The sequence below is a fragment of the Oncorhynchus nerka genome, linkage group LG5 (genome assembly GCF_034236695.1).
Source record: "Oncorhynchus nerka isolate Pitt River linkage group LG5, Oner_Uvic_2.0, whole genome shotgun sequence".
In the NCBI taxonomy this organism is placed as follows: domain Eukaryota; kingdom Metazoa; phylum Chordata; class Actinopteri; order Salmoniformes; family Salmonidae; genus Oncorhynchus; species Oncorhynchus nerka.
In genome coordinates, this window is record NC_088400.1 from 55,610,132 (window position 1) to 55,753,351 (window position 143,220).

At 44.1% G+C, this 143,220-nt stretch overlaps 6 protein-coding genes, 1 long non-coding RNA gene and 2 pseudogenes across 14 annotated transcripts in view; 7 read left to right on the forward strand and 2 right to left on the reverse strand.

Annotated features, from left to right (window-relative positions):
- LOC115129670 (NGFI-A-binding protein 1-like) overlaps positions 1 to 434 on the forward strand; it is a 7,091-nt gene extending 6,657 nt beyond the window's left edge. For both annotated transcript variants that reach the window (XR_003863683.2, XM_029660278.2), the window contains one exon: positions 1 to 434. This exon is cut by the window's left edge. The gene's annotated coding sequence lies outside the window, so the exon portion shown is untranslated.
- A 14,232-nt stretch (positions 435 to 14,666) lies between these two features.
- On the forward strand, positions 14,667 to 38,259 carry LOC115129671 (glutaminase kidney isoform, mitochondrial-like). Of its 2 annotated transcripts, XM_029660279.2 has the most exons (17): positions 14,667 to 15,350; positions 20,268 to 20,364; positions 20,798 to 20,916; positions 23,454 to 23,583; positions 23,709 to 23,788; positions 24,446 to 24,609; positions 26,050 to 26,108; positions 31,681 to 31,713; positions 31,827 to 31,885; positions 32,399 to 32,465; positions 32,589 to 32,639; positions 33,850 to 34,026; positions 34,379 to 34,510; positions 34,628 to 34,720; positions 34,957 to 35,018; positions 35,252 to 35,392; positions 35,993 to 38,259. In XM_029660279.2, the coding sequence occupies exons 1-17, from the start codon at positions 15,028 to 15,030 to the stop codon at positions 36,147 to 36,149; spliced, it is 1,944 nt and encodes a 647-aa protein (XP_029516139.1). In that variant the 5' UTR covers positions 14,667 to 15,027; the 3' UTR covers positions 36,150 to 38,259. The 2 variants fall into 2 exon arrangements, with proteins under 2 accessions (XP_029516139.1, XP_064874828.1); XM_065018756.1 differs by lacking the exons at positions 14,667 to 15,350; positions 20,268 to 20,364; positions 20,798 to 20,916 and adding an exon at positions 21,807 to 21,813.
- Positions 21,927 to 25,640, reverse strand: LOC115129672 (uncharacterized). Its single transcript, XR_003863684.2, has 2 exons — positions 24,894 to 25,640; positions 21,927 to 23,772 (listed from the first exon to the last, which is right to left on the reverse strand). It is a non-coding gene; the product is annotated as an uncharacterized LOC115129672 (long non-coding RNA).
- A 13,173-nt stretch (positions 38,260 to 51,432) lies between the features above and the next one.
- Positions 51,433 to 52,871, forward strand: LOC115129965 (growth/differentiation factor 8-like; annotated as a pseudogene).
- Positions 52,872 to 64,048: 11,177 nt separating this feature from the next.
- Positions 64,049 to 86,495, forward strand: LOC115129673 (signal transducer and activator of transcription 1-alpha/beta-like). 2 transcript variants are annotated; one of them, XM_029660282.2, is made up of 24 exons: positions 64,049 to 64,263; positions 69,806 to 69,933; positions 70,136 to 70,280; positions 70,446 to 70,541; positions 70,694 to 70,780; positions 72,100 to 72,178; positions 72,280 to 72,371; positions 73,269 to 73,420; positions 73,541 to 73,699; positions 75,214 to 75,306; positions 75,411 to 75,470; positions 75,586 to 75,697; positions 75,812 to 75,853; positions 76,197 to 76,280; positions 80,332 to 80,430; positions 80,611 to 80,746; positions 80,869 to 80,924; positions 81,028 to 81,119; positions 84,154 to 84,293; positions 84,387 to 84,575; positions 85,021 to 85,096; positions 85,246 to 85,366; positions 85,517 to 85,555; positions 85,917 to 86,495. In XM_029660282.2, exons 2-24 carry the CDS (start codon positions 69,806 to 69,808, stop codon positions 85,950 to 85,952), a joined length of 2,313 nt encoding a protein of 770 aa, XP_029516142.1. In that variant the 5' UTR covers positions 64,049 to 64,263; the 3' UTR covers positions 85,953 to 86,495. The 2 variants fall into 2 exon arrangements, with proteins under 2 accessions (XP_029516142.1, XP_029516143.1); XM_029660283.2 differs by lacking the exon at positions 85,517 to 85,555.
- Positions 86,496 to 91,027: 4,532 nt separating this feature from the next.
- ftcd (formimidoyltransferase cyclodeaminase) lies at positions 91,028 to 96,638 on the reverse strand. The gene is made up of 13 exons (XM_029660284.2): positions 96,357 to 96,638; positions 95,791 to 95,974; positions 95,292 to 95,420; positions 94,903 to 94,991; positions 94,396 to 94,575; positions 94,043 to 94,180; positions 93,688 to 93,881; positions 93,467 to 93,596; positions 93,178 to 93,339; positions 92,548 to 92,591; positions 91,872 to 92,010; positions 91,414 to 91,509; positions 91,028 to 91,241 (listed from the first exon to the last, which is right to left on the reverse strand). The coding sequence occupies exons 1-13, from the start codon at positions 96,408 to 96,410 to the stop codon at positions 91,158 to 91,160; spliced, it is 1,623 nt and encodes a 540-aa protein (XP_029516144.2). The 5' UTR covers positions 96,411 to 96,638; the 3' UTR covers positions 91,028 to 91,157.
- Positions 96,639 to 97,892: 1,254 nt separating this feature from the next.
- Positions 97,893 to 105,325, forward strand: LOC115129966 (CCR4-NOT transcription complex subunit 9). Of its 4 annotated transcripts, none has more exons than XM_065018758.1 (8): positions 97,893 to 97,952; positions 99,172 to 99,351; positions 99,467 to 99,582; positions 99,701 to 99,810; positions 99,988 to 100,097; positions 103,555 to 103,653; positions 103,746 to 103,836; positions 104,065 to 105,325. In XM_065018758.1, the coding sequence occupies exons 1-8, from the start codon at positions 97,929 to 97,931 to the stop codon at positions 104,244 to 104,246; spliced, it is 912 nt and encodes a 303-aa protein (XP_064874830.1). In that variant the 5' UTR covers positions 97,893 to 97,928; the 3' UTR covers positions 104,247 to 105,325. The 4 variants fall into 4 exon arrangements, with proteins under 4 accessions (XP_064874830.1, XP_064874832.1, XP_064874831.1 ...); XM_065018760.1 differs by having other exon boundaries at positions 97,914 to 97,952; positions 103,746 to 103,837; positions 104,078 to 105,325; XM_065018759.1 differs by lacking the exon at positions 97,893 to 97,952 and adding an exon at positions 98,557 to 98,716.
- Positions 105,326 to 109,184: 3,859 nt separating this feature from the next.
- LOC115129863 (1-phosphatidylinositol 4,5-bisphosphate phosphodiesterase delta-4-like) lies at positions 109,185 to 111,452 on the forward strand (annotated as a pseudogene).
- Positions 111,453 to 115,369: 3,917 nt separating this feature from the next.
- The window catches only part of LOC115129675 (ribosome biogenesis protein SLX9 homolog), a 29,013-nt gene continuing 1,162 nt past the window's right edge, over positions 115,370 to 143,220 (forward strand). Inside the window, exons 1-7 of one of the 2 annotated variants that reach the window (XM_029660285.2) lie at positions 115,370 to 115,526; positions 115,683 to 115,861; positions 115,990 to 116,122; positions 116,260 to 116,414; positions 119,053 to 119,173; positions 131,807 to 131,875; positions 137,852 to 138,020. In XM_029660285.2, coding sequence (XP_029516145.2) covers positions 115,385 to 115,526; positions 115,683 to 115,861; positions 115,990 to 116,122; positions 116,260 to 116,414; positions 119,053 to 119,173; positions 131,807 to 131,875; positions 137,852 to 138,020 — 968 coding nt within the window. In that variant the 5' untranslated portion in view covers positions 115,370 to 115,384. The remainder of the gene's footprint in view (positions 115,527 to 115,682; positions 115,862 to 115,989; positions 116,123 to 116,259; positions 116,415 to 119,052; positions 119,174 to 131,806; positions 131,876 to 137,851; positions 138,021 to 143,220) is intronic. The other variant, XM_065018761.1, reaches the window with a different exon arrangement.

A 143,220-nucleotide genomic window follows, 5' to 3' on the forward strand; every position in this document is an offset into this window, starting at 1 on the left:
TGTAAATCTGTCTTGCTCTAGAGTCTAGTCTTTTTCGGGGGCACCGCAGTCACAACAGTTTTGTAATAACAGTCTCTCTAGCTCAATAAGACTGCAACAAATGCAATACTTTTTGTAAGTGCTGTTTAAGTACTAAGTACATACTTTCTGGGCCCACTGTCTGTTCTGTTGTTCTGTGCTTGGTGACTTCCCCTGTCTTCTGTACTGGTTTGGTTTAATCAGTGTCATGTAATGTTCACAGATCAATGCATGTCCAGCAGTGTGATAGACAGTCAAGACGTTGATAGTACATTGATTCATGTTCTTATCACTGTTATAGTCACCGAGTTAGTCCAGGCTTGCCTACACAGTAGATATGCACCTGTTTTTTTTAAACACTAATATATTTTATTTGTTATACAGCACAACATTATTAAACTTTATTTTTTATGGTGGTTGTTATTCTCATTCATGATATAATATATGTCTGATACAGAAAGAAGGAAAATTGTATTTTCTATGTTGTCAGATTCTTAAAAATAGTTTATATTCATCTATTATTATTATGTCCTGCGATAAAATAACAACATTTATATATTTTTTTGTTATGATGTATTTTTTTACAGCTAGACAGCTAAAATGTTCCATGGCAGAGAACCTACACTGGTATTTCTAAGGTATAATGAGTGCTGACAGACAGACTGAATGTGGTCCAGTCACAACACTTTCTCTTCTTAAAAAAGAAAGGAATGATGAACCGCTGTCTGGGGTAAAGCATTTGCATCAGCGTCATATAAAACATTCTGAAACTGCCCGATGACTCACTCTGCTCACACTGACGCAGGCCCTTTTCATACTTCACATCTCTCTCTCCTTCGCCCTCTCGCCCTCTATCTCTCTCACACACACACACACACTCTCCCTTGCTCTCGCTCCTCCCTCTCCGCCTCTCATCTCTTTCTCACACACACAGATTTTCTCCTGAGATCAGGTCAACTCATCACTGAACACCCACACGTGTAGCTCCCTCCCATCCTCCCAGTCTCAGCCCTATGTGATGGCCTCCCAGCCAATGCAAGTCACTGATGTGTTGCCATGGCAATAGTGATTGTAGGCGGCGGCACTACAGGCAGTGGGAGGGAGCTCAGCCCGGCTGCTAAACTGCGTGGGTGTGATCTGGTGAACGCGCCATCACCCCCGTTTAACAAAGCATGAAACGAACGGTCCTTGAACAGAGGTGGGTAATCAAGTGAATTATCCCCTCAGATTCTCCAATAGTGCAACTAATAAAGGATTGATTAGTTAATTCTTTGTTTGTTTTTATTTTAACAGTTTTCATCAGAGTGTAAAGTCCAGGAGGTTGCTTTATTTAAAGGGATAGTTCACCCAAATTACAGAATGACACATTTGTTTCCTTACCCCGTAATCAGTCAATGGACAAGGTATGCTTTAGTTTTATTTCAGCAATGTTTCTCAAACTAGGGGTTGTGGCCAAATGTGGGGTCACCTCATTTGAAAATTAGGGTCGCGGGAGAAACTGGTTCATAGAACCAGGGTTACGCTACAAGTGGTTGTAATAAACAGAGAGCTTTCTGTTTTTTCCTACAAATGAAAATCAGACTGGGGGGGGGGGGGGGGGGGGGATAATCTGACGACCTGAGGATCTTCTGAACTTCCCAATACCGTTCTGATGCATTTCAGTCACTTCACTTCACACATACTTCCTTCAGATTGAAATACTGTCAAAAGTACTGTCAGAATGATTTGTCAGGTGGAAATACTGTCAAAAGTACTGTGAAACTGACTAATAGACTGTCATAGCCCAAATGAAAAAAAGAAACATTGGCTGTTGATTACATCACTTTTTTCACATGGTGGGGGTCACAATTTATTTTTATATCAATATTGAGTCGCGGGTCCAAATGTTTGGAAATCCCTGGTGTACAGGGTAAGGAAACCAATATGTAATTTTGTAATTTGGGTAAACTATCCCATGACCTAATTGATTTTTTATTTTCTGCATGTATTTAATTGTCAGTGCTGACCTGTGATCGTCCTACTCGGCACCACCATCACATTTATTTTATTTAAAAAAAAAAAAAAATTTTATGTGTATAGGCTGTGTAGAAGCTGGCATTAATGCTATTTCACTCATTGGCTGAAATATACATGTTGACCAGAAGGTGTCAGAATACTATAAAAAATGCTTTCGTGAGCGAGATGAAAATTAGAGTACATAGAAAAGAATTTCAAAGGATGGGTTTTAAACTTTTAGAAAGGTACATTATTCCTCTCTGAGCAATAGGCAGGAGTAATGCTTTGGGATGGTAGGCCTACAGCTGTCTGCACTATCAAATAAGGGAAAGGTTTGAGAAAGATTGGTCCATTTTATGCTCAGATTCAGTTAACTTTTTAGTGAAAAGCAGCTTGATGTTCTCTACAAACAAATGGAACAATGAACTGGGCATACATTGTTTATTCTGGTCATTGTACAAATGTGTTATACGGTGAACACTATACAAATCATTCCTACTGAATTGTTCTTAACTGCAGTAAAGTATTACTATTCATGTAAGCATTGTTATTTGGGATATTAGTATTGACCGTGACCTTCACCCTCCTGTGATGTCATCTCTCAGGGCAGTAAAACGGGACACTTTCTCATGTTAAATTGGCCATATCGCTCTCAGTATTCTACCGTTTGTACATGGCTGCTGTACAAATTGAAACATTAGTTTAATGTGACATGGGCAGACAGACATTACAGCAGAGAACAGACTACAGTTGACAGTGTAACAAGTGAAGTCAGTAATGCGGGAATTTTCTTTTATTATTATGCATGTGGTTCACGCTCTTTGGCATGGCATCTAAGTAATCTGTTTCATTGTAAAGAATATGCTAATACCATTTGTTTAGACGGCTACCCATTTGAGTGGTGTTATTTATTTGAGTGTGTATGGCTATTTATCACTGCACACGTCAATAAAACAACACAGGATTTTGGGGGGGAAATGCAATTACCGGTAGCCTACAATTCAATAACAAAAAATGCTGGTGTGTGTAGGCTACACGCCAACTGCCTACAAATAACCTAACGTAGCCAGGCATAAAATAAACTCCTGAAACCGTATAAATCCCCCACATTCTGGTCTTGACGAGAATAACAAAAGCACTGTCCGGGGAGTTTCTCTTCTGCATTGTTCCACCAATCCAGTAAATGTGGAGGAGGAGTTAAGATACAGTGTCCCTTTATTAATATTCCGGATGGAAACAACTTCAGAGCGCAACCTAGCAAATAGTCCGGCACAGTACACGCGTCATAATACCCGTAAAATCTAGCGGTAAAACCCAGTAATGGTCAATCGTTTTTTCCTCTGGGATTTTAGAACTACTTCCTATAAGGTCTGTGTTTTGTGTAGGTTTACCCAGGCGTGACGTGTAATTCTCTCTCAGACAAAGCGTGGTTTTGTCAGTATATAGTCACCTCAATTTTCTATAACAATTCAAAATGCTATTTATTAACAGAGAAGACCTCAGCAAGACTACACATTCCTGCAGGAATCTTCTGCACATCATCTCTAGCTGGCACTGTCAGCTACCGTTCACCAGCAAGATCAGAGACCTTTGTGCCCATCTATGAATGTATGTCCCCTTTCTCTGTCTTAGCTAGCCACTGACTACACTTTAGATAGCAGAGCAGTATATCAAAACAATCATTTTGTTTTACTTAGCCAAGATAATTGTTTGTACAGTATCTCGACTAGAGGTCGACCGATTATGATTTTTCAACGCCGATACTGATTATTGGAGGACCAAAAAAGCCGATACCGATTAATCAGACTATTTTTTGTATTTTTATTTGTAATAATGACAATTACAACAATACTGAATGAACACTTATTTTTACTTAATATAATACATCAATAAAAATCCATTTAGCCTCAAATAAATAATGAAACATGTTCAACTTGTGTTGGAGAAGTAAAAGTGCAATATGTGCCATGTAAAAAAGCTAACATTTGAGTTCCTTGCTCAGAACATATGAAAGTTGGTGGTTCCTTTTAACATGATACTTCAATATTCCAAGTTAAGAGGTTTTAGGTTGTAGTTAATATAGTATTTATATGACTATTTCTCTTTCTACCATTTGAATTTCATATACCTTTGACTATTGGATGTTCTTATAGGCACTATAGTATTGCCAGTGTAACAGTATAGATTCCGTCCCTCTCCTCGCCCCTACCTGGGCTCGAACCAGGAACACATCGACAACAGCCACACTCGAAGCAGCGTTACCCATCGCTCCACAAAAGCCGCTGCCCTTGCAGAGCAAGGGGAATAACTACTCCAAGTCTCAGAGCGAGTGACGTTTGAAACGCTATTAGCGCACACACAGCTAACTAGCTAGCCATTTCACATCGGTTACACCAGCCATTAGGCTGATAGGCTTGAAGTCATAAACAGAGCTGTGTTTGCAAAGAGCTGCTGGCAAAATGCACAAAAGTGCTGTTTGAATGAATGGTTACGAGCCTGCTGCTGCCTACCATCGCTCAGTCAAACTGCTCTATCAAATCATAGTCTTAATTATAACATAATAACACACAAAAATACGAGCCTTTGGTCATTAATATGGTAGAATCCAGATACTATCATTTCGAAAACAAAACGTTCATTATTTCAGTGAAATACGGAACCTTTCGGTATTTTATCTAACGGGTGGCATCCCTAAGTCTAAATATTCTTGTTACATTGCACAACCTTCAATGTTATGTCATAATTACGTAAAATTCTGGCAAATTAGTTCGCAATGAGCCAGGCTGCCCAAACTGTTGCATATACCCTGACTCTGCGTGCAATGAACGCAAGAGAAATGACACAATTTTACCTGGTTAATATTGCCTGCTAACCTGGATTTCTTTTAGCTAAATATGCAGGTTTAAAAATATATACTTCTGTGTATTGATTTTAAGAAAGGCATTGGTGTTTATGGTTAGGCACAGTCGTGGAACATTTTCGCAAATGCGCTTTTGTTAAATCATCCCCCAGCGTTGCATCGATTATATATAACGCAGGACACGCTAGATAAACTAGTAATATCATCAACCATGTGGAGTTAACTAGTGATTATGATTGATTGATTGTTTTTTATAAGATAAGTTTAATGCTAACTAGCAACTTACCTTGGCTTCTACTGCATTCGCGAAACAGGCAGGCTCCTCGTGAGGCGGTTAGAGCGTTGGACTAGTTAACCGTAAGGTTGCAAGATTGAATCCCAGGGCTGACCAGGTAAAAATCTGTAGTTCTGCCCCGTTCCTAGGCCGTCATTGAAAATAAGAATGTGTTCTGAGATTAGCAAAGAATATATTTTTTTACACCTTTATTTAACTAGGCAAGTCAGTTAGACTTGCCTAGTTAAATAAAGGTGTAAAAAAATATATATATATTTTTTAAATCGGCAAAATCGGCATCCATAAATACCGATTTCTGATTGTTACGAAAACTTGAAATCGGCCTTAATTAATCGGCCATTCCGATTAATCGGTCGACCTCTAATCTCAGTAGGGTTGAGATCAGGACTCTGAATGGGCCGCTCCAGAAGGCGTATTTTCTTCTGTTGAAGCCATTCTGCCATTTACTTCTGTGTTTTTGGTCGTTGTCCTGTTGCATCATCCAACTTCTGTTGAGATTCAATTGGTGGACAGATAGCCTTACATTCTCCTGCAAAATGTCTTGATAAACTTGGGAATTCATTTTTCCGTTGATTATAGCAAACTGTCCGGGCCCTGAGGCAATAAAGCAGCTCCAAACCATGATGCTCCCTTCACCATACTTTACAATTGGGATGAAGTTTTGATGTTGGTGTCCTGTGCCTTTTTTTTCTCCACCCATAGTGTTGTGTGTTCCTTCCAAACAACTCAACTTTAGTTTAATCTGTCCACAGAATATTTTGCCAGTAGCGCTATGGAACATCCAGATGCTCTTTTGCGAACTTCAGATGTGCAGCAATGTTTGTTTGGACAGCAGTGGCTTCTTCCCTGGTGTCCTCCCATAAACACCATTCTTGTTTAGTGTTTTACGCATCGTAGACTCCACAACAGAGATGTTAGCATGTTCCAGAGAATTATTTAAGTCTTTAGCTGACATTCTAAGATTCTTATTAACCTCATTGAGCATTCTGCACTGTGCTCTTGCAGTCATCTTTGCAGGACGGCCACTCCTAGGAAGAGTAGCAACAGTGCTGAACTTTCTCCATTTATAGGCAATTTGTCTTTCTGATACTTTTGTAAACCTTTCCAGATTTTTGCAAGTCAACAATTCTTAATCTTGGGTCTTCTGAGATCTCTTTTGTCCGAGGCATGGTTCACATCAGGCAATGCTTCTTGTGAATATCAAACTCAATTTTTTTATATTTTATTTATAGGGCAAGGCAGCTCTAACCAACATCTCCAATCTCGTTTCATTGATTGGATTCAAGGTTAGCCTAGGGGTTCACATACTTTTCCCAACCTACACTGTGAATGTTTAAATGATGTATTCAATATAGACAAGAAAAATACAATCATTTGTGTTATTAGTTTAAGCAGACTGTGTTTGTCTGTTGTTGTGACTTAGATGAAGATCAGATCTAATTGTATGACCAATTTATGCAGAGATCCAGATGATTCCAAAGGGTTCACATACTTACATACTTACCACTGTAGGTGTCAACACAATGTGGACGTCAGGTCCCAAACAGAGAAGAGTTACAAGGTGTGTTGAACGATAGTGTCCTGTCCTCCCAGGCTTCTGGCCTGGTGTAGGATCCGATAGGATCAAGTAGTGGTATATTGGTGAGGTTTTAACGGGTGTAGGGGTAGTTGGTAGGGCAATTTTCTTCCCTTTTCCTCATCATTTTTCCCTTCCCTTTTTTGTGTCACAAAGTGTAATTTATTCACACTCTAGAACAGTAAGGGGAAACACATGGTTAGATAATGTACAGTAATAGGGAGGCCTCACACTCCAGTACAGTAGGTGGCGGTGTATGCACTTTTCAGTTGGTTGCAATCCTCCAATACAAATGTAAAGCAGAAGAAGGGCCCAAGCAACCAATGACAGAAGTCTGTTCAAGAACACCTGCTGTAAGGCAAAGAGGACCTGTACCCTGCTGACTAGACTGGAAGATGGCGGGAGTCCGTGATTAATATGTAAGGCAGTTTGTCAATCCAGTTATTCCCTCTTTGTTCTCTGACACAATTGAACACAATGTTGTGTGTGGTTAGTTCCAGGAGCAAAGAGCTTCATCTTTTGGAATATTTGGCCATTTTATGGATGTTCACAACAAGTTTGTGTCAGACTCCCTCAGGTAAACGGATGTGGGGGCCAAAGTCAGAGACACTGTCCCAAATCGGGCACTCCCCCTCGTCCTGATGAACGAACAGCAGATGGAGTATGAAGGACTACATCTTCACCTTGGCGAACAGATCCCTCTGTCTAGACCTCCAGTTCTGTTACCGGTAAGTACATTTATATTTTTTTAAGGAAGGTGCCTAAGAAACTGGGTGATATTTGTAGTTATAATTTCCTTTTGTATTGTGGTAAGTGTTACAGTATTAGTAGTGGTGTAGGAAATTGTTGACACATCGTTGTGCATACTGGGGAGCTCTGATTCAGTGATTTCACCTGGGATAATGGACAGAGAACTGCATCGTTTTTCTTCTCCTTACCCACACCTGACTCCCCCTTTGGGTTATCCTGACTCAGTCTGAGGATGAGGGCCTTCAACTGTTGAATGACATGCTGAGGGAGAACAGCTTTGCGGGGAGAGGTCAGATTGGACCAAGCCTATGCATGGTCCATCTTCTCAGGTATGCTGAGAAAGCATTATCACCTGTAGCCCAGCTGATGCAGCATAGTGGCTATAAATAAATAGGCTGATGCATTGGGTTGCCTATCTGCGTTTACCATGGGCATAATCATTAGCTAGATCTGAAATGTGATCTTTTAACTAGTTAACATTAATCAATACATGCTTTGTCCCCCCCAAAAATGCAGAAACACAGTGAATATAATGTAGGCCTACCTGTTAGGATAACTTGAGGTAAAACGCCCCCTCCTGTTCTTCTCACAGAAACCACTTCATGTCACCATGCTTCTCGGAGCCAAATGCTGATCACGGGTAGCACTTTGCTGGGCAGATGGCATTGAAACCCCCTTGCTAGGCGAAAGGAGTTCCAATGATGGGCCTTAAGGTTATTATAGCTGGTAGTGGATGGTTGTCAAATTGTAAAAAGGTCATTCAGACCAGCCTTCCTGATTTGAACTTTTGTAAACTACATTATGGATTTTGTAAAAGGACCTATGTTTATGAAAATACAGTCATTGTTTTCAAATGCCAACCACAGCACCTTACATGCATTAAAGGGATGCTTCAGATTCTACATCAATTGGTTAATTGCAGATCCTGTTTATTTTTTTTAACCCACTGTTTAACGCCACTGTCCTCTTGTGCTTTTGTTTGCCTGCCTGGTCATGGTCAATGTGCATTTACCCTCAACACATGATTGTATCTTGTGCGCAGTGATCGGGTCGGTAGTGGCAGTGTTTTGAGATAATGTGACTGATCTGTGTGGTATTACAACATACGTATCCACATGTATAGGCAGGTGTACATCGTTGGGTATTACTAATTTACACTGAGTGTATAAAATATTATGAACACCTGCTCTTTCCATGACACTGACCAGGTGAAAGCTATGATATTTTATTGATGTCACTTGTTAAATCCTTACCAATACTTCATATGGGGAACCAAGTGAAATCTGTTCTGGAACATCAACTGTAACGTTTTCTCAAACATATTTCCCTAAATTGTTGACCACCTCTCTGCACGCTCAAAAAAGGAATAACGGCCTCCCGGGTGGCGCAGTGGTCTAGTGTACTGCATCGCAGTGCTAGCTGTGCCACCAGAGACTCAGGTTTCGAGCCCAGGATCTGTCCGGGAGGTCCATGGGGCGACGCACAATTGGCCCAGGTCGCCAGGTGTACAGTGTTTCCTCCGACACATTGGTGTGGCTGGCTTCCGGGTTGGATGCACGCTGTGTTAAGAAGCCGTGCGGCTTGGTTGGGTTGTGTATCGGAGGACACATGGCTTTCGACCTTCGTCTCTCCCGAGCCCGTACAGGAGTTGTAGCGATGAGACAAGATAGTAACTACTAACAATTGGATACCACGAAATTGGGGAGAAAAGGGGGTAAAAATAGTTTTTTTAATAAATAAATTACAAAAGGAACAACAGAGAGAGGAGGAGATGGAAACACACTGTGGTGAGATATTCTGTATATCTCACCACAGTGCTAAAGGTAATGTCACCCAATTTAACTATGAAAATATAAAAAATGCCCTATTACTATGCTATTCAAAATCAAATTCACTATAATTGTAGGCTACCTAAGCCATCCTTGCACAATCAATGAACCAAAAGCATCGCCTAGGGCTAATAGTTCTCTCCCAGACTTGTGGATAGAAATTTTGGGCGTTAGCAAGTTGGGTACTACCAAAGCATGTCCAGAGTGCATAAGAGGAGATTACCGTGACTCATGACATGGAATTATACTGCCGACATGACTCACGATTGCCGGTGTGGCAGTGAAAATGTCACCGCAACAGCCCAAAGAGTGTTCCCAAAATGCAAATCTTCCGTTAGAAAATGCCATAGAATAGTGTGAAAGAGGTAGCCATACCTCTACCTTCCGGCCTGTAAACTTTGATATTACATTTTGCAATACAAGAGCCTGCACTATATCCAAAGATGGCCATTAATGAGGTAGGGGGCCTTCCCTTGCAGGGAGTTGCCCAAAAAACGCAGGGGTCATTGCCGCTCACAGGCGTTAAAGTTTTCAGTCACTGCGACTGATGCTGGACACAAATGGTGGAGACGCTCTACTAAATGGGCAGAGCGGCGAGTGTAACCATAAGCTCCAGGGCACGACAACACAGCTGCCGCTGACCTTAGACATAGAGGTGGGGTTTGGGTGCCAAGGTACCCAGGAGGAACCCAGGGCAAACTGAAGGCACGAACGGTGGACACGAATGGCGCGTGGCGCCCACTCACTCGCTTTGCAGGCGTAGGGTAGACGGACAAAAACGGGCTAGAAAGAGAAATATTACATCTCCCTGCTTTCCAGCAGCACAAAGGCAACCAGATGAAAGCCCCAAGCACAATAGACTGTCCCATGTAACAGGCTAAAGGCTTGGAGACTGATTTTTGCGTATGCAATGCGCACCCTCAAAACGACACAACCCTACTGTAACTGTCAAGGCCTTAGTAACAGGTGAGATACAGTAGCAGTTAACCCAATGTACCATCGGATTTGTCTATTTCTTCTGCATCCGTAGATCGACCATCCGTTAGTCTGCGTGATTAACGGGGGCTAGGCTAGATTGGTAGCTTGGGGCCAGGTCTTTTTGCAAAAGCTACTGTCGAGTCTGAATGGTTTGAGCTACAAACTATTGCAAGCTATATGTGAAAAGCTGAGAATTTCACAAAAATTCACGTTTTGCTCTATGACGCTCACAAGCTACACAAGAGTCATTAGATGGTAAGGGGTTCTTCTACATAGAAGATAATAGGAAGTCCCTTGACACAGTGTCTATAATAGTGTAATAAGCTCACCGTTTCTATCACAAACTCAACTTTCCACACAGTCATTGATTAGTTGGATATTCATTTCCCAGTGAGCAAACCATTTCTGCACTTATTTTTGCTCTCTCTGACCTTATTTTGTTATTGATATTTGTCAATAAAAGCCATGAATGAAACTGTTTTGTGTCAAATTGTTTTGTGTTCTACTTGTAGCCCTGGTTGTCCTGAAAGGTAAATGGTAAAACACTTAATTGTGAGGCTAAATGTAAGGGCTGGGCATGCAGATAAATGAAAGTCTGTTAAATGAAAAGCCTATTTTTGCTCAGGTCTTGGGACTGAAAGGGTTAACTGGACCTTAGGAGATCTTACCTCTGTTTCCAAGGGATGATCTGTGTAGGTCACACCACTACTCAAGAACTATACTGTGTCACCAAGCGGGGCTTTTGCTTGAGATAGCTGCCAACGGAGTAGCTTAACTTCTTTGGGACTGGGGGGCAGTATTGAGTAGCTTGGATGAATAAGGTGCCCAGAGTAAACTGCCTGCTACTCAGGCCCAGAAGCTAGAATATGCATATAATTCGTAGATTTGGATAGAAAGCACTCTAAAGTTTCCAAAACTGTTAACATAATGTCTGTGAGTATAACATAACTCATATGGCAGGCACAAATCTGAGGTTTGTAGTTTAAGTGATTGCCATTCCAATATACTGTCTGTTGTCAGATTGCACTTCCTAAGGCTTCCACTAGATGTCAACAGTCTTTAGAACATTGTTTCAGGCTTCTATTATGAAAGGGGAGCGAATAAGAGCTGTTTGAACCAGGGGTCTGGCAGAAAGCTTTTAGTTTAGTCACGCTCGCAGCCGTGAGCACAAGCTCTTTTCCCTTTCATTTCTAAAGACAAAGGAATTGTCCGGTTGGAATATTATTGAAGATTTATGATAACATCCTAAAGATTGATTATATACACGATTGACATGTTTCTACAAACTGTAATGGAACTTTTTTGACTTTGTCTGGACTTAGTGCCCGCGCCTTGTGCATTTGGAATAGTGAACTCAACGCGCGAACAAAAGGAGTTTTTTGGATATAAAGAGGAACTTTATCGAACAAAACAAACATTTATTGTCTAACATAGAGACCTGGGAGTGCCCAGTACATGAGGAGTGAGATGCCCAGTAGGTCAGGTGCTGCTGTGTACATCGTCCGAAGGCCAACCACCGCCATTCAGTTTCTGTCCCCGCATCTGTTTGTGGGGGTGGCTGCATCACCATCTGGGGCTGGCGACCAACTGCGTTAGGCTGGTAGTGGGGCCATGGGTGTGTGTAGGGCTGGGCCGAGTGAGAGCAGCAATGTTCACGTGCGCTAGTCTTCCCATGACTCTGTGATGCCTGGTTTCTGGGTTCCACAACCACGTAGCCTGACTCAGCTGTTGGACATGGGGGCTTGGGCGAGCCAGACCTGGTGACGAGTCACAACTAGGGTGGATATCAGTCTGCCTAGCTCTCTGGACATGAACGCAAACACTTGAAGAGATGCATCATTCAGGTTGCAGAGGTGCAGGTCTGTGTGCTCCAGCTGGAACATCTTGTTCTGTGCTAGCATGAGCATTGAGAGAGAATTCCCCAAGTGGCCTGCTGTGTTGGAGGCCTGTGACAGTAGTTCATCAGTGGCCCTGCATCGAGGACTGGGGCAGCGGGCATCTTCCTTCAGGGCTTCATCTGGGGAGAGCATCAGCTCTGCTATGCATTGGCAGAAAGGAAGCACACCCTTTTCATTAACCTGTGGTGAGTTATTCACAATTTTTGATATATAAGTTTATACAAATAAGGTTTTATATGTAAGATGGCTAAAGAGCAACATTATTGATTATTGTTATTTTATTATTTGTGCCGTGTTCCTATAATAGCTCTTTGTCACATCCCACGAGAGGGTTGTGACAAAAACTCACACTCATTCTTAAGTTTAATAAATTTATCGTGTAGTTTTTTCCCCAGGCTTACAATGATTGGTAAAAACAAAAATTGAGAGTGCGCTGAGCCTGGTGCTAGAGAGGGTACGCAGCTGGAGGTTTAATGTTTGAAGGGGTACGGGACAATAAAACATTTGGGAACCACTGCTTTAAGACATGAAGGTCAGTCAATCTGGAACATTTCAAGAACTTTCAAAGTTTCAGGAAAGGAAGACCCAGAGTTACCTCTGCTGCAGAGGATACGTTTATTAGAGTTACCAGCCTCGGATATTGGCAATTAACTGCACCTCAGATTGCAGCCCAAATAAATGCTTCACAGAGTTCAAGTAACAGACACATCTTAACATAAACTGTTGAGAAGAGACCTCGTGAATCAGGCTTACTACTAAAGGACACCAATAAGAAGAAGAGACTTGCTTGGGCCAAGAAACACAAGCAATGGGCATTAGACTGATGGAAATCTGTCCTTTGGTCTGATGAGTCCAAATTTGAGATTTTGTGAGACGCAGAGTAGGTGAACGGAGGATCTCTTCGTGTGTGGTTCCCAATGTGAAACGTGGAGGAAGAGGTGTGATGGTGTGGGGTTGCTGTGCTGGGGACACTGTCAGTGATTTATTTAGAATTCAAGGCACACTTAACCAGCATGGCTACCACAGCGTTCTGCAGTGATGCGCCATCCCATGTGGTTTGCACTTAGTGGGATCATTTGTTTTTCAACAGGACAATGACCCAAAACACACCTCCAGGCTGTGTAAGGGCTATTTGACCAGGAAGGAGAGTGATGGAGTCCTGCATCAGATGAGCTGGCCTCCACAATCAACCGATCTCAACCCAATTGAGATGGTTTAGAGTGAGTTGGACCCCAGAGTGAATGAAAAGCAGCCAACAAGTTCTCAGCATATGTGGGAACTAGTTCAAGACTGTTGAAAAATCAGTCCAGGTGACAACCTAGTGAAGCTGGTTGAGAGAATGGCAAAGGATGGTTACTTTGAACAGTCGAAAACATAAAATATATTTTGATTTGTTTAACACTTTTTTGCATACTACATGATTCCATATGAGTTATTTTATAGTTTTGATGTCTTCACGATTAATCTACAATGTAGAAAACAGGAAAAAATGACTTTGGACTGGTACTGTATATATAGTGGCTTCTTCCTTGCTGAACGGCCTTTCAGGTTATGTCGATATAGGACTCGTTTTACTGTGGATATAGATACTTTTGTACCTGTTTCCTCCAGCATCTTCACAAGGTTCTTTGCTGTTATTCTGGGATTGATTTGCACTTTTCGCACCAAAGTACGTTCATCTGTAGGAGACAGAACGCGTCTCCTTCCTGAGCGGTATGACGGCTGCGTGGTCCCATGGGGTTTATACTTGCGTACTATTGTTTGTACAGATGAACGTGGCACCTTCAGACGTTTGGAAATTGCTCCCATGGATGAACCAGACTTGTGGATGTCTTTCTTTTGATTTTCCCATGATGTCAAGCAAAGAGGCACTGCGTTTGAAGGTAAGCCTTAAAATACATTCACAAGTACACCTCCAATTGACTCAAATTATGTCAATTAGCCTATCAGAAGCTTCTAAAGCCATGACGTCATTTTCTGGAGTTTCCCAAGCTGTTTAAAAACACAGTCAACTTAGTGTATGTCAACTTCTGACCCACTGGAATTGTGATACAAGTTAAATAATAAGTTAAATAATCTGTCTGTAAAAAAATGTTCCTATTTCCTCTTTTTATATGTGGACCTGACAGAGACAGTGGAACATTTTGTGGTGTTTTGACAATTGAATGTTCAATATTTTGCCTTTGGAAATTCATTTAAAAGTCTTTAATCATTGTAATGTCATTATTTCATAATGTTTTTAATGTAAAATAAATAAATAATCGAACACCGCGAATTTTTCTTTCGAACCAAAACCAAAGCGACATTAAAAGCAGTAATTGCTCAGCACTAGATGTCTGTCACATCAGAGAGGAAGAGGAAGAGAGAGCCCAACTCCACGGATAATCTGTCTCCCTCCAGCAGGTGGCGTTTTTCCAATGAAAGGATAGGCTGGAGCTAGACGGCCCGGGATGCTGATTTGTGGACAACGACTCCCATTGTCAAGGCGGCGGAGAGACATGTATCTTGTCAGTATATTCATAATCTTCGGTCACATTCACCTGGTACATTTGAAGCCATGATGCACGGGAAATTAGCATGAATGACAGCCAACCAGACCAGCCAATCTGAGGATGATTTAAGTGCTAACAGGAGCCAATAAGAGTATATTTGGGCGTGAATAGATGTTTTTGTCCACTGGAAAACATTTTAAGAATCGTGACTCCCTGTGACTGGACCATTCTTCACGACTAAAACCCAACGCATTTGGGATATATTGCTTCATATTTATTAAATATCTAGCTAGCTGAGTTATAAACCGTTCCACTATTTAGCTTGATAGGATTGAAATGCTACATTTTCGGTCTTCGGTAGTGCTCAAGGAGTTGTTTCAATCCAACCTGAAGCGCCCTTTGACAGGTATAGCCAGAAATACATCACCATCAGTCGCGTATTGCTTTAGCACCGCCTGTACAGATGTCAGATATGTGCCCAAAGTAAAGTGTCTCCAGCATGCGGTTGGATGGAGAGATTCGCCATACACTACCAACGGCCACGGAACTCGGAAGCTCTCCACCAAGAGCGATGACGGTTCGGCCCCACCGCCAACGGACACCAAAAATGACACCGCCACCAGCAATGAAACCGCCACCAAGGAGGCAGCTGCCGAAAAGTGAGTACCGTTAGCTAGCCGGTACAGCTGATAAAGCTATGAAATTATACTTATACTCACATGGACTGAGTCAAGCAAGCTAGATTGGTTTCTAATGAGCTGCAATACATTATGCAGTCCTTATTTGTCTACAGATGTTAACCTGACCTGTGTGTCCTGACAGTTTCAGTTCTTGAAGCGTCAAAGAGACCCATATTACATCAGTCCTGCACACCTGTGCAGCGTCTTTGCTTTTGGTGTTGATACAGCTAGGAGGATATGCATGCATAGATAGGCCTCGCACCTCATGAAATTCATCACGCAGAAGGTCATGCATTCAATTCATTTAGAAGGTTATGCATTCATTTGGGATGTTATGAAATTATATTGTCTATGAAACAGCGCCGTTATAATGTTATTATACCAGTAATAGCCTATAATAACATGACTTTAGAACAGCTCATATCTGGCATGAATAATTGTAAAGCCAGGTACGCTCTTTCAAGCCTTAGCCTATATCAGAAAGGGATTTTCATTTTTTTCATCAATGACACCTGGAGGTCGGTCATCAAGCTGTGATTTAAAAAAAATGTTTGCTAGAGAAAGCTCTCTCCATCTGTTCTCTCTGTTATGAGTGTCATTCTACATGAATACAGAACAGCCTCTGTCATTCTATAGTTTCTTGCAGGCTATATAGCATGGTAATAATGGCATGATAATAACAATTGTTGGGTGTTTCAACAACTTGTGAGTTCTGGACACATCGCTACATTGAAAATCTCCATTTGAGTTGGCATATCATGAGTATATTATCAGATACTGAGTATGTGTTCTCGCTGTGTTAGGCCAGCTGATAAAGTAGGCTATTTATTTACTGCCCTCCTTTGCCAAAGGCAACTGTCCAATATTAGTGCTGTCCATGGTGGCAGGGACCACTTTGCGATTTAAAGAGACCTGTGTTAAGGGTAGGCTATTGAATGACCATTATGAGCAAATCATTTGATCAAATCTCCTCTCAGCCAATCTTGCAGGGTCAGTCACTTTAGAATCCTAGAAGTCTATTACCGTGGAGACAGTCTCAGATCTCCACTGCAGACTGGGCAGAATGGTGCTTGCTGCATCAGAATGGGTAGCTTGGAATTTTGGATCTAGTGTGACAGTCAGTGGGGATTTGGGAATGGGGATGGATGTCATCTAGGGGGCTACCATTTTGGATCTAGTGTGACAGTCAGTGGGGATTTGGGAATGGGGATGGACTTCATCTAGGGGGCTACCATTTTGGATCTAGTGTGACAGTCAGTGGGGATTTGGGAATGGGGATGGATGTCATCTAGGGGGCTACCATTTTGGATCTAGTGTGACAGTCAGTGGGGATTTGGGAATGGGGATGAATGTCATCTAGGGGGCTACCATTTTGGATCTAGTGTGACAGTCAGTGGGGATTTGGGAATGGGGATGGACTTCATCTAGGGGGCTACCATTTTGGATCTAGTGTGACAGTCAGTGGGGATTTGGGAATGGGGATGGATGTCATCTAGGGGGCTACCATTTTGGATCTAGTGTGACAGTCAGTGGGGATTTGGGCATGGGGATGGACATCATCTAGGGGGCTACCATTTTGGAATGATAATGGATGTGGCTTTGCATAGGCTACAGTGTATATTCCCGATGACCGTCTCTTTGACAAAGGATCAGTTTCCTAGCATTTAGGCCTAGCTTTAATATGCTTGGTGGGATCTTAGGAATGGAGGGATCTTACACCCAATTTAGATGTGAAATCATTAGGCCATACCAACTAGTCTGATTGGGGTAATGTTAGTTTATTGCATAATTTCTCACTGCAAAAACATGACTCGGCTAACAATACACTGCTGCCAAAGCATTCCCATCCCCTTGTGCAGCTGTCACACGTGGGCATTGCTACTATTGCCCAAGTCGGGGGCTTTAATTTGAGCATCGTGTCATTGTCACCAATAACTCTTTGACCCTGGGAGAGCTGGTTACAGTGAACAGTAATACTGTAGCCCCAGAGAGGAACACGATAAGATAGTTCTCTCTCTAGACCCAGTTTCTAATCATACATAACATTTGATGGCTCAATTTGATTCAATCTCCCACAGAGGGTTACAGGTATCCTATCCTAATCCTACTCAGTCAACAGTGTGCTGTGAATGGAGTCCCTCTTATGAGAAAAACAAAATAGTCACATGATAATGGGGAAAGGAACTCCTGAGTTTACTCATGCATTTTACTGCAGACGGGTGTAGAGTCGGCCTAGGCTATTAATGCTGCCAGGAATAGGCTCGCTCTCTCCGTCACATCCAGTCAGTTTGCTTTTTCACAGAAAACAAATGCATCTACTGGTAATGATATGCCTCATTGCCCACAGCTTAGCAGGCACCCTTCTTGTTTTATCCATAGTCAATTTGCTTTCGCTGGTGTCAAACCAGCTTTAGTACATTACTGACAACAACAACATCCCGCGTCAGCTTAGGTTCAGTCACAGATACACAAACATTAGGCCTAGTCAGTCCAAATGGGTCCTCTGCTGGAAGGTAGCCTAGGTAGGTCTATAGCTTTGTGCCTAGAGCAGAATTATCAATACACAGTCTGGTCAATTTAAAGGTTTTTCCTTTTCTGGTTTTGCCCTGGGTTGCATTGTGTTAATGTGTGCAGCTGCAGAATATTGTGAGTGAAAATAGATTGAGTCGTTCAGACGCTGCCCTGACTCAGATTGAGTTTTGTGGTTCCCTCTTGTCAACAGACTATTGGAGGTAGTGAAACCAGGCTGGTTTCAACATCTTGGAGGTAGTGAAACCAGGTTGATAAATTGGGTTGAATAAAAATGGTTGCCAAAATGACACCAAGTTGGTTAATGTTTGTGTCAGGCGCAAACATATTCACCAGAGCTCTGCCTTGAAGTTGCAAGCATTTAGGCCTATGACCATGTGATTACTGTCATCTCAAGAATTACAGGCTAACCCACACATTAATTCAATAATTATATTTTGCATAGATTGTTCATTTCATTTGGTCACAGTTTAAGTAGTCACTCTGCCTTGTTTTTGCTTATTGAACTCAACTGAACTCCAGTGTATAAATAGCACAGTAGATGGAACACACTGACTGTAGGCAGTGTGCGGTTGGAGGCCGAGGGTTAGGCTATATGGCGGGCTCCGTGCAGGGCTTCCGACGAGGCACTCTCTCTACATGCTGCACACAGTTGAACTCACAAAGCTGCACGGAGATACAGGTCGAGGCAGTGGAGGGGGGAAGAGAGGGGAGGGAGGAAGGCCAGCTAAGGCTGGGTGAGAATGAATTAACGGAGCATCATCAGCACCAATCCAGATGTTTCACACCTCCTAGTAGCCTGCCTGTTGGGACTTCCTACTATCCTGGGGTGAGGGCAAGGGCTTGGAGACATGAAGCAGAGAGGGTGATGTCCAAATGGGCAGTTTGGAACACAACACACATCCTCAGTTTAATGTTTTGTTTTACACTGTGCTTTGCTGGAAGGGTATAATGATTATTTTTTTCAGGTTCTGCCATGCCATGGTTTTCACTGTTGTTCTGCAGTGTTGGATGTGTCCTAAATATTGAATGTGTATGTTAATCCATTAATCTGTGTCTTATCAGTAGGCCGATCTGCTTGATGATGATGATGATGATGATGCACTACGTCACTTAGTTTGTTCTAATGCCACTCACTTACTCTGCATATTTTCTCTCCTTTTTCGTTTGATCCGCTTGCTTTGCCTTGGTGTGTAAGTATATGTCTCAATTTATTCATTCATTCTCGTGTAGATGTACTGTGGTGTTTCCAGGCTAAGCCTTGCGGCTGCTGAGTGCTCTCTCTTCAATTCTCTACCTCGAAGTGTCCTCAGCCTCTACAAGCGACCGCGCTTGACTTCCCCAGCCGTCCCACCGACCTGTTTGTTCCAGCGTTCCTCTCTGGCAGGCATCAGCAATCCAGAAATGACTCCAGAAATGGACCGAGGACCACAATCAAATAGGCCTTATCAAATCATTTGTCATGGAAATGATAAAGGATCGTAATCATTTAAGAGTAGGAGTCAAAACAAACAAATACGGCTTAAACAACCTCCAAACTGGAAGAGATCCTTTTAAACAACAACAAACTGGAAGATACAGTGCAGTGTCCGGAGTCTGAGTCATTCCTGGGTAGCTGATGAGGGGATTTGACCCTCTACCAAAGTTATTTTTATCAGTTTTTAAACGTTGTGACGTCTTCTTAATCGCTAGGGCAGGCTACGGAGCTGGGTTACTATAGCTCTATTGCCTATTCCCATGATGCATTGCGGGACTGACTGAGCCTGAGCTCCCACCCACCTCCCTCAGAGATCCTATGTGGTGTATGGTGGTTCATGATGAAATACATACACCTCGTTTAGGCCTAACGACAGTATTCCACCTATCTATCTACCTCTAACATACTGTACTAACTCTCCTCTCCCAGAGTGAGTGGAACGGATTTGGAGCTGCTATGCATAATACCTGTCAGTAAATGGGCCAATGACTCACTTCAAGCCCCCGAGTATTAGCTAAAACTTGACACTATAATTTGTAACTGATATGCATGTATTTAAATTGACATAAAACTAACAAAGTCTACCTTATTTATGATTGAAGATCCATGCAAACAAGAATTCAAAAATTCTCTAAACTCTCCTTGAACTATCAGACTGGTGTTTTGGAAGCAGGGTTCAAACCCTTTCCTTAAATCTGGGGCTGTAACCTGAAATACTCACCACCTCTCCTCTACAGTATTATAGCTAGTTAATCCCGGCCCCCTGCTGCTGTTCCCCATTGCCTTTAGAGAACCCTGGCCGTTCCTCACTCCCTGTGTGTGTGTGTGTGTGTGTGTGTGTGTGTGTGTGTGTGTGTGTGTGTGTGTGTGTGTGTGCGTGCGTGCGTCAGGAGAAGGCAGGCAGGCATCCTGCCCAGTCTGGAGGATCTACTCTTCTACACCATCGCCGGGGGCGCTGAAAAAATCCCAGCTCACAAATTCACCACAGTGAGTGTCAGACCAGAGCCAAGCAGGCAGCCACATGGTAGTATAGCAATGGTGCCTGCTGTGTCATGGTTACTGCCACAGCCTTATACGGTATATCTGAATATAATGCTTGTTACTACGCTGGCTGTACCAGGAAGCAATAGCTCACTCATGTATGGCCCCTTGCTCGGGGTGTCATTTATAGAATTAGATTCTTGTCAGATTAGAATTCATTCTATTCTATGGTGAAATGTTGATCTCCTGCTATCTGGCATGGAAGAGCAGTTTATTCAATAGGCCTTATTAGTCTTGACATTTACATTGGATCCTTCAATATGCCATTAAATTGTCAAGTTATAACCTTGTTTATAAGCACTACAAACGTAATAAATGTTTGTAAATGTAATAAACATGATAATCGTCAGCCCCCTGACACGAGCCATGCTTTCTGCAGGCGCTGAAAGCCACAGGGCTTCGGACCGGAGACCCCCGGCTGAAGGAATGTATGGAGAACCTGAAAGTCATCATGAAGACCACGTCAGACGGAAACCTGGACCGACACCTCTTCAAGAAGTAAGACAGTCTAGTACTGGGATGTAGAACAGACGCTAGAAGTAATGTTTATCAAGACTACTTCAAGAAGTAAGACAGTCTAGTACTGGGATGTAGAACAGACGCTAGAAGTAATGTTTATCAAGACTACTTCAAGAAGTAAGACAGTCTAGTACTGGGATGTAGAACAGACGCTAGAAGTAATGTTTATCTAGACGTCTTCAAGAAGTAAGACAGTCTAGTACTGGGATGTAGAACAGACGCTAGAAGTAATGTTTATCTAGACGTCTTCAAGAAGTAAGACAGTCTAGTACTGGGATGTAGAACAGACGCTAGAAGTAATGTTTATCTAGACGTCTTCAAGAAGTAAGACAGTCTAGTACTGGGATGTAGAACAGACGCTAGAAGTAATGTTTATCTAGACGTCTTCAAGAAGTAAGACAGTCTAGTACTGGGATGTAGAACAGACGCTAGAAGTAATGTTTATCTAGACGTCTTCAAGAAGTAAGACAGTCTAGTACTGGGATGTAGAACAGACGCTAGAAGTAATGTTTATCTAGATGTCTTCAAGAAGTAAGACAGTCTAGTACTGGGATGTAGAACAGACGCTAGAAGTAATGTTTATCTAGATGTCTTCAAGAAGTAAGACAGTCTAGTACTGGGATGTAGAACAGACGCTAGAAGTAATGTTTATCTAGACGTCTTCAAGAAGTAAGACAGTCTAGTACTGGGATGTAGAACAGACGCTAGAAGTAATGTTTATCTAGACATCTTCAAGAAGTAAGACAGTCTAGTACTGGGATGTAGAACAGACGCTAGAAGTAATGTTTATCTAGACGTCTTCAAGAAGTAAGACAGTCTAGTACTGGGATGTAGAACAGACGCTAGAAGTAATGTTTATCTAGACCTCTTCAAGAAGTAAGACACTCTAGAGCTGGGTTCTATAACAGGTTAGTTCCAGAACACTCTAGACACTCGACCTAGAATTGAAGGCTTTAGGGGTCTTTTGATATGTCAAGCACTGGTCATCATTTAGTCATTTGTGTGCCTCCTTTATTTAAACACAGTTCGTGTAGGGCCATAACTTATTCAGGTTCCTTAGAAGTATTTGCTCAATGCATTTCAAGTCATGAATTATTCATAGTAGTTCAGCCTTTATAAGGAAGCATGTCATAGCCTAGTCCTTTCAGATTGCCAAGGTCATATCAATCCCGTTCATTTTAAAATATCCTTGTTACAAAAATAATGAATGGCAATTTGTCAAGAGCCTCATCTCTACGATCACAAGAACTGTCCTTTCCAGATCAGCTGATATTTGCTTTAAAAAGATTGTTCCTGTTTACATCCCTAGGACATACCATGTGACATAGCACACATAGCCCAGTGACCGCTTGAGAAACCACTCTGTAGGCAAGCCACCCTGCAGGATACAGATCATAAGACAACACACTAGGAGCTAAACAAACATGCTAGGAGCTGCAGTAGCTTTGACTGGAAGCCATCTGGGAGGCAACGATTTATGGGCAAGAGAAACCTATACAGTAAACGCACCAGTGGGCGCATACAGTAGCAGGGATAGGACAGGGTAAATAGATATCTGATTCTATACAGTAGCAGGGACAGGACAGGGTAAATAGATATCTGATTTTATACAGTAGCAGGGCTAGGACAGGGTAAATAGATATCTGGTTTTATACAGTAGCAGGGATAGGACAGGGTAAATAGATATCTGATTTTATACAGTAGCAGGGATAGGACAGGGTAAATAGATATCTGATTCTATACAGTAGCAGGGATAGGACAGGGTAAATATATATCTGATTCTATACAGTAGCAGGGATAGGACAGGGTAAATAGATATCTGATTCTATACAGTAGCAGGGATAGGACAGGGTAAATAGATATCTGATTTTATACAGTAGCAGGGATAGGACAGGGTAAATAGATATCTGATTTTATACAGTAGCAGGGATAGGACAGGGCAAATAGATATCTGGTTTTATACAGTAGCAGGGATAGGACAGGGTAAATATATATCTGATTCTATACAGTAGCAGGGATAGGACAGGGTAAATAGATATCTGATTCTATACAGTAGCAGGGATAGGACAGGGTAAATAGATATCTGATTTTATACAGTAGCAGGGATAGGACAGGGTAAATAGATATCTGATTCTATACAGTAGCAGGGATAGGACAGGGTAAATAGATATCTGATTTTATACAGTAGCAGGGATAGGACAGGGTAAATATATATCTGATGTCATATAACATCTTATACAAATCTATGAGCTAATTCCTCACAGTTTTCTATTCCCTGTATCATATGTACAATAACAATGTAGTAATATATTCCATTTAGCAGATGCTTTGATCCAAAGCGACTTGCATGCATAGAGTTTCTTATCGGTGGCCCCAGCGGGTATTGAACCCGTGACCCAGGCATTGCAAGTGTCTTGCTCTTCCAACTGAAGCACACAGGACTCCATGTGTTACACTAGTCATAAGGAGACTCTGGTACCTGACATAAAACACCACTGTCTCCTTTTCTCTCCCAGGTGTGTCCAGAGCAACATCGTGCTGCTCACCCAGGCCTTCAGGAAGAAGTTTGTTATCCCCGACTTTGTGTCCTTTGCCTCCGAAATCGACGCTCTCTATGAGAATGCCAAACACCTGGGAGGGGGACAGGTGGGTGAGGGAGAGGCCCCGGGGTCAGTGAGACTGCGTGGTGATGGTGGTGATGATCATTTCCTGATTAAATGCCCATGGGGAATGGTAAGTGTTGATATGTTGCCTTCTTTTCTGTTGCGTAGGTGGCTGACTACATTCCCCAGCTGGCAAGGTTCAGCCCGGACCTCTGGGCCGTGTCCATATGCACTGTGGATGGACAAAGGTACAGCAGCTATAGTCATGTTTCACATGCAGTAAACATGTAGTAGCCTACATTTGTGAAGATGGAACACTTTCCATTTGGATGTACAGTATAGTGTTCCTGTCAAACTGCTTACAGCAGCATTGTGACAATGGCATACACTGTAAAGTAGCTAATTAGTTACCCTACATAATGAGACATTCTTTCGTATTGTTTACATTTTCCTTTGCTTATTGCCTTTATCTCCTGGTCCTCTCCCCCCACTCATCCCCTCTCTCCATCTCTTCTGCTCTCTCTCCATCCCTTCTGCTCTCTCTCCATCCCTTCTGCTCTCTCTCCATCCCCTTCTCTCTCTCTCCATCCCTTCTGCTCTCTCTCCATCCCTTCTGCTCTCTCTCCATCCCTTCTGCTCTCTCTCCATCCCTTCTGCTCTCTCTCCATCCCTTCTGCTCTCTCTCCATCCCCTTCTGCTCTCTCTCCATCCCTTCTGCTCTCTCTCCATCCCTTATGCTCTCTCTCCATCCCTTCTGCTCTCTCTCCATCCCTTCTGCTCTCTCTCCATCCCCTTCTGCTCTCTCCATCCCCTTCTGCTCTCTCTCCATCCCCTTCTGCTCTCTCTCCATCCCCTTCTGCTCTGTCTCCATCCCCTTCTTGCTCTCTCTCCATCCCCTTCTTTAGACACACAGCGGGTGACACCAAAGTCCCGTTCTGCCTGCAGTCGTGTGTAAAGCCTCTGAAGTACGCCATCGCCGTGAACGACCACGGGACAGAGTATGTGCACCGTTTCATCGGCAAAGAGCCCAGCGGTCTGCGCTTCAACAAACTATTCCTTAACGAGGAAGGTGAGGGTCACACGTGTAAAGATATAAAATACTAGAGTGGCTGGTGTCGTAAAACCTACAGAGCTCCAGAATGAGATTCTGTAGTTCTATGGTCGCAGGCAGCACCCGTTTGTCTGGAGCCCCCCTGCTCGCTGTTTGGCTGTTCATTTCACACGCAGAACGCAGAACAGAGGAGTTCGTTACAATGTAGTGCTGCTCAGGTGGTCCTATTTTACTTCAAACCTAGCATACCCTGTGAAAAGATTTAGTCCTTTCATAGAATCATTTATATATTGTATACATACATTGGACAAGGCAGTTGTCCGGGTTGATTGAGAGAAAGTAGTCCCTCTCGGTGGGTTGTCATGTGATTCAATGCAAGGTGATCCAGCCTGTGGTGCAGTCTGTTGCCATGGTACTGTTATGTAATCTTAATGAGAGGTGTTGGTGCAGCCGGATAGAATCAGTACAGAATCAGTACAATGTCCATACGCTCTACTCCATCTGCAATAGTCTACAGTAGACCTGGAGAATAACACCAACCTCATGTATCATATCTTTGATAAGATCCTAATTTAAAGCTGGAATCCGTACTCTGTGAAACGGCCACGTCCGCCCTGCGATATTACAACAACAAAGAAGTTACTTCAAACAACGAACACAGTTTCATTCCCTCTGTCATCGTATGCAATTACCACTCGGTTTCATCAACGAAACGAAAGCAATGACAACAGTGTCAATGTTTCACTTCCTGTGGATTTCGGCTTCACATATGAAGCGCATGCAGAAGCTATATGGAGAGCAGCGGTTGTCAAGCTCTCTCGAATCAAGCCTTGTCTGTTTCAAATCCAATCGAGGCAATGTAACTCATTGCTCTGATTGCTGTGTTGGTTGGCAAATGATGCTATCTGAGCTCTGTAGATTGTGACTCGGGGTTTAGTACAGGGTTTCAGTAAATCCCAGGTCGGTTTTCGGTTTTGATGCACTTTCTCCCATTGGTCATGTTATCTAATCCGTTTATGCAAACTGCTAGCAGTGGTAGCAATGTTGTTTCTTCCTGTTTTTGTGTGTGATTGCATAAGAAGATTCAAAGGGTTTAGGGGAAGGAAAGGGGAAGTGGCATAACACAACAGACCTACAGTACAGCCAGTACTGGGCTGTGAGTTCATGGCTGTGTTCCTCAATATCACTAGTATGGTCTTTAGACTACAAAAGGCAGCCGTGGTCCCATCAGCATTCATTCATTATCCATCTGATTTGTTATTCTGCTCCTTTCCTCACTTCAAGTTCAAAGTTAAATCGAAGTTGCATGATCTTTGGGCATATTTGCCTCTCACATTGAATGTGTCGAGTAGTGTGTGGTGATTGTGAAGAAAATGTAACCTTGCTGTGTATTGTACGTATACTCTGTCCACTGCATTTGTAAACGTGTTGTAATGTAACATACACTGATTTCCACAGATAAACCACATAACCCTATGGTTAACGCCGGCGCTATCGTGTGCACGTCCCTCCTAAAGGTAAATAACGTTTGAAGTTCAGATAATAATGTATGTTTTTTAGAGGGGGAAACATTGGTTTCAAAAAGAAACGCTGACTCATGCCTTTGTTCAGTACTGTGGGTAGTTGTACCAATACTAGGCTACATAATACATAAGGTCGATTCTGTACGTACCTTGTTACCTCTGGAGTGACAAAGTTGCATTGAATTACATTTTAAATACATCAAATAACATGGGGGGGGGACTGCATTGCTTTAGCCAGATTACCAGCTTGCACTGTATTGTATATGGAGAGATTAAGACTATAGATCATCCTGCTGAAAGGGGATTTGTTTGGTGAAAGCATCAGTGAGCTGCCTGCCTCTCAGTTATGCACACAGACAGCACTAGCGTGTCAGGCAACGGGCCTCAGATTGGTCTAACCAGCCCAGCCATATAGATAAAGCCATACATTTAATCATGGGTAAAACTGCTTTGGTATATGAATGAAAGATCAATATGTGGGTGTGTTCTGTGCGTCCATCGCCTGCTTAAATCTTGTGTTTTTGACCAGGCAGAGGCAAAGCTAACCAGGCTGGCTATTGGCTGAGAGGAGTAGAACATCTTTGCTATTGGCTATTAGTCAGGAAGTGATGTTAGAAATAGCTTACTGTACGGGAGCAGTGCACCCTCTGCTGCTGAAACTGTGATCAACTCTCTGTGTGTTAATTATGAGATATTGTAGGGTAAAACGCATTCACCTCCAACGCATTGTAGGTGCCTCGCTGAAGACTAGAACCAAGAGGTGACACATACATGTACGTCGTGTGCATAAGTCTTCTGTAGTGTTGTTACTACATAGAGCACCAGCCCATTTATCATATCAACGTGAGGAACTACGTTTGTTTCATACTATACTTTCAACAGTGACATACCGTAAACTAAGCTTACGATACAAACTCTGTCCAAATGACTTCTCTTTTCACCTTCATTGTATTCAGAGAAATACTGCTGTTAGATCTTCTCTCTTTTTTCTCTGCAGAAACGAGGTTTCATCTCCAATAATTAGTGGCTCCAACCTACTGCAGATACTTTTTCTCTTACTGTTTGTAGCCAAAGCCCATATCTATAGCTCCAGAGGCTAATTCAACAGCACAACTGTCTGCCTTAGATGAAGACAGTTGTAGGCACTAGCTTACCACCTTCAAAACAAGACTAGCACTTTGTTCCATATTTCAACGTAACATGGCACACGGACCCAGATAGATGAGGCCTGGCTACTCATCAATCTCAACCGCAACCAAGCCAAGTTACTGAATGAAGCCTTGAGTTTTCCTGTCTGGTTTGATTTGGGGTTGAACTCTGATGGAAAGGTGCCATGTGATTATCCTGTCTAAGAGTTTATAGGAGTAACACCTATAAGGAATAACAACTCTATAGTAATTAGTGTTAACAATTTATTTTATTGATACTTGTATCATACTGTACACTATGTATATGGTACATAATATGGTACATAGTACAGTACATAAAATATTACACCTAGTGATATACAGATGTAGGATCTTAACTTGAGCCAGTTTGCTACAGCAGGAAAATAATCCTGCAGCAACAGGAAATGTGAATTATTATGTGAATTATAATTAATGGACATTTTTTGTTGATACAGTTTTTGTTCTGGCAAATCAAGTCTTGACATTTTAAAGTGGAAATGACGAACTTTAGAAGCCTTTTTAAACCTTAAATACACTACAAGTTTGCATTTTTTCCTGCAGTGAGTGATAAAAGTAAGATCCTACATCTGTAGCCTATTAGTAATTTGGTTATTTGGATGGCAGTCATTTGACTTGACAGGGTAATGATGTGGTATCTTTCTACTTCAAATCTTCATTATAACCTTAAACCAATCACTGTATAGGTTGCTAATGGTGAGCTCAATAATCAATCCACTGATTGGATGCCCCCACATTCTAATTCTAATCTAATGTATTCAGTAATATAGACCAGATCTGTCTCTCAGAGTGTGGTTCCCGTATGGTAAATCTGGGACTAAACTATGGGAACGTTGTAATGTATTTTTGAAGCCTCGTTTGTGGTTTATTTGTTGTTGCATATTTTACAGCATTAAGATCTGTGGGAAATTATGACCACTGCCACAGGTCAATGACGTTGGTAATTCTTTTACTTAAATTATTTCCCCCATTGAACAACATCTGGATTTGTTAAAAGAAGCTACAGTTGTAGTAGTTGCTATTTGTCACCTGCATTTTACAAACGGTTTACAAACTGCTTATAACCTGGATAATAAACAAAGGCAAAAAAAACAACATGTTTTTCAAAATCATGATACTACAAACATGCCATTTTGTTTTTAGATGATTGATTATTTGTGTTTTAGTGTTTGAATGTTGCTGAATGAGTTTGAACTCCTCTCCTCTTTTGACCTCACCCTCTCACCTTCCCCCTCTACTCACAAGGCAGGCAATACGCTTGACCTCATCTTTACTAGATGCTGTTCTTCCACTAACCTCACTGCAACTCCCCTCCAAGTCTCCGACCACTACCTTGTATCCTTTTCCCTCTTGCTCTCATCCAACACTTCCCACACTGCCCCTACTCGGATGGTATCGCGCCGTCCCAATCTTCGCTCTCTCTCCCCCGCTACTCTCTCCTCTTCCATCCTATCATCTCTTCCCTCTGCTCAAACCTTCTCCAACCTATCTCCTGATTCTGCCTCCTCAACCCTCCTCTCCTCCCTTTCTGCATCCCTTGATTCTCTATGTCCCCTATCCTCCAGGCCGGCTCGGTCCTCCCCTCCTGCTCCGTGGCTCGACGACTCATTGCGAGCTCACAGAACAGGGCTCCGGGCAGCCGAGCGGAAATGGAGGAAAACTCGCCTCCCTGCGGACCTGGCATCCTTTCACTCCCTCCTCTCTACATATTCCTCTTCTGTCTCTGCTGCTAAAGCCACTTTCTACCACTCTAAATTCCAAGCATCTGCCTCTAACCCTAGGAAGCTCTTTGCCACCTTCTCCTCCCTCCTGAATCCTCCTCCCCCTCCCCCTCCTCCCTCTCTGCAGATGACTTCATCAACCATTTTGAAAAGAAGGTCGACGACATCCGATCCTCGTTTGCTAAGTCAAACGACACCGCTGGTTCTGCTCACACTGCCCTACCCTGTGCTCTGACCTCTTTCTCCCCTCTCTCCAGATGAAATCTCGCGTCTTGTGACGGCCGGCCGCCCAACAACCTGCCCGCTTGACCCTATTCCCTCCTCTCTTCTCCAGACCATTTCCGGAGACCTTCTCCCTTACCTCACCTCGCTCATCAACTCATCCCTGACCGCTGGCTACGTCCCTTCTGTCTTCAAGAGAGCGAGAGTTGCACCCCTTCTGAAAAACCTACACTCGATCCCTCCGATGTCAACAACTACAGACCAGTATCCCTTCTTTCTTTTCTCTCCAAAACTCTTGAACGTGCCGTCCTTGGCCAGCTCTCCCGCTATCTCTCTCAGAATGACCTTCTTGATCCAAATCAGTCAGGTTTCAAGACTAGTCATTCAACTGAGACTGCTCTTCTCTGTATCACGGAGGCCCTCCGCACTGCTAAAGCTAACTCTCTCTCCTCTGCTCTCATCCTTCTAGACCTATCGGCTGCCTTCGATACTGTGAACCATCAGATCCTCCTCTCCACCCTCTCCGAGTTGGGCATCTCCGGCGCGGCCCACGCTTGGATTTGCGTCCTACCTGACAGGTCGCTCCTACCAGGTGGCGTGGCGAGGATCTGTCTCCTCACCACGCGCTCTCACCACTGGCGTCCCCCAGGGCTCTGTTCTAGGCCCTCTCCTATTCTCGCTATACACCAAGTCACTTGGCTCTGTCATAACCTCACATGGTCTCTCCTATCATTGCTATGCAGACGACACACAATTAATCTTCTCCTTTCCCCCTTCTGATGACCAGGTGGCGAATCGCATCTCTGCATGTCTGGCAGACATATCAGTGTGGATGACGGATCACCACCTCAAGCTGAACCTCGGCAAGACGGAGCTGGTCTTCCTCCCGGGGAAGGACTGCCCATTCCATGATCTCGCCATCACGGTTGACAACTCCATTGTGTCCTCCTCCCAGAGCGCTAAGAACCTTGGCGTGATCCTGGACAACACCCTGTCGTTCTCAACTAACATCAAGGCGGTGGCCCGTTCTTGTAGGTTCATGCTCTACAACATCCGCAGAGTACGACCCTGCCTCACACAGGAAGCAGCGCAGGTCCTAATCCAGGAACTTGTCATCTCCCGTCTGGATTACTGCAACTCGCTGTTGGCTGGGCTCCCTGCCTGTGCCATTAAACCCCTACAACTCATCCAGAACGCCGCAGCCCGTCTGGTGTTCAACCTTCCCAAGTTCTCTCACGTCACCCCGCTCCTCCGCTCTCTCCACTGGCTTCCAGTTGAAGCTCGCATCCGCTACAAGACCATGGTGCTTGCCTACGGAGCTGTGAGGGGAACGGCACCTCAGTACCTCCAGGCTCTGATCAGGCCCTACACCCAAACAAGGGCACTGCGTTCATCCACCTCTGGCCTGCTCGCCTCCCTACCACTGAGGAAGTACAGTTCCCGCGCAGCCCAGTCAAAACTGTTCGCTGCTCTGACCCCCCAATGGTGGAACAAACTCCCTCACGACGCCAGGACAGCGGAGTCAATCACCACCTTCCGGAGACACCTGAAACCCCACCTCTTTCAGGAATACCTAGGATAGGATAAAGTAATCCTTCTCACCCCCCCCCTTAAAAGATTTAGATGCACTATTGTAAAGTGGCTGTTCCACTGGATGTCTTAAGGTGAACGCACCAATTTGTAAGTCGCTCTGGATAAGAGCGTCTGCTAAATGACTTAAATGTAATGTAATGAATGTATTTAACTGGTTTATTTGCACTATTTGTATTATTAGAGTTAAATATAACATTTCCTTTCTGTAGTACCTCCTCTCCTCAGCTTACACTACATATCCCAGAAGTCAGTGTGTTCCACAATATTAAGGGAGGACATCACTAATTAATCTGCACATATAGATCCATAACCTTCTACATCACACAGGATCAGCCACACACTAGCAAACATCACTAACTTTCAACAGACACTCAGACACCCCTACAGTACATAGGCTACTTGCACTACTACAGATTAACTTCACGTATGCCTGTCTATGCAGAATTGCAGATATAAGGAATTGCATTTACCTGTGGTGCGTTTTATCCCCATAACAGTCTGGTATAATGGCCTACACATTGTTTTCCTGATTGTCTTTTGGTAGATTATTTTCTCATTTCAAAACCCTTGACTCTTTAATTAGGGATTCATTTCATCTCCATCTAGCTACTTGCCCAGTAATCCTAAATATTTTTTATATTAGGACTAAATGTATTGTCTTTAGGGTACATACTGTTTTTGTCTAATGATTATTGCTAGGTTTTGTAACGATGTTGGTAATGTGATCTAGGAATAATTTAAATTTGTCATAAGGTATTCCCACTAGCTAGGCAATATACAATATACTGTACATCTAATGAATGTAGTCATTCATACTTATGTGATCTTCTGTTTCTCTTTTAGCAAGGGGCAAGCAACGCTGAGAAATTTGATTATGTAAGTAACGCTACCCAGTTCTTTTATGTTTAGACCGACGCTGCGCTGACTGTTTGAGATGATGGTCTTTGTTATGATGGGTACACTTTGACCTTTTGGACTTTGTATTGCAGGTCATGAACTTCATGAACAAGCTGGCAGGAAACGAGTATGTGGGTTTCAGCAATGCCACGTGAGTTCTCAAGATGAAGAACTGGGGTTGTGGTTTGGTTCAGCACCTTGGGCTCACCACCATTGGCCAGGTGCCATGCCTTAGTTATTCATCAGTGTTGTTTTCATCAATCGCATTTTTAGTACGATTATCAGTTTCAGACAGTACTTTATTCTGCTTTAGAATAACATCACAAAAACAACAACCATAGAGATAAATCTTGACCTGGACAACATCAAAAACCATAGGGGAAGTAGGGGTGCTGAATTCATACAATTCTCAAAAGTAGTCAACTGTAGTCCTGTGTTAGCAGACCGATATAGCTAGCGTTTTCTGTTGCACCGCCACCGCCCCCACCCCCAAACGACTTCCCGCGGCTATGTCAACAACAAATAGCGGCTATGTCAACAACACAAATAGCTTTACTGGTTTGGGAAGTAGAATTGGATTTCAAATTGGAATTGAACTTAGTTGAAACAGAACTCCGAACTTCGAATGTTCCAGTTAACTAACAACACAACTCTCTGCACCCAGATTCCAGTCAGAGAGGGAGTCTGGAGATCGGAACTTTGCTATTGGCTACTACCTGAAGGAGAAGAAGGTTGGCGACAGCTGAAACAAGCGCACACATTGTACATCAATCAAATGTACCTTTCCTAGATCACTGAAGACATTTTTACTAGGCATTGTCTGACTGTCAAATCAAATCACTGTTTCTTTCTAGTGCTTTCCAGAGGGGACAGACATGACCTCCATTTTAGACCTCTACTTCCAGGTGAGTATTTGTATTTGGCAGCAGCTACTCTTCCTGGGGTCCAAACACATTAAGGCACTTACATCACACATAAAACAAAAAGATAAAACAGTATTCACATAACATTATTACGCCACTACATATCTACAGTACAAAATGTCTAATACCACCATGCAACAATATTACAATGTACGTGTGTGCTAGCGTGTGTGTGTGTGTATTGCGGGTCTGTACCTGTGTGTGAGTCTCTTCACAGTCCCTGCTGTTCCATAAGGTGTATTTTCATCTGTTCATCTGTTACCTGACTTGGAATAGAGTTCCATGTAGTCATGGCTCTATGTAGTACTGTGCGCCTCCCATAGTCTGTTCTGGACTTGGGGGTTGTGAAGAGACCTGTGGTGGCATGTCTTGTGGGGTATGAAGGGGTGTCCGAGCTGTGTGCTAGTAGTTTAAAACAGACAGCTCGGTGCATTCAGCTTGTCAACACTTCTTACAGAACCAAGTAGTGATGGAAGTCAATCTCTCCTCCACTTTGAGCCGTGAGGATTTACATGCATATTATTGATGTTAGCTTTCTGTGTACATTTAAAGGCTAGCCGTGCCTCCCTGTTCTGAGCCAATTGTAATTTTCTTAAATCCCTATTTGTGGCACCTGACCACACGACTGAAAAGTAGTCAGGCTCCTGTAGGACCTGCTTTGTTGATAATGTTATTAAGAAGGCAGAGTAGCACTTTATTATGGACAGACTTCTCCCCATCTTAGCTACTGTTGTATCAACATGTTTTGACCATGACGGTTTACAATCCAAGCAGTTTAGTCACCTCAGCTTTCTCAGTTTCCACATTATTCGTTGCGAGATTTAGGGTTTAGTGATTGATTTGTCCCAAATACAATGCTTATAGTTTTTGAAATATTTAGGTCTAATTTATTCCTTGCAACCCATTCTGAAACTAACTGCAGCTGCATTGTTAAGTGTTGCAGTGATTTCACTCGCTTTAGTAGCTGACGTGTGTAGTGTTGAGTCATCTGTATACATAGACAACACTGGCTGTGATGACAGTGTATGTATGTATGGTGAATTGGTGTGGGAATCGAGTGAGCATTTTTTTCTGAACATGGTTCAAGTTTGAAGCTGTATCATTTCACTGGAGAAGCATCCTGTTTGTGTTTTTCTCACTCTGTCAGCTGTTATTCCCGATGGTATATTAACAGTTTTCTATTCTACTCCAGCTGTGCTCCATCGAGGTGACCTGTGAAAGCGCTAGCGTCATGGCGGCCACCCTGGCCAACGGCGGCTTCTGTCCAATCACAGGCGAGCGCGTGCTGGGCCCGGAGGCGGTACGGAACACCCTGAGCCTAATGCACTCATGCGGCATGTACGACTTCTCGGGACAGTTCGCTTTCCACGTGAGTCTCCCAAGTTCCTTCCTTCAATACTTGTATTTGTTGATTTGACAGGGACCATGTACAACAGACTTTGCACCAGATTTGAGTTAGAATTCCCATTTCCAGTCCCCTTTATTTTCCTAGCCTCCCCCCCCCTAGTTTAGCATTGTTTCCTACTGTCTGTTTGGCCTGCTGCTCTTTGTCGTTGTTCCCACTGTGTCTCCAGTCTGACACCGTTTAAGCATTACACATTACACTGCAGTTCCTACTCTATGATGTTTGTCCATCCACTGCTGTTCATTTATTGCTGTCATGTTTTGACACTGTTGTCTGCACTCCCTGTTAACCTCTTCCTCTATGCTGTCTCTGGCAGGTTGGACTTCCAGCGAAGTCGGGCGTGGCAGGGGGCATCCTGCTGGTGGTGCCCAATGTCATGGGTATCATGTGCTGGTCCCCTCCCCTGGACAAGCTGGGTAACAGTGTACGAGGAATTCAGTTCTGCACGGTACGAGAAGCTGATAGGTTTTCACTCTGTTGTCTCTCTGTCACTGATCTAATTCATTGATTGATTGATGATTAGAAAAGCAGCAGAAAGCCTGACAGGGATTTGCTCTGGTTCCAGGATCTGGTGTCCCTTTGCAACTTCCACAACTACGACAACCTGAAGCACTTTGTCAAGAAGCTGGATCCTCGCAGGGAGGGCGGAGACCAAAGGGTGAGCCGAGTTTTACTGGGAGCCTCTCGCTCCTTCTCCGCTCTTTTTCTACGTTCCCTACGTTCACCAAGGTGCCTCCATGTACATGTAGTCGACGTATTCCCTTGAAAAGGCTGTCGTTGGACTGAGTGTTTTTTTTTAAAGACACAGTGCCATCCACTGGAAGATGCTGATAGTGCTAAAGGAAAGTGGTTGACGTGCAAACTGACGCCAGCTGCCTCTCTGTTGTCTTTCAGGTGAAGTCGGTCATCAATCTTCTCTTTGCTGCGTACACTGGCGATGTGTCTGCACTGAGGAGGTACACAGCACTGCATTATCTCCATGTTGAACAACAAGGCCTTGAAAATAAGCCATGAAAGGAAATATGTCATGTTTTGACATCTTTGGAGAGTAAATTCCAAATATGTCCCTGTGTCAGACCGAGACCTTGTGAGGTTTCCCTGTGTGTCTACTTGGGGACTAGAGGTGGTGTGTGCACTATTTTGGCTGCCGTACTGTGCTCATCACTGTCCTTCTGTGGAATGTGTCCAGGTTTGCTCTGTCTTCCATGGACATGGAGCAGAGGGACTATGACTCCAGGACAGCCCTCCATGTGGCTGCAGCAGAAGGACATGTGGAGGTGGTCAAGTTCCTGTTGGAGGCATGCAGGGTCAACCCTGTTCCCAAAGACAGGTGAGTTTAGATTCAATGGCCCTCAAAGACCACCCAGTGTCTGTCAATGTAGCTAAGGTTCAATGTCTCCAATGGACGAGAAGACATATTTACAACCAGTGTCTTGTCTGTAACCAGTTTTCCATCCCACTTTTTTATGAGAGTACATGTCGGATAAGAAATGTCACGACAGGCCGAATGAAAACAGCAAATGTGTCAGTAAGCTTTCCAAATGTCAACAAACCAAAAACAAGATGGGGAAACATGGAGCCACACAAGGATATGTTGTGTGGTCCTCCCGTTACGACTTGGGAAAGCATGCAGTTTATTAGGCTACAGGTGAAATAAGTTATAATGAACTTCACAGGGTGGTAAAAGTGCATGGTGATGAGCTTGACATACATGTATATATTACCTCAATTACCTCGGCTAACCGGTGCCTCCCCCCCGCGCATTGACTCTGTACCACGCATTGACTCTGTAAAATGCACACATTTTATTTATGCAGATTTGAGAATATTTGTATGAAAATCTGTCGCCAATTGGATGGAAACGTAGCTCATGTAAAACGTGTCCATTTAAAGAGCCGTGTTTACAATGTCTCTTGTCTGTTCCATCAAGGTGGGGTAACACACCGATGGAAGAGGCAGTGCACTTTGGACACCACGACGTTGTGACCATGCTCCAGGACTACAACAACAAGTACAGTCCACCGGGGGGCGCCACTGAGGACAAAGAGAAGGAGATAGCGGAGAAGAACATTGACGGCCTACTATGAGCCAATTAATACTCTTATCTATCCATAGAAATGAAATAACTAGAACGGACGTTCCCATTGAAATTATATATATATATATATATATATATATATATATATATATATATATATATATATATACACATGTGATCTGAGAGGCTTGGTTCTTTCCAGTCATTCTATTTCTATGGCCCCATTAACTATCTGGAAGACTTACTGTAAGTGTGTGGTCCATTTGTCACGTCAGTGGTAGGTCACATATACTGTTGATAGTACTGTATTTTTGATTTTGTATAAAAGTATTGTATTTCTGTCATTTGAAAGACGACAATGTGTTTAAAATATATATATATATTGAGCTTTGACTTTTTCCCAGATGTTTTTAGTTTTTCGGTTGTTTCCTTTCGCTTCGCTTTTTTTATGTCGTACTGCGCAATTCTCCCTCAGTGTGTGTCGGCACTATGTGGAATGTATTTTCTACATTTAAATGCACAAAACATTTCTCTTTATGTACAACAGTGTGTAAAACCTGAACGTATGCATCAGATAACGTGTACATTTATGTCATGTGTGTATATCCCTGAAATTAATATAATGTCAGAGGTAGATGGATTCAGTGTAAATACTATTTTATCTGTAGTGAAATCAAGTGACTCTCACTGGCACAGCTTTTGAAGGAAATGGGTAGAAATGGGTCCACACACTGTGCATTAGGCTTAAGTTTGTCTCTATTGATGAGGCAGAATGCATGACATAAACTATTCCACATGTTCACAGATCTAGGGAGCCTGGTTGCAAATCTGTTTGTGCTGTATATGACACTGGCTATTCAGTTGGCTATACAGGCCAGAGAGATCTGGGACCAGGTTATCTATGATTTAAGACCTCTGGTCTTTTAATTTAGGCCCAGGAGCTTCATATGAATTCAAAGTATTGCATTATGTGTAATGAGTTTGGTTTTGTTGGTTTGCTATTCGATAGCTAGACATTTTTGCACCTTTTTCTCCAAAATAACACTTTTTTTTTATTGATTGTTCTATAACCTTATTTTAATTTGGAGTAGAAAGGGGGTTATTTATTTAGGTGTCAGCCAAAGCTTTTCTGTACGTTTGCGCCACCTGATAATGAAGTCTAGTCGGTGACTTAAAAAAAAGAGAGGATATCACACGCCTCAGGAGCCACAGGAGCAATACAATACAATTCAACCAGCAGCCATGTGCTCTTTACAGACATGTTTCCCACCTGTGCTAAGTCAAATTTTAGGGCAAAACATAAAACCCTTCGAAACATTGATTTATCACTTCATGGATACAGCCGTGTCAATGGTGTTACTATTATGATTTGTGACACGTTTTATTTATTTGTCAGATGTATTTTTTTACATTGATTTTATCATCAGTTATAGACAGTGCATTACACTTTGATGAATGTTTTTGGTTCAGAACAACTCCACAGAGGTGGACTTTAAATCTCGCCATACTCACCCAAATGCCTCGTTTGGGTAGAGATAAAATAGTTATCCTTATGGGCCTATATGAAAGCAGAACACTAAGACGATCCTACATACAGCTAATGGAGCACTTTTTATGCAGAGATACGCATATTGATTGTTTAACTGTTTAGAGTGTAAAAGTGTTAAATAGACGTAAGGGTATACTTAAAGTCAGGTTAGTTTGGTGAGAACTAGTCTGTGTGTATTTGTTTGTGTCATTGACTATGCGAGGGACAGCCACGACAAATCTGGTAATGACAGAGGACATTGCCATCAAAATCCCTACTCAATTGTGCTGAAAGTACTAAGGCAACCTGTGATTTGATGAATGGATATATGTTTATTGACTAACTCATCTCAAGTGTTCAGTGTTGCATTCATTGGATTTGACTTGACTTGGTCTTCCCAGTCCCTGTTGCACAGGAAGCCTCGTACGTATGAGTGTTTATTGTTCACCTGTGTAGGTGCAGGTCATCTTCAACATTAGCTAATTATTTTCAATGTACCACAGGTGTACACTGATGGCATCAGTTTGTTTGTTTTCATTCAAGTATATCCGCTTCAGCTGAGTGTTGCAGGCAAAGGAGAAATATTTATTTCAATTATCAAACAATGAATAAATAAATAACTTTAAATATGGATATCTCCCTTTACTCCCACTCTATATTCTTGAATATAGGCATGTGAAGACTTGGGTATCTTCATTAATTAATTCCATAAATGTTACAAATTATCACCAAATTAACACCAAGGTATGAATTGTTTCCAGCACAGTGAGGACTACATGATTATTCTTACTGTCATTTTATTTACAGCGGCAGTTTATAATTTAATATATTTAAAACTTGTGTCTGAGAGAATTTTATTGTCTAAAGAGATAGCCTTGAATTGTACACAGCATCTCCCTCACCCTATCTTGGTTCTTGCAGGTGGCTGTGACCTCCTCAGACCAATTGACAGTACGCCCAGAACATTGCTCTGGGAACCAAAAAGGAGTATCTCAGTTTCAAGTTCCCAGCCTTGAGAGAAGAAGCCTTGTCAGTCACATGCAGGAACCAGCGTTAATAATGAATAATAAAAATCATGCTTAAATGACTTGTTTGTGTAGCAGTATATAATGACTGAAAGGAACGCCCTTTTCAGAGTTTTCATCAAGCTTGGAATGAGTTTGTGAACCTCAAAGGGAATACAGTTGAAGGTTTGTGTTCAAAAGTGATTGATGACCTATTTCATGTGTCACGTGGTTATGCTCATTTATGTACATCCGGTCCTGATGTTCTCACGCTATGGAGTGAATGCCTATGTAACCTGTTAAGGGTAAAGCATGTGTTTGCATTAAGGCTGTCCTGGTGATTGATGTATTGTTGAACTGTGGAATATGTTTTCACATTTGAAAGAGTATGGCAATGTTGTAGTGAGCTTATGTCTCTGCTGTTTAGTGATCTTGTGCATGGTCAGTATAAGTCAAGAGCTGTGAACACTACGTGCGACAAGAAACCTCAAGAGATTAACCACAGAAGACTCTCTAAAGAAGAAAGAAATAAAACATGACCAACTATCGGTGTATTGTGTCATCCGTGTCATGAACACAATGACAAAGCCATCAAAGCCATTCTTTGTGAGGCCCCTGATTGTTTTAATGGTGGAGTGGATATCAGTGATGGACATATGGGTTACATTTTCCAACCAGACGATTCAACGGTGAAGATTTTCACAAACGGCTGCCTCAACACCCATTTTCAACCAAAAACGGGTAGTTTTTCTGTCACGTTCTGACCCTAGTTCTTGTGTTATTTGTTTGTTTTAGTTGGTCAGGACGTGAGTTGGGTGGGCATTCTATGTTTTGTGTTTCTAGGTTGGTTTTCTGTGTTCGGCCTAGTATGGTTCTGAGGCAGGTGTCGTTAGTTGTCTCTGATTGAGAATCATACTTAGGTAGCCTGGGTTTCACTGTTGTTTTGTGGGTGATTGTTTCCGTGTCTGTTTTTCACCACACGGTACTGTTTCGGCTTTGTCATTTCACGTATTCGTTTTTTTTTGTTTTTGTATTTCATAGTGTTCAGTGTTTTTGTTATTAAAAAACGATATGGACACTTACCACGCTGCGTTTTGGTCCGATCCCTCCTACACCTCCTCTTCAGACGAAGAGGAGGAAAACCCTGACAGAATCACCCACCAACCTAGGACCAAGAGGCGTGGTAACAGACAGCGGAAGCAGCAGCAGTGATTTTGAACAGAGAAGGACCCTGGGCACAGGCTGGGGAATATCGCTGCCCCAAAGCAGACCTGGAGGCAGCGAAAGCTGAGCGGCGGCGATATGAGGAGGCAGCACCGCAGCAGACAGGTACGAGAGGCAGCCCCCAAATTCTTTGGGGGGTGGCACACGAGGAGTGGGGCTAAGCCAGGTAGCAGACCTGAGCTAACTCCTCGTGCTTATTATAAACAGCGCGTTACTGGTCAGGCACCGTGTTATGCGGTTAAGCACACGGTGTCGCCAGTACGTGTCCATAGCCCGGTGCGCTATAGGGCAGCCCCCCGAGAGTGTCATGCGAGTGTGGGCATCCAGCCAGGACGTATGGTGCCTGCTCAGCATGTCTGGTCGCCGGTACGCCGTTTCGGTCCAGGGTATCAAATCAAATCAAATTTTATTTGTCACATACACATGGTTAGCAGATGTTAATGCAAGTGTAGCGCCCGGGTATCCTGCGCAGGCTCTGCGTGCTGTGTCTCTGGGGGCGCTGGGAGGGTGCAGTGCCTCCTATGCCTGCGCTCCGCTCGTGCCGGGCAAATGTGGGAATGGAGCCTAAGGGAGAGGTGCGCGTAGTAGGCACTAGATCTCCAGTGCTTACCCACAGCCCAGTTCAACCTGTGCCTGCACTCTGGAGGGTCCGGGCTAGAGTAGTTATCCAGCCTGGGGGAGTGGTGCCAAGGCTGCGCACCAGAGCTCCAGTGCTCCCCTACAAGCCCAGTCCTTCAGGTGCCTCCTCCTAACACCAAGCCTCCTGGAAGTCTCCCCAGCCTGGTGGGTCCTGTGGCAGCCCCACGCACCAGGCTGTCTCTCTGTCTCCTCCCTACAGGTGCTCCCGTCTGTTCAGAGCAGCTAGAGTCTCCCGTCTGTCCAGAGCCGCTAGAGTCTCCCGTCTGGCCAGAGCCACCAGAGTATCCCGTCTGGCCAGAGCCTCCAGTCTGTCCAGAGCCGCCAGAGTCTCCCGTCTGTCCAGAGCCGCCAGAGTCTCCCGTCTGGCCAGAGCCTCCCGTCTGTCCAGAGCCGCCAGAGTCTCCCGTCTGTCCAGAGCCGCCAGAGTCTCCCGTTTGTCCTGAGCCGCCCGTCTGTCCTGAGCCGCCAGAGCCGCCAGTCTGTCCTGAGCCGCCAGAGCCGCCAGTCTGTCCTGAGCCGCCAGTCTGTCCTGAGCCGCCAGAGCCACCAGTCTGTCCAGAGCCTCCAGTCTGTCCAGAGCCGCCAGAGTCTCCTGTCTGGCCAGAGCCACCCGTCTGTCCAGAGCCGCCAGAGTCTCCCGTCTGTCCAGAGTCTCCCGTCTGTCCAGAGCCGCCAGAGTCTCCCGTTTGTCCAGAGCCGCCCGTCTGTCCTGAGCCGCCAGAGCCGCCAGTCTGTCCTGAGCCGCCAGTCTGTCCTGAGCCGCCAGAGCCGCCAGTCTGTCCAGAGCCTCCAGTCTGTCCAGAGCCGCCAGAGTCTCCCGTCTGTCCAGAGCCGCCAGAGTCTCCTGTCTGGCCAGAGCCACCCGTCTGTCCAGAGTCTCCCGTCTGTCCAGAGCCGCCAGAGTCTCCCGTTTGTCCAGAGCCGCCCGTCTGTCCTGAGCCGCCAGAGCCGCCAGTCTGTCCTGAGCCGCCAGAGCCGCCAGTTGTCCTGAGCCGCCAGAGCCGCCAGTCTGTCCAGAGCCGCCAGTCAGCCAGGAGCCGCCAGAGTCGCCAGTCAGCCAGGAGTCGCCAGAGTCACCAGTCAGCCAGGAGCCGCCAGAGTCGCCAGTCAGCCAGGAGTCGCCAGTCAGCCAGGAGTCGCCAGTCAGCCAGGAGTCGCCAGTCAGCCAGGAGCTGCCAGTCAGCCAGAAGCCGCCAGAACCGTCAGTCAGCCAGAAGCCACCAGAGCCATCAGTCAGCCAGAAGCTGCCAGAGCCGTCAACCAGCCTGAGCTTCCCCTCAGTCCTGAGCTGCCCCTCAGTCCGGAGGAGTTTGTTAAGTCCGGAAATGTCCCTCAGTCCTATTTATTAGGGTTCCCAGGTCAGGGTCGGCGGCAAGGGTCGCCGTTCCTAGGAGGCCACAGAGGCGGACTAAGACTATGGTGGAATGGGGTCCACGTCCAGCGCCAGAGCCGCCACAGAGGACAGATGCCCACCCAGATCCTCCCCTATAGATTCAGGTTTTGCGTCCGGAGTCCACACCTTGGGAGGGGGGGTATTTGTTTGTTTTATTTGGTCAGGATGTGAGCATTCTATGTTTTGTGTTTCTAGGTTGGTTTTCTGTGTTCGGCCTAGTATGGTTCTCAATCAGAGGCAGGTGTCATTAGTTGTCTCTGATTGAGAATCATACTTAGGTAGCCTGGGTTTCACTGTTGTTTTGTGGGTGATTGTTTCCGTGTCTGTGTTTTTCACCACACGGTACTGTTTCGGTTTTGTCATTTCACGTATTCATTTATTGTTTTTGTATTTCATAGTGTTCAGTGTTTTTGTTATTAAAAACGATATGGACACTTACCACGCTGCGTTTTGGCCCGAACCTCTTCAGATGAAGAGGAGGAAAACCCTTACATGTTTTCTCCTGCGTTGCGGATGAGAGAATGGCTTAAGATAAGACTTGCTCTATGTCAGATCGAACAGGCCCTCCGTGGAACATCCCTGCCTGGGTATGCATTGGAAGAGGACGTCTGCGGGCGAGGTGATTTGAAAGCCATGAGAATCTCTTCAGTGGCATATAGTCCGGACTCCAAAGTGACAATTTTAGGTTGTGCCGAATTCAATAGTTTAAATGCCAGCAAATCAGTTAGCTCGTATGTATCTTCAAAAGTCTGCACAGAGGTCAACTATTTTGTGCCTGTCTTTAGCTTTAGGTGGGGAGATTACTTAAAAGTCCTTGAAATGATCAAACGTGTGGAAACTCTTTTCCAACATCGTGAACATTTGCATCGATGGGCACTTCTGTCTTCAAGACAGAACATGGGCCTAAAGACAAGAAGGTTGATATATCATGGAAAAGAAAACATACGAAACCTGGAAGGCGCTGGAGATTAATGGGGGAAGAGACAGTGACTGAACCGTTCATCTTGACAATGGGGATTTAGACATGGATGGTGGTGGTGGTTTACAATATATCATTCCCAATGCCCTTTTCTCTAAGAAAATAATTACTTATAAAACATGTATATGTAGGATTGTTCAGTAATAATGTGTAATATGTATGCATTTCGGTACTAAAGATTTAAAAAATGTCATTTACATTGAATGCAATCTCTCATTCTGACCATGAACACAGTCCTCTCAGTGGCACCCGCTCTATAATTAGTAATAATTATGTGGTAAAATGTATACTTTCTGACTTCCTACCAGGTCAGACCTGAGTACTGTATGTAAACTCTCTCTCTCTCTCTCTCCCAGAGATATGGCATGGTTCCTCCCTAGTTTAAATCCTAGGCTTATGACTTCTAGGGAGAGTTTCCTAGATGCTGTGCTTCGGCATATGCATTGATGGGTCTTATAATGTATTCTTCACATGTGACAAATACAGTTTGATTTGATTTGAAACACACCTCCAGGCTGTGTAAGGGCTATTTGACCAAGAAGGGCAGTGATGGAGTGCTGCATCAGATGACCTGGCCTCCACAATCACCTCAACCCAATTGAGATGGTTTGCGATGAGTTGGACTGCAGAGCGAAGTAAAACCAGCCAACAAGTGCTCAGCATATGTGGGAACTCCTTCAAGACTGTTGGAAAAACATTCATTGTGAAGCTAGTTGAAAGAATGCCAAGAGTGAGCAAAGCTGTCATCAAGGCAAAGGGGGGTTACTTTGAAGAATCTAAAATATATTTTTGGGATAATACGATTCCATATTTTTGATGTCTTCACTATTGTACTACAATGTAGAAAATAGTACAAATAAAGAAAAACCCTCATGTTCCTCATGTTCCAGCTGTTTCAGTGTCAGCCCGTTCATTTCATGTTCTAAAGTGGGAGAAGGAAAAACATTCACTTACTGACTATACTTGAAACACCGACCTGTAAATAGATGATCTATTACAGATTGAGAATAAAACACCTCACCTCTGTTTTTAATAGTATTTTCCTTAAAGTAATTCTTGTCTTGAAGTTATTCCAGAGACTTTATATTCTGATCTGCTTCCTAGGGTTAGGTTCTTATTTTTTAGAGTAAGTAACTCACAGACTCTAGAGTAGCTTTAACCAAGTTTAATTCTGCTCAAAGGGTCTGTACAGCTGTAATTCAGACAACTCAACATTTCTCCCATCACAGATATATATATATATCCCACTTAAGACACTCCTCCTTCTCTCCAATCCTTACATCTTGGTTCTACAGGAAAATAGTAATGGGATACTAAACCCTTATTACTCCCTTCAAGGGATCTGACCTCACCTCCTGACCTCAACCCCTCCTTCGGCTAGTCCACAGATGTCCATCTGTCTCCCTATATCAATCCTTTGAGCTCCTCCCATCCACCCAGCACAATCCACGGCCACTCTGTCTTTCTTCAGATCTCACTCCTTAATATACTTATGCGTCTGATCTATCATGTCTTTAATATCTCAATGTTCAAAATGTCGAATCCAACAGTCCCTGCTCTTGAACAAGAGCATCCTAATGTTCAATTTATATAAACTTGAAAATTACTAATAAACAGATCAACAATGATAATAAAACATGAATAAAACAATGAACAAATTATTATTAAACATGAATTAAACAAACTAACAAATGGAACCAACTATGAACAAACATTCACTGCGAGGATTACAAATTCAGAGACTTATGGCCTCTGTACTATGATCACACAATGTGATTTCCATCTACCATCACACAACAAAATGCCATTCTAGCTGAATCTGCTGTCTCGTTCTATGCCAGATGGAGCAGCTTTTAGTTTCTCCACTTCCCCCTTCTGGTTCCTAAGAGAGTAATAGCACAAGACTTGGAAAGCAACAACAAAACATAAAACATTACAGTGATAAGCTATGCATAATTTTACATGCATGAAAACCAAAGTCTGAGACCCTGACAATTCCCACTCTCTCTTCACGTGACTCCCGGATACTTTCCTGCGGGGTTTCCACAAAAATGAAAGCTCTAAAAAGCTTCCTCATGCTTTCACCCAGTCTTCCCCTTTAGGCCCCAGGTTCCGAGAGGTGTTCCCAAGTCATGTCACCAGCAAGTGAGATAAACGTGCTGGATCAGATAGATGAAAAACCTGACATGCATGAACACGTACTGTAAATCACTGATGGAACTGTTCCACCAGGAAACAATCAACATCTAGTATATGATGGAAACGATCACTCCACCTGAACCTTGTTTTTCATGTCTTTGACTTTGCTGTCCAGCTTTTGTTTCTCCAGAACCAATGCTAGTCTGTGTGTTTTCTCTGTCGGACTGAGAAGAAAATACTGTTCATTTAACTCCACAGTTAAATGGCCTGCTGCCATTCCTGAGCATGCTCTGTACTGGTGGTGCCCCGATCCCGCAACTGAATCAACTTCAGGAGATGGTCCTGGTGCTTGCTGGACTTTCTTGGGCGCCCTGAAGCCTTTTTCACAACAATTGAACCACTCTCCTTGAAGTTCTTGATGATCCGATAAATGGTTGATTTAGGTGCAATCTTACTGGCAGCAATATCCTTGCCCTTTTTGTGCAAAGCCATGATGTCGGCATGTGTTTCCTTGCAGGTAACCATGATTGACAGAGGAAGAACAATGATTCAAAGCACCACCCACCTTTTGAAGCTTCCAGTCTGTTATTCAAACTCAATCAGCATGACAGAGTGATCTCCAACACTCACACCTGTGTTATTAACGAGAGAATCACTGACATGATGTCAGCAGGTCCTTTTGTGGCAGGGCTGAAATGCAGTGGAAATGTTTTGGGGGATTCAGTTCATTTGCATGGCAAAGAGAGACTTTGCAATTAATTGCAATTCATCTGATCACTCTTCATAACATTCTGCAGTATATGCTAATTGCCATCATACAAACGGAGGCAGCAAAATTCATATTTGTCATTCTCAAAACTTTTGGCCACGACTGTACAAGCAATAAAGAATGGAAGACCATTGGCAGTAAAGGCCTGAGCTCATACTACACCTGGAGGTTTCCTTTGAACTTGCGGATGTTGTGTTGTCGCAGGAGGTCTTTCTCCAGGGTCGAAGCGGCTGTGTTGGTCATCAAGCTGGGCTAGGAGATCGTGGAAGCGGACAGTGGCCAGCGATTCTTCAACAGCCACATTATCCCTATGGATTGGATCATTGACATACTGTATATCAATATCAGAACAGCAACATTATCCCTAGATATGGATTCACAGGATAATTAAAATTGGATGAAAGAGATGAAATACAATAAAATACTGATATAATAGAACAGAGTAGAGTATAGTAAGTCAAATAGAATAGATCTTTGTATATCCATTTTACAGCAGCCACTCTGCAGTCTTCGTCCCTGCTTGCTTACCAGTCAACGCTCTCAATCCACTTGCTGAGGTATCGTCTGATGTCCAAGGGGAAGGACCTGCTCCTGGTATTTAGGGTCCAGTAGTTTCAGCTGGCACCACTGGGCCTTCTAGACCAGTGAGCAATAACAGTAAAGGTATTATGAAAATGTACAGTTGAAGTCAGAAGTTTACATACACCTTAGCCAAATACATTAAAGCTCAGTTTTTCACAATTCCTGACATTTAATCCTAGTAAAAATGATCTGTTTTAGGTCAGTTAGGATCAACACTTTATTTTAAGAATGTGAAATGTCAGAATAATAGTAGGAAGAATTATTTATTTCAGCTTTTATTTCTTTCATCATATTCCCAGTGGTTCAGAAGTTTACATACACTCAATTAGTATTTGGTAGCAATTGCCTTTAATTGTTTAACTTAGGTCAAACGTTTCGGGAAGCCTTCAACAAGCTTCCCACAATAAGTTGGGTGAATTTTGTTTCATTCCTCCTGACAGAGCTGGTATAACTGAGTCAGGTTTGTGGGCCTCCTTGCTCGCACACACTTTTTCAGTTCTGCCCACAAATGTTCTATAGAATTGAGGTCAGCGCTTTGTGATGGCCTCCAAACATAACGATGGTCATTATGGCCAAACAGTTCTATTTTTGTCTCATCAGACCAGAGGACATTTCTCCAAAGTACGATCTTTGTCCCCATGTGCAGTTGCAAACCGTAGTCTGGCTTTTTTTATGGCGGTTTATGAGCAGTGGCTTCTTCGTTGCTGAGCGGCCTTTCAGGTTGTGTCGATATAGGACTTGTTTTACTGTGGATATATATACTTTTGTACCTGTTACCTCCAGAATCTTCACAAGTTCCTTTGCTGTTGTTCTGGGATTGATTTGCACTTTTCACACCAAAGAACATTCATCTCTAGGAGACAGAATGTGTCTCCTTCCTGAGCGGTATGACGGATGAGTGGTCCCATGGTGTTGATATTAGCATACTATTGTTTGTACAGATGAACGTGGTACCTTCAGGCATTTGGAAATTGCTCCCAAGGATGAAACAGACTTGTGGAGGTCCTCAATATTTTTGCTGAGGTCTTGGCTGAATTCTTTTGATTTTCCCATGATGTCAAACAAAGAGGCACTAAGTTTGAAGGTAGGCTACACCTCCAATTCACTCAAATTATGTAATTTTGCCTATTAGAAGCTTCTAAAGCCATGACATCATTTTCTGGAATTGACCAAATTGTTTAAAGGCCCAGTCAACTTAGCACATGTAAACTTCTGACCCACTGGAATTGTGATACAGTGAGTTATAAGTGAAATAACCTGTCTGTAAACAATTGCTGGAAAAATTGCTTGTGTCATGCACAAATTAGATGTCCTAACCAACTTGCCAAAACTATAGTTTGTGAACAAGACATTTGTGGAGTGGTTGAAAAACAAGTTTTAACTACTCCAACTCTAACGGTTTTCTTCCTGGGAAGGAGAGGAGGACCAAAATGCAGCGTGGTTAGGTTTCAACATATTTAATAACGACAATAAACGTGAACAATACAAAATAACAAATGTGAAAACAAAAACAGTCCTATCTGGTGCATAGACACAAAAACAGAAGACAATCACCCACAAAATACCCAAAGAACATGGCTGCCTAAATATGGTTCCCAATCAGAGACAACGATAAACACCTGCCTCTAATTGAGAACCAATCTAGGCAACCATAGACTTACATAAACACCTAGACTAGGGAACACCCCATAAACATGCAAAACCCCTAGACCAGACAAAACACAAATCCCCCATGTCACACCCTGACCTAACCAAAACAATAAAGAAAACAAAGATAACTAAGGCCAGGGCTTGACACCAACCTAAGTGTATGTCAACTTCCGACTTCAACTGTATGTCTCTGATCAAAACAGGAACCGGACTACAACATGAATAATAATTCGCCTTAATATGTCTGGCATGTAGCAGCTTGTTGTCCTCCCTGCCCCATTATCTCCATCTCAACACAACAGTTCTGCCCCATTTCCAAACAGTAGCTAGGTTTCCATCCAATTTGCGACAGATTATCAAGAAAATATTATATAATCTGCACAAAACAATATATGCATTTCCCCTTAGGGATGTGTTTCCAACAAACATACTTTTTGTGGATAGAAGGCTGTGCTTATGACGTAGTGTACATTTTTTTAATCACTTTGAAGTTAATTCCCATTTACAGAAAGAAAAATACAAATGAAATGGGTTTCCATCGCATTTTCAACTCTACTGATGGTTTTGTCACAAAAACTGCTGCGGTAGCTTTATATAGCAAATGTGCCCACTCTGGTTTTGGCACATGTGCTCTAGCCAACAGCTCGCAGACACAGTGCGGGTAGGCAACCAACATTATGAGATTATCAGGACAAAGGTAAGACCCAGATGCAGACAGTGTCGAAGAAACAATGTATATTACAGCAACAGGGGCAAAGGTACAGAGCGGCAGGCAGGCTCAGGGTCAGGTCAGGCAGAGGTCGGTAATCCAGAGGTGGGGCAAAGGTCCACGACAGCTGGCAGGCTCAGGGTCAGGGTCAGGCAGAGGGGTCAGGCGGGCAGGCTCAGGGTCAGGACAGGCAAAGGTCTAAACCAGGAGGACGAGAAAAGAGAGGCTGGGGAAAAGCAGGACCGGATACAAAAAAATTCTGGTTGACTTGACAAACAAGCCAAACTGGCTACAGACAAACAGAGAACACAGGTATGAATACACAGGGGATAATGGGGAAGATGGATGACCCGTGGAGGGGGGAGGAGACAATCACAAGGACATGTGATACAGATCAGGGTGTGACAGAGATTGTTATGGATAAGAGCGGTATTATTTTATTTGTCAAACAGCAGCCATGGCATCGATCATCATGTCACCAAAATAAGACTCTCGGTATTCATTGGAAAGTTACGTCAAGTTCATCACCTTGCACATTCAGACCCTCACCCTGTGATGTTCATCATAATGTATTTAACCTGTAGCCTAATAAACTGTATGCTTTCCCAAGTTGTAGTGTGAGGACACACAACATATCATGACTACAAATTTACTTCGATATGATGGTTATTAACTATATCAATAGCCTTTTTGTGCATAAAGATTATTTCTCACATAATTAATTTGACTCACAAAAAAAGATCCCACCATGTCGAACGAACAAATTGTCTGGTCGACATTTATACAATTTTACGAGCATTTCATGTTTCCATAGCTCGGCTGTGACTTGTTTCATGCGTCAGGTAATTAATATGCATGAAGTTTAAACATAATTTCCCTCTCCTTTGTGAAGTGTTGCTATAAAAGGCTGTAACACCACTGCTATAAAAAAAATGTATTGCCTTACCTTAAATCACAGAGAACAGACTTCTCTGTTAAAATGTAGGCTACAAAAATCACAAGGGCAACAGTCTGGAAGGCAGTGAAACCTGCATGTGGAAATAAGTATTATCCAATCTGTGTTTAAAATTCCATCTGGGAATTTCATCAGTATTTTCCCAGGTTTTATGCAGCATTCACATGCTAGTCGAAACTAGGGAATGTCTGACTTGCTAACTGATTGAACACGACACGTGTATAACTACAACTTCCGAGTTTCCTTGTTCCGGCTAATACATGAACGCTGCATCATGCCTCGGTAAACACCAACACTAATCACTTTTCCATCCACAGTTTTATGCGAGTGCAGTCATGCGTTTAAAAAAATGATAATGACAGCTGTGATGGAAACAGGAATTTTCGGGACAATTTTATAAATCCCGACAGATCATTTGTTCGATCGCATGGTGGGATCTTTTTGTGTCAGTCAAATTAATAATGCGATAAATGTCGGTGGAAACGCCTTTATGTGCAAATATTGATATAATAACCATCATATTAAAGTAAACTTGGACTAACGCGATGATATGGTGTGTGATGGTCCTTCTTCTTCTACGAGTTTTAATGACTGCACTCCAACCTAAGTGTATGTTAATTAACTAACGACTTCAACTGTATGTATACTGTAGCTAAGAAAGTAATACTAAGTGTATGTTGTGTAGTAAAATGTTAGTAGCCCATGTGCCTCACCCTAATAATTTGGTGTATTTTTACCTCTTAATTTCACCTAATGTTCTGACTTGGTGGTACACATGTAGCCTATAACCTGTACTTGACAAATGTAATCATCCAATATTGTCAGAGCTTTCATTATTTATTCTACGGTTCTGACTTGGTGTACAGGGAGAATACTGTAAGAACGGCTCATGTTCTGAATTCTGTCGCTGTACATTTTAAAAGTGCTAAACAAATAGTTATATGGACTACGTCCATCCTAGCTCGCTCATTAATGTTTTAATCGAAATTATGGATTACCTCTAATCCACTTGTCATGCCATAGTTTGTACATCTCAATTGTCATTAGAAATCCACATTTGTTTAAGCAAGTCAGCCATATCAGTGATGCTTTTTTTAAAGGCAGTAAATGAGGCTGAATGAACTGTTCTGCTGCCAGACAAGGCTCCGCTGATAGCCAGGTGTAGCAGTGATAAGATGTTGGGACTGCTGTTAGGACAGATTTATGCAGCCCCTATCAGTTTGTGGGGACCGTTTGTCACCATTATAGTGCAATTAATGAATGGTTTAGTATTGTGTAGTAGCTTTGCTGGCATGCATCCTACATTTTTTTTTTTTTTTGCCCCAACAAGATTTCCATGCTAAAATCACCACAGAACATTTGCTATTAAATGCAACAGTTTTTGTGACAAAATTACGATAGAGTTGAAAATGAGATGGAACCACAATGGACTTTAGATTTTTATTCTGTACATAAAAAAACGTGCGTGAAAAAGTAGCCGTACATTTTGTGTGCACTATGTCATCAGGCACTGATTTGTATTCACAACAAGTCATTTTGGTGGAAACACACCTCAGGTGGAAAATAATATTTTCTTTATGTGGATTCTACAATATTCCCATGAAATCTGTTGCCAATAGGATGGAAACATAGGCCAATTACTGGAAGCATGTACTATAGCATTTTAAAACAGTCTATCTCTTTAAAACCGAATCAAAACATTCATCTCTAATGCAGCCAATCAGAATCATAAAAGGGGAGATTATAAAACAAAGTGACAGGATGCAATTTATGCTTTACACTCATAGGTGCACTTGGCACCACCATGGGGGTGAATGAAACCACAAGGCACCAAGCCAACGTAACAACAGTGGATGGAGAAGTACAGCAATGCTCAACCTGCGAGTTCAGAGAACAGAACAGACTAATGAGACTCCACAACATCAGATCCCAAATTCTCAGCATTCTGAGGCTCGAGCAGGCTCCAAACATCAGCGGAGAAATGATCAGGCAGCTCTTACCAAAAGCTCCCATCCTTTCACAATTTACAGACCAGTATGAGCATCGTGTGGAGGATGAGGAGCGTGCCCCAACTGAAACGATCATATCCATGGCAACACGTAAGTAATTACTTATTTTCTCATACCAAAGTGGGTAGTTTATGCCTGCCATGCGCCATGGAACCAGAAAAGTCTGTGCGTAAATTCACCAGTGTGGAGTGCGTAATTGGGTTCCAAATGGTCAAAACTGGGACTTATTCTAACTCTTATCTTTTTAGCTGGACCAATGTCACAACAAGACGGAATACCATCATGTTGTTTCTTCAATCTCAGTCCGAAGATTCGACCTAACAACATTTTACATGCACAACTTTGGGTGCACCTGCGGCCGGCTGACACCGTCACAACTGTCTTCTTGCAAATCTCCCGCATAAAAGCAACCACTGAGGGGAACTCGCGCATACGGATCCTAGACATCAATCAATTACTCAAAACCTGGCTTCGTCAGCCCGAAACTCATTATGGTCTCGAGATCAAAGTTTATGATTCGAAAAGGCAGGACTTAGCTGTCACAGTAGCAGAGTTGGGAGAAGAGGGACTGGTAAGTACAGGCCCACAGTGTATTAATGTAATTATATCTTAATGATTTGGAATGTGGTTTTGCCTTTAGGCATCATAATATGTTGGTTACAAGGTTTAATAAAATATATTAATATTAATAACCATGTATAAACATAAATCAATCCACAGAGGAGATTTCATTCCATCAGAGTTATGCCACCAGATGTTCGCAGTGCTGTTTTGTTTTGGATTTCCTTCTTATTGACATTCAATTCACAGCAACCCTTCATGGAGGTGAAGATATCGGAGAACCTAAAGCGTTCCCAGAGGGACTCAGCCCTGGACTGTGATTAGGAGTCCTCAGAGACGCTGTGTTGCCGCTACCCCCTCACCGTCGACTTTGAGGCCTTTGGCTGGGACTGGATCATTGCCCCCAAACGCTACAAGGCCAACTACTGTTCTGGGGAGTGTGAGTACATGCACCTCCAGAAGTACCCCCACACTCACCTGGTGAACAAGGCTAGCGCCCGGGGTACCACAGGGCCCTGTTGTACTCCAACTAAGATGTCCTCCATCAACATGCTCTACTTCAACCGCATGGAGCAGATCATTTATGAGAAGATACCGTCTATGGTGGTGGACCACTGTGGCTGCTCCTGAGAGGGAGGATGAGAGGACAGGACAAAACACACACGCACATTGTGTTGTGTAATGAGTTAAAAAGGTATCCCAAAGTGAACCCTCTTACAAGAATCCATAATATTTTTGCATAAACGGCTACAGGTGACATGTGGAGTTTGAAAAACATGAACCCTTTGCTCTGAGTGAGGACATGAACTGCCCATACTCTCCCCCCCGAGGTTCGTTCTGCAATGTGGCTGGAACTGCTAGAAATATTTAATTAAGGACACATAACACAATTCTCATAGGAGTGCAAAACCTGCACTGAAACAGATGTCCCCGATATTGTGGATCACTGGATTTTGGAACAGCTTGGTGGTCCTCAGAACACAGTGTCACATACAGAACTATTCTATTAGCCTACATGAATTGAAACCAAAAATGGTATGTTCCTTATGTTGCTAAATGTTTCAGGCCTTTTAATCATATTATATTGTGATCAGTTTAGCCTACAGATTATGCTAGGCATATTAGGTTTGGCATTAGAGCTTTCCTAGTACCATATCAACGCAAATCAATTCATATTTGGCACACGGTCAAATATTATTGCACTGGTGGAGCTAGGAAAACACGCATTTAGCCAGACCTGCAATAACAACTGCTAAATATTTGTATGTGACCAATAATTAAGGTTGCACATTTTGGGGATTATTCAGAGGTGGAAACTTTCTGTGGGAATTAACAGAAATATATGGGAATTAACAGAAATATTTTTTTATTAATATTAATACCATTTAAATGTAGATTTTTTGCATTGGATATACAGTATTTACCATATCATATGGAGAAAGAAACCTTTTAAACCTTGTAAAAAAGGGAGTACCAGTACCAGATTAATGTGCAGAGGTACAAAGTATTTCAGGTAGATATGTACATGAAGGCAGGGTAAAGTGACTAGGCATCAGGATAGATAATAATGTTTGTGTGTTTGTGTTGAGTTGGTATGTGTGTGTGTGCGTATGTAGTGAATGTTTATGTGTATGGGTTTTGTGTGGGAGTGTCAATGTATGGTGTGTGAGTGAGTGTGTATATGGTGTGCATATATAGTCAAGTGAGTGTGCATAGGGTCAATGCAAGATAGGGTCAGTGCAGATAGTTTGTGTACCATTAATTGACTATTTAAATCAAATACAATTGTATTTGTCACATGTGCTGAATAGAACTGGTGTAGACCTTACAATGAAATGCTTACCTACAAGCCCTTAACCAACAATGCAGTTTTAAGAAAAATACTTAATAAAATAAGAAATAAAAGTAACAAATAATTAAAGAGCAGCAGTAAAATAACAGTAGCTAGGCTTTATATAGGGGGTACCGGTACAGAGTCAATGTGCGGGAGCACTGGTTAGTTGAGGTAATGGAGTTAATATTTACACGTAGATAGAGTTATTAAAGTGACTTATGCATAGATAATAACAGAGAGTAGCATTAGCGTAAAAGGGGGTGGTCAATGCAAATAGTCTGGGTAGCCATTCGATTAGATGTTCAGTAGTCTTATGGCTCGGGGGTAGAAGCTGTTTAGAAGCCTCTTGGAAGTAGACTTGGCGCTCCGGTATCACTTGCCGTGTGGTAGCAGAGAGAACAGTCTATGACTAGGGTGGCTGGAGTCTTCGACATTTTGTAGGGCCTTCCCCTGACACCGCCTGGTATCGAGGTCCTGGATGGCAGGAAGCTTGGCCCCAGTGATGTACTGGGCAGTACGCACTACCCTCTGTAAGTGCCTTATGGTTGGAGGCTGAGCAGTTGCCATACCAGGCAGTAATGCAACCAGTGTTGCTGTAGAACCTTTTGAGGATCTGAGGACCCATGTCAAATCTTTTCAGTCTCCTGAGGGGGAATAGGTTTTGTCGTGGCCTCTTCGCGACTGTCATGGTGTGCTTGGACCATGTTAGGTTGTTGCTGATGTGGACACCAAGGAACTTGAAGCTCTCAACCTGCTCCACTACAGCCCCGTCGATGAGAATGGGGACGTGCTCGGTCCTCCTTTTCCTGTAGTCCACAATCATTTCCTTAGTCTTGATCACGTTGAGGGAGAGGTTGTTGTCCTGGCACCACACGGCCAGGTCTCTGACCTCCTCCCCATATGCTGTCTCGTCCCCTTATGCTGTCTCGTCGTTGTTTATGATCAGACCCACCACTGTTGTGTCATCTGCAAACTTAATGATGGTGTTGGAGTTGTGCCTGGCCATGAGGGAACAGGGAGTACAGGAGGGGACTGAGCACACACACCTGAGAGGCCCCTGTGTTGAGGATCAGCGTGGCGCATGTGTTGTTACCTACCCTTACCACTTGGGGGCGGCCCGTCAGGAAGTCCAGGATCTAGTTGCAGAGGGAGGTGTTTAGGCCCAGGGTCCTTAGCTAAGTGATGAGCTTTAAGGACACTACGGTGTTGAATGCTGAGCTGTAACCCATGAATAGCATTCTCACAAAGGTGTTCCTTTTGTCCAGGTGTGAAAGGGCAGTGTGAAGTACAATTGAGATTGTGTCATCTGTGGATCTGTTGGGACGGTATGCAAATTGGAGTGGGTCTAGGGTGTCTGGGATGATGGTGTTGATGTGTGTCATGTCCAGCCTTTCAAAGCCCTTCATAATACACATGTGAGTGCTACAGGGTAATAGTAATTTAGGCAGGTTAGCTTAGATCTTTTGGGAACAGGGACAATGGTGGTTGGCTTGAAACATGTTTGGATTACAGACTGGCATAGCCGCGGGAAGTAAGGGTGCTGCAGCATCCCCTGAAAAATCTGAATGAAAAAAAATATATATATACACTTTTTATTACACCCGCCCCCCCGGTTGGTGGATTTTTTTTTAAATCGCAGCACCACCCCCAAACTACTTCCTGCGGCTATGCAGACTGGGACAAGGAGAGTTTGAAAATGTCAGTGAAAATACTTGCCAGCTGGTCTGCGCATGCTTTGAGAAAGCACCTTGGTATTCTGTCTGGTCCAGCTGCCTTGTTGATTGATAACCTGTTAAACGTATTGCTCACATCGGCCATGGAGAGAAAGATCACACAAGGCACAGTCTTATATTCCTCGAAAACAGGCATTTAGCTCGTTTGGGAGTTCTGCATTGCTGGGCAACTCAGCTGGGTTTCCCTTTGTAATCCATTATTGTCTGCAAGGTCTGCTACATATGACGAGCGTCGGAGCCAGTGTAATAGGATTCCACCTCCCTCCTTGTCCTTTTACATGTTTGATGTCTTGTCGGAGGTTGTAGCATGCTTTCTTGTATGCGTCCCGTAGGTGGTAGCTACGCCACCATTTCACATCGGCTACACTCACCCCCCTTTTGACCTCCTCCCTCTTTCCGCAGCAACCAGTGATCCGGGTCAACAGCATCAATGTAACAGTATAGAATTTACGTCCGTCCCCTCGCCCCGACCTGGGCGCGAACCAGGGACGCTCTGCACACGTCAACAGTCACCCTCGAAGCATCGTTACCCATCGCTCCACAAAAGCCGCGGCCCTTGCAGAGCAAGGGGAACCACTACTTCAAGGTCTCAGAGCAAGCGACATCACCGATTGAAACACCACTAGCGCTAACTAGCTAGCCATTTCACATCGGCTACACTAGCTCGGGGATTCAATCTAGCAACCTTTCGGTTACTGGCCCAATGCTCTAAAGCCCCTGGGCCCAAGCCCGTAGGGGGCCCGAAAGGCAAAACAGAACAAAAAAAACATAGGAGCCCGCTGTCAATGTTCAAAATACACCAGAGAGCATAATTTACCCACAGAGGATCACTCGTTTCAGAATACCTGTGGACTAAATTTGATCAAAAGCACATACATGTAACTGCCAAAATAAAGGAAACACCAACATAAAGGATATTAATAGGGTGTTGGGCCAGATCAGAACAGCTTCAGTGCGCCTTGGCATATATTCTACAAGTGGACCTAAACCATGCCAGGAAGATCTACCCCACACCAAAACAAATAGTTTCTATGCCTCATTTACTCAAGTGTTTCCTTTATTTTGGTAGTTACCGGTATTGCAACAATTTGGGAAGCATGCTAGCCTAATATAGAACAGCTTGTTGCATTGCCATAAAACCTATAGAAGGGTTTTGGAACCTCTTACCATGGCAATTTGAATGTTAAACTCATGGTACGCTAGTAATGGCTGCCAGTCCTGACTTGAATAGGAACTGTGATCTATGGATTATATTTATATGGTTTGTTGCCGCTGTCAGTTTGCCTTTTACACATTTCTAAATACAATTGCGGGAAAAACATGTTTTTCTCTCACAAATCCCAACAGCAGCACTGTATAGGCCTACTTACAGTATCTTCATCATTGGGTGAGTCAGTGTGCCACTGGAAAGTTTATTTAGTAGCCTACTGTAACCTATAATATTGTAGCGACCCGCACAGACAGCTGTGTGTTATGTCCTAGGCTAGGAGGTGGTTGTGGTGTTCGCGGGGTCCGACATGTCAATCAACCTGCTATCTGCCAATCACGGGAATGCCTGGAATGTTCTGATGCCGGGCATCCTGGTGGTTGGCGGAGTGGCGTGGAGGGGGGTTGGGCATTGGAAGTTAAGACCAGGTTCAGCCTTTGTTCTCTCTCTCTTACGTCTGGGCTTCACAAGAGAAGGTCACGATTGGCTTGTGGGTTATCTGTCATCTATTTGGCGTGTGCTACGGCCCAAACAGTAGCCTGTGTAAAGTTGGTTCAATAAACCGTCAATTCGCAAACTCAAGCCTCTGTCTGGACAATTGTTCATTTATGATCTAGTCAGGTCATTACATTGGTGTCAGAAGTAAAAACGTTGATACAAGTTAGCCAGCTAGCTAGCTGACTTATGTGGCTAGCTACTGTAGGTGAGAACGGGATTGAAAATGCTTCGAGGAATCCGAAAGTGAAGGTGGAGGTAGGGGACGATTATGGCCAAGGAGGTGCGTGTGAATGGACGTCGGGGTTCTGTCTGAGGAGATCGCCAGGGCGTCGGAGCGCAGAGGCCGCTTGAGGGAGGACGTTAGAGTGATGGCCGCTGAAGCGGGCATGAGTGCTTCGTCGAGTGTATTTCGCGCGGATTCTGGTGGGCGGACCGAAGTGGCGACGTCGACGCGGCGTGACGAGGAATCTGGGGCTCAGGATGTAAACAAACATGGCGGCGCCCAGTTCCCGGCTGCGTCCGTATCTGTTAAGACCCCGAAGTATTCCGGTAAGGCGGATTGGGAAGCTTTTCATGCTCAGTTTGAACTGTTAGCTCATTTTAGGGGTGGTCGGATGAAGAAAGGGCACTGCAGTTGGCTTTATGCCTCACGGATGAAGCTCTGGCCTGTTTGATATTGATTAGCCCCGAGGACAGGCATGATTATGGTGCTCTAGTGGGAGCACTGAGGAGGCGCTATGGACAGTGTGTACAGCCCGGGCTACTGCGCTCCGAACTGAGTAATAGACGCAGGCAGCCTGGAGAGCCTCTACGGGTACTAGCTAATGACATTGAGAGCCTCTCTCGGCGGGCATATGCTCACATGCCCCCCCTCCGTGCAGAGCGAGCTAGCACGGGACCAGTTCATACAGGCGCTCTCCCCTACGGAGCTGCGCATACAGGCCCAGCTGGCTCATCCTGAGTCATTGCAGACAGCCTTGGAGATGGCTTTGGAGAGGGAGCTGGTGTGGGCTGGGGCTTCAGCTGGGGCTTTGGTGGGGGTGCAGGGAGACACACCCTCTGTGCGAGCTGGGGGGCAGAGCAGCCCGGAGCCGGAAAAGCCTGCTTGGGTGGCCGAAATGACAGAACTCATTCGGGCTGTGTCGCTACAGGCGGCACGAAACACAAGCCCTGGTCCCAGGGTCTGCTGGGGTTGTGGCCAGCCAGGCCATCTGCGCCGAGATTGCCCCATGTCCCCCAGAGCTCAGGGAAACGGCTCGGGGTCCGCATAGACCGGGTAGTGCGGACCCCTGGCTTTCTATCCCAACCACCATCATCTTCAGGAGGAGCCCACCGGCACAGACGGGGAAGCAAGGCTCCACTTCCCCCAGAAGCAGACGAGGGCAAGCGGATGGAGCCTGTTGTTGTGGTGGGCCGGACCTGTGTTGGGGACTTTTGTCATGTCCCTGTCACTGTGGAGGGGTGCCCTGCTCCGCCCTGGTGGACACTGGGTCCACAGTAACCCTGGTGAGGCCAGATATTGTGCCAGGTTGGACTCAGTGTGAGCCTACAACTGTGCAGCTCCACACAGTCACAGGTGAGCTGGCACCCATGAAAGGGAAGGGAATAATGACTCTGACAGTAGGGGGCAGGACTGTGCGTCATCCTGTGTGGGTGGCGGCTGTGCAGGACCCTTGTATCCTGGGGTTGGACTTTCTTAGGAGCACAGGCTGCCAGTTAGACCTAAATAGGGGCACACTGAGCTTCCAGGGAGGGACGGAAGTCACCATGGCCCCCCCTAATGTCACATTCACTCAACCCAACAAACCCTTTACTCCAACAGTTAAAGCAGCAGAGACTCATGGCTGCGCCCCCTCCCCCACAGCTGTGTGTGACTTTTCCCCAGTCCCCCTGTCGGTGTGTTACATTCCCCCAGCTACCTCCATGACACAGCCCTCTGTGAGCCCGGGCCGCACCCCCCCAACCCAGCTACCCCAGATGGGAGAGGAGAGGACACTGTCAGCAGTGAGGGAGATATGGGGGAGGAACTGTGTTGGTCTTGACCCTGAGCAGCAGGAACGGTTGTGGCAGTTGCTGTTTGAATTCAGAGACAGCTTTGCGTTGAGTGAGGAAGAGGTGGGTCAGACTCTTCTGGTGCAGCATGAGATCGACACAGGTGATGCTCGACCCATCAAGATGCGTCCCCGCCGTATCCCGCTGGCACGCCAGGAGGCGGCAGACAAGGCTGTGTTGGAGATGCAGCGGGCAGACTTCATTGAGCCCTCAGACAGCCCCTGGGCGGCGCCAGTCGTCATGGTTCCGAAGAAGGGGGCAAGCTGAGGTTCTGTGCGGACTACAGGCGGCTGAATGAGGTAACCAGGAAGGACTCATACCCCATACCACGTATCGATGAGTCGCTGGACCTGGTTAGGGGTCCTCCTGGTTCTCCTCACTAGACCTCCGCAGTGGCTACTGGCAGGTGCCCCTCTCCCCAGAGGCCAGAGCCAAAACTGCGTTCTCCACTAACAGAGGACACTGGCAGTTCAAGGTCCTGTGCTTTGGCCTGTGCAACGCTCCAGCTACTTTTGAGCGTTTGATGGACAGGGTGCTGGATGGCATCCCCGACAGCAGTGTCTGGTATACCTCGATGACATCCTGGCCCATGGCAGCTCCTTCCAGTCAGCCCTGGGGCGCTACGGCGTGTGCTGGAGAGGGTGGCTGCCGCAGGTCTGAAGCTCCACCCCGAGAAGTGCCACTTCATGAGGAGAGAGGTGTCCTTCTTGGGCCACCGAGTGGGGAAGGAGGGGATCAGCACCATGGAGGACAAGGTAGGGGCTGTCAGAGACTGGCCCACCCCCACCGACCAGCGTCAGCTGAAGAGCTTCCTGGGCCTGGCCTCGTACTACAGGAGGTTTGTACGGGGCTTCTCAAGCGTTGCTGCTCCACTGAACCGCCTGCTGCCGAAGGACAAGGCTTTCACTTGGACAGTGGAGTGTGAGGAGGCATTCAACACCCTCAAACGTGCACTGATCGAGGCCCCGTGCTCGCCCCCTGACCTCACCTTGCCCTTTATCCTGGACACAGACGCGAGCAATGTGGGCATGGGTGGGGTGCTGGCCCAGGTGGGGCCAGAGGGGAGAGAGTGGTGGCGTACTTCAGCAAAACATTTGACAAACATGAGCGCCGCTACTGTGTCACCCGGCGGGAGCTCTTGGCTGTTGTGGCTTCCGTCAAACACTTCAAGTACTACCTGGGTGGTCTGCCCTTTACTGTAAGGACTGACCACTCTGCTCTCCAGTGGCTCATGTCTTTCAGAGAGCCAGAGGGGCAGGTGGCACGCTGGTTGGAGGAGCTTCAGCCGTATGACTTCACGGTGGTGCACAGGGCAGGGGCACGCCACCCAACGCCGACGCCATGTCCCGTCGGCCCTGTACTGCAGACGGCTGCCGCCACTGTGAACGGAGAGAGGGACGGGAGAGAGCTGCGGGCAGAGGAGGGTGTCTGTGCCACAGTGTGTCGGGCGAGCGGGCCTGTCTGCTGTGAGCTGCAGACTGTCGACGTGGCTGAATGGCGGCAGCAGCAGGGACGGGACACAGACCTACAGCCAGTGCTACAGTGGGTAGAGGCGCAGGTGAGGCCACCATGGGAAGAGGTGACAGCGCTCTCACTCGCGACCAAAGGGTTGTGGTCGAAGTTTGAGAGACTGCGGCTGGCTGATGGCGTGCTACAGCGGGCATGGAAGGAGTCAGCTACGGGAGAGGAGAGGTGGCAGGTGGTGGTCCCAAAAGCATTGCGGGAGGCTGTGCTCCAGAGTACTCATGGGGGGTGGGGACTGGACACTTTGGGGTCACAAAAACACTGCGCCGTCTCCGTCAGGGCTTCTACTGGGGGCAGCACAAGAGGGATGTGGAGGACTTTTGTCGCCGCTGTGACAACTGCACAGCGAGAAAGGGCCCCCCAGGCCGCTCTCATGCTCAGCTCCAACAGTTCCCAGTGGGGGCTCCCATGGAGAGGGTGGGAGTGGATGTAGTTGGGCCGTTCCCCACCACAGACAGTGGAAACCGCTGGGTGCTCACGGCCATGGACTATTTCACAAAATGGCCCGAGGCCTATGCTCTGCCTGACCAGGAGGCAGAGACCATCGTCGACGCCCTGACAGCGGGGATGTTCAGCAGGTTTGGAGCTGCAGAGTCCATCCACAGCGACCAAGGCAGAAACTTTGAGTCCCGTGTGTTTGCCACCATGTGTGAGAGGCTGGGTATGCACAAGACCCGCACTTCTCCTCTCCATCCTCAAAGTGATGGCCTTGTGGAGCGCTTCAACAAAACGCTTGGACAGCAGCTGGCCATCGTCTCTTCCAAACACCAGCGTGACTGGGACAAGCACCTGCCTATGGTCCTCATGGCATGCCGCTCCGCTGTCCAAGACTCCACCTCCTGCACGCCTGCCCTCCTCATGCTGGGGGAGAGATCCGCACCCCTGCGGAGATGGCGTTGGTCGGCCCCTGGATAGCCCTCATGTTCCTCCGGGGCCGGAGTATGCCCGGAGACTCCAGGACCGCCTGGAGACAGCCCACACCTTCGCCAGAGAGCAGCTGGTGAATGCAGGTGTGAGGCAGAAAAGGAACTATGACGTGCACACCCGGGGAAGGCACTTTGTGGCTGGGGAGCTGGTCTGGGTCTACAGCCCCCTAAGGAAAAAAGGCAGATGCCCCAAGTTGGACAGTCACTGGGTGGGACCCTGCAGTGTCCTGGAGAGGGTAGGGGAGGTTGTGTACCGGGTGCAGCTTCCTCCCAGGGGGAGAAAGGTGGCACTGCACCGGGACAGGTTAGCCCCATACAGAGGGCCTCTTCTCCCCAAACCCCAGGAACCCCCACAATTCCCCTCTCTGGCAATGACATTCTCCAGGCACCCACCCTCAGGTGCCGCAGACAAGGCTCCAGACAGCCCACTCCCCCTGTCTCCCCCCTTTGTCACCTCGTGGTTCCCCAGAACCACGGACTGTATTACCCGTTCCCGCTTCCTTGTCCCCCATATCTCTGCCTTCATCCCCTGGTTCCCAGAGGGGCACTCTGCGACCATCACGGCCACGCAGGCAAAGAGACCTCCGGGTCGCTTCAGAGACTTTGTTTGTTCCTCGGGGACGAGGGACTTTGTGGTGGGGGGGCTGTGTAGCGACCCGCACAGACAGCTGTGTGTTATGTCCTAGGCTAGGAGGTGGTTGTGGTGTTCGCGGGGTCCGACATGTCAATCAACCTGCTATCTGCCAATCACGGGAATGCCTGGAATGTTCTGATGCCGGGCATCCTGGTGGTTGGCGGAGTGGCGTGGAGGGGGGTTGGGCATTGGAAGTTAAGACCAGGTTCAGCCTTTGTTCTCTCTCTCTTACGTCTGGGCTTCACAAGAGAAGGTCACGATTGGCTTGTGGGTTATCTGTCATCTATTTGGCGTGTGCTACGGCCCAAACAGTAGCCTGTGTAAAGTTGGTTCAATAAACCGTCAATTCGCAAACTCAAGCCTCTGTCTGGACAATTGTTCATTTATGATCTAGTCAGGTCATTACAATATATATACTGAACAAAAATATGAATGCAATGTGTAAAGTGTTGGCCACATTTTTCATGAGCTGCAATAAAAGATCCCAAAATGTGTCCATACATTTTCCAAAAAGCTTCTTTTTCTGAAAAACTGAGGAGTATTTCTGTCTTTAGTAAAGCCCTTTTGTGTGGAAAAACTCATTCAGATTGGCTGGACCTGGCTCCCAAGTATGTGGGCCTATGCCCACCCATGGCTGCACCCCTGCCCACTCATGAGAAATCCATAGATTAGGGCCTAATTAATTAATTTAAATTGACAGATTTTTTACATTGACAGAAACTCAGTAAAATCTTTGAAAATGTTGCGTTTATATTTTTGTTCAGTATATATATTTCCTCCTGTCGGAACTAGAAGCACAAGCATTTCACTACACTCGCAATAACATCTGCTAACCATGTGTAAGTGACAAATACATTTGATTAGATTTTTTTAATGTGTTCTCGCTTCATTGGGCTGGGCTATTCTTTGAATGCAGACCAAATCGTTTTTTATTGATCTCAGTTTGTCAGTGTCAAAGAAGACAATCATTATATATATAAAAACTATGACTTATAAATCGGGCCATGCCCATTTCCCCAGTTTCAGCAGAGGCTCCAGCTACTTTCACTTTCCCTGAAAACACGTGGTAAACACTTGGCTGTTCTGATGGGTGTCCTCCTCCTTCTGAACGGCAGCAGATAATATAGTATTTGCTTTAGATGGTTTGCTCATGTTTTGGGGAAATTTGCGACGCGTCAACAAATACAAACATGTAATCTATCTTTGATTACAGTTAATGAAAACTGAATTTGACCATTGTCTTCTAATATCCACGAAAATACTTCAAATGGACGGCGAAGGACATCATGGGAGGTTGTTAATCTATCGGAACAGCCCTGTCCGGTTTTGTCTTGCAGCAAAGTCTGCGTCTTGATTGGCTATCGAAAAAGAGTCTGAGTAACCCTGATCATATGCGAAACTCCTATTGGAGAAGACATTCTTCTGCATATGGGCGTCATCATCAGACTATAATGCTACAGATAGAACCATACGATTAGTTTTAAAAATATATATTTGGTTACGCTGTTTGTTGTAAGTGACCTGATTGTACTTTTGCAGCGGATCTGCAACAGGAAACCATAATCTCTTCCAAGTCTTTAGTTCGTGATTTGTTGTCCATAGGCAAAGTAAAAGGTAAGGCGATCTATAATTTATAACAGTGTTGATGACAGCCTCTATATCATCTCATTAGAAATGAGAAGGAAATCAACTACTTGCAGTCTGTGTTTTGAAACGAGGAAGGACCTTTTTTCTTGAGAAAGGGGAAATTAGGTGGTGGTCTGAAGCTAAAAAACGTGAAGTTGCGCGATCCCCGTCGAGGGAGGAGCTGATGTTTTGTATATGACGGTAAAACATGCTTATGGTGACAATACAATGTGTTGGCACCTTCCATTCTTGCACATTTTCGCATAAAAAAAACTATATTTCAACAGTCTGCGCAGGCAAATTTGCTGAACTGCTAAACTTGGAACCAATCACAACTCTCATACATTTCCCTTGTGATGAAGGCAGCCAATGGCCTTCTTCTATTTTCGATGTAAACACATCCTCTTGTGCCAACCTCAAGCTGCTGCCTTGAACAGATATAACTATCTCCCAAAGACTGAAGGAAGATAAATACACATCACCAAAAGTATGTGGATACCACTTCAAATGAGTGGTTTCGGATATTGCAGCAACACCCGTTAGTGTATAAAATCGAGCACATAGACAAACATCGGCAGTAGAATGGCCTAACTAAAGAGTTCAGTGACTTTTAACGTGGTACCGTCATTTAACGTGGAACCGTCATTTATTTATTTTTTCTTTAAACTTTATTTAACTAGGCAAGTCGGTTAAGAACAAATTCTTATTTTCAATGACGGCCTAGGAACAGTGGGTTAACTGTCTGTTCAGGGGTAGAACGACAGATTTGTACCCTGTCAGCTCGGGGGTTTGAACAACACTCTAACCACTAGGCTACCCAACCGCCCCAAACTACATTATTGTCTAGTTTGAGAAACAAATGCCTCAAGTCCTCAACTGGCAGCTTAATTAAATAGTGCCCTCAAAACACCAGTCTCAACCAACAGTGAAGAGGTGACTCTGGGATGCTGGCCTTCTAGGCAGAGTTCCTCTGTCCAGTGTCTGTGTTCTTTTGCCCATCTTAAATATTTTATTTTTATTGGCCAGTCTGAGATATGGCTCTTTCTTAGTAACTCTGCCTAGAAGGCCAGCATCCCAGAGTCACCTCTCCACTGTTGACATTGAGACGGGTGTTTTGAGGGCACTATTTAATTAAGCTGCCAGTTGAGGACTTGAGGCATTTGTTTCTCAAACTAGACACTAATGTAGTTGTCTTCTTGCTCAGTTGTGCACCGGGGCCTCCCACTCTTTCTATTCTAGTTAGAACCAGTTTGCGCTGTTCTGTGAAGTGAGTAGTAAACATCGTTGTATGAGATCTTCAGTTTCTTGGCAATTTCTCACGTTGTGTAGCCTTCATTTCACAGAACAAGAATAGAATAACGAGTTTCAGAAGAAAGTCCTTTGTTTTTGAGCCTGTAATCGAACCCACAAATGCTGATGCTCCAGATACTCAACTAGTCTAAAGAAGGCTAGTTGCGTCTTTAATCAGCACAACAGTTTTCAGTCATGCTAACATAATTGCAAAAGGGTTTTCTAATGATCAATTAACCTTTTAAAATGATAGACTTGGATTAGCTAACAGAAAGTACCATTGGAACACAGGAGTGATGGTTGCTGATAATGGGCCTCTGTACACCTATGTAGATATTACATTTAAAAAAATCAGCCGTTTCCAGCTACAATAGTCATTTATAACATTAACAATGTCTACACTGTATTTCTGATCAATTTGATATTTTAATGGACCAAAAATAGTTGAATGAACATAACAAGATTCAACAATTGAGACATAAACTGAACAAGTTCCATAGACATGTGACTAACAGAAATTGAATAATGTGTCCCTGAACAAAGGCGGGGTCCAAATCAAAAGTAACACTCAGTATCTTGCAGGAAATCACGCACAGAACGAGCAGTGTGGCCTACGAGCCCTCAGTCCAGCCTCTCACAGCCTATTGGGGACAGTCTGAGTACTGATGGAATGATTGTGCGTTCCTGGTGTAACTCGGGCAGTTGTTGTTGCCATCCTGTACCTGTCCCGCAGTTGTGATGTTCGGATGTACTGATCCTGGGCAAATGTTGTTACATGTGGTCTGCCACTGCGAGGACAATCAGCTGTCCATTCTGTTTCCCTGTAGCGCTGTCTTAGGCTTCTCACAGCATGGACATTGCAATTTATTGCCCTGGCCACATCTGCAGTCCTCATGCCTCCTTGCAGCATGCCTAAGGCATATTCACGCAGATGAGCTGACTAGCTAGCCATTTCACATTGGTTACACCAGCCTCATCTCGGGAGTTGATAGGCTTGAAGTCATAAACTGCGCAATGCTTGACGCACAACGAAGAGCTACAGGCAAAACGCACAAAAGTGCTATTTGAATGAATGCTTACGAGCCTGCTGCTGCTTACCACCGCTCAGTCAGATACTTGTATGCTCAGCCAGATTATATGCAACGCAGGACATGCTAGACAAACTAGTAATATCACCAACTATGTGTAGTTTACTAGTGATTATGATTGATGGATTGTTTTTTATAAGATAAATTTAATGCTAGCTAGCAACTTACTTTGGCTTACTGCATTCGCGTAACAGGCAGTCTCCTTGTGGAGTGCAACAAGAGGTAGGTAGTTATAGCGTTGGACTAGTTAACTGTAAGGTTGCAAGATTGGTTCCCCGAGCTGACAATGTGAAAGTCTGTCGGTCTGCCCCTGAACGAGGCAGTTAACCCACCGTTCCCAGGCCGTCATTGAAAATAAGAATGTGTTGCCTAGTTAAATAAAGATTAAATAAAGGTGTAAAAATAAATGGCCAAATTGGTGTCCAAAAATACAGATTTTCGATTGTTACGAAAACTTGAATTCGGCCCTAATTAATCGGCCATTCCGATTAATCAGTCGACAACTAGTTTGAGGATCTGAGGGCCATGCCAAATCTTTTCAGTCTCCTGAGGGGAAATAAGTGTTGTCGTGCCCTCTTCACGACTGTCTTGGTGTGTTTGGTGATGTGGACACTGAGGAACTTGAAGCTTTCAACCTGCTCCACTACAACCTCATCGATGAGAATGGGGGCGTGCTCGGCCCACCTTTTCCTGTAGTCCACAATCATCACCTTTGTCTTGATCACGTCGGGGGAGAGGTTGTTGTCCTTGCACCACACTGCCAGGTCTCTGACCTCCTCCCTATAGACTGTCGTGTCGGTGATCAGGCCTACCACCGTTGTGTCGTTGGCAAACTTAACGATGGTGTTGGAGTCGTGCTTGGCTATGCAGTCATGAGTGAACAAAGAGTACAGGAGGGGACTTTGCACGCACCCCTGAGGTGCCCCTGTGTTGAGGATCAGTGTGGTAGATGTGTTGTTACCTACCCTTACCACCTGGGGGCGGCCTATCAGGATGTCCAGGATCCAGTTGCAGAGGGAGGTGTTTAGTCCCAGGGTGCTTAGCTTAGTCATAAGCTTTGAGGGCACTGTGGTGTTGAACACTGAGCTGCATAATGTTGGATGCATTGGAATATAATATTTAGGTGGTTTAAATGATTAACCTTCCCACTAACCTTCTAAAAGTTGACAATGCCAAAATCTAGTATGAGACATGTTTCCGGTAATGTTCGTTTCATGCATATACATTTGAACAAAGCACAAAGCACAAATAGTTTTTCACCATTTATTGACTATGGAGACAAGTAGCGAAGGTGGCTTAGGGAGTATTTGAAGTATCTAAATATAGTGTAACCTACCAATCAATGCAGTCTATATTAAGTACCGTGGAGGGAACAATCTTACAATGTTGTAGTCCATACATGAGCGCTTTACCATCTATGCCAGAAGCCCGAGCCTCTGCTAGAGACTTGAACTGTCATCAATGCATGATTCGGTATTACCCCTTCTCTCTCGGAGCATTTGTGTGCCCAGGCCCCATAGGCGTATTAAAGACTCCACCCTGGTCACTAATGTAGATAATCGATGTAGAGAGAGACAAGTACCTTAGCAGAATGCAATCTAAAGCTTGTGTGGTCTAGAGACGAGAGCTCTACCATCTATGGCAAAAGCCTGGGCTGCTGACGACAACAATATAATTCTCCCCATTGCATGTTACAATAGTAAAATGGTCTGTTTTGTCATGTGTTAAACTGATTCTACATTGAATTTAGTCTTTGAAATGTTCAAACAACCAGGTGCATCTGTCGTCGGTGTTCTTCAACTCCAAAATGTACTTGGACTGTGTAAGACAACCCACAAAGAAAAGACAACAGGCAAATACACATGTGGTCTCAATGTCTAAATAGTGACTGACGGCAGGGCGAGTTCAAATGGCAGCACTTGGTGAATAGATCAGAGGAGACAAAAGTGAGAGACGACAATGAATAAAGATGCTCAAACAAGCACATGTATCTGTGGTGGGTGTTCTTCAACTCTAAAATGCCCTAGACTGTCCAAGACAAAATCCACAAAGAAAAGACAACAGGCATATGTGGTCCCAATGTCTAAATAGAGACCGCAGGGCGAGTTCAAACTGCAGTAGGGTGGTTCTCCTCACAGGTCCGTGAATCAGCCCATGCTTGGTGAATAGCACTTGGTTGATCTCTGGGAGCAGGACTCATGAGAGCTGAATAGATAAAGTGAGAGAACAGAATTAATCAAATCAATCATCACAGCAAAGGAATGTTCATTTTCTAGCTCACAAAATACATTCTGACAGTCTGAGGCAGGGTGCTCTGCAATCATCCTAGTCCAGCTATTGACAGGGATAATGTGGCATTTCATATTTGTCAGTATGAATTAAATGAGTGGGGCCTGCCTTGATGAATGTATTAGATGTACACTACTTGTCCAATAGATTTTTGTGGCCTTGAATTATTACTCCCGGAATGACATGCTAGCTAGTGATAAACCTACAGTATCTGCTCCTGCTAGCTAGCAACATATCTTCTTATTAGCAAGCTAGCTATATTACTACAGTTGCTGTTTTCTAAGTTGGGAGTCTTTTTACAGCTTACACTGACGGTCTCATGTTTCTATACCTAAATAGTTCAAAAATAAATAGACTTGATACCCGATAGCAGTTTTGTCAGACGAAGATTGCTCTCGATATGTCACCAGCTGTCTACTACCTTAGATACGGACACCGTGACTGGCAGACGTGATCAGCAGAGAGAGTACCATGAATAGTACACACGTTTTGAGTTTAGTACTCTAGCGAACATAAAAGGTACGTATTTAAATGTTTGTGTTCAGAAGAAAAAGGAAAAAAAAACACACTATGTAAAAACCAGCTCCTCCCTCGACAGAGATCGATCATCTCGAAAACTTAAGCAGATCCTGTCGCTTGCTACGGGCCATCACCTAAAGGGGTCTGGAAGGACCTTTACCTAGAAACAGCAAGCTGATACAGGCCATATTGTAACCAAATACATGTCTCAAATCTAACGGTTATTGCTACCAGGTGCATTGATCCATGTTATAGTAGTTCCTGTCTCAATCTTAGACAATATGAATATCTTCATTTATTTCATTGCCTCATTTCATAACTCACTGTTACTCCTCCTTGATCAGATGGCCCAGTGGTGCCAGCTGCAACTACTGGAGTCGAAATACCTGGAGCAGGTCGACCAGCTCTACGATGACTCCTTCCCCATGGATATCAGACAGTACCTCAGCAAGTGGATTGAGAGCATCGACTGGTAAGCAGTGACGGGGGAGGAGAGAGTCTGCTGTATTTAATAGATAAATAAAGATTCTATTCTACTATATTTGGATCTATGCCATTCTATTTTAGTGATGCTGAGACGCTGCTGTATAATGGATCTATAAAGCTCTAATCTCTCTACTGTTATCTATTCACAACTTCATCCGATCTCTTCCCCTGTGATTGAAACTCTGTAGGGAAAATGTGGCTGTTCAGGACTCCTTAGCAACAGTACGTTTCCATGACCTCCTAGCCCAGCTGGATGATCAACACAGCCGCTTCGCTCTGGAAAACAACTTCCTGCTACAACACAACATCCGCAAGATCAAGAGAAACCTCCAGGTATAGTATGAGCTCAGTCACGTCTGTGCCAGCGGCCTTCCATACTGTATTGCTTGTATGCTACAGTAATGATCTATAATAACTTTTTTTTGTATTATTCTGGTTATGACCCCAGTGTCTGAAGGGTTTTTGTGATTTATAGTAATAAAGTACACACTTTCACAGGACCACTTTCAGGAGGACCCCGTTCACATGGCCATGATCATCTCCAGAAACCTGAAGGAGGAGCAGAAGATTCTGGCTGCTGCCAAAAGCATAGAGGTGCCCTACATTGACTTTTATTGACATGCATTGTAATTAACAAAATCACCACACTATCCACGCTGTCAGATATTGTAGGTGATACATAACTGTATATTGGAGTGTTTACATGCTTTAACTGTGAGGTTAAATGAACAGTATTTTCTTCTCAGACCGACAGAGAAAACACACAGACTAGCATGGTTCTGGAGAAACAAAAGCTGGACAACAAAATCAAAGACATGAAAAACAAGGTTCAGGTGAGTGGTCGTTTCCATCATATACTACACTGCTCAAAAAAATAAAGGGAACACTAAAATAAGACATCCTAGATCTGAATGAATGAAATATTCTTATTAAATACTTTTTTCTTTACATAGTTGAAACTGCTGACAACAAAATCACACAAAAATTATCAATGGAAATCAAATGTATCAACCCATGGAGGTCTGGATTTGGAGTCACACTCAAAATTAAAGTGGAAAACCACACTACAGGCTGATCCAACTTTGATGTAATGTCAAAATGAGGCTCAGTAGTGTGTGTGGCCTCCATGTGCCTGTATGAACTCCCTACAACGCCTGGGCATGCTCCTGATGAGGTGGCGGATGGTCTCCTGAGGGATCTCCTCCCAGACCTGGACTAAAGCATCCGCCAACTGCTGGACAGTCTGTGGTGCAACGTTGGTGGATGAAGCGAGACTTGATGTCCCAGATGTGCTCAATTGGATTCAGGTCTGGGGAACGGGCGGGCCAGTCCATAGCACCAATGCCTTCCTCTTGCAGGAACTGCTGACATACTCCAGCCACATGAGGTCTAGCATTGTCTTGCACTTCGCATTGTCCTGCACGGTGTTGGGCTGTAAGCACAACCCCACCTGTGGACGTCGGGCCCTCATACCACCCTCATGGAGTCTGTTTCTAACCGTTTGAGCAGACACATGCACATTTGTGGCCTGCTGGAGGTCATTTTGCAGGGCTCTGGCAGTGCTCCTCCTTGCACAAAGGTGGAGGTAGCGGTCCTGCTGCTGGGTTTTTGCCCTCCTACGGCCTCTTCCACGTCTCCTGATGTACTGGCCTGTCTCCTGGTAGCGCCTCCATGCTCTGGACACTACGCTGACAGACACAGCAAACCTTCTTGCCACAGCTCGCATTGATGTGCCATCCTGGTTGAGCTGCACTACCTGAGCCAGACTCCGTCTCATGCTACCACTAGAGTGGTGAAAGCACCGCCAGCATTCAAAAGTGACCAAAACATCAGCCAGGAAGCATAGGAACTGAGAAGTGGTCTGTGGAGAACCACTCCTTTATTTGGGGTGTCTTGCTAATTGCCTATAATTTCCACCTGTTGTCTATTCCATTTGCACAACAGCATATGACATTTATTGTCAATCAGTGTTGCTTCCTAAGTGGACAGTTTGATTTCACAGAAGTGTGATTGACTTGGAGTTACATTGTGTTGTTTAAGTGTTCCCTTTATGAGCAGTGTATATGTTGATTCCGCCAGTGATTTGCAGTACGTGTTCATGCATGTCAGGTTTGCCATCTATCTGATCCAACACGTTTATCTCACTTGCTAGGAAGCGGATCAGAATGTAAAGTCTCTGGAATACCTTCAAGACGAGCATGACTTTAAGGAAAATACTCTTAAGAACAGAGGTGAGGTGTTTTATTCTCTATCTGTAGTAGATCATCTATTTACAGGAATCTGTGTTTCAAGTATAGTCAGTAAGATTATGTTTTTCCTTCTCCCACTTTAGAACATGAAATGAACGGGCTGACACCGAAACAGCTGGAACACGAGAAGCTGCTGATTGCAGAGATGTGTTTGAAGCTGAAGATCAAGAGAGGGGTAAGAGGGGTCAGGATGAGGTTAAACGGTGACGTTTTATCATGACATTGTACTGTGAATATTAACCGATTTGTTTACGCCTCAATCACCACTAAAACTACATGTATTTTAATCATTCAGAACATGTGAGTTGCGACTAAGGGGGCTTTCACACCAAATTGGTTTGGTGCGTTTACCCCCTTAGTTTGGTTCTTTGGACTGGTGTGAACATTATATCCGCACTTGGGAGGGCACTAAACAATGCACAGGGGTTCACTCAAAAAGGGTGGTCTCGGTCCAATTCAATTCGTACACTGCTGCGGTTCGCTGCAGGTGAGAATGCAGTCAGCCAAAACACAGGAAAAGAGGTTGCGCATTATTTTTGATTGTTTGACAGCATTTTATTTAATGCTCGCAGCATCATCACTTGAGGTCTCTGAAACATTTTGTGAGTAGCAACGCATTCGTGAGTGCATCCAATGCAGGTTAGGGGAGCCGGGGGTCTATACCAGGGGTATAGCTGAATATAGCCTATTCACCTTGCAGTTAGAGCGGCTATTGCGCTACGTTTCCTCCCGCGTGTTGTTGGAAGACCAAAGCGAAAGTAATATGAAGATCGGGACACACAAGTGATGCTTTAGAATAATCAGAGATGGATTTTACGTGAGCATTTAAACAAATGACTTTTATGGACACATGGTTTGTTGAGGAATGTTTTGTTCGTTTGACATTTGGAAATGTGAAACCAATCGGATCAAATAGGGGGGAAAAGACAATGTAACAAATAGATTAGAACTATATCTCAAAACTATATGTGAAAACGCCCTTAGTGTATTATCCAGCAATAACCAGCCTACTCACGTTGAAGAGTAGATAATAACTTTGTGTGCATGGGACTTTACTTAATTTCCCCCACAGGAAGTGGTTGGCCAGTTGGCGGAGGTGCTCAACATGGCCGAGGCGGTCCAGTCAGACCTGATCTCAGATGAGCTGGCGGAGTGGAAGAAGAGGCAGCAGATCTCCTGTATCGGAGGACCACCCAACGCATGTCTGGACCAACTGCAGAACTGGTGAGGAGGCTAGTTCATTCTTTCGGGCATCTCTTGTCTGATCAAGCAAAAATATGAATTTAGGAACCCAACAAATAAAGTATTCTTCTTATTCGGCTTCATCTTCTTCTTCCCCTGTAGGTTCACAGCGGTGGCGGAAAGCCTGCAGCAGGTGAGGCAGCAGCTGAAGGAGCTCCAGGAACTAGAGCAGAAGTACACATACGACAACGACCCAATCAAACAGCAGAAAGGCTTCCTGGAGGGGCGGGCCCTGACACTGTTCCGGAACCTCCTAGAACAGTGAGTGACACCACATTTGTATTCCAATGTTAAAGGCCCATTCTGTGTTTTTCACTGGTGTTTTTGATTATTTTATTGTTTTTTTGTTTTTTTCTCCCCAATTTTGTGGTATCCAATTGGTAGTTTACAGTCTTGTCCCGTCGCTGCAGCTCCCGTACGGACTCGGGCGAGGCGAAGGCCGAAAGCCATGCGTCCTCTGAAACACGACCTTGCCAAGGCTCACTGCTTCTTGACACACTGCTCGCTTAACCCAGAAGCCAGCCGCACCAATGTGTTGGAGGAAACACCGTACAACTGGCGATCGCAGTCAGTGTGCATGCTCCCGGGCGCAACAAGGAATCGCTAGACAGTGATGGGACAAGGACATCCCGGCAGGCCAAACCCTCCCCTAACCCAGAGGACAATTGGCCAATTGTGCGCCGCCGCATGGGTCTCAGCCGGCTGTGACATAGCCCGGGGTTGAACCCGGGTCTATAGTGGCGCCTTGACTTTTTCCACATTTATGGAAACCACCAGTCTCAACATCAACAGTGAAGAGGCAACTCTGGATGCTGGCCTTCTAGGTAGAGTTCCTCTGTCTAGTGTCTGTGTTCTTTTGCCCATCTTAAACTTGTATTTTTATTGGCCAGTCTGAGATATGTCTTTTTCTTTGCAAATCTGCCTAGAAGGCCAGCTTCCCGGAGTCGCCTCTTCACTGTTGACGTTGAGACTGGTGTTTTACGGGTACTATTTAATGAAGTTGCCAGTTGAGGACTTGTGAGGTGTATTTTTCTCAAGCTAGACACTCTAATGTACTTGTCCTCTTACTCAGTTGTGCACCGGGGCCTCCCACTTCTCTTTCTATTCTGGTTAGAGACAGTTTGCACTGTTCTGTGAAGGGAGTAGTACACAGCGTTGTACGAGATCAGTTTCTTGGCAATTTCTCGCATGGAATTGCCTTCATTTCTCACAAGAATAGACTGACGAGTTTCAGAAGAAAGTTCTTTGTTTCTGGCCATTTTGAGCCTGTAATCGAACCCACAAATGCTGATGCTCCAGATACTCAACTAGTCTAAAGAAGGCCAGTTTTATTGCTTCTTTAATCAGAACAACAGTTTTCAGCTGTGCTAACATAATTGCAAAATGGTTTTCGAATTAGAAATTAGCCTTTTAAAATTATGAACTTGGATTAGCTAACACAACGTGCCATTGGAACACAGGAGGAGTGATGGTTGCTGATAATGGACTTCTGTACGCCTATGTAGATATTCCATAAAAAATCTGCTGTTTCCAGCTACAATAGACATTTATAACATTAACAATGTCTGCACATTATTTCTGATCAATTTGATGTTATTTTAATGGACAGAAAATGTGCTTTTCTTTCAAAAACAAGGACATTTCTAAGTGACCCCAAACTTTTGAACGGTAGTGTATATATACTGTATATTCTACCCATTTGTTCTTGAAGAATATCTAAATGCCTCTATACAGTATATCCCCTCTAAATTCCTTGTGTCTATGGTGTTTCTCAGTTCCTTGGTGGTGGAGAGACAGCCCTGTATGCCCACACATCCACAGAGACCTCTGGTGCTGAAGACACAGGTGCAGTTCACTGTCAAGCTCCGGTAAGCACAACACAATAGCACCTCCCGTCTGTAGTTCCTCCCGTCAGTAGTTCCTATGAATCCGTCCAGACCTAGTTGAGTTTTGATTTGCATTTTCTCTCTAGATTTCTGGTGAAGCTCCAGGAATTCAATTATCAACTCAAAGTGAAAGCTTTGTTTGACAAGTAAGTGGATGAGTGTGATAGAATATATGTGTTTGTGCGTTGTTATGCCCTGCTCTTGAATTTGTGATGTGAATACATAACTAAAGAAGGAATGCACAATGCGTTTTCTCTCCAGGGACGTTACAGAAAAGAAAGGGTTTCGTAAGTTCAACATATTGGGCACCAACACAAAAGTTCTGAATATGGAGGAGTCAAATGGAAGCTTGGCTGCAGAGTTTCGCCATTTGGTAAGCTGGCACCATTTACAAATAGCATACAGGGCATTACATCTGAATGAGTTGTCCCGATTGTCCATTTGGACCTGCACTGTCATCACTCCTTATTCTCTGGTCTCAACACAGCAACTGAAAGAGCAGAAAGTAGCCGGCAACAGAACAAATGAGGTGAGAGATTACCTGGGTTATATGACTGTCCTATAATGACAAGGTGAACAGTTACACTCAATTCATTCCGATAGATACGAGAAGTGCTAAGTACAGCGTGGCACTGAGTCCTAGGGTGCGTCACAATGATATCTCTTTTCTCCTGAAGAGTGCACTCGTTCACCACTTCCCACATATGTTAAAGCATTGAATTGGTATGGTTCGGAGGGAGTTTCCATCATATTTCTCATACCAGTCATTTTCCTTTCAAATCAGGGAAGTGAACAAGTGCAGACTTTTGGAGGAAGGCAAGACAATTGGGACATAGCCCCTAATGTGTTACTGTCTGACCATGTTATTCCAGGGGCCTCTCATTGTGACAGAGGAGCTGCACTGCATCTGCTTTGAGTCTGAACTCAACCAGTCAGGTCTGGAGCTCAAGCTAGAGGTAAGTGGTCTGAAATATAGTTCAGAAAGGAAACACCAAGTAGAATTTTTTATATATATTTTTTACAATTTATTTAAGAATGAATAATGCAAGTCGTGGCGATATAGGCTCTACTCCTTCAGGGTAGCTCACTGTCCATGCAAAGCGTCAATATCTAAAATTACCTACAAGCAGGAAAACAGAACCAAACAGGTCAAGGCTGGGGTGATGGTGGGAGTAAAGAAGCAAACGGATACTAGCAGGATGCAGGCAGCAGGATGTGTTAGCAGAATCAGTCATCTTAAATAGAACGCCAAATAAGGTGAAGGGGATCGTTACTAGCATCTAATTGGTGCCATCTCAGCTGATGCTGAAGCGGGCACTCGGCTTCCTTTTCTGAACTGGCTTCACTTTATTTCAGAAAACAAACACCACATAGAAATATGTTTAACCATTTATTAAATAATGAATATTTCAAGTCTTGGCGATATAGGCTCTGTTACATCAGGGGAGCTCACTGCAACAAGCAAAGCGTTAATATATAAAATTACCTACATGCTATACCAATCCCCCAAATCAGCAGAACCATACACCATACACACTATGTGTCACTACTGCAGAAAGTGCCATTGAGACATGATCAAATAGACCAGCTAGGTCATCCTACCATTACAAGACTATACAATGTGTGAATATGAACCATGTGTAGAATGCGCTGTGCAACGTATGTCTTGTACAGTGCCTTGCAAAAGCATTCATCCCCCTTGGTGTTTTTCCTATTTTGTTGCATTACAAGCTGTCATTTAAATAGATTTTTATTTGGATTTCATGTAATGGACATAAACAAAATAGTCCAAATTGGTGAAGTGAAATAAAAAAATAACTTGTTTCAAGAAATTATACTAAATAAAAAACTGAAAAGTGGTGCGTGCATATGTATTCACCCCTTTGTTATGAAGCCGAGTTCAAACAGGTGCAGTTAATACAGGTAATGAGTGGAGAACAGGAGGGCTTCTTAAAGAAAAACTAACAGGGTCTGTGAGAGATGGAATTCTTACTGGTTGGTAGGTGATCAAATACTTATGTCATGCAATAAAATGCAAATTAATTACTTAAAAATCATACAATGTGATTTTCTTGATTTTTGGTCTCAGTTGAAGTGTACCTATGATAAAAATGACAGACCTCTACATGCTTTGTAAGTAGGAAACACTGCCGATTTTGCAGGTTATCAAATACATCCCACGGAGCGCCATTCAATCCATTATTAAAAAATGGAAAGAATATGGCACCATAACAAACCTGTCAAGAGCGAGCCGCCCACCAAAACTTACAGACCAGGCAAGGAGGGCATTAATTAGAGAGGCAACAAAGAGACAAACGATAACCCTGAAGGAGCTGCAAAGCTCCACCGCGGAGATTGGAGTATCTGTCGATAGGACCACTTAGTACACTCCACAGAGCTGGGCTTTACCGAAGAGTGGCCAGAAAAAAAGATATTACTTAATGAAAAAAATAAGCAAACACGTTTGTTGTTCGCCAAAAGTGGGAGACTCCACAAACATATGGAAGAAGGTACTCTGGTCAGATGAGACTAAAATTGAGCTTTTTGGCCAAGGAAATCGCTATGTCTGGCGCAAACCCAACACCTCTCATTACCCAGAGAACACCATCCCCACAGTGAAGCATGGTGGTGGCAGCATCATGCTGTGGGGATATTTTTCATCGGCAGGGACAGGGAAACTGGTCAGAATTGAAGGAATAATGGATGGCGCTAAATACAGGGAAATTCTTGAGGGAAACCTGTTTCAGTCTTCCAGAGACTGGGACGGAGGCTCACCTTCCAGCAGGACAATGACCCTAAGCATACTGCTAAAACAACACTTGAGTGGTTTAAGGGAAAACATTTAAATGTATTGGAAAGGCCTAGTCAAAGCCCAGACCTCAATCCAATTGAGAATCTGTGGTATGACTTAAAGATTGCTGTACACCAGCGGAACCCATCCAACTTGAAGGAGCTGGAGCAGTTTTGCCTTGAAGAATGGGAAAAAATCCCAGTGGCCAAGCTTATAGAGACATACCCCAAGGCTTGCAGCTGTAATTGCTGCAAAATGTGTCTCTACAAAGTATTGACTTTGGTTGGGGGGTGAATTGTTATGCATGCTCAAATTCAGTTTTTTTTTGTCTTGTTTGTTTCACAATAAAAATATATTTTGCATCTTCAAAATGTTGTGTAAATCAAATGACACACATCCCCCCAAAATCCATTTTAATTCCAGGTTGTAAAGGCAACAAAATAAGAAAAATGCCGGGGGGGGGGGGGGGGATACTTTCGCAAGCCACTAAAGTTCTCATATGACACTGGGTACCCTTGCTTGAGGCAAGGTGAGCTGTTATCTTAGTATATTTGTCCTATCTAACTAGCAACCGTAAGCAGTACGGACCCAACCGCCCTGGAGACGCACCGCCGGGTACTCACACTGAAACTAAATGAGTAATCATCTGACGGGTCAGCATAAGGAGATATTTTTATCTAACTAGCAAACGTAAGCAGTACGGACCCAACCGCCCTGGAGACGCACCGCCGGGTGCTCACACTGAAACTAGATGAGTAATCATCTGACGGGTCAGCATATTTTTTATCTAACAAGCAAACGTAAGCAATATGAGCCAGTCAACCACCTGCAGCTACAGTGCCTTCAGAAAGTATTCAGACCCCATGACCCCTAGATGTTAAAATGTGAGTGTCCATAATGCAAACAGTACTTAAGAGATAATTCAAGATTAAAGGGAAGGAGCACTTAGTGTATCTCAGACTGAAGAACCCATAAAGCCATCATACGGGGCCGCCTTTGGAAAGGTGCAATGAAACTACAACACTTTTGCCTTAACTTGGACTCAAACTTATGCTACTGAGAGAGAGAGAGAGAGAGAGAGAGAGGCTTTTCCATAGGCCATGAGAGTAGCGGCAAGGTTGATCCTGATTAGGCTTCGCACATAGCATAAAACAACATGCAGGTGCATGCACGAGTGTGCAAAGGGAAGAGTGACATGATAATCTAAAACCTAGTTCTACAATATAGTCGACCTGAGCTGAGCTGTCTTAACGTATATCCCGGTAAGCCCTGAGAGAAGATAGATGATGACCTGATAACAAGAAGAAATAGACCAAATAGATACTGAAATATGCCTGCATATTAGTTAGCTCAGAACAGAGTATAGTTATAATTGCACACTATTTTAGACCTGCACGTTAAATTGAGTGTTTTTAGCTAAATGTGTCAGGGAAGGTTCCAGAATGATTAACCTACAGTCAGAATATGTACGGAATTCTAAGTGTGACTGCCGGTGCAAGTCACACTAGCTAATGTGACTGGAAGACACCGTAAATGTATAGCTGATACTATAGTGACTTGCAGCGGTCTGGTGTCCCGCGCGACACATAATAGGCTACTATCTAGATTGATTGCTGCGCTAAACAAATTTGCGGCCGCATGAGACCATCAAATCGCCGTGATAAGCACCAACCTGCTCATGTCATCAAGACAACATTGGTACTGGTATCGACGCATAAAGGCTAGTGTAGGCTACTTCCTCCTGTATAGGCGAGTCAATTTCTATGTGATGGGGTGTTAACCGAGCGCACAGACCCTGCCCGATACTGGCATTGGAAATAAAAACAAATAAAGTATACAATACTCCCGAGACAAATCTACGAGCTAGCTAGTTGTAGCCGCTATTGACAACAGCAGAGCAGCGATGTGGATTGATCCTCGCAGCCAGACATGCCACATGAGCATATTGAATGAGGTTCAACCACAGCTAGCAAGCATTCGCAAAGAAAATTCATATCAGAAAAACGCAGCATAGTGAGAAACGGCTAGTTACAGCAACAGCATCAATGCTGCAAAAGAAGCAAACGCATACTAGCAATGACAGCTGAGGCGGGGACTCAGGTTCCCTATCTGAACTGGCTTCTATTTATATTAGGCCTACACTCCCATTTTCATAAGGTCCAACAGCACTCTGACCTTATTTAATTTGACTTTCTCTGGCCTCTGGTCCTTCTTAGACCATCTCCCTGCCCATCGTGGTCATCTCCAACGTCAGCCAGTTGCCCAGTGGCTGGGCCTCCATCCTGTGGTACAACATGCTGACCAGCGAGCCCAAGGTAGTACAATGCATTGATTCAATTGAACCTGTATGTATACATGTTATTTGCATTGAGATCAAATCTCTGTTCAGAAGGCCCACGCATTAGCCAATCTAAATCAGATTTTAAAAAAATTGACAGTACACAAACGCACTGCTCTCCTTTTCTGTCTCGCTCGTTTTCCCTGGTCTGTCCCAGAACCTGAAGTTCTTCCTGAGCCCTCCTGCAGCGTCCTGGGGTCAGCTGTCCGAGGTGCTGAGCTGGCAGTTCTCCTCTGTCACCAAGAGGGGACTCAATGAAGAGCAGCTAGGCATGCTGGCCGACAAACTACTGGGTGAGTCATGATGGGGGGGGATTGGCTTTTGTTATGTTACCATACTTCTAATAACGTTGCTGGTTGATTTACAAACTCCCGATACTTCATGATGAGGTTAACCTAGATACATTTACTAACAGGCCAGAAAGCACAGAGGAATCCTGAGGGCCTTATCCCCTGGACCAAGTTCTGTAAGGTAGGTCATGACTACAATATACAGAATACAACATCTTTACAGTTGTAATATAGAAGGACCTAGTAATCCATCTAGACATCTGAAGACACATTGTCTACTGTAGAGTCTCAGTGAGAAGAGCTTTCCCTTCTGGCTGTGGATCGAAGCTATCCTGGACCTCATCAAGAGACACCTGCTGTCCCTGTGGAACGATGGGTGAGTTAGTTCTTTATCAGTCGATTGAACATTATCTGATAAGCTGTCGACCACACTATCTACCTAGAGAGTTTATTTGTATTTTTCGTAGCTGTCTACATACCACCACAGACCAACGCAATGAGCTGTATACCGCCATAAGCAAACAGGAAAATGCTCATCCAGAGGCGGAGCTCCTAGTGGCCGGGGACTTTAATGCAGGGAAACTTAAATCAGTTTTACCTCATTTCTTTCAGCATGTTAAATGTGCAACCAGAAGGGAAAATAACTTTAGACCAACTTTACTCCACACACAGATGCGTACAAAGCTCTCCCTCGCCCTCCATTTAGCAAATGTGACGATAATTCTATCCTGATTCCTGCTTACAAGCAAAAATTAAAGCAGGACGCACCAGTGACTCGGTCAATAAAAAAGTGGTCAGATGAAGCAGATGCTAAAATACAGGACTGTTTTGCTAACACAGACTGGAATATGTTCCAGGATTCTTCCGATGGGATTCAGGAGTACACCACATCAGTCACTGGCTTCATCAATAAGTGCATTGATGACGTAGTCCCCACATTGACTGTACGTACATACCCCAACCAGAAGTCATGGATTACAGGCAACATCCGTACTGAGCTAAACGGTAGAGCTGCCACTTTCAACGAGCGGGACTCTATAACCCAGAAACTTATAAGATATCCGGCTATGCCCTCCAAAGAACCATCAAACAGGCGAAATGTCAATACAGAACTAAGATCGTACTACACCGGCTCCGATGCTCGTCGGATGTGGCAGGGCTTGCAAACTATTATAGCCTACAAAGGGAAGCTCAGCCGAGAGCTGCCCAGTGTCACGAGCCTACCAGACGAGCTAAATAACTTATATGCTTGCATCGAGGCAAGTAACACTGAAACATGCATGAGAGCATCAGCTGTTCCGAACAACTGTGTGATCACCCTCTCTGCAGCCGATGTGGGACCATCATAGTCCCTGTGCCCAAGAACACCAAGGTAACCTGTCTAAATGTCTCCCGCCCCGTAGCACTCACGTCTGTAGCCATGAAGTGCTTTGAAAGGCTGGTCATGGCTAACATCAACACCATTATCCCAGAAACCCTAGACCCACTCCAATTTGCATACCACCCAACAGATCCACAGATGATGCAATCTCTATTGCACTCCACTCTGCCCTTTCACACCTGGACGAAAGGAACACCTATGTGAGAATGCTATTCATTGACTACAGCTCAGCGTTCAACACCATAGTGCCCTCAAAGCTCATCACTAAGCTAAGGACCCTGGGACTATACACCTCCCTCTGCAACTGGATCCTGGACTTCCTGACGGGCCGCCCCCAGGTGGTAAGGGTAGGTAACAACACATCCGCCACGCTGATCCTCAACATGGGGGCCTTTAGGGGTGCGTGCTCAGTCCCCTCCTGTACTCCCTGTTCACTCATGACTTCATGGCCAGGCACGACTCCAACACCATCATTAAGTTTGCCGATGACACAACAGTGGTAGGCCTGATCACCGACAACGATGAGACAGCCTATAGGGAGGTGGTCAGACACCTGACTGCGTGGGGCAAGGACAACAACCTCTCCCTCAACATGATCAAGACAAAGGGCACAACAAAACATATTCCCCCTCAGGAGACTGAAAATATTTGGCATGGGTTCTCAGATCCTCAAGGTTCTACAGCTGCACCATCAAGAGCATCCTGACGGGTTGCATCATTGCCTGGTATGGCAACTGCTAGGCCACTACAGTGGGTAGTGCGTACGGCCCAGTACATCACCGGGGCCAAGCTTCCTGCCATCCAGGAATCTCTATACCAGGCGGTGTCAGAGGAAGGCCCTACAAATTGTCAGACTACCAGTCACCCTAGTCATAGACTGTTCTCTCTACTAATGCATGGCAAGCGGAACTGGAGCGTGAAGTCTAGGTCCAAAAGGCTTCTAAACAGCTTCTACCCCAAAAACATAAATCTCCTGAATATCTAATCAAATGGCTACCCAGACTATTTGCATTGCCCCCCCCTTCTACACTGGTGCTACTCTGTTACTATCTATGCATAGTCACTTTAATAACTCGTATCTACATGTACATATTACCTTGACTAACCAGACTAACACATTGACTCTCTACCGGTACCCCTGTATATAGCCTTACTATTGTTATTTTACTGCTGCTCTTTAATTATTTGTTACTTTTATTTCTTTCATTTTTGGGGTGTATTTGAACAAAAAACTGCTTTATTGGTTAAGAGTTTGTAAGTAAGCATTTATCTGTAAGGTACACCTGTTGTATTCAGTGCATGTGACAAATGAAATTTGATTCGATAAAACCAAGATTGAACACTTTGACCTGAATGCCAAGCGTCACGTCTGGAGGAAACCTGGCACTGGTGAAGAATGGAGGTGGCAGCATCATGCTGCGAGTATGATTTTCAGCGGCAGGGACTGGGAGACTAGTCAGGATCGAGGGAAAGATGAACGGAGCAAAGTACAGAGAGATTATTGATGAAAACCTGCTCCAGAGTGCTCAGGACCTGAAACAGACTTGAACACAATCGAACATCTTTGAAGAGACCAGAGACCTGTAAATAGCTGTGCAGTGACTCTCCCCATCCAACCTGACAGAGCTTGAGAGGATCTGCCGAGAAGAATGGGAGAAACTCACCAAATACAGGTGTGCCAAGCTTGTAGCATCATACCCAAGAAAACTCGAGGCTGTAATCGCTTCCAAAGGAGCTTCAACAAAGGGTCTGAATACTTATGTAAATGTCATATTTCAGTTTTTTATTTGTAATAATTTCTAAAAACCTGTTTCTGCTTTGTCATTATGGGGTAGATTGATGAGTAAAAAAACAATTGATTCCCTTTTAGAATGAAGCTTTAACGTAACAAAATGTGGAAAAAGTCAAGGGGTCTGAATACTTTCCAAATGCACTGTACATTAACAGAATTTTTGGACAATGTGAATTTCCCCAGTCAAATAAACGTAGAGGTTAAGAAATGTTTATTTTATTTTTCTCACCCACACAGTTGCATCCTGGGCTTTGTGAGTAAGGAGAGGGAGAAGGCCCTGCTGACTGGGAAGTGTCCAGGCACGTTCTTGCTGCGCTTCAGTGAGAGTAGCAGAGACGGAGCCATCACATTCACTTGGGTGGAACACGACCAATACAGTGAGTCTGTGAAAACACACACCACACACACAGCGGCCCTGTAGCCAATTACAATTAAAAGGTTGATATATTTTGATGTGTGTGTTTTCACAGATAAGCCTGTATTCCATGCAGTGGAGCCCTACACCAAGAAGGAACTGTCTGCAGTCTCTCTGCCTGACATCATCCGCACCTACAAGGTGATGGCAGCTGAGAACATCCCAGAGAACCCACTCCGCTTCCTCTACCCAGACATCCCCAAAGACAAGTCCTTCGGAAAGTACTACGCTAGGGCCTCAGAGGGTAAGCAGCCAGTGACCACTTTGTTTTTCAATCCTCTGCGAATATTATAATAAATAATATATGCCATTTAGCAGACACTTTTTTAAATCCAAAGCGACTTAGTCATACGTGTATACATTTTACGTGTGGGTGGTCCCAGAATAAAGAAGCATTACTGAAATCTACTTCCATTGTCCCACAAAGTGGCTGAAAATTCTTCTCTCTTCAGTTTGCTCCTCAATCATTCAACTTGGTAGCAATAGTGTTATTTTTGATTTACACAAAGCCCCTGTAAGGACCCGGATGTCTGTTTGGTAGACCATCGGGGTTGTGTTTTATGACCAACATCTCTATCAATCTATTTTCTCTGTATAGCATTGAACGACCATAGGAGTTGGCTATAGATCACAGACAGATGTGGGACAAGTGGTCTTTATATCACTGGTCCACCATTTTTTTTTTTCAGCATCAGAGCCCATGGATGTGGAGAGTTCCAGCAGCACAGGGTACATGAAGACAGAACTCATATCAGTGTCAGAAGTGTAAGTCTCGAGTATCCTTCATAATACTCAATATTCATTTCGTTAAAAGGTAAAGATGCTATAAAAATCTTTATTTTGTATTTGCAATAGTCTGGTTTGAGTATGATTTTATAATCTGATTTAACTGTTATTTTCACAATGTGTTCTAGTCACCCATCTAGACTGCAAGACAACATGATGCCCATGCCGCCAGACGTGTTCGGAGAGCTGAAGAGGAGCGTTGCACCAGTGTTCCAGTGTTGGACTGGTCCTAAGGAAATTGATGCTGTGGTGAGTAAAACTTCCCCTCTGGGTGTTTATTCAATTCAATTCAATTGCAGTCTGATGCCAAAAACTAAGAATTGAACAATGCATTCATTTGCGAATATGTCCCTTGAATTTCTCGTCCATTGTTGTTCTTTGTCATACTACTTGCCTCAGACGTCTGATCTCGGAGAGTTTTTAGCTGAAGACTTTCAGGTATTGTGAATGGTACCGGTTTCTCCGAATAAGCATGTCTTTGCTAGTAATAACAAGCTGTGGGCGATGTTTCAATAGTGCCAAATAATCACTGGTACCTACTGTAGTAACCTGCGGTATAATTGTTTTGTGTTTTCAGCATGAGGCTCATGTATGCATGATTGTCTGTAGTCTGCTACAATTCCTAACCAGTACGCAAACATCCTCTAAAAATGCTTCAATCCCTTGAGATTGGAATGAATGTGTGTATTGCAAATTCAATGTCATCATGGTGCCATTTATTTTGTCCCTCTGTCCAATGGTAGTTTTGCATCCATAAAGACATTTTGCTCATGTTGACATTTTATCCATCCCTCTGTAGATGTTTGAGAACACACCTGACTTGGACTGCAACTGAGCCAACAGACATGTGGGACCTGATCTTTTAGTTTTATACTGAAGCCCATTTCATTTCCATCCTTTACCCTCCTTGAACTTCAGTAGTCACATTCCAGAACAAATACACTTTTTGTTTGTACCGAGTCAGTTTTAGAAATATACATTACACTTATAAATTTATATATATATATATATATATATATATTACACAATGAATAATTTGGTGATAATGTGCATGAACATAAAGCACTTAGCTAACTACTGTAACATTTGTATAATGAATAGGGACTCCTATGTCTTTCCATGCCACTATTCAACAGCATACAGTCCCGTGTGGTTAACTTGCGACGCCAGGGTTGTGGGATCGATTGTCATGGGGGACCAGTTAAAAGTGTGAAAATGTATGCACTCACTACTGTAAGTCACTCTGGATAAGAGCGTCTACTAAATGACTCCAAAAAAGGAATAAAGGGAGATCCCATCCATCTTTAAAATGATATCTTTATTGTTTGATCATTGAAATAAATACAGTACCAGTCAAAAGTTTGGACATACCTCCTCATTCCAGGGTTTTTCTTTATTTTTGAATATTTTCTACATTGTAGAATAATAGTGAAGGCAAACTATGCCGCACCAATGTGTCGGAGGAAACATCGTGTACCTGGCAACCTTGGTTAGCGTGCACTGCGCCCGGCCCGCCACAGAAGTCGCTGGTGCGCGATGAGACAAGGATATCCCTACCGGCCAAACCCACCCTAACCCGGACGATGCTAGGCCGACCTCCTGGTCGCGGCCGGTTGCGACAGAGCCTGGACCTCACTGTTTTCTCATATCTTTTTCATCGCCCCAGTCTGAGGACTATTTAATCCATCTTCGAATGTGACTTTACCTAAAGTCAGAGATCGTAGTGTGTTCATCTTCATGTCAGAAGAAGGTTGTATTTTTGGTCGATGTCTTTGTCAATCTGGTTTAAGAAAAAAGCAAACATTTCCAAATACACTTCAACATGCCATCAAGGTGCGCTGACTGTCTATGCTGTAAACATAATGCTTTGCTATGTTGAAATAGATTCCGATTGTCACACCCTGGCCATAGAGAGGCTTTTATTCTCTATTTTGGTTAGGCCAGGGTGTGACTTGGGTGGGCATTCTATGTTCGTTTTCTATGTTTTGTTTTTCTTGTTTGGCCGGGTGTGGTTCTCAATCAGAGGCAGCTGTCTATCGTTGTCTCTGATTGAGAGCCATACTTAGGTAGCCTTTCCCACCTGAGTTTTGTGGGTAGTTCTCTTTAGTGTTTGTATCGCCTTTCAGAACTGTTTCGGTTATTCCGTTTGTATTTAGTGTTCAGTTCTATTTAATAAATATGAACACGTACCACGCTGCATCTTGGTCCTCACCTTCTTCCTCTGAATGCCGTTACACCGATAGAGGTCACTGACCTGGACATAAAGATCTTTGCCTTCCCGGTGTACTTGGACACGGTGGAGCTGCCCATCGGCTAGGCTGGAGACTTTGGGCGGAAATATCTCTGCTCTCTTCTCTCTGTTCAGACGGTACCAGATCTGCAGACGCCCTACAAAAGTTAAGAAAGTCAGAAAAAGGCTTCTAATCGTACAATGTTGTTAAGAGATGAAGACAGAGAGAATCATGGATGGAGATAGCAAAAGATAGCTACCGTTAGCCAGGATGATAGCCGGGTACTGTTGATGGTAGGTGCTGACACAGAGTAACATGGCAGGGGTGTGAGTCATCAGAAAGCTGAAGGCAACGTTTTCTCTAGACTCGCAGTCGTGGGCATAGATGGCTGAGGACTGGCTATGGATTGGCTGACTGCTAGAGGACTGGCTATGGATTGGCTGACTGCTAGAGGACTGGCTATGGATTGGCTGACTGCTAGAGGACTGGCTATGGATTGGCTGACTGCTAGAGGACTGGCTATGGATTGGCTGACTGCTAGAGGACTGGCTATGGATTGGCTGACTGCTAGACAACTGGCTACCTCTGTCTCTGTTGTGCATGACTGGGAAAGGCATCTGGAAGGTAAGGGTCACCGAGGAGCCACTCTCGAAGGACATTGACACTTGTTACAGGGATACAAACACGGATGTTGTTGTTAGTGTAGAAGGCTCCTTATTCAGTAGTGCCGTATTGTGCTGTTGATCTCAGACACGGATTCCGCAGCATTTGCAAGAACCAGCTTATCTGAATGTTGAATGGGTCAGAACAAAAGGGATGCTTGAAAGAGTAAAACTCAAAGAAACATGACTAGATCATCAATGGATCAAACAGAAGTCACACATTCTCTGAGGTACCAAGTGCCCCTTCCCTTAAAGCACGACTCTGTCCAGAAACCTCATTCAAAATGCTGTGAATAGGTTATATCTGAAGTGATAAAACCTGCTTTGATGCCAGTGGATGAATACAGGATTCATCCATAATGGATGGCGTCGTCTCAGCAGGAGTCCTGTTGTGTGTCAGCCAGGCCAGCATGAACACAGCTTTTGAATGTATATCAGTTTTAGAATAAAACTAACGTAACAAAATGTGGGGAAAAAGTCAAGGGGTCTGAATACCTTCCAAATGCACTGTCGACTTTTTTGTTGTTGTATAGAGTCAATTTGAAAGATATACAATTACAGTAGAAACATACATTCTATAGTACACTTACTTTACTGAAGTGGAAACAATAATTTGGCGATAATGTGTAAAAACATAAAGCACTTAACTATAGTTTAGTTTTCCCACACGTGTTACAGCCTGAATATAAAATTGATTCAATTGAGAATTTGTGTTACTGGCTTACACGCAATACTCCATAATGTCAAAGTGGAATTATGTTTTTAGAAATGTGTACAAATGAAAAGCTGCAGTGTCTTGAGTCAATAAGCATTTAACCACTTTGTTTTGGCACGCCTAAATAAGCTCCGGAGTAAATCTGTGCATAACAAGTCGCATAATAACTTGCGTGGACTCAATCTGTGTGCAATAATAGTGTTAAACATTAATTTTGAATGACTACCTCATGTCTGTACCCCACACATACAATTATCTGTAAGGTCCTTGAATCTGTGTTTGATATTCACTACTAGACTGAATCACAAAGACCAGGGAGGTTTACCAATACCTCGCAAAGAAGGGCAACCTATTGGTAGATGGGTTAAAAAAACAATGACATTGAATATTCCTTTGAGCATGGTGCAGTTATTAATTGCACTTTGGATGGCGTATCAATACACCCAGTCACTGCAAAGATACAGATGTCCTTCCTAACTTAGTTGCCGGAGAGGAAGGAAACCGCTTAGGGATTTCATCATGAGGCCAATGGTGATTTAAAAAAATAGTTTAATGGCTGTCATAGGAGAAAACTGAGGATGGATCAGTGGAACATTGTAGTTACTCCACTATACTAATCTAAACGACAGTCAAAATAAGGAAGCCCATACAGAATAAAAAATATTCTAAAACATGCATAAAATATGGCAAATAAATTGAATTAACTTTATGACCTGAATACAAAGTGTTATGTTTGGGGCAAATCCAACACAACACATCACTGAGTACCACTTTTCATATTTTTTAGCATGATGGTGATTGCATCGTGTTATTTTGGACCGTGGGTTGTGTCAGTGTTAGCTCCATGGCTACTGAGTAAATAAGGGTAGCTCAACAATATTTTAACCATAAGATAAAGTTCCTTGTGTTACCATAATTTTTGTAAATCTTCAAAGGAAAATTCAATTTTCCAAACAGTTTGCTTCAATGGCTTATTAGTTTTGAAGATTATTCAAATACAATTGAAAGCAAGTTGATAAAATGGGTACATTGATGATGTATAGTGTTATTGGGTCAAGGTAATTCAGAAAATCATGGCTGAATTTCACTTATAAAGTGCTTCACTATATTACTCTTCGGTGCCTCTTGTGGCGACGCCCATGGCCTCAACAACCGTGCCCATGACCACCATCGCTATCACTTTTCCATACCACTACCATGACCGTGATGGTCTCTACGACCAGGGCTACCGTGTTTAACGCCACGATCTCCATGGTGACCATCACCTCTGCCACCAGGGCTGTGTCTGCCACCAGGACTGTGTCTACCACCAGGGCTGTGTCTGCCTCCATGGTCATCACTGCCTCTGCGGTCTGGAGGGGTAGCAACCCTCTGGAGGACCATGGTCTCGTCCAACCCAAAGTGGTGGTCCTTATCCCCAGGAGGACAGCCCCCCCGGTCCCCCTGGGCCACCATGAGGCTGTTTCTGCTGATCTAAGTCATACCCTGAGGGGTGACGACCCCCTAGATGAGACAAGCAGTCAAAAAGAAAATGATCATTAAAACACGGCTAGGCAAAATATGTTCAAAAAATGTTATATGTCGAGCAGACAAAACATTGAGGGTATTTTACCTGAGCTGCTGTCAAACATTTCCGGCGATTTAATATGTTACTTTGATAAGAAAATTGCAACAAAGGATTACGTCTTTTTAACCACTGTTTTATCATATTAATATAAGGCTATAAAACAGATTGACCTGCCCAAAGTTCCTTGTTCAAAGTCTAAAGGTATTCCAATACATTACATGTAATCAAAAGAATAATGAATACTCATTTGAGATATGCAAATACTGAATATGTGCCAGAAGGATCAAATAAATCATGCATATGTTTAACATAGAACCCAGATTAAATGAAGAGTGTACACGCCTGTCACTGGTGTGTATAAGCAGCTCTCGATTCTGTCCTTTGTCTTGTGTGAAGGATGTCCTCTTACTTAAAGGAACTGGATAAACTACACCCTTTAATTCCCGTCATGTCATCCTGCCTGTTGTACTACACAGGTGGAGCTGAGGTATGGGCGGGGTTCATGTCCCGAGAAAACACCTTGCATCACTTTGTCATTCAGAAGCAAATAATACTACTCTATCATCATAGCTTCACGTGGAAGAGAGAAGAAGAAACGTTGTGGTACTATTGTATTTAATGTGATTTAGAACACTTTGACTGTGATATCTTGGCTTGGTGTCGGCTGCTGCTATACGGTACATGACGCAAGTGTTTCTTGAATTCCTAACAAAGCAAAGCAGTACGACTGAGGAGTAGTTGATCAAGCATTTATTTGAGTGAACCCAGTTTATTTTGTAAAGTGTTATGAGAATTGATAGTTTTGAAAGCCTGGTTTGAGGCTTAGGCAGGCAGTGGGTGGTGCTTTAGTAATGTGGTAACTTCTTCAATCTTTTCTCTCTGCAGCATCCAGGACTGCATTAGCACTCTCCCTGGCCTCAGTAAGCAGAGCTGACGCTCTCTGTTGAGTCTGCAAAACACAAAACATCAGTGTATAAGTGTAACTATGAAATAACTGTATAACAATGTAATAATCCACTGGCTCTCACCAAAATCGAGCCTTATTGATAGATGACCTAAGTTGTAACCTAGGCTACATCATTTTGGAGCGAGAAAGACCTATAGGCTACATTGTAACTTACAGCCACTTTGAAGGACTCATCTGCGATATCCTTGAGGTTAATCGCAACGTTGTAGTAGGCGCCAAACACTGCTGTTTCCAGGGCTTTAGCTGCTACCTGCAACACCACAAATAATAACCATATAAGGAAGATGTTTTGTAGGCTGTCTACAGTACAATGCATGTCATAGCTCTGGGGCATCTGTCAGGGAAAACGTTTTGCAACCAGACTAAATAGAGACACTTATGGGTGTCCTGGCATTTTGAGATGCTGTTTTACGGTATGCCAGTAAGATGGTATGTGTAGATAAGCAGTTGGCAGGAATCAGAATGTTCCACAGTTATGTCATTAAAGCATGTCGGTGTCTGCCCTCAAGCAAATAAACAACTGCACAGAAGCCACTCGGGTGTGCTTGCAAAGCTGCAATGCAAAGTCCATAGACAAGACAGGGACTCTGTTCACGGTTTCAGTCACGATACCTGGAGGTCAGACTTGCAGGCCACGTTTCCGTAGAGCACCATTTCCTTTAGACAAGGCCACAGCAGGTTGACTCGTTCAGCCAGAGACAGTGGGACCGCCACAGCTTGCTTCAGACCCTCCTGCATGGCATCTTCCCTCCTGGGGCAGGAACAGGGATAGGGGTAATGGTAAGGCAGGAATAGGTAGGGATAGGGGAAGAGGCAGGTCAAAAGCAAGACCGGGGTAGGGGTTGAAGCAGGATTAGGGGTGGGGATAGGTATAAGGTATAGGAACGAGGAAGAGTCGAGAAATTAGATCGATTTGGAGCATGACAAGACGACACCATGACTACAAGACTACACCTTACATACTATTAGATCAGGTGAGCTGACAGTAAATGAACTACAGTTAACCAGTCTTCTTTGGGAAAGCCTGCTTTAGATGTTTACAGGGATAGGCCAGGTTGCTTGCCAGGTAAAATGAGGTGAGGGCGGGATACAGGAGAATGTACAGTAATGAGTCAATCTGAAGTAAAGATGGTTTGAAACAGTTCCAACATGCTGTGCTGTTTAAAGGTGTGTGTGTGTGTGTGTGTGTGTGTGTGTGTGTGCTTAATTGCACATCTACTTTAATGACATGCTTCTCTGACATCTTGGATTCGACAGAACTGCCACATGCTGGTAGCATGGCAATCACCTTTTGACTTCATCTGATGTGTTTCTTGGCATCTTCAATGCAGCCTGAAAACGAGAAAGTTCAACCTTATTAAACAGGAGTAAAAGATTACATTCCACTACATTTTCATAGCAAAGCCACAAGACAGCAAACATCAAGATCTTACCTTGGGTCTAACCTTCAAAGCAAGCATTTACAAGGAACAAAAACATAGTTTTTATCACTTGATCTTCACCTGAACTTTTATCATCTGAAATATTCATCATATTTTGTACGACTCTCCGCTTCGCTAAAAGGCAGGGCGGGGTCGCGTCAGGTAGGGTCGCATCGAGCGGCAGGTAGCCCAGCGGTTAGCTCATTGGAGCAGTATCCGAAAGGTCGCTGGTTTGAATGCCCGAGCCGACAAGGTGAAAAATCTATCTGTGCCCTTGAGCAAGGGCACTTAAACCTAATTTGTTGCAGGGGCTCCGTACTACTATGGCTAACCCTGTAAAATAACACATTTCACTGCACCTATCCGGTGTACGTGACAAAACTTCTTCTTTTTTTCAAGGTATAAGTTTAGCTAAGTCTCTTTTTCATGTATAGTTCCTGCTTTCACTAGCCCGGTTAACCCAGACTGAAGGTTTCCATGATATGTTTTCCTCTCACCATGTAGCGACTGAACGCCTTGGAGTCTGCGTCCACCATGACCAGCAGTTCATTCATGGCCTGATGAAAGGGAGGGATGAGTCTCCTCATGATGCTGTCCAGGCTGTCAAACTGCCTCTTCCCATAGGTCATCTGACCCACCATGGCTCCCAGAGCAGCCCCCTGAAACGGACACACACACACCTTTGACTCCTTGTATTGTACATACTTTATATTGGTTTATTCCTATGTGCTGGGCAAGGTCATAAGGGGAATATAGTCATCTATATGATATTAAAGTTGGTTGTACCATTGCAGCGACGGCAGCAGAGACTGACCCTCCTCCTGGAGCAGCGGTTCTGGCCCCCACGCTGCGGACAAACTGCTGCAGAGACAGAGACACCAGACGCTTGTCCTCCTCAGTCCTCTCCACCATGTACCTAGAGTCACAACCATAGAAATAGATTTGAATGACTAGAATGGGGAAAAAGTCCCTTAGACCTTGGAAATAGTGCACTCATTGGTACTCACTCTATGATTCTCTCTTTGGGGTCGAAAGGCCCAAGTGAATCGAGCCCAAGTTTACTGATGACCAGACGGACTTTGTGCTCCTCCTCCACAATGAAGAGCTTGTCTCTCTGGATGTAGAAGTCGGCACAGTCCAGCACGGCTCTCAGAGGCATGATGCCTACAATCTGAGAGCCCACCACTGGCAGGTTCAGGTCCTGGGGGGAAGAAGGAAGGAAGGAGAGGTGTCAAACTGGCTGAACGTTTTGACATTATTAGTTGTCCTTATGTCACTGGTTCAAACCACCAGATCAGTGCGAGGGTTTTGTACAATAATGCTGTACTGTTTTCAGCTGTGGTTGTTGTTGCGTTGTTGTACCTTGGCAGCGCTGCAGATCTCTTCGTAAACAGTGTGGACGGGCGTCAGCTCAAAGTCCAGGATGTTGGTGGACACCTGGGCTATGTTCGCCTCTTCCAGGTACCAGCCCATTCCCTGCACCTTCTTCAGCAGACCCGGCTACAATACAAATCAATCATGTTGCTCTCTTTGGAAGCAGACAAGGCATATGACTCAAAAATAGGCCTTTATTAGTTCAGCATCAGTTATAAAGATGGAGGAAAACAATGATGTCTCAGAAAAATGAGTGGAATCTCTTCCGAAGCCAAAGTAGCTGTGTGTCGTTCATTTCTGACATTGGGCGATCAAGATGTACAGTAGCGAGCCTACCCTACCTGGTCTTTGCTTCTGCCCTGTTCCCGGATATCTAGTGCAATCCGATGGGCTTGTTCCTTGGTGCTGAGTAGGTTTATGTTGTAGGCAACCAGGAATTTGCGAGCGCCTGCTACTGTAGCTCCCCAGGAGGGCACGAAGGCGGCAGGGCCATAGTCAGGAGCCCACTCTGTCCTCTTCAACTGAGGACAATAGACACATCGGTATAATTTAGTGCTTCCAACCCCTCTTAAACATTGTGTGTTTGAGCTACAGACTTCTTTTTTTTTTACATTGGATTTGTCTATTTCTTCTGCATCAGCCGATGCCAACAATTAGCCTGGGAGTTGAACTAGAGCAGTGTTAGTGAGACAAGGGCGGATCCAGAAAATGGTTCTTCTCACAAAAAAACGTCTAAAGTAAAGTACCGCTTTTCATTTTTAGCTTGTTTTTCACAGATCTATGCTCTTTTACAACGAGGGAAAAGTTGCCCATAGGGTACGAACACGATGAAGTTAGGTCAAACTCACTTTCTCAGACAAGGCCTCATACTCCCCTGCCCGGACAGAGGGAAGAGATCTCCTGTTCTCTTTCCTCGCTGCTTCTCCATAAAGATACACTGTGGAGAAACGACAATGTGTCTTATTCACCTTTATGTGGCTTTCTGGGAACAATACCATTATTTTACCAGGTAAGTTTACTGAGAACACATTCTCATTTACAGCAGCGACCTGGGGAATAGTTACGGGAGAGGAGGGGGAGGAATGAGCCAATTGTAAGCCAGGGATGATTACCATATGAGAAAGAATACACAGAGTCAAGGTGCACTGCACTGAAACTGACCCTATGGCTTTGTCCACAGCAAAGTAAATGGCCAATATGTTAACTATAGGTCAATAGGTCAGAGAGGAAAACCTACCAGGTACATGCAGCACATCTGTTAAGTGCTGGGCAAATATGTTGGCACAGTTGACACAGTCCTCCATAGTGACATTCTGGACAGGGATGAAGGGACACACGTCCATGGCGCCCATCCGTGGATGCTCCCCTACAACAAACGTACATATTATTCCAATAAACACACTAAACAACTTATCAACAGTACTTAGCCACCCTTTATTTGCACTTAAAAGTGAGGTGGGGCAGCAGGTAGCCTAGTGGTTAGAGCGTTGGACTTGTAACCGCAAGGTTGCACGATTGAATCCCCGAGCTGAAAAGGTAAAAATATGTCTTTCTACCCCTGAGCAAGGCAGTTAACCCACTGTTCCTAGGATCTCATTGAAAATAAGAATGTGTTCTTAACTGACTTGCTTAGTTAAATAAAGGTCAAATAAATCAAATAAAAGGTGGAGGAGTCGTGTGGGATCTTTGAACATAACTGTTTGGCTAAGTCATGTGAGAGTCTCTCTCTCTCCTACCTGAGTGTTTGGTCATATCAATGAGTGGGAAGGCAGTGCGTGCAGCGTTCAGTGCACCTTCCACCACAGCCTGTGGCGAGCCTACAAAGGTGTAGACCGTACGGTTGGTGGAGGATCCAGGGTCCACGTCGAGCAGACTGCATCCCTCCGTGCTGGAGATGGCCTCTGCTATGGCATCAATCACCTGGAATGGGAGCAAGTCACATGGACTCTTTTAACTTGTTTCCGTCCACATACAGTTATTCAGAAAACATTTTGTTGGTATCTCGAGATCATATTCAGGATTGAGATTATACTGTAAAAGTGTTTGTTTGCTTAGGTATTCACAGTCTCCTTGAGCCCCCCTTGATTCCAGACACACTGATCTTGTAAAATATAGAAAAATGTCAAATAAAAATGATGTCATTGGTAATCAAGATCGATGTTTCCGACAGAAGGTCTTCTTACATGACCACTATAAAGCTATCATGTGTGTTGTGTTAATCACACCACAGACTATTTACTAACAGCTTCCTTCTGCTGTGCCAACAGGTAACCCACTTTCTGTATCTCCCACGCCCACACACCTTTTTGTTCCGGCCCTCTGAGAAGTTGGGCACACACTCCACCAGCTTAGCCATGATGCGTAATAGTCACAGAGTTGGGTCGTCCGAGACAAGGACTCAGACCAATTTAAGGCAGAAGTGTATTCCCCCTTTCTCTCTGCTCCACAAGCACACACCAACCAATCCAGTCTGTCTCTTCATCCCCCAAAACGGGACATTTAAACAGTCTGTCCCTCTGTAACACTGGTTGAATCATTAACTTGCTCCACTGTCCTCTTATCCAGGTCAGCTGGCATTGATTCCCAGGCTGCTCTAGTCTAATATTTACCAGGACCTGGCGCGGATGGTGCCAGCCTCACATGAAACATTCGCAGACACTAATCCCTGATTCCCCGTAGGTTAGACTTAAATACTGGAGCACCGGATGCGAATGGTGAAGGAATTAATCCAGTATGATCAAAGGAGGTATCCAGGCTGACAGACAGATATCTGGTGAACTCTCCACTCTAGCTGTTACCTCTGCTTTCTCACCACAGCCATAGTAAACACTTGGCTAAGTCCTATTCAGAGATGAGAATGAGATAATTCCAATAATTATGACTGAAATGTGAAGTAGTGCACAGATCTAGACCCCCCGCTGCATTATCATATAGCATTCATTGTGTATTCATGTCTTGTGTTTATGGTACGCAGAGTTTCTGAACATTTTGGGACCAGTAACACAGGTTCATAAATAGTACACATAATATGCACTATCAACAATAGGATTTCTTAAATCTGAATCAAAGAGCTTCATGTTGGTTATTATTAGCTATGGCAGTAGTGGCTCTGTTATAGCCTCTGTGACATTTGTCCCAAAGGATTGAACAGTCTCGAATGGTCAAACATCCTCAGAAATCAGCATTGAGCTAGGTGATCAAAGCATTACTCCGCTAAGTAGCAATCAAGCAGGCCGATTCTTATTATGTTTTTATTTTTTTTATTTTATTGAACCTTTATTTAACTAGGTAAGTCAGTTAAGAATTCTTATTTACAATGACGGCCTGCCAATTGACAGATCGACCAGTTTATATTTATACAAAGATGTAGCCGACTTCTTTGGTCTTGATACACTGAAGACGCAACCACTGAGGCTGTAGGCTGTGCTATCTAGCCCAGTGTTTCTGAAACTTTTTCTTGCCAAGGGACTGTGTTCTAGCCAACTGTTGAAGGATTAACTAACATCAATTAATGAACACCCATCTATGGTTGCATCACATCATCCCCCCCGAAACAAAACAAACACATTCGGCTGGGCTGGTTAATGAGTAATGCTACAGAGGAGATCTGGATGGACTGAGCTGCATTTATAGAACTGGGCACTAACAGACAAATATTTTAGCGCTTATTGGTGCAGTGGAATAATCCTCCTGCTACCTGGTCCTATTGACATACATTGGTACTATACATGGCGTTAACTTCAATGCCTATGAATAAAAACAGATAATCGTTTAAATAAAATGAAAAAGTCTAACTCCTTGTTTCACTCTGTGCTCAACCCAATCTTTAGTTGCTCTGTGTGTGGGATGCAGATCATCAGAAAAAGGTGTGTTCATGTTATGTACACACATCCCAAATGTGAGTATAATAAAATGGAATATTATCAAAGATTACCTCTCTGACATGATTGTTATTATTTTGGGGCTCCCAAGTGGCTCAGTGGTCTAAGACACTGTATCTCAGTGCTAGAGGTGTCACTACAGACAACCAGGTTTGGTTGTAGGCTGTCATTGCAAATAAGGATTTGTTCTTAACTGACTTGCCTAGATAAATAAATGTTACATTTAAAAAATATTTTTGTAGTTAAGGTTTATATTGTAACGACCATGGGTTTATATGCACGGAAACCGACTATGCCACACGAGCATGCTTTTGCGGCACAGTCGATAGCGCGCCGGACCAAGGGGTAGAAGGTCGAAGGTTCGAGACCTGTTTCATTACAATATTTAGGCATGTCGTAATGGGATATTATAGCTCAATTGAGAGCATGTGGATCAACACCCTCGTTTGTTTATGGACCCCAAACTCAAAATTCGCAAAAACGAATGCCTTCATGAAATATCAAATCAAATCAAATGTATTTGTGCTAAATTATTTGTATATCTGTCAGTCGGTCGGCTGCAATGTGCATAATATTGAAGTGGTCAAAAACAGAAAAAGACGGAAATAGTCACGTCACTTTCCCGGCGTGTCACACGAGGCAGGTCTGAGTTCAAAGGTTGAACGCAGTTGCGCTCTCGCGAGCTTCGTTCTCTGTTTTCACAACATAACACATTTTTAGATTTTACTAGACGTTTTTCGAAAATATCCAAGCGCTGCATAGAATGCTGGCTACAGGAGCAGTAAGTACACGAAATCGTTGCTAGCGTTAGCTAGCTAGGTTAACAATAGCTAGTACAAGGCTTTTGTTTTTGCTAGCACAAGGCCAATCCCTGGCCTGCATCTGGCCAGCAGTACAGTTGCTAGCTAACTGTAATGCTGAACTTGTTACAGAGCTTTTTTTAACCCCTCATGTGGCAAACTGTTTGGATAATATTCACATTTAAATGAGTCAGCTACTAGCTATGGTAGCTAACTACTATTTGTGGGAAAGTTGCCGTATCCATGAAAGTAACGTTAATTTACATATTGCTGTTGACCATTAGCTACCGTTTCGGTAGCCAGCTAGCACTAGCTACCTAGCTAACTCATTCATTCATTAAGGTGGCAAGAAACACGTTGTTAACCCTTTTGTAAACGGAATAATTCCAACACAATGTCAGTTTAACTCACGGTGTCCACCTCTCCTGTAAAACAGGCTGTAACCACGGCTCTGGCCCAAGTGGATAGGGAAAAGATATACCAGTGGATCAACGAGCTGTCCAGCCCAGAGACCCGCGAGAATGCCCTGCTTGAGCTCAGTAAAAAACGGGAGTCCGTGCCAGATTTGGCTCCAATGCTATGGCACTCATGTGGAACTATAGCTGCTCTCCTGCAGGTAAGATTGTGGATATCACTCACTGGCTAGTCTCTAGCCGGATGTAGTATGGTTTTCCTCTGTGAGTGTGGCTCTAAACTTGACAATGACCCTCTTCTTATTCTTTCACAAATAGGAAATTGTCAACATCTACCCCTCAATAAACCCCCCAACCCTCACCGCTCACCAGTCCAACAGAGTATGCAACGCATTAGCACTTCTGCAGTGTGTAGCCTCTCATCCAGAGACAAGGTGGGTCACTTGATTTTCTATCATCATGATTGAATTGTGCAGTGAAATTAACAAAAACAGTCAGTTTTCTTCTATATGATGCGAAATGTCTAACTTTATTTACTGTTGTCTTTCACAGATCGGCATTTCTGGCAGCACACATTCCTCTATTCCTGTACCCCTTCTTACACACTGTCAGCAAAACACGACCATTTGAGTACCTCCGACTCACCAGCCTAGGAGTGATCGGTAAATATTCTTTATATCATTTTTGTGGTTCTATTGCTATGAGGCCTTCTCTGTATTTTCTTCTCTCTCTCTCACTCTCTGTTGTCATTGCCTAACTAATGAAATGATCCAATTACTTTGACTATACAGTATGTGTCATGTATGTTTCTCTATAACTTGTTCCTGTTTGATTGGCAGGTGCCTTGGTCAAAACAGATGAGCAGGAAGTGATCAACTTCCTGTTGACAACAGAAATCATTCCCCTGTGCCTTCGCATAATGGAGTCTGGCAGTGAGCTTTCCAAAACGGTACATATCTCTCGCTCTCTGCATCTCTCTCTCGCTCTCTGCATCTCTCTCGCTCTCTGCATCTCTCTCGCTCTCTGCATCTCTCTCGCTCTCTGCATCTCTCTCGCTCTCTGCATCTCTCTCGCTCTCTGCATCTCTCTCTCGCTCTGCATCTCTCTCGCTCTGCATCTCTCTCTCGCTCTGCATCTCTCTCTCGCTCTGCATCTCTCTCTCGCTCTGCATCTCTCTCTCGCTCTCTGCATCTCTCTCTCGCTCTCTGCATCTCTCTCTCGCTCTCTGCATCTCTCTCTCGCTCTCTGCATCTCGCTCTCTGCATCTCTCTCTGCATCTCTCTCTGCATCTCGCTCTCTGCATCTCGCTCTCTGCATCTCGCTCTCTGCATCTCTCTCTCTGCATCTCGCTCTCGCTCTCTGCATCTCCCTCTCTGCATCGCTCTCTGCATCTCGCTCTCTGCATCTCGCTCTCTGCATCTCGCTCTCTGCATCTCGCTCTCTGCATCTCGTTCTCTGCATCTCGCTCTCTGCATCTCGCTCTCTGCATCTCTCTGCATCTCGCTCTCTGCATCTCGCTCTCTGCATCTCGCTCTCTGCATCTCTCTCTGCATCTCGCTCTCTGCATCTCTCTCTCTGCATCTCGCTCTCTGCATCTCGCTCTCTAAATCTCTCGCTCTCTGCATCTCGCTCTCTCTGCATCTCTCTCTCTCTGCATCTCGCTCTCTGCATCTCGCTCTCTGCATCTCGCTCTCTGCATCTCGCTCTCTGCATCTCGCTCTCTGCATCTCTCTCTCGCTCTCTGCATCTCGCTCTCTGCATCTCGCTCTCTACCTCTACCTCTCTCTCGCTCTCTGCATCTCTCTCTCTGCATCTCTCTCGCTCTCTGCATCTCTCTCGCTCTCTACCTCTACCTCTCTCTCGCTCTCTGCATCTCTCTCGCTCTCTGCATCTCTCTCGCTCTCTGCATCTCGCTCTCTGCATCTCTCTCTCTGCATCTCTCGCTCTCTGCATCTCGCTCTCTGCATCTCGCTCTCTGCATCTCGCTCTCTGCATCTCGCTCTCTCTCTCGCTCTCTGCATCGCTCTCTGCATCGCTCTCTCTGCATCTCTCTCTCTGCATCTCGCTCTCTGCATCTCGCTCTCTGCATCTCGCTCTCTGCATCTCGCTCTCTGCATCTCGCTCTCTGCATCTCTCTCTCTGCATCTCTCTCTGCATCTCTCTCTGCATCTCTCTCTCTGCATCTCTCTCTGCATCTCTCTCTCTGCATCTCTCTCTCTGCATCTCTCTCTCTGCATCTCTCTCTCTGCATCTCTCTCTCTGCATCTCTCTCTCTGCATCTCTCTCTCTGCATCTCTCTCGCTCTGCATCTCGCTCTCTGCATCTCGCTCTCTGTACCTCTCTGCATCGCTCTCTGCATCGCTCTCTGCATCTCTCTCTCTGCATCTCTCTCTCGCTCTCTGCATCTCGCTCTCGCTCTCTGCATCTCTCTCTCGCTCTCTGCATCTCGCTCTCTGTACCTCTCTCTCGCTCTCTGCATCGCTCTCTGCATCTCTCTCTCTGCATGTCTCTCTCTGCATCTCGCTCTCTGCATCTCGCTCTCTGCATCTCCTCTCTGCATCTCGCTCTCTGCATCTCGCTCTCTGCATCTCCCTCTCTGCATCTCCCTCTCTGCATCTCGCTCTCTGCATCTCGCTCTCTGCATCTCGCTCTCTGCATCTCGCTCTCTGCATCTCGCTCTCTGCATCTCGCTCTCTGCATCTCCCTCTCTGCATCTCCCTCTCTGCATCTCCCTCTCTGCATCTCCCTCTCTGCATCTCCCTCTCTGCATCTCCCTCTCTGCATCTCCCTCTCTGCATCGCTCTCTGCATCTCGCTCTCTGCATCTCGCTCTCTGCATCTCGCTCTCTGCATCTCGCTCTCTGCATCTCGCTCTCGCTCTCTGCATCTCGCTCTCTGCATCTCGCTCTCTGCATCTCTCTCTCTGCATCTCTCTCTATGCATCTCGCTCTCTGCATCTCGCTCTCTGCATCTCTCTCTCTGCATCTCTCTCTCTGCATCTCTCTCTCTGCATCTCGCTCTCTGCATCTCGCTCTCTGCATCTCGCTCTCTGCATCTCTCTCTCGCTCTCTGCATCTCGCTCTCTGCATCTCTCTCTCGCTCTCTCGCTCTCTGCATCTCTCTCTCGCTCTCTCGCTCTCTGCATCTCTCTCGCTCTCTGCATCTCTCTCGCTCTCTGCATCTCTCTCGCTCTCTGCATCTCGCTCTCTGCATCTCCCTCTCTGCATCTCTCTCTCGCTCTCTGCATCGCTCTCTGCATCTCGCTCTCTGCATCTCGCTCTCTGCATCTCGCTCTCTGCATCTCGCTCTCTGCATCTCGCTCTCTGCATCTCGCTATCTGCATCTCACTCTCTGCATCTCACTCTCTGTACCTCTCTCTCGCTCTCTGCATCGCTCTCTGCATCTCGCTATCTGCATCTCGCTCTCTGTACCTCTCTGCATCGCTCTCTGCATCGCTCTCTGCATCTCGCTCTCTGCATCTCGCTCTCTGTACCTCTCTCTCGCTCTCTGCATCTCGCTCTCTGCATCTCTCTCTCGCTCTCTGCATCTCTCTCTCGCTCTCTGCATCTCTCTCTCGCTCTCTGCATCTCGCTCTCTGCATCTCGCTCTCTGTACCTCTCTCTGCATCTCGCTCTCTGCATCTCCCTCTCTGCATCTCCTCTCTGCATCTCCCTCTCTGCATCTCCTCTCTGCATCTCCCTCTCTGCATCTCGCTCTCTGCATCTCCTCTCTGCATCTCCTCTCTGCATCTCCCTCTCTGCATCTCCCTCTCTGCATCTCCCTCTCTGCATCTCCCTCTCTGCATCTCCCTCTCTGCATCTCGCTCTCTGCATCTCGCTCTCTGCATCTCGCTCTCTGCATCTCGCTCTCTGCATCTCGCTCTCTGCATCTCGCTCTCTGCATCTCGCTCTCTGCATCTCGCTCTCTGCATCTCGCTCTCTGCATCTCGCTCTCTGTACCTCGCTCTCTGCATCTCGCTCTCTGCATCTCGCTCTCTGCATCTCGCTCTCTGCATCTCCCTCTCTGCATCTCCCTCTCTGCATCTCCCTCTCTGCATCTCCCTCTCTGCATCTCCCTCTCTGCATCTCCCTCTCTGCATCTCCCTCTCTGCATCTCCCTCTCTGCATCTCGCTCTCTGCATCTCGCTCTCTGCATCTCGCTCTCTGCATCTCGCTCTCTGCACCTCGCTCTCTGCACCTCACTCTCTGTACCTCTCTCTCGCTCTCTGCATCGCTCTCTGCATCTCGCTCTCTGCATCTCGCTCTCTGCATCTCGCTCTCTGTACCTCTCTCTCGCTCTCTGCATCGCTCTCTGCATCGCGCTCTCTGCATCTCGCTCTCTGTACCTCTCTCTCGCTCTGTCTCTCTAAAGATACATGTATTTCAACCCTAATTTTTTGTTCCACAGGTAGCAACTTTTATACTACAGAAAATACTCCTTGATGACACAGGGCTGGCATACATTTGCCAAACGTATGAACGCTTCTCCCATGTGGCCATGATACTTGTAAGATTAAGGTTAACCAATATTCAAAATATTATACTTTTCTAGACATTGGTTGCCCCCTAAATTATTTTTTATACAACTGTCTTTTTCAGGGCAAAATGGTTCTTCAGCTCTCCAAAGAGCCCTCTGCTCGTCTTTTGAAACATGTTGTCCGCTGTTACCTACGCCTGTCAGACAACTCCAGGTATTGAAATCAACTCTTCGACCTGCTGTTTGCTAGTCTGTGTTCAATCCTTCAGTGTTTTGAAGCAATTTTTCAGGAATTACTAAACAAAAACATATTGGGGAAGTGATGTTGGGAACTCTGAAAACAATGGATGTGGTCATGGTCTTATCTTGATAGATAATTGATTCTGCTGAAAGTGGCTTACTCACTATCATAACTAACATGACTTTGTTTTTCTCACCTCTGCCCCCACACCAGAGCCCGAGAGGCCCTCCGTCAGTGTCTACCAGACCAGCTTAAAGACACCACGTTTGCCCAAGTCCTGAAGGACGATACCACCACCAAACGCTGGTTGGCACAGCTGGTGAAGAACCTACAGGAAGGCCAAGTCACAGACCCCAGAGGCATCCCTCTGCCCACACAGTAGCTCCCCTTACCTTTTCAGCAGGGTTGTACAATTATGGTAACTTTCCCATGATTCCCACGTTTACCTAGACTTTCCTAGGAATTTTCCAAATTAGATTTATTTAAAACCTGGGAATTTTGCCAAAGTTACTGGAATTTTGCAACCCTACGTACCATGCAGCTGCACTGAGTGACACCCACCAGCAAGGACCCAGCTTCCAGAAACAGGAAAAAGCCACCAGTTTGAATGACGAACGGACTCATAAAGGGGCACTTATTTTGTGAAGGAAGACTGTATTGAATGAAAGCTCTATACTCAGCTGTTTTCTTACAGTATCTTTCATTCAGATCAAACTGCCTGCCCAATCTCCAGAAGTGTATGAATGTGTTTTCACTTGGTCTCAAACTATTAGTTATATCTTCTTTTTTTCTCAAGGACATTTGGAGTCTTCACTTCACTAAGTGTTCTGAAATTGAAGTAGACGGCACAATAAAATGTTACACCTTGACATATGTGATATGTGGCATACTTTCTCTTGTGTAATAATTAATTGTAATAACATATTACAAAGTAACTGTTTTCTAGTTACATGGATGTGTTATTGATATACACATCTCAAATAGGCTAGTGTATGGAAATCAAGCTGCTTCTGTATTGTGTACATTAAGAGGTTCCAAGTAAACGTGTTGGTGTGCTTCAGTGTTGACAGATTAAGGGACCCCACCCCCATTTAAGCCTTGGCTCTGTCTATCTAAGTGAATCCTGAGCTGCTGCAGTGCAGTATTGATGCTCTGGATCCTGAGTGGAGACTCGGTCAGAAAGATAAGTTCATGTTCTCAGTGCTCAACTGTAGAGGTAACTCCGGCCTCAACACAACCTTGTTCTCTGTCAGTGGCAAAGCATGTGAACTTGGGGTGGCAGGTAGCCTCGTGGTTAGAGCGTTGGGCCAGTAACCAAAAGGTTGCTGGATCGAATCCCCGAGCTGACATGGTAAAAATCTGTCGTTCTGCCCCCGAACAGTTCCCTGTAGGTCGTCATTGTAAATAAGAATTTGTTCTTAACTGACTTGCCTAGTTAAATAAAGTTTTAAAAAACATTGAGTAATGTGTCTTTGTTCTTTAAACTCTCCTCTGACCTATGTTTGGTTTATGCATTGTTCTAAAAACACTGACCTGATGTATGAGCATCTTTGAGGATGTACTTGGCCCCTCTGTTGTAGGCTTGAAGCTACTTCGTGTGGGTTCACTTGGGCTCATTGCAGCAGGTTTAGTTGTCTTTGTCTTGGAACAAATATCAAATCATTTCAAAGCGTTAACATGGCTAAGTTCTGTTTTAAAAGTCCTTAAACAGTGTGTATACAAAATAAGCACAATGATGTGTGGTATACTATAATGTTGGTAACATGGGGTTAGTCATTTATGGAAAAGTATGACCCCAGTTTGGGGCACCTACATAAACTTTCACCTCATTTATGAATGAATAGTGCCTTTTAATTTATCAAAAGAAGACCTAAAATGTGTAGCTGAAGCTTAAAGTAATATCATCTTGGCTGTTGGCTCAGGTACTTGATCTTTGTACATCTCATTACATTTCAAACTGACTGGCCATTTAACACTAAAGAGGACCCTTTGAATGGAGGAAAAAAAAGATGAGGTTGGATGAATGGAGGGAGGGTTAGAGGGTGTGTCAGAGTGTTGTTGGCGACTGTGTTGACTCAGTAAGGATCAGCTATCCCTGCCTGCCTCTCTCTCAGCGCTCTACAGCGGCATGCAGAGTCAGAGCTGACCCAGCCAGACAGACAGGGCCAGCTCCCCTCCCTGTCTGAAGCTCCAGAACCACAACAGGCACAACACCTACCTGGACCCAGCTGAGATGCCCCTCCATCGGGTGAGTCAGTAGCTATCCTTGCTCTACCTGCTGTCCCTTCATTTTATGTCTGTAAATACATTCATTCCTCCATGTTTGCTAGCCTACTTACTGTTGTATGCACTTGACTGTAATATGAGCCTCAATTTGTTTTCATTTAAATGTGTTGCGGGGTTCTTGGTGAGGATAAATTCAATTATTTGTGATAAATGGTTTTGTTTTAGTTTTTCTGAACCCAGTGAAATGATGTGGTCAGACGGTTTGACAGAGAGATTTAGAAGACGAAGATGAAATGGAATCAGTGGAGAAGATAGTTTGGACTACAAAATGTATGTGTGTGTGTGTATACTATACATTGGATTTGAAAAATGTCATCTAATTTCAACCAGCTTTGTAAACATAGAAATAGGCTAAAACTTAAACTGAAATACACTGACTTAACCTGTCTAACAGGTTGTTACATCAATCACATTTCATAATCATCAGAACTATGTATTTGTTGAAATTGGGTTGAAAATTCCACATAGAAACGCAAAAAAAATGTTTTGATTTTATATTCAATTGGGTGATTGAAATTCTGTTGAATTTTAGATTTGATTAGTCATATTTTATTTCACCTTGTTTCAATGTTGTAGTAAAATGGAATGTTTGAATCAATGTCATTGTTTCAACTTAAATGAAGAGGTATATTGAAATAACATGTTAAGACGAAGTCCAACGATTTCTGCCTGAACTGGGCCTCCTACTGGTATGTGAGGGGTAATGCATTTCAGTGAGAACAAGTCCACCATCCAGATGACCTACCTCTATGTACCCTGTTTAGCTTTGGAAACAGGCTGTGTTCGTTTTAGCTGAGTTTTCATCTCAACACATTTTGACATTGATCAACTTTCATACTCCTTTGTGTTGACTACCTAAATAACGTTAAATAGTTTTTAAAGTAACTCCTCTAACTTTTCTAACATGAGCTGTATGTGAAATTCAATTCGGAGTGAGGCTGAGTTTATGTAGGCAACATTGACACCTGATTCACCCAACAAAGGACACTTTGGCTGCATTTACACAGGCAGACCAATTCTGATATTTTATTCTCACTAATTGTTTTTTTTCCCAATTAGATTAGCTCTGAAAAAGAGCTGATGTGATTGGTAAAAATACCAGTTAGTGGAAACAATATCAAAATTTGGCTGTCTGTGTAAATGCAGCCCATAATTTCAACATGTAGCTAGTTATACTATCATTCATCCACGGTTGATTGGATCTTTGGAAGTAGTTACCATTAGCCCTATAAATAGGATGCCAAATTCATTATATTGAGAATACACTTTTACCTTTGGATATTGTCTTTCATATGAAGGATGGTTGATGGATTTCTAATTGAATCTACAAATTATTAATATGTTGGATTAATGTCGCCATCTCAACCAAACATCTAAGTTGAAGAATAGGACCAAATCAAACTTGATGTGAAGTTCATTTAAAGTTTGATTTGATGTAGTGCTATTCTTCAACTTAGATTTTTGGTTGAGATGGAGACGTGAATCCAACATGTCAATTGCGTTCACAATTCAATATCCAATTTCTCTACAAATGAATGACTCAGATGTTAGGGCCAGGGTTATGTAGGTAGTCTACGCAAACGAGTATGGAAGCTGATCAGTGTCAATCTGCGTTGACATAATAGCTCAGCTGAAACGAACACAGCTTGTTTCCTAAGCTAAGTACAGCACATAAACACAGCAACAACAAAAAACGTCCTCTCACTGTCAACTGCGTTTATTTTCAGCAAACTTAACATGCTTAAATATTTGTATGAACATAGCAAGATTCAACAACTGAGACATAAACTTAACAAGATCCACAGACATGTGACAAACAGGAACGGAATAATGTGGCCCTGAACAAAGGGGGGCTCAAAATCAAAAGTAACAGTCAGGTGTGGCCACCAGTTGCATTAAGTACTGCAGTGCATCTCCTCCTCATGGACTGCACCAGATTTTCCCGTTTTTGCTGTGAGATGTTACCCCACTCTTCCACCAAGGCACCTGCAAGTTCCCTGACATTTTTTGGGGGAATGGCCCTAGCCCTCACCCTCCGATCCAACAGCTCCCAGACGTGCTCAATGAGATTGAGATCCGGGCTCTTCGATGGACATGGCAGAACACTGACATTCCTGTCTTATAGGAAATCACGCACAGAACGAGCAGTGTGTGGCTGGTATCATTGTCATGCTGGAGGGTCATGTTAGGATGAGCCTGCAGAAAGTGTACCACATGAGGGAGGAGGATGTCGTCCCTGTAACGCACAGCGTTGAGATTGCCTGACAACAAGCTGAGTCCAATGATGCTGTGACACACCGCACCTGACCATGACGGACCCTCCACCTCCAAATCGATCCCGCTCCAGAGTACAGGCCTCGGTGTATCGCTAATTCCTTTGACGATAAACGCGAATCCGACCATCACCGCTGGTGAGACAAAACTGCGACTTGTCAGAGAAGAGCACTTTTTGCCTGTCCTGTCTGGTCCAGCAACGGGGGGTTTGTGCCCATAGGCGACGTTGTTGCCGGTGATGTCTGGTGAGGACCTGCCTTACAACAGGCCTACAAGCCCTCAGTCCAGCCTCTCTCAGCCTATTGCGGACAGTCTGAGCACTGATGGACGGATTGTGCGTTCCTGGTGTAACTCGGGCAGTTGTTGTTGCCATCCTGTACCTGTCCCGCAGGTGTGATGTTTGGATGTACTGATCCTGTGCAGGTGTTGTTTCATGTGGTCTGCCACTGCGAGGACGATCAGCTGTGTCCCTGTAGCGCTGTCTTAGGCGTCTCACAATACGGACATTTCAATTCATTGCCCTGGCCACATCTGCAGTCCTCATGCCTCCTTGCAGCATCCTAAGGCACGTTCATGCAGATGAGCAGAGACCCTGGGTATCTTTCGTTTTGTGTTTTTCAGGGTCAGTAGAAAGGCCTCTTTAGTGTCCTATGTTTTCACAACTGTGACCTTAATTGCCTACCATCTGTAAGCTGTTAGTGTCTTAACGCCCGTCCAACAGTTGCATGTTCGTTAATTGTATATGGTTCATTGAACAAGCATGGGAAACAGTGGGAAACGTACAAACCCTTTACAATGAAGATCTGTGAAGTTATTTGGATTTTTACGAATTATCTTTGAAAGACAGGGTCCTGAAAAAGGGACATTTCTTTTTTTGCTGAGTTTAGATGTAGCCATCTGGATTGTTGACTTGTTCTCACTGGAGTGTGTTTCCCCCTCATATACCAGTAGGAGTCACTGTTTAGGAAGGAATCGTTGGACTCTGCCTTCACATTTTATTTCGATATACCTCATTATTTAGGTTGATGGCATGATGCTGAAAAGATTGAGGTGGATTCAAAAATAAAATGTTACTATCAACATTGAAACAAGGTCAAATAATATACCGTCTATCAAATATGAAATTCAACATAATTTCAACCACCCCAATTTACAGTATATTGAATATAGGATGAAAATGATTTTGTAATGTTTCTACGTTTTCCACGTTGATTCCACATCACAATATGTTGACAAATGACATTGCAACAACGTTGATTGAACCAGTGTATGCCCGGTGGGCCGTGTGTATGAATCTCTGGGTCTGTGTGAGACTGAGATGGATGTCCCGTTCACTTAGACTGATCCCAGATCTGTACGAGTTGACAAGACGACACAAACAGATCTGGGACCAGGCTACTGTTGACTGATATTGAGCGGTTGCCATAATGTATGTCAGGACAGGACAGTTATCTGGGCCTTGTCTCCTACTCGACTTCAGCCCCTGACTCCTACTTTCCCTAATGTGTCTGATCAGGTATCCAGGGCGATGACAACCTCCAGTCCATGATCATTGGCACGGTGATGAGGAAGATTAAGTCTCGCACATGGAAGAAGCAGCGCTTCTTCAAGCTGCAGAAGGACTGCATGACCATCTTGGTACAAGTCCAAGAAGGCCGGGAACACCCACTCCACATGTGAGTAGTGACATTTACAGTACATGCTTAGACCATGTTTAGACAACGTTTAGACAACATCACCTACTGACAGACACACATTTTCTTACATTTGATACATATTATATCATTGTCCACATCAAGATTATGTTCGGCAGCAGGCTATATACTGACTGTACAAAACATTAGGAACACCTTCCTTATGTTGAGTTGCACCCCCTTTTGCCCTCAGAACAGCCTCAATTCGTCGGAGCATGGACTCTACAAGGCGTCAAAATCGTTCCACAGGGATGCTGCCCTATGCTGACTCCAGTGCTTCCCACAGTTGTGTCACGTTGGCTGGATGTCCTTTGGTTCGTGGACCATTCTTGATACACACAGGAAACTGTTGAGCGTGAAAAACCCAGCAATGTTGCAGTTCTTGACACACTCAAACCAGTTCATTCACCCTCTGAATGGCACACACACAATCCATGTCTCAATTGTCTCAAGGCTTAAAAATCCTTCTTTAACCAGTCTCGCCCTTCATCTCTACTGATTCAAGTGGATTTAACAAGTGACACCTGGATTCACCTGGTCAGTCTATGTCATGGAAAGAGCATGTGTTCCTAATGTTTTGTACACAGCTTTGAGTAATTTTGTCGTTGCAGTGCTCTAGTTTTATCATCACTGAAGTGAGTGATAATATTGGGCTATAGGGTTCACCGTGTACCTAAAGACTTGACTTATTCCCTTTAGCCACGAGTGGAGCAAAGGGCCTAAAGAAAACCTAAGGAGATCGCTGAATACCTAAAGAGATACCTAAGTAGATAATATTCAGCTTCTCTTCTCCTTTTCAACAGTCTCTGTGAGTGACGTGGAGACGGTGCGTGAGGGCCACCAGTCAGAGGTTCTGCTAAGCATCGCAGACGAGTTTCCCTCAGGCCGCTGCTTCACCCTGGTATTCCGTGGTCGCCGTGGTAACCTGGACCTGGTGGCAGGCTCAGCGGATGAGGCCCAGTCCTGGATCAAAGGTATGCGGAAGCTGATCGAGAACCTGGAGAACATGGGCGAGAGTGAGAAGCTTGACCAGTATCCTTTCTGACAAGCTAAACCAATCAATCAAAAGTATTTACAAAGCCCTGATGAATTTGTTCTGTTCCATAAGATGCTGACCCAGAGAGAGGACGTTCTCAGGGTGTTCCAGGACTACTCTGGCGACGTACAGAAGCTGTCTCTGCGGGACCTGGAGGAGTTCCTGAGAGATGAACAACTGGAGGAGGTGGACGAGGTTCAGCAGCTGGCCATGGAGCTCATCGAGCGCTACGAACCCTCTGACATAGGTAGTACTGACCTCTGACCCTGACATGATTTGTGGCTATAGCTGAACAATCACACCCTACGAATTATCAGGTCAATAACCATGTCATCAGGTCAACATCATGGTCAAGCAGTTCTTGTTATTTCAACCAAGAACAAATATATTTTAATGAATATGAATTAATGATGGATGTAATGAAAAATAAAAAGATATGGTTTGAACTGATTGCAATTTTAGTTTTTTAGTTTTTTAAAGTTTTTGTGTTCCATAGCCAAGATGCTGAAGGCTATGTCTATCGACAGTTTACTGATGTACCTGGCATCGGCTGAGGGCTCCATCTTCCACCCCAGACAATAGAGCTTGTGCCAGGACATGACCCAGCCCCTCAACCACTACTTCATCTCCTCTTCACACAACACATACCTGATGGAGGACCAGCTTCGAGGACACAGCAGTGTCGAGGGATACATATGTACTCTACACCAGTGGTGGCTGATGGGAAGGCTTAGTAGGCCGTTCTTGAGAGACGATCTTGATCTCTGTCTTGAGGTGAATTACGACACAACTTTTGGAAGACAGAATCTGAGGGATTGATCATTGTCCATTCAAATGAATATACTCTGGGACAAAGTCCAAAAATAACTTGTTTCTTCCTCGTTAGGGCTTTGAAGCGAGGCTGTCGGTGTGTAGAAGTAGACTGTTGGGACGGTCCCAATGGAGAGTCTATCGTCTACCACGGACACACTTTCACCTCCAAGATCCCCTTCAAAGATGTTGTGAACGCACTGAGAAACTATGCCTTCGAGGTATTTATTTAATCCGAAGAAATTGTAATGACAAGATTAAACCTCAGAGCTCTCACACAGAGCTCTCACACAGTAAACCAGCACATGACCGGCCTGTCAAAGACTTATCCTGTTCTGTGCCAAAATGGTCCTCCCATGCCGCCAGGTTCATGTTGTGGGTCAGGGTTTCAGGGCCCTGGTCAAAAGTAGTGCACTGCATAGGGAATAAGGTGCCATTTGGGATGCAGTCACTCATACAGGACAGCCCAGAATGTAGTGGATGGACTACATAGAGGGTGCCGTTTGGGACACACTCTCTGTCTGTCTGCAACTGGATGGTGGCCTGGGCTGCTCCATGCGACCCCTGTCCTGTCTGCCTGAGTGGAGAAGCTGCTGGTGTATAGAGACTGGTAGCAGGTACAGCCTTTCTCCTCACACTGAGAATGCTGCAGTCCAGTGTTGAATTATTCACTCTCCCCTTCCTCCCAGGTATCAGAATACCCGGTTATCCTGTCCACCAAGAACCACTGCGGTGTTGAACAGCAGCGAGTCATGGCCCAACACCTCAACACCATCCTTGGGGACCTGCTGCTGAGAAGCACCCTGGATGGAAAGATACCCGTCAGCTTTCCTTCTCCTGAGGTGAGGCAGGCACCAGGAACAGTAGCCAGGTAATCTGCTCTGATCTGACTCTCACCACGTCACGGCAAGGGCAAACGTGGCGTGATGGTGGTGGTGATGGGACAGAATTGTCCCCACAGAAATACAATTACTACAACGGACATTACTATTCCAATTCAAGCCAGCATTCTGCAATGGGTGGACCGGCGGCCATATTGAGTTTACCTATGTCAAATTGCCATGGGCTGCAGTCCAAACACGTTATTTTGACCCCCTCAGCTATTGCGCTATCCACGTTCCCTCGGGGGAATCCCAGTTGAAACTGGATGCAGTTTGATTGCCATCTTAAGTGGAGGTCCAATTCACTAACGTTGCCCCCTCGGCCCTCCATTTAGCTAGAGGGAGCGAGTGAACAGCTTTGGACCGAGTTTGGGAAACCCTTCTCTAGACGACCTGCCGCCCTCAACAACACACTTAAGGGTGGAGTCAGTGTACAGTATGTGCATTATTAAACCAGTTGATCTTGTTGACAGAATGTGCCTCAAAGATAATTGAAGAGCACTTTCATTAGAATTCACTGAACCTCCGCAGTGGGCTTTTTTTCATTAATTAGTCTATTTTCTCTTGAACCATGTGGTCTATCTACTAGAAACTCAAGGACAATATGGACACAGACAAAAAACAATTTATACTATATATGAATATATATATTTTTAAGTTATTCAAGTATACATTACCAAAGTTACGATAGATTGGCATAGATGTTCTGTTAATTACCCAAATTACTGAGGATTCCGGTAACTTTGGTAAACTACCGGTAGCTTTGCAACCCTAGTCCTGTCACTAAACTCTGGGCCTGCCATGATGTAGTTGTATATATTTCAGTCACTCCTTCTCAACTCCATCTCCCGCTCTCATATCCACTTAGCAGAAGACGTCAGTCACTCACTTCTCCATTGTCCCTCAATTCCATCAGGGCAAAAGTGTATCATCTTAGTCCGAATCTGCTGATGTGTTGACTTAACCAAGTTATAACACTGTTATAGGACTGATATTGTCCAAGAGTTGCATTCAACTCTGACATCGCTCATGAAAGATATAGGGCTAAAGCCAGCGACTAGACCAAGTGAGCCTCCTAATGGTGCCATACGAACACCAGAGATAGCCATAGACAGAGAGAGGACGAGAGAGCCGACGGCACCAACACTCTTTCAAGACTGTACTACTGTCTTGAGAGAGAAGACTGACTGACTGACTGACTGACTGACTGACTGACTGACTGACTGACTGACTGACTGACTGACTGACTGACTGACTGACTGACTGACTGACTGACTGTTGGGTGGAAGGTTGCGGGTAGAGGTAGAAAGCCCTCTAATATGAGACACTGAAGCACCTCTGACTTTATTCTTGGTTCTTTCAGGATATCGGTCAATAACAAGTAGTGTCCATTAACAGATTAGATGGATGTCCATGGGTCTAAGACATCATTTAACATTGGCACTCTATGTTTAATGAACGGCATAAATTAGAATGCCATACTAGGGATGACATGGTTTGATCAATATGGCAATCAGGGGTAAAGCCAGTAGTCTACAGGAGCAGTGAGCTCTGGGATGACCTTGGCCCTGGTGTAACTACTCTGATGATGGCTGTCCTGTCCTAAACACAGACTGTAGCTCAGAGTCTCTGTTTGTGTTCGGCCCCGGATCTGCTTTCATACAGAGGCAGCCCAGGTGTGCACTAGGACTGGGACACCTGGTTGCATTGCTAATTAGTCTGGCCGTGTGCCCGCCTGCATACCTCAACCTTACGGTCATCGAAGCCTGATTGGCACTGGCAGACCTACTGTGGTTGGCTTCATAGTGAAGTATCACTTACTCCATATTGGGGTTGTCCCGGGTGCACTTGCAGCTTTCACCCATGGCTAGCTACACTCCACTCTTTCTCTCGAACTTTACGAGTGCCACGTTGCCCTTATCGCACAGCCTTGTCTATTGTCAAAACTAGGGTTTTACTGTATGTATCCAATCCTCCTAGTGCAGTTGCTCCAAGCCATTGCTCAATTTATATGTAGTTGAATTGAAGGTAGCTTAGTAAGGTCAACACTCCAATTTCCCCGCTGTGGATCAAAAAAGCTTATTCAATTCAACTCTCCTTCTTTTCTTCAGAAATCGAAGCAGCATCTGTCAAAGGAGCTGTCGGACTGCGTGGTTTACTGCAAGAGTGTCCACTTCAGCAGCTTCAAGCACTCCCGCATTCACTCCAAGTTCTACGAGATATACTCCTTCACAGAGTCCAAATCCCGTAAACACTTGAGAGAGGCAAGTGGGGCTTGAATCCCTACAGTAACTCATGACATCATCAGTCAGGGTCAACCAGTCACTAACTCACTCAGGACAGTTTGTGTCGTTCTGTTTGGACCTCAAAACAGAAGCCAAAAGTTGTTGATTTACTAAAAGGAAATGTTGTCTGATTCGTGAGATTTAGTCTGTTATTCATTCAGTGGCAAGGCCGAAACAGAGGCAGAACGACTAGAAGACACAGTGCTTTGTCTGTGTACTGTTCAATTGCATGGTTCCTCAAGCTCATCTCATGTATGATTAACTGCCTGTCTCTCCCAGGGGAAGAGTTTGTGCATCACAATGCCAGGCAGCTGACCAGGGTTTATCCCAGTGGCCTCAGAACAGACTCCTCCAACTTCAACCCACAGGTGACGTGGAACACAGGGACTCAAATAGGTGAGGGCCATTTTAGATTGTTCTAAGGCACGACACAATGATTAAACAAAATGTAAATGTCCAATTTCCCAACATGACTTTGTGAATCTAGTTAAGCTCATATTTCTGTTCATTCGGATCAGTTGGTTAATGTCTCTGTTTTCCTTGCTACCTCAGTTGTGTTGAATTTCCAGACGGCAGGGGTTGAGATGAACCTCAACGATGGACTGTTCAGTCAAAATGGCCGCTGTGGCTATGTCCTCAAACCTGACTTCATGAGGATGTCAGAGAGGAGGTTCGATCCTGAGGTTCCACAGAACCGGGAAGGCTACCAACTCAGCAGTCTCTGCTTTCAGGTACAAATAACAAACTGAGACCTACCTAAGACACAACCTGAGCTACAACAGAAAAACGACAGCAACCAAGTGGAATGCTAACCTACCCATCTGACCTCAAGCTCTCTCATTGTGTGTGTGTTTTCAAGGTGATCAGTGCACAGCAGCTTCCCAAAGTGAATATCAAGGAGAGCTCCGTTGTGGACCCGTTTGTGAGAGTGGAGATCCATGGACTTCCTCTAGACCAGGCCAAGCAGGAGACCAGATACATAGACAACAATGGTAATATATACACCCTTTAAATCCCAACCACATAAATGGTTATAATGTAACTTTTCACAGAAATGCTGATACAAAAAGCAGTATATTACAGTATTATATTCTATTATTTTATATATTAATGAATTGTGTTTGCTCAGGGTTCAATCCAGTGTGGATTTTGCGGACACTTTGCGGTTCACCATCCATGTGCCTGAACTGGCCCTGGTACGCTTTGTCGTGGAGGACTACGACAAGGCGTCAAGGAATGATTTTGTCGGACAGTATACCTTGCCTTTCTCATGTATTCAGCAAGGTAAGACTCATCCATGTATTTAAGCATTTTGTACAAACTCAATATATAACCTCCTAATATGACAGTCATACACTACCGTTCAAAAGTTTGGGGTCACTGAGAAATGTCCTTGTTTTTGAAATAAAAGTGTTTTTTTTTGTCCATTAAAATATAATCAAATTAATCAGAAATACAGCGTAGACATTGTTAATGTTGTAAATGACTATTGTAGCTGGAAATTGCCGATTTTTTAAAATGGAATATCTACATAGGATTACAGAGGCCCATTATCAGCAACCAACACTCCTGTTCCAATGGCACGGTGTGTTAGTTAATCCAAGTTTATAATTTTAAAAGGCTAATTGATCATTCGAAAACCCTTTTGCAATTATGTTAGCACAGCTGAAAACTGTTGTCCTGATTAAAGAAGCAATAAAACTGGCCTTCTTTAGACTAGTTGTGTATCTGGAGCATCAGCGTTTGTGGGTTCGATTACAGGCCTGTCTAAGGACGGAACCAGTATTCCTCCCACCTCCTTATTTGTACATGTTAGAATCACTAACCTGGTATGAGCTGAACGTTAGAGATTCCAGTCGCTGCTTACCTCTCTGGCATTTACAAGACTTGTAGATAGAAAACACTGAAGGTGAAAGACCCTGAAGGCGGAAGACGTGACTAAAAGAGAACAAGCCATCATTCCGAGTTTTACCAGACAGTTTTGACATTCAAGAGCTAGTTTCACAAACTATGTAATGAATACTTCCTGTAGCTACTTCCTAGAAAGAGTATGTAATGTTGTGCATATACTAAGCCAAAGGTTTTTTGTAGGTATTAATGTACTTTTAGAAAGTATGATTGGTGTGGTTTTCACTTGTGATCTACAATTCTATATTTACAGTGTCTATTCCCAATCAGATGTATTACTGAAGAACTGGCTCTGGGATGATTCTGTTTTTCCAACTCTATGTCATCAAATGCTAGTCAACTACACAACTGTATTTGAGATCATTTTTTGTTTTGCTGCAATGATATGTAGCGAAGAAGTGTGCCTCCACTGGTCAAGAGTGATGACACATTTCAACATAATTATCCACACCACATTATTTTCAATGAACCAAAAGCTCCTCAAGAATGTAACATTGATGAGGCTGTTTGGTTAGAGTTGCCTAGGCTTACTGCAGGACACATTTCCTCCCTCTTTTGCCCATTGGCAAGTTTTGGTTTAAAATGGGTTATGATGCCAATGAAAACAAAATATACTCCATTCCTCATCTCTCTCGCTCTCTCTCTAATGCATATTATCATTTCCATGAACAATATTCAGAACAATCCGTTTAGTATAAATAGAAATTATAGCGAAACTAAAAAATGCCTCAACTCGTGTCATCTGTTTTGGATAATTTTATAGATTTCAATATTTGCTGCTGGCTTAACAGTTGTATATTTTTGTACACACACTGTGTGTGTTTGTGATGTATAGCAGGGGTCTCCAACCCTGTTCCTGGAGAGCTACCCTACTGTAGATTTTTATCTCCAATCCCAGTTGTAACTAACAACCAGCTTTATCAACCAGCTAATTATTAGAATTGGGTGTGCTCGATTAGGGTTGGAGTGAAAACCTACAGGACGGTAGCTCTCCAGGAAAAGAGTTGGAGAGCCTTGATGTATAGCCAATTGTATTGTGTTATAGCATATCTATTAAATCTTTTTTGTACTATTGTCCAGTTCAGACTTCATAGACCTGTATTATTTGTATATGTATTTAGCTATGTATGCATGTACTACAGTAGTTAGTTATTTGCCATGTTATTTGCCATATCCATTTGCAAATAAAGATGATTTTCATTTATCTAAGGAATGCAGAGGCTGGTGAGATTAGATCATGTATCTATATTACAAAGATAAAGTACATATGACATTTTATCTTATTTAGATATACGGTCTTGATTTACTTCACCCATTTTGTTTTCTTGTAGGCCTATTTTTTGGGGGTCACTCACTCCATCAGTCACTGCGGGACTTTGTGAGGATGAGGCGGAACTATAGTTTGCACAAAATTGTTTCCCCCGGTCACATATCAGAGGGACGCACATTTTGTTGTTGTCAAAAGATTTTCCACGTTTTTAGCTAGCTCGAGCATGAGTGTGGTTTTGGAGACAGATTGTATCTTTATTTAACTCAGTAACTAAAAGACAGTATGGTTGGAAAGATAAAGCGGGTCCGTGAAAAGCTTCATCAGGCTGCGGTTAAACTTGACAGTCCCCCGTCCGGTGGCGCAAGATCCACAGATTTAGAAAAGGCACCGATTCCTGTGATCACAAGTGGTTCATTCATCTTCGATGTAAACAAGACAAACAATGCACAGCTGCACATAAAGAAGGATGAAAACGCGAAGGTATTTTATCAACACATAATTTAACGTTCGCTTGCCAACTCCGTCTCTTTTAGATGGTTTAGCTAACATTATAGCTAAAGCTGTTAGAACAGTTAACGTTAGCTAGCTAACAGTTAGCTATTTCACTAGCTAGCTAACGTTAGTTGTCAGCTAGTTAGGATCATAATGTATACATTTAGCTGGCTATAGAGAAATTAGTATGAAGCGTGTATTTTTTGTATTATATTTATGTTGGGTGTCAATGTGGATGTTCTCTTCCAACAGAAACCACTGAGTTCCTTTCCAAGTGGAATCTTTGCTGGCACACAAATCAGCCCTGAAGCCCTCGTGCAAACTCTGAAGTGTGAAGAATTATCAAATGACACTGGTACACCTGCACAGAAAGGTAAATACACTTTGATTGTCAACCAAATATTTAGCTCGTTAATCCGTGGAAATCTGCACGAGAGTACTTGTCTGTGTGTCTCAATAACGAATCATATTCTACCTTCAAGTACATGCATTTAATTTTCCTGACGTTTTAGCTCCCCAAAACGCCCTGGAGACATTGTTTATTTCCAGCCAAATCAACCAGGCACATAGTATTTTTCTGTACACATTATGTCATTCTCTCCTACCACAAGAGGGCAGAAAATACAAAGGGATCACTCGACAGAAAGTGACTTGTGATGTGAGGATGGCAACAGCTCAAGTCTATGCAGTATATTGCTTACCATTGGTATAAAAGGTGTAATGAAGAAAACGAAGTATGATGGTAACCTATAGATAAGAAACTAACCATCCAAATGATTGCTTATATGGAGGCTTATTAGAACCCTATTTCGTTTATTCAATCTTATTCAATCTGACATGTTTTTAACAGTGTATATTTTTCCGTTGATGTTTCCATGCTACATGCACCTGCCAACCTCTCCCCGCTTGAATCCTAGGCTCTTTCGAGTAAGTTTAAGCCCAATGTTAGTCAGTCAGAGTGGCTACTCCAGCTGCAGTGGCAGAGCTGCAGCAAGAAGCCCATCTTCCTTATTCGACAACAGAGAACCGGTTCTATTTATAGCCTCTCTGCAGCATAAATAGTTCATGCATGAAATCAAGGTTCAGTTCAGCCGCCAAGCTCCCCTGAATCAGTGTTTCTCCCTGACTAGATGAGTCGTGGCACCGCTGACGCACAGAGGAGGCTGGTGCTGCAGGGTGTAGTTCTCTTGGTACGGTACCTCGCTGCGGCCCCATGGGAAAGCATCAGGTGGTCCTGTCCCTTGTGAATTACAGTGTAACAGTGATGATGTCGATACACGGTGTGTAGTAGTCTGTCCTGACTCTTTGTCAGAAAGACTGTTGGAGAGATGTATTGAGTGTCACTTTTACAGTTTGGATTTCTCAGCAAGGTTGTTCCAATGTCTTGTTGTCTCTTGCTTGTTTAGGCTTTTGTCTGTAGTGCATGGTGGGAGAGGTGTTCAGGGGTGCCCGGTCCCTGGCTCGCTCACTCAACCTCTGCAGATGGTGTCTGGCTGTTCCCTGTAGCTAGTGAGCAAGTATTTAAATAGCTTCAGTTTCTGCATTCTGCTGTTTCTTTCCTCTTCTTTCTCTCGTCCTCGCTTACAGACGCACACACACTGCTAATGAGTACTCACTCTTCAGCCTTTTCTTGCATTGAAGCTAAAAGCGTGTTTAATACGCTGGATGTGTGTGATCTATTAACGACGGGTATATTTAGCTGTGTCTATTGATCAGGCTAACTAATTAAAGCAAGTGCTTTCCTGGCTGCTGACAAATTTATGAAATAAAAAAAGGACAGGGCAATGAGATGCAGTATTCCATCTGTTGCCATGGTGAAATGCTTGTCAGTGTGCTCTTGTTTTCCCAAAACAGTGTCTGTAGACAATTATATTGACCTCTTTGTGAAATGGTTGGTAGGTTCTGGAGAGCAAAATCTAATTTGACAGTACGTTAGTGGGAAAATAAAATTGAAGCGATATAAGTAAGGGTTTAATAAGAAGGCTGTTTTTAAATCCTGTCCATGGAAATGGTATGAATTGGATTTTTACCATCTCATCTAAGCAGACAGACATTGAGAACTGTAGGCTCTTCTAGCTGTGTACGCTGCTGTGATTAAAGCACTGCCTCCTTCTACACATTAACAATAGAGAGCAGTTATTTTAGCCTACAGCTTATCATTTCAGCTAAATGCTGTCAATTTGTCGTGTTAATAGGGGTATTTCACCTGAATGATCCCAAAATCACTTTCACTGATTCTACTACATTAATATTACATTTCTTTTGGTTCGTCTTCGCGAGCACCCCGTCCTTGGCGCTGTCTTGTCTCTGCCCACAGGGATTAAAGCCCTCTGGTTTCTGTTCAGGCATCTATTCAGCTAGCCACTCTACTATGCTGTTCATTATAAAATACTCTGTTCTCTCAGCCAGAGCAGAAAGAAGCAAGCAAATGCTGTGAGTGTGTCATGTCTTTTCATCCATTGCCTCTTGCATAAGGCCCCCCTGGGGGCTTGTATCCGAACAGATATAAACTCTTATCTGCCACTTTTAATTTGATTGATTTAATTAGTGTTATTATGCACACTTACTGTTGGTGCTTGGTATGTTCATTGGCAGCAAATGCACACTTTGTGTGTGCATGTTTGTGCTTGCCTTTTGCCTAGTTAAATAAAAATAAATAATTCCCCATCCCGCTGACTGAATATCAGTCTCTGCAGTTGATTTTTTTTATTAGGCCTATTCAATTGCCTTAGTTCATAGTCTTCACCGGGGCTCTACGCTGACCTTTTTTACATTTATTTTTTACAAGGAGCCCATGTGCACCTAAGTTAAACAATTTAGGAGCTCAATTACAAATATTTAAAGCAACAAGCTGTTTTCTTTGTAGTAGTGGTGCAAGCACTCAGTGTATTCTCCAAAGCTGCGGTACAGTGAAGTAATCATTGCAACAATTGTCTGGGATATTTTTATTTTCTAGTCACACTGGTGCGCCTAAATAAAAATTCCAGGTCGCACAGCAAAATATTTAAGCTCATTATGCGAGAAAAAACAGTCGCGCTGCAGAGCCCTGTTCACTTCCACGTGTTCTGTGCTACATTAGTCTTGACTAGAAAACTATATTTCAAAGAGCAGAACTCCTTGCTGCCATTCCACGGCGTGATGTTCAAAGTGATGTCTGCGGCAATCGATCATTCAGTGACCACCTCTGTTTTGACAAAGAGCCCTCTCTGCATTTTTTTAATAGGGGATATCCGTATCTGAGCCGGGACCCTGTGAAACCACCTCTTCATCTTTTTTGTCAGCTCCCGAAAGGCACTACACCTCCTCTCCTCCGCCTACCAGAGAGCTGCCTGTCAATTATGCCAGAGAAAAGGGGAAAGCGGAGAGGCTAAGCGGGGGCAAACCCAAGCAGGAAAGGAAATATGCAACTTTCCCAACCACTCATAATAAAGCCTAATCAAGTTTCACGTTTTTGTCACGTGCACTAGTACAGTGAAATGCCTTTCTTGCGATCTAATCGGTGCTATCTATTTCACTGTGTGCGGAGAAACCGATCCTCTCTGGGGGTACAGGGAGGACCAGGGAGGTGGTAAGTAAGGCTCTCTCCCCACCACAAACAGCCCCAGGTCGGGTTGGGTTTCACCCATCAGCAGTCCAGGGCCAGGGCTGTCAGGGACGGGGATGCAGCAGGAGTAGAGATGCCTATCTGGCCCCTGTACCTCTGCTGCTACAGCAGGACAACCCATGTTGTTGACACCGCGGTGGCAGATTAAAGATTGGACCTGGCAGGGAGGAACTAACTGCCCTGTGATGAAAGGTGGTGTGTGTGTTGCTGCTGGAAGAGTTGTATCTGAGCCTGGGCTGAAGATGCACGTAGAAATGAAAAGAGAGCGAAGAAAATACTTTCGCTTGGTTTGATAGTTAATTTTATGCCACCATGTTTTGGCTTGAGATAAACACTGTGATATTGAAGCCGTTTCCGATATAGGGTTAGAGATGACACATTTTCTGCAAGGATTTATTAGTTGCCGTGATACACCCCAGGGGTTAAGAATGACCCTGATTTGTGATGTGGTGGCGGGGTCTTGTCCTGGCCCGTCTATCGCCATGGCAGCAGCAACAGCAGTGTGGGTGGCTGGGAATTGGTGAGGTCATCCTGTCAGTGAGAAGCGAGTCAGTAACATCAGTAGATCTAGGTTGCGGTTCGGTGTGGCTCAGTTGGTAGAGCGTGGTGCTTGGACCGCCAATTATCGTTGGTTCCATTCCCGCTGGGGGCCGCCCATATGGAAAATATATGCGAACATGACTGTAAGTCATGGGATAAAAGCATCTGCTAAATGGCATATATACAGTATATGAGGCTAGTTGGAGTCAGTGTCACACTTTGTCTTCCGAAGTAGTAGTGATGGGGGGAAAAAATCTATACAGTTGCGATATGTAACTGTATAGATTTTTTCCCCCCATCACTACTACTTCGGAAGACAAAGTGTGACACTGACTCCAACTAGCCTCATATACTGTATATATGCCATTATGTAACTGTGTATATTATTTTGGATGATAATTGTATCGATACTTTGACTCGCAAGTATCGATTTATGAAAACAGCTATTTTGCTACGTAGAGTTACCCACATGAAAAAATACTATAGTATAAATACTGTAGTTTTACTACATTTATATATTATAGTATTCACTGTAGTGTATTTTTTTGTTTTGTTTTTGTCTTCGGTCCCCTAAACACTACAGTGAATACTGTAGTATTTACTATTGTGTTTTTGTTTTATCTTTGAAAGAGCCACCACTTCTTTCTCACTGACGAAACCTACGAGACAAATACTAAACGAGCACATTTTCCAGAACCTATAAGTAAGTAGGACTGGAGTCTGAATGGATAGTTCAGAACTTCTGCTCTTCTATAACCTGTAGGGAACACAACATACTTGGCATGTAGGTTTCTCAATCATGGGTGCCACAAATTGGGGGAGGGGAATATGCAAATTAAATCCTGTTTTAGTATTACCGTAGTTAGTGTAGTGTTTTACTGTCGTATTTACTACAGTGTTTTTTTGTGTGGATAATACTGTAATAGTTACTATAGTATTCTATAGTGTACTACACAATTCTATAGTAAGCATTACAGATTTGACGGATACTACAGTGTATAGTATACTACAAAATTCTATAGTAAGTACTACACATGATCAAGGGATACTACAGTGTGGAATATAGGGCGGCAGGTAGCCTAGCGGTTAAGAGCGTTGGCCCGTTAACCAAAATGTTGCTGGTTGGAATTCCCGAGCCGACTAGGTGAAAAATATGCCGGTGTGCCCTTGAGCAAGGCACTTAACCCTAATCCAGAACGATTTACAGGAGCAATAAGAGCTTTTGTGTGAAATGGCCTTTTAGAAGTGCTTTGGTGTACTTATGAATGCACGAGTCCCCTTTCCCCCCACTCCTATCGATTTTTAACCTCACAATGTTTATAAAGTCATACGAAGGTTTTACTATGCGTGAAGTTTCGAATTCATCCTCGATTTACTAAATGTGTCATGTATTTGAAAATAAAATGTAAAAAACACACAAGAATATTAGATTAATAAAATATTTAATCAGTCTTTTTATTTTTTATTTAACTAGGCAAGTCAGTTTAAGAACAAATTCTTATTTTCAATGACTGAATTGTTCAGGGGCAGAATGACAGATTTTTACCTTGTCATGATTGAAAGGGAAAAGGGGATACCTAGTCAGTTGTACAACTGAAGTGTGTCTTTCACATTTAAACCACCCCTCTGAATCAGAGAGTTGCGGGGGGCTGCCTTAATCGACATCCACGGATTGAAGGGATAATGATGATGATGCATTCTTTGCAAGAGGGAATCTAATTTCATTGGTCCTCAACACTTAATTCAGGGTAAGTGGAGTTAGCCTGCCCCACAGCAGGTTAGTTCTGAAGGAGGCTGAAGAAATACGTCTTGTCACCAAAAAGACTCACAAACTTTTACAGATGCACAATCGAGAGCATTCTGTCGGGCTGTATCACCGCCTGGTACGGCAACTGCTCGGCCCACAACCGTAAGGCTCTCCAAAGGGTAGTGAGGTCTGCACAACGCATCACCGGGGGCAAACTACCTGCCCTCTAGGACACCTACATCACCCGATGTCACAGGAAGGCCATAAAGATCATCAAGGACAACAACTACCCGAGCCACTGCCTGTTCACCCCGCTATCATCCAGAAGGCTAGGTTAGTACAGGTGCATCAAAGCAGGGACCGAGAGACTGAAAAACAGCTTCTATCTCAAGGCCATCAGACTGTTAAACAGCCACCACTAACATTGAGTGGCTGCTGCCAACATACTGACTCAACTCCAGCCACTTTAATAATGGAAGAATTACTCATCTCATATGTATATACTGTACTCAATACCATCAACTGCATCTTGCCTATGCCGTTCTGTACCATCACTCATTCATGTATTTTTATGTACATATTCTTCATCCCTTTACACTTGTGTGTATAAGGTACAGTGGGGCAAAAAAGTATTTAGTCAGCCACCAATTGTGCAAGTTCTCCCACTTAAAAAGATGAGAGAGGACTGTAATTTTCATCATAGGTACACTTCAACTATGACAGACAAAATGAGGGGAAAAAATCCAGAAAATCACATTGTAGGATTTGTAATGAATTTATTTGCAAATTATGGGGGGGGGTGAGAAGGATTACTTTATCCTATCCTAGGTATTCCTTAAAGAGGTGGGGTTTCAGGTGTCTCCGGAAGGTGGTGATTGACTCCGCTGTCCTGGCGTCGTGAGGGAGTTTGTTCCACCATTGGGGGGCCAGAGCAGCGAACAGTTTTGACTGGGCTGAGCGGGAACTGTACTTCCTCAGTGGTAGGGAGGCGAGCAGGCCAGAGGTGGATGAACGCAGTGCCCTTGTTTGGGTGTAGGGCCTGATCAGAGCCTGGAGGTACTGAGGTGCCGTTCTCCTCACAGCTCCGTAGGCAAGCACCATGGTCTTGTAGCGGATGCAAGCTTCAACTGGAAGCCAGTGGAGAGAGCGGAGGAGCGGGGTGTGACGTGAGAGAACTTGGGAAGGTTGAACACCAGACGGGCTGCGGCGTTCTGGATGAGTTGTAGGGGTTTAATGGCACAGGCAGGGAGCCCAGCCAACAGCGAGTTGCAGTAATCCAGACGGGAGATGACAAGTGCCTGGATTAGGACCTGCGCCGCTTCCTGTGTGAGGCAGGGTCGTACTCTGCGGATGTTGTAGAGCATGAACCTACAGGAACGGGCCACCGCCTTGATGTTAGTTGAGAACGACAGGGTGTTGTCCAGGATCACGCCAAGGTTCTTAGCGCTCTGGGAGGAGGACACAATGGAGTTGTCAACCGTGATGGCGAGATCATGGACTCTCATCTTTTTAAATGGGAGAACTTGCACAATTGGTGGCTGACTAAATACATTTTTGCCCCACTGTAGTTTTTGTGAAATTGTTAAGTTAGATTACTTGTTGGTTATTACTGCATTGTCGGAACTAGAAGCACAAGCATTTCGCTACACTCGCATTAACATCTGCTAAACATGTGTATGTGACAAATAAAATTTGATTTGGATTCGCTGCCATAGAAATTTACCTGGCTAAAAGGTGACCCACTTTCATGTCTCCAGTTAGGCTATCACGAGTTGAACTCAAAAGTGAGCCAAAGTTAGTTCACTATCTAGATTTGTAGTACACAACTCTGATCTCTTTGTGAATCAGTTGCTGCTGTTATCCTAAGGATGAGCTTTGGTCGGGATCCGTCAGTATTTGCTTCCCGGGTAAAGAAGCAATGAGAGCAGAGTACAATTGTCACTACCGATCAATACCTTACATAACTGCTGCTTGCCAGGCCCAATGGTTTTTATCCACATTGCTCATCAACCGTGGTCATTGAAATGACTGTAATTCTATTTGTTGGCAGACTGTTGTTTAACCTTTCAACCTTGTGGCTGGGACAGCAGGAGATCAATAAGGAACAAAGTAGAAAGCAGGCCAATGCAGCAGCGCACTCACCCACCATGAGCACTTTTAACCATGTTAGCTAAAGCATGACTCGGATATGGAGGACATTACCCCAATGTAGATTATTCGTCAAAGTGAATCAGTCTATACCAGTGTTTGGGTCCATTTCAATTCAGGAAGTACTCTGACACCACAATTCCAAATAAATTCCAATGCGTTTCAATGAAAAAAATGTGTAATCTGAATTTGCTTTACCTTCCAAATTGACTGGAATTGAAATGAAATTGACCCCAACCCTAGTCCATACCATAATGTTTGTTTGCGTAAAGAGAGAAGCTGTAGGGTGTTTTTAATAGCAGTGAATAGGCGAGGAGGTGGCAGGGGAAAGATAAACACTATGAATTCCCCCACGTGTGACTGACTCCCACTGTCCCACACTGACAGTTTCATCGCCGCAGAATGATATTAGCTACCACCACACAACCCGGACATCCCTGCCAGCTCTCCCTGCCAACCACGCTGCCCACTCCTCTCCTTTTAGTTTTTTTCCTTCCTGCTATTATTAGAGGAGAGTCATTCCCCCCCCCCAAAAAAAAAATCCTTTACAGTGTGGACACTGTATTGTATTATAACTAGTTCTTTCCTCCTTCACTTTTCTTGATAAGCCATATCTGTTTATAACACGTTACGGTACCTATTCAAATACACTCTACAAGACAGCTAGACTCAGAGATGGACAGGCACAGTACAGATTATTAGTAATAATTAGGTGGGTTCTTATAAATGTCCTATTTCACACGTGTGAATTGGACATAAAATTAAAAAAATGTATATCCGAACTCCCGCTGAGACACCCTCTGAGAGTGGGGTCATGGCCAGTAACGTAGTAGCTACACTCAACCCAGTACAGTGATTAGGACCCCAAGGCCAATTCCAGCACACACACACATTCCTGTGTGTTTCTAATGTCTGTCTGTTGTAGGAGGACTGTGTTTTCAAAGCTTACATTTCAACTGGAAGTACCTTTTTAAAGCCAGAATCCTCAGTTGCTACATCCATTTTTGGACTTAATATAAATGAATGCTGTACCCATTGAAGAATATAACTTATGAGCTTAGTTCAACTATCATACCCCATCAGAACCCAAAATATAAGCTTGTTTACTCCAGTGTTTGTAAAGAATGTAAATATGAACAAACACTGGATTGCCTCAAAACATGGTTAAAACAAACTAAGAAAAATGATAATGAATGGTCAGCCCGTGCATCCCTAGCTCTGTCTATGAGTTTAAGAGTGGTTGCATTTCTCCAGGCCCATCCCTCAGTGTTTTACCAAAACAGAGGCGGGGTGCAGCTTTGTTATTTTTATTCTAGCTTTAACAGAATACTTTGCTGATGCACCCCGTGTCAATGCCTCGTACCACCTGTCTGTCGGCCTCCATATAGGCTTTATCCAACATCCGTGTTCTATCCTGCTGCCTGCTCATCTAACCCAAGCTCATCTGCGTCTTTAAATTAGATGCTATTGATCAGGGAGGTGAAGGGAGTGGTTCCCCATTAAACAACATCTCTAGGCTCTCTGTCTCTGCACTGCACAATGCTGTAATCTCAAGGTGCCATTCAATGATTGGAAGTTTCTAATCGAACACTGATGATACAGTTGAAGTCGGAAGTTTACATACACTAAGGGTGGAGTCATTAAAACTCATTTTTCAACCACTCCACAAATTTCTTGTTAACATAGTATAGTTTTGGCAAGTTGGTTAGGACATCTACTTTGTACATGACAAGTAATTTTTCCAACAATTGTTTACAGACAGATTATTTCACTTATAATTCACTGTATCACAATTCCAGTGGGCCAGAAGTTTACATACACTAAGTTGACTGTGCCTTTAAACAGCTTGGAAAATTCCAGAAAATGTTATGTCATGGCTTTAGAAGCTTCTGATAGTCTAATTGACATCATTTGAGTCAATTGGAAGTGTACCTGTGGATGTATTTCAAGGCCTTATTTCAAACTCAGTGCCTCTTTGCTTGACATCATGGGAAAATCAAAATAAATCAGTCAAGACCTCAGGAAAAAAATTGTAGACCTTCACAGGTTTGGTTCATCCTTGGGAGCAATTTCCAAACGCCTGAAGGTACCACGTTCATTTGTACAAACAATAGTATGCAAGTATAAACACCATGGGACCACGCAGCCGTCATACCGCTCAGGAAGGAGACGTGTTCTGTCTCCTAGAGATTAACGTTCTTTGGTGTGAAAAGTGCAAATTAATCCCAGAACAACAGCAAAGGACCCTGTGAAGATGCTGGAGGAAACGGGTGCAAAAGTGTCTATATCTCCAGTAAAACAAGTCCTATATCAATATAATCTGAATGGCCGCTCAGCAAGGAAGAAGCCACTGCTCCAAAACTGCCGTAAAAAAGCCAGACTACAGTTTGCAACTGCACACGGGGGCAAAAATCGTACTTTTTGGAGAAATGTCCTCTGGCCTGATGAAACAAAAATAAAGTTTGGCCATAATGACCATCATTATGTTTGGAGGAAAAAAGTGGTGGCTTGCAAGCCAAAGAACACCATCCCAACCGTGAAGCACAGGGGTGGCAGCATCATGTTGTGGGGGTGCTATGCTGCAGGAGGGACTGGTGCATGTCACAAAATAGATGGCATCATGAGGAGAAAAATTATGTGGATATATCGAAGCAACATCTCAAGACATCAGTCAGGAAGTTCAAGCTTGGTCGCAAATGGGTCTTCCAAATGGACAATGACCCCAAGCATTCTTCCACAGTTGTGGCAAATTGGCTTAAGGACAACAACGTCAAGGTATTGGAGTGGCCATCACAAAGCCCTGACCTCAATCCTGTAGAAAGTTTGTGGGCCGAACTCAGTTACACCAGCTCTGTCAGGAGGAATCGGCCAAAACTCACCCAACTTTTTGTGGGAAGCTTGTAGAAGGCAACCCGAAACATTTGACCCATGTTAAACAATTTACAGGCAATGCTACCAAATACTAATTGAGTATATGTAAACTTCTGACCCACAGGGAATGTGATGAAATAAATACATTCTGAAATATATCATTCTCTCTACTATAATTCTGACATGACACATTCTTAAAATAAGGTGGTGATCCTAACTGACCTAAGACAGGGAATTTTTACTAGGATTAAATGTAAGGAATTGCGAAACTGAGTTTAAATGTATTTGGCTAAGGTGTATGTAAACTTCCAACTTCAACTGTAGATACTACATCTAATGATGATGTAATGTGTTTTATCTTAAAGAGCCTGGATGAATTGACCTAGTTATTGATCCATCAGCATGGTTATTGTCATTTACAGACTAAAACAACATCTATCAAACTAAACACATCCCCTTGTTTAGTTTGACAGGAATAATATATTATCACTGAATAGGCAACCACAAAGTGCTGTAGGATCCTCAGAAAATGTTGTCCCAGGTTACAATGTAGCCTATTCAGAGAAAATCCGTTGTGGCACTGTGTGTTGACATAAGGAACACGAGAGTAAGAAAAGTCCCTACTAGAGATGCTGTAGCGTTTGGGTCCCATTCAGTTCGACTTTATCCTCCTCTCAGACATGCCAGTCAAGGACTGCTGCATTGCTAATTACAAAGCCAATTCCGTCAGTAGGCTCTGCTAGCTATATATAGGGCCAGGCTGCAACACCGACACTTCATTTTCCCAAAGTCATGGAGCAGCGCATCGATCCTGTTTCTCTCTCTTTCGTCAACAGAGAGTAAAATCACAGTGGGGGGATTAAAAAATAATTTAAATTAAAAAACGCAACGCAAAATACTGTCACCTGCCCTTTCAGATATCAAGGTTGTGTTTTGTGTTCAAAGCAATTCAACCGTTGTACTGTAGTTTTAAATGAGTGATTTGCTTTTCAATTACCAACTCCATCTCATTTTCGCTCTCTAAAATGTATACATTTTCCACTAGACACTCCAGTGATATGGTCGACAGTGATAATACGCATACTGTCCAGCATCTGTTATTGTCATTGTCCTACAGGAAGCAACGGTCTGTGTGATAACCTCTGCTCTTATCGCCCATTGTCAGTGACAACTCTTTCTTTGTCAGGAAGGGCAGAGATGGGAACAAATGCTCACACACACACACACACACACACACACACACATCACACACACACACATCACAAACACACACACACACATCACACACACACACACACACATCACAAACACACACACACACCACTGGGGCTACCCTATGCACAGGGGGCCTCAACGTGGTTGTCCCAATCGCTGAAAACATTCCATCCCAGGACAGGATGTTTTTCTAAAGAGGGAGAACTAGATATAGTGGGTAGTGTTTTCTGTTCTCAACCCCCTCCCTCTGTATCTCCTTTCTCCATGCATTTTGAACCAGGAAAGACAAGCCACGTGTCCTGATCTTAGCCATATCTTCTTCTGAGGCGCTCACAACACTACTGTGATTACTTTCTCCCTTTGAGCGTAACGTTTTTATCCATGTTTTTTTTTTAAAGATAACACGTTACAGGATTGTATTTTTCCTGTCAAATCAAGCACTCGCTGGGAAATTTCCATATATATATTTTTTTACACCCCAAACTCAAATCTATTATTATAATTCTATTCAACTGTGAATTATTTCTTTGGCAATCGGAAACATTTTACTGAATCCGATTATCTTCTGGTAAAAGATCTGGCACATTTCAATTTCCAAAGCATTATAAACAGTCGTCACTCTTCCTTTATCGTTAATTAATTGAATTGCTTTGAATGTCGATGAATTGAATTGCTTTGAACGTCGATGAATTGAATTGCTTTGAACGTCGATGAATTGAATTGCTTTGAATGTTATTTTCTATTGTTGAGGATGACCTCTTCACATACCCACGAGGAGAAGCCGCAATGCATGTTTTCTCTACTGAATGTGTGAAGTACCAGTGCAACATTGTGGATGCACATCCACTCACTCTCCTGTCTGTCTGTCTGTCTGTTCCCAGTCCCTGAGGAGAAGAAGCAGCAGACGAAGAAAGAGAAGATGAAGGAGAGGCGAGACAGGTGGCTAAACAGTGAGTATTACCACAACTTAACATAGATCTGACTCGTACTGTTTCTATGAGGGAGACCCTCCTATTTGTCAGCAGGAATAAGGCACCCTCACAGAGAGTTACACATAATCGGGAACTTTATTTGCAGGAACATATGTGACTAATTTGGTTCTGTACAAAGAGAGATGATGAATGAATATACTGTACATAATAAACACATGATAATGAATGGCTAAGCAGATACACCATCACACATGTCCACTTGGAGAGAGACTGAGGAGGCTCTGAGCAGACCCTAGCAACTGATCAGTGGCCTAGTCACAGAGGTCAATAGGAGAGATTGGGGAGCCAGTTCATGACCCCTTGATCTCTGGAACTGTTTGGGGATTGGTGGAGTGAGCTTCATTAAGTGATAGGACTCGCAGGCGGGGGAAATCATTTTTTATTTGTCACATGCTTCGTAAACATCCGGTGTAGACGAACAGTGAAATGCCTACTTAGAAAGAGCGTAAGAAATTAAAATAAAATAATAATTCAAGTAAATAAAATAAAATAAATACACAATGAGTAACAATAACTTGGCTATATACACAGGGTAACAGTACCGAGTCAATGTGCAAGGGTACAAGGTAGATATGTACAAATAGGTAAGAATAAAGTGACGAGGTAACAGGATAGATAATAAACAGTAACAGCAGCGCATGTGATGAGTCAGAAGAGTTTGTGCAAAAAGGGTCAATGCAGATATTCAGGGTAGCTATTGGTTAATTATTTAACTAACTATTTAGCAGTCTTATAGCTTGGGGGGTAGAAGCTGTTCAGGGTCCTGTTGGTTCCAGACTTGGTGCATCGGTTCCGCTTGCCATGCTCTAGCAGAGAGAACAGTCTATAAATTGGGTAGCTGAAGTCTTTTAACAATTTCAACCTTCATGTTTTTGCCTTTCGACACTCCCTAATCCCGACATTGGTGCTCTCTCCCAAAAGCGTTTGAATTGATAAAATGTAGGATTATGCCTTTTGTGTTCAAAAATGTTTGAAAGGCAAGACATAGATGCCTTCGGGACATAACAGCATTAGGTTGGTGCAATGAGGAGCCCCATCCCCACTGATCTCTACTGAGAAGCTGAGGTTTCTGCGCTGTGCCAGTCCAGCCCGGGACAGAGCTAGCTGTGTCTATGTAATTACAACCCCTTTTTAAAGCTACAGTCTGGCATTTGTTATCCAGCAAAACCAGCAGCCCTCTGAAATGACCATTGAACAGATTCTCAGATCCCTTATTGCGCTTTTAACACCACCACCTACTCTTCTAGAATTGTGATCACTTAGTAACCCAATCTGCTGATCCAATCAATTCTCTGTGTAACACAAGATGTCTCCTCTATGCATATCATTAGGCGCTAATGGTCCTTTTGACTCCATCTGAAATTAGAGACCGGCTGTGAGCCTCAGACCTCTGCAGTTTTCGGAAATTAACAAGGAGGAAGAAAGCAAAAAAATCGGATAATTGCTTTTCTGTCGTAGACCAACTGTATTCCAGGAAGAGGCAGGGCTGTCTGTATCTGCAGCGTGGCGTCCTCTGGATCTCTACTGATGAAGATGTGCAAAATATGTGTTGACGGATAAGGGTTATTATTCAGACTGTATATTCCAGAGGTGATTTAATGCCCAATGTGTTCCTTCATTTAACCTAAATAAGACAGACCGAGGTGGCAATTCAGTCAAAGCCACATTGCACGAGTATCTATTCTACAGTTCTGCACAATCTGGAAATAGCCTAAGGATTAGCCTAAATGACATGAACAGTGAATAATTTTTCAGCAGACATATATATATTTAAATTTTACCCCCTTTTTTTGCCCCAATTTCGTAGTATCCAATTGTTTTTAGTAGTTACTATCTGTTACTGTCTCATCGCTACAACTCCCGTACGGGCTCGGGAGAGACGAAGGTCGAGAGTCATGCGTCCTACGAAACACAACCCAACCAAGCCGCACTGCTTCTTAACACAGCGCGCATCCAACCGGGAAGCCAGCCGCACCAATGTGTCGGAGGAAACACCGTGCCCCTAGCAACCTGGTCAGCGTGCACTGCGCCCGGCCCGCCACAGGCCCGGTAGTGCGCGATGAGACAAGGATATCCCTACCGGCCAAACCCTCCCTAACCCGGACGACACTTGCCAATTGTGCGTCGCCCCATGGACCTCCCGGTCGCGGCCGGCTACGACAGAGCCTGGGCTCGAACCCAGAGTCTCTGGTGGCACAGCTAGCACTGCGATGCAGTGCCTTAGACCACTGCGCCACCCGGGAGGCCCTTTCAGCAGACATTTTAATACCTTCAACACATCCTGTTTATGATCTGATCGTATCCACTAAAGTCAGAATTTATACTTAAAGCCATAAAGTTTAATGACCCTCAATTTTCAACTGTTCACGAACTGTACGTCTGTACCGATGACATCTGGTTTGAATATTCCTCCCTGTCTCTGATCACAGTATTTATTCAAGTCTGTGGTGATGTAGGGTTTAGTGTTTTGCTGCTGATACTCCAGTTGATACTCACAGTCAATTACATGGGCAAGTCTGCACATACGAAACCATATGGCTCATAGTCATCATAACTCATGGCTGAAATGGATAGGATCAACACCACTCTATGATGAAAGCCAAGAGGCCCAAACCACCATTGCTTTTAACCATATTCAAGAAAGAGAGATTCTCCTCATACACTATATACAGTATAAAAAGTATGTGGACACCCCTTCAAATTAGTGGATTAGACAATTTCAGCCACACCTGTTGCTGACAGGTGTATAAAAATCGAGCACACCACCATGCAATCTCCATAGACAAACATTGGCAGTAGAATGGCTTTACTGAAGAGCTCAGTGACTTTCAACGTGGCACCGTCATAGGATGCCACCTTTCCAATAAGTCAGTTAGTCAAATTTCTGCCCTGCTAGAACTGCCCCGGTCAACTGTAAATGCTGTTATTGTGAAGTGGCAACATCTGGGAGCAACAATGGCTCAGCCGTGACATGGTGGGCCACACAAGCTCACAGAACGGGACCGCCGAGTGCTGTTGCAAGTTCCAAACTGCCTCTGGATCAACGTCCGCTCAATAACTGTTCGTCGGGACCTTCGTGAAGTGGGTTTCCATCTGAGCAGCCGCACACAAGCCTAAGATCACCATGCGCAATGCCAAGCGTCGGCTGGAGTGGTGTAACGCTCTCCGCCATTGTACTCTGGAGCAGTAGAAAAGCTTTCTCTGTAGTGGTGAATCACGCTTCACCATCTGCCAGTCTGACGGACAAATCTAGGTTTGGCGGAGAACGCTACCTCTGACTACGAGCCAGGCAAAATTGTCCAACCTCAGTGTCCAACCTCACTAATGCCCTTGTGATAAATGGAAGCAAGTCCCTCCAACACCTAGTGGAAAGCCTTCCCAGAAGAGTAGAGGCTGTTTATAGCAGCAAAGGGGGGCCAACTCCATATTAATACCCAAAGATTTTGGAATGAGATGTTGGTGTCCACATACTTTTGCTCATGTAGTGTATCAATGCCATTCTACAAAGGGTTTTACGTAATCTTGGTAAGGCTACTTATTGTTGCGGAGGCACATCATTGGCATACATTAAGTCTGTGCTGCTTGTGCCATGATGGAAACATAGTAACCTCCCTGAACCATCAGACAAGCAAAGCGTCAATACAGGATTAAAATTGAATCCTACTACACCTGCTCTGACGCTCGTCAGATGTGGCAGGGCTTGAAAACTTTTACGGACTACAAAGGGTAACCATGGCGCGAGCTTCCCAGTGACACGAGCTGACCAGGTGAGCAAAATGCCTTTTATGCTTGCGTCGAGGCAAGCAACGCTGAAGCATGCACGGGAGCACCAGCTGTTCTGGATGACTGTGTGATAATGCTTTCGGTAGCTGATGTGAGCAAAACCTTTAAACAGGTCTGCAATCACAAAGCTGCGGGGCCAGATGGATTACCAGGACTTTTGCTCAAAGCATGCGCGGACCAACTAGCAAGAGTCTTCACTGATATTTTCAAACTCTCCCTGACTGAGTTTGTAATACCTACATGTTTCAGCAGGTTTCAGAAGACCACCGTAGTCCTTGTCTCCAAGGAAGCGAAGGTAACCTGCCTAAATGATTACCTCACGTCGGTAGCCATGAAGTGCTTTGAAAGGCTCACATCAACAGCATCCTACCGGATACCCTAGACCCACTCCAATTCGCATACCGCCCCAACAGATCCACAGGTGACACAATTTTAATCACACTCCACACTGCCTTTTCCCACCTGGACAAAAGGAACACCTATGGGAGAATGCTGTTCATTGGCTACAGCTCAGCGTCCAACACCATAGTGCCCACTAAGCTAAGAACCCTAGGACTTAACACCTCCCTCTGCAACTGGATCCTAGACTTCTGACAGGCCGCCCCAAGGTGGTAAGGGTAGGTAACAACACGTAGGCCACGCTGATCCTCAACATTGGAGCCCCTCAGGGGTGTGTACTTACTCCACTCCTGTACTCCCTGTTCACCCACAACTGCGTGGCCAAACACGACTCCCACACCATTATTGAGTTTGCAGACGACACAACAGTGGTAGGCCTGATCACCGACAGCGATAAGACAGCCTATAGGGAGGAGGTTAGAGAACTGGGGTGCCAGGACAACAACCTCTCCGTCAATGTGAGCAAGACAAAGGAGCTGATCGTGGACTTCAGGAAAAGGTGGGCCGAACAGGCCCCCATTAACATCAATGGGGCTGTAGTGGAGCGTCTCGAGAGTTTCAAGTTTCTTGGTGTCCACATCACCAACGAACTATCATGGTCCAAACACACCAAGACAGTCATGAAGAGGGCACGACAAAACATTTTCCTCCTCAGGAGACTGAAAAGATTTGGCATGGGTCCCCAGATCCTCAAAAAGTTCTACAGCTGCACCATCGAGAGCATCCTGACCTGTTGCATCACCGCCTGGTATGGCAATTGCTCGGCATCTGACCATAAGGGGCTACAGAGGGTAGTGTGTACGGCCCAGTACATCACTGGGGCCAAGCTTCCTGCCATCCAGGACCTACAGTTGAAGTCGGAAGTTTATATACACTAAGGGTGGAGTCATTAAAACTTATTTTTCAACCACTCCACAAATTTCTTCTTAACAAAGTATAGTTTTGGCAAGTTGATTTGGACATCTACTTTGTGCATGACACAAGTAATTGTTTACAGACAGATTATTTCACTTATAATTGACTGTTTCACAATTCCAATGGGTCAAAAGTACCGGTACAAAAGTATCTATAACCATGTAAAACGAGTCCTATATCGACGTTCTGACCCACTGGGAATGTGATGAAAGAAATAATAGCTGAAACGAATCATTCTCTCTGCTATTATTCTGACATTTCACATTCTTAAAATAAAGTGGTGATCCTAACTGACCTAAGACAGTTAATTGGCGGTGTCAGAGGAAAGCCCATAAAATTGTCAGTCTCCAGTCACCCAAGTCATAGACTCTTTCCTCTGCTACCTCACAGCAAGTGGTACCGGAGTGCCAAGTCTAGGACCAAAATGCTTCGTAATAGCTTCTACCCTCAAGCCATAAAACTGCTGAACAATTAATCAAATGGCCACCTGACTATTACATTGACCCCCTCCCACCCCTCCATTTGTTTTGTACACTGCTGCTACTCGCTGTTTATTATCTATGCATAGTCACTTCACCCCTACCGACATGTACAAATGACCTCAACTAACCTGTATCCCCACACACTGAGTCGGTACCCCCTGTTTATAGCCTCGTTATTGTGTAACTTTCTATTATGTTTTTTTACTTTTGTTTATTTGGTAAATATTTTGTTAACTTTTCTTGAACTGCACTATTGATTAAGGGCTTGTAAGTAAGCATTTCACGGTTGTTGTATTCCGCACATGTGACAATTAGTTTTATTTGATTTATATGCATTTTTTTGTGTGATATTTAGAGATCAGCTCCATCAAGCTGGCCAAGGAGCAACAAGTGGCCCAGGCTAAGAGGGCGGCCATGCCCGTTGTGGGTGACATGAGGCCGCTGGCAGACGCCCTGCCAGAACTCTGCCAGCTCATCCCCGCCACCACCAGGACCTCCAGAAAGGCCTCCAGAAAGAATAGGGTGTAAGTACACATCCCTGTGGAACACCCCAACAATACTATGATTTCACACCATCCTCTTTCTCCCACACCCACTGACTCTTCTTACAGCTGTTGGTTTGTCTAGCAGGCCTTGTTTCATCCATGAAATGGGTCATCGTTTTCTTTACCGTCATGGTTTACGTTTTTGGCACTCTGTCGTCTCCTCACACTGTCCAACCCTTCCACTGTCTTTGACAAGTTGAGTTTATCCAAGTGAATTTCAATCCTCTGTTTTAGGTCTTTCTTAGCATTTTTTGTCAGAGGAATACGTGAGCTCATAATGTCCCAGTGGTTGGTCTCAGCCCAGCAGCAGTGCTTCAAGGCGCTGTCACTGGGGTTAATGAGCCATGTTACAGGACAGACCTGGATGTAAATTCCCATATATTTTCCACACAGTACATTATGACAGAATCAGAGTGCCACAGCACACAATACTACCCTGCCTCTACAGTATGGCCTTCAGCACAGAATTATTCAGACGTTAGTAAGTCGTTTTGAGGTGTAGAGGACAGATTTAGCTTCTGTGGCAGGGTTGCACATATTAAGGAAGCAATTGACTTCCATTCAAAACAGGAAGAAGGAAGAGAATTGGGGTGTATTCATCAGTTGGATTCCATTGCAAAACATTTGGTCAAAACATTTTTGCAACAGAAACCGTTTACTCGAAACGAAAAATGTTTTGCAACAAAACCTTTCTATTAGACAAATGCAGGTAGGTCCCTCCCTGTTTCATTCCATTTGGTTCCTAGCGTAAACGGTAAACACACCAAACATTTTGCAATGGAATTCGACCAATGAATACACCAATGGGTTAGATTATGCCGTAAAATGCACTAAATAAGAGGGGAAGAAATCGCCTTCAACGGCAATCCTGCAAGTAAATGAAGTCTGGTATTGTTCTGAGGACATTTCAATTGTGCATTATAACATTCCTCTTTGGTTTCTGGATGCTTCCAGGGTTATTTATTGCAGTCAAATTCAGCTCAGGAAAGCCTCAGTGGAGCTTGTTTATTGTGATGGGCAGTTTTTCACTCAGTCATAAATGTCTGTATGACTTAATGCCTTGCTTTTGTTTTTTAATGCGCTACTGAAGCTCTCTTTCTCTCCTGTCTGTTTCTATCTGTATCCCTCTCTCTCTCTCTCTCTCTCTCTCTCTCTCTCTTTTCAGCTTAAAGAAAAAGTAAATCAAGATGGCGAGCTCAGCTGAGCACACATTGTTACAGTTAGGAGGTAGCCCTATCAGACTCAGAAAAGCAATGCACCTTATAGGTCGTATAAAAGGGCCCTTTAGACTGTTCCAATACATGTAATTACCTTTTTGGTTCTTACAAAGCCTTCCGTCAGAGTCCACGGAGACATGGTTGCTAGGCAGTGGAGAGGTTAGCTCACTTCTCACAAGTTCCTTCTTCCAGGAGTCCGAAGTAGCAGGCACTATAGAGAAGGTCAAGAACAAGTCTCGGAGAAAGGTTATTTGTTGATGAAAGGCAGTCTTTTGATGAAGACCAGGAGCTGGATGTAGAGTATTGCTTTTGTACCCGTTTTTGATATGCCTCATACAAGGAAATCATGTGAGGCTTAATACTCGTCTCTCAGGCTGACATATGGATGTATTTGAAGTGTGAAAACAGGGATCCTAACATAAGCCAAGGCCAGAGATGTCAGCAATGACTATAAGTGTGTGTGAAGTGTGAACAAGACAGACTTATGACCACCGGCTGTGTGACACTGGAAATCCTCCCTGACTGAAGTTAGAATTGTGGAATTCTCCAGAGTGGATAAAAACAGTACCAGGCAGATCATGTTAATGGAATGGAACATTTGTTCTTTTTCCATTCCGATGATTTGTTTGACTTAATGTCAGATTAATATTCCTTCAATTCCACCTTTTTATCAAAATCCTAAAACGTCTTTGTTATGTAAAAAAAAAAAAAATGGAATTAAAGGGGACCCGTACCTGAACTTTCACCCCCAGAGGAAGGTTGTTCTTCTTGACACTGACAGACACCTCCTAGAAGAAGATGGGGGTTGTGTGGTTCAGAGTGCAGATGGCGCCGATACATGCTGGCCTACCCATGACAACTTGGACCCTCTTGCCGTGTATGTGGTAGATAGAATGTTTGTTGGGCAAAAGATGTGTATGTACACTGGGGTCTGAAGTTGTTGACACCCTTGATAAAGATGAGCAAAAATGACTGTGTAAAACAAATAATCAAAGAGATTTTGTTTAACATGTAAGGTGTCGCCCGAGTGGCGCAGCGGTCTAAGGCACTGCGTCGCATTGCTTGAGGCGTCACTACAGGCCCGGGTTCGATCCCAAGCTGTGTCACAGGGGCGGCGCACAATTGGCCCAGCGTCGTCCGGGTTGGGGACAGTTTGGCTGGGGGGTTTACTGTACTTGGCTGGGGGACTTTACTTTACTCATCGTGCTCTAGCAAATCTTTTTGGCGGGCCGGGCGCCTGCAGGCTGATTGTTGGTCGTCAGTTGAACAGCGTTTCCTCCAACACGTTGGTGCAGCTAGTTTTCCGGGTTAAGAGGGCTTGTGTTAAGAAGTGCGGTTTGGCAAGTAATGTTTTTCGGAGGACGCATGACTCGACCTGCGCCTCTCCCGAGTCCGTAGGGGAGTTGCAGCGACGAGACAAGATCATACTTGAAATGAGGAGAAACAGGGGGTAAAATAAAAACAAATGACAAGTAATCATTTTTTTCTCAAGAAGGTAGGGGTCAAAATGATTGACACTCCTTTTTTCAATACCTTTCAATACCCCACATTACGAGGATAACGGCACTGACCCTTTTTATGAAATGTTTTATGAGTTGGAGAACACATTGGGATGGCTCTTAGACCATTCCTCCACACAGAATCCTTCCAGATCTTTGATATCTTTTGTTTGCGCTTATGGACGGCCCTCTTCAATTCAAACCACAAGATTTCAATGGGTCTCAAGTCTGGAGACTGAGATGGCCTTTGCAAAATGTTGATTTTGTGGTCAATTAATAATTTCTTTGTAGATCTTGATGTGTGCTTGGGGTTATTGTCTTGCTGGAAGATCCAAGTGTCAGCCTCCTGGCAGAGGCAACCAGGTTTTTGGCTAAAAATGTCCTGGTACTGGGTAAAGGGCACGATGCCTTTGACCTTAACAAAGGCCCCAGGACCAGTGGAACCGAAATAGCCCCATAATATCAAAGATCCGCCACCATATTTAACAGTAGGTATGGGGTTATTTTCTGCTCATGCATTCTCATTTCGAAGTCAAACCTACCACAGGTGTGCGTGGCCCAAGAGCTATATTTTCATGTCATCCAGAAAATGTAGACGCCCAGAGTTTGCTAAACGGCGGTTAGCCGAGGTTTGAAATGAGACTGTATGAGCAGAAAAGAGCCCCATACCAACTGTATAATATGGAGGTGGATCTTTGATGTCATAGGGATGTTTTCTTCCACTGGTCCTGGGGGTATTACTTGTTAAACAAAATATATTTCTCTGTGCAATTGTATTAGTATAAAATAATCTAATTTCCCAATTTTTTTAAAGCATGCAATATAGATCAATATTTGAATTATTTACCTCACACAAGCCTTGTGAGCATAAAAATTGTGTGGCCTCCCTCGTGACGGCGAAGATAATTTTTCCCGTTTTAAGTTAACTTCCTGCAATTCTACACATTTTGATATGGGGCGGGAGATAAGATTGTCACGCCATGGCCTTAGTATTCTGTGTTTTCTTTGTTATTGTGGTTAGGCCAGGGTATAACATGGGTGATTATGTGTTTGTCTTATCTAGGGGTTTTTGTAGATTGATGGGGTTGTGTTCAGTATAGTATTCTAGGTAAGTCTATGGTTGCCTAGAGTGGTTCTCAATCAGAGGCAGGTGTTTATCGTTGTCTCTGATTGGGAACCATATTTAGGCAGCCATATTCTTTGGGTATTTTGTGGGTGATTGTTTCCTGTCTCTGTGTTTTGCACGAGTTAGGACTGTTTCGGTTTTTCCACGTTTTCTTATTTTGTATATGTATATCGTTCACGTTATCATCTTTATTAAAGATGTTCAATCATAACCACGCTGCATTTTGGTCCTCCTCTCCTTCCCAGGAAGAAAACAGTAACAAAGATTATGCAATTTTACAGCGAATTTCCTGCAATTCTACACATTTCGCAATAGGTTGGGTGCAAATGTTTGCCGTTTTTTAATATCATAACTGATGATGAATGGGTCCCAACCCGGTCGGTAATTCGACCATGCTTGCTACAAGTTTAGATAGCTGGCCGCTAGACTAATTTACCAATAATTTTTTGGGGGGCTGACATGGGCTAATTGAGTGACTGCTGATGCACAACCAAATTTTGAAATTGCACCTTGTGTATTCTATTATTCTAACTCTCAACAATAAGTTGAGACCCCCATTGAGTTGTTTTTGTTTAAATTGGTCCGCAGGCCTACAAAAGGGGTACAGCCCATGGGCCGCCAGTTGCCCATCCCCGCTATAAACCAAAGCCTTCAGGCATTATTGACTAACTAGCTATTCAGCCAACACATTCTCTCTTCAGTTGCCAAAGATATCAAGTTTTCAGTTGTGTTCCATCTGTGTTATTATGGGCAGAGTTGATATTTATGATAATATTTGATTAATTCCCGAGTTGAACTCTTGTAGCTGTCCTTGATGGACCTTTTAGACTAGACCTGTGTTTACTGTAACTCCACAAGGCTGTTTTCACCTTTGACCTTTGGCTTCCCCACTGCCTCCAAGCTAGCTGCAGTTCCCATGACCCCTCTGGTGAAAAACACATTTCTTGGGATTGAAATAGTTTTAATTCGCAAGCAAATCCGTGTCTACCCCTTTTCACTCTTGTCTGTCAAACTTGTCACAACTCGCAAGAGCATATGTTTTGTCCCGTCGTGCCCTTGTTATATCTTTGCTGATGTGTTTGGTAAAACTCAACATACATTTTGCCATAGAAAACAAGGTTTTTCTGTACATCACAACTTGGCATGGTTACTTGTTGGACAAGGCCAGAATGGATAATTGGTGGATCAGCTCAGTTGGCCGGCCTCCATCTCTGTCTGTTGTTAATAAATTAAGTACTCGTCTGTCTGGCCCCAATCCTAAATAACTAAACGCATACAGGAAAGTCCTAACTATGGCACTGCCTGGAACGATCGCACATGGGCAGCACATTGGGGTC

Coding starts and splice junctions, on each gene's coding strand:
- LOC115129671 (XM_029660279.2), top strand. CDS start 15,028: ATGCTACATTTTCGGTCTTCGGTAGTGCTCAAGGAGTTGTTTCAATCC. Junction 20,365..20,797: donor CAGCTCACAAATTCACCACA/GTGAGTGTCAGA, acceptor TGCTTTCTGCAG/GCGCTGAAAGCCACAGGGCT. Junction 32,640..33,849: donor TTTTAGACCTCTACTTCCAG/GTGAGTATTTGT, acceptor ATTCTACTCCAG/CTGTGCTCCATCGAGGTGAC.
- LOC115129966 (XM_065018758.1), top strand. CDS start 97,929: ATGTTATGTACACACATCCCAAAT. Junction 99,352..99,466: donor CTATAGCTGCTCTCCTGCAG/GTAAGATTGTGG, acceptor TTTCACAAATAG/GAAATTGTCAACATCTACCC. Junction 99,811..99,987: donor CACCAGCCTAGGAGTGATCG/GTAAATATTCTT, acceptor TTTGATTGGCAG/GTGCCTTGGTCAAAACAGAT.
- LOC115129673 (XM_029660282.2), top strand. CDS start 69,806: ATGGCCCAGTGGTGCCAGCTGCAACTACTGGAGTCGAAATACCTGGAG. Junction 70,281..70,445: donor AGATCAAGAGAAACCTCCAG/GTATAGTATGAG, acceptor ACACTTTCACAG/GACCACTTTCAGGAGGACCC. Junction 85,367..85,516: donor CTAAGGAAATTGATGCTGTG/GTGAGTAAAACT, acceptor TACTTGCCTCAG/ACGTCTGATCTCGGAGAGTT.
- ftcd (XM_029660284.2), bottom strand. CDS start 96,410: ATGGCTAAGCTGGTGGAGTGTGTGCCCAACTTCTCAGAGGGCCGGAAC. Junction 94,181..94,395: donor AGGGCAGAAGCAAAGACCAG/GTAGGGTAGGCT, acceptor TTTGTATTGTAG/CCGGGTCTGCTGAAGAAGGT. Junction 93,882..94,042: donor AGATCTGCAGCGCTGCCAAG/GTACAACAACGC, acceptor TCTTCCCCCCAG/GACCTGAACCTGCCAGTGGT.